The sequence below is a fragment of the Cibotium barometz genome, chromosome 8 (genome assembly GCF_041138505.1).
Source record: "Cibotium barometz isolate CiBa-2024 chromosome 8, ASM4113850v1, whole genome shotgun sequence".
In the NCBI taxonomy this organism is placed as follows: domain Eukaryota; kingdom Viridiplantae; phylum Streptophyta; class Polypodiopsida; order Cyatheales; family Cibotiaceae; genus Cibotium; species Cibotium barometz.
In genome coordinates, this window is record NC_141053.1 from 37169375 (window position 1) to 37313553 (window position 144179).

At 43.1% G+C, this 144179-nt stretch overlaps 1 protein-coding gene across 2 annotated transcripts; it reads right to left on the minus strand.

Annotated features, from left to right (window-relative positions):
* Window positions 1–29059: 29059 nt before the first annotated feature.
* Window positions 29060–100942, minus strand: LOC147636221 (uncharacterized). 2 transcript variants are annotated; one of them, XM_086801653.1, is made up of 5 exons: window positions 100494–100920; window positions 99855–100048; window positions 97851–98181; window positions 63141–63248; window positions 29060–29543 (listed from the first exon to the last, which is right to left on the minus strand). In XM_086801653.1, exons 1-4 carry the CDS (start codon window positions 100584–100586, stop codon window positions 63153–63155), a joined length of 714 nt encoding a protein of 237 aa, XP_086657779.1. In that variant the 5' UTR covers window positions 100587–100920; the 3' UTR covers window positions 29060–29543; window positions 63141–63152. The 2 variants fall into 2 exon arrangements, with proteins under 2 accessions (XP_086657779.1, XP_086657780.1); XM_086801654.1 differs by lacking the exon at window positions 97851–98181 and having other exon boundaries at window positions 100494–100942.
* Window positions 100943–144179: the final 43237 nt, after the last annotated feature.

The following is a 144179-nucleotide window of genomic DNA, read 5'->3' on the forward strand; positions in this document are numbered from 1 at the left end:
AAGAACAAACTTTAGAACATTGAGGGAAGCCTTCACGTATAAATTCTCAAGATAAGGTCCTAGGTGGAGTGTAGCAACAACAGGTAACTTGAGACAATAGAGGGAAAACATAAGGAAACCATGCAGCATTACATCTTGTGCATGAAAATCTTAAACTCATGATGTGAGAAGTGGGAGAAACTCAATGATGCATAAATGAAGAGGTGTTTCCTCATGGGATTGAGCACAAAAATAATTTGCATAATATTCTTATGATCAACATTAAAATAATTCCAAGAAGGGTAGAAAACCTTTTGGAATCCACCACATAGATCATTTTCAAGATAAATTCAAGATATCAAAAGATGTGTGTGGAAAAATAGCTACTTGTAGCTCAAGGCTGCTATGGGGGTATAAATCCAATTTGGCTACGATACTATCCTAGGGCAATGCTCACATGTAAATCTCGGAAGTCTGGAAAAAACCATGTCTTCCATGAAAATCCACACAAGCCCAACAAAAACCTTTCCTAGCTCAAAATCTATGGGTTCCAAAGAACTCATTGCAAGCTCAAGCATAATGAAGGTAATGTTAAAGTGTAGATTTTGAAGAAACCCAAAAGACCCCTTAAGCTTGCATAAAGGAAAACACCAACAATAAAGGCACCAACCCCTAATAAAAAAAGTTCAAGAAATATGGGTGCCTATGTGCCTACTCCATGATCAAGGGTATTATGATGGTAATTTCATTATATGGCTACCTAAAGAAATAAAAAATAAATAAAGTCCCACCACCAACCTCAATAACAAGGGTATTATGATGGTAATTTCATTATATGGCTACTACCTAAAGAAATAAAAAATAAATAAAGTCCCACCACCAACCTCAATAACAAGTGTACCGAAGTCTCAAATGGTGTGGAGGCCAAAGCAACAGTAAGGCCACAAGAACCCTCTCCCAAAAATGAAACAAGAAACAAGAAGTTGCTTAAACTCTAATCAATAAGATGGAAAGCAATAAGTAAACTACTGCCTCAACACCTTGAAGAGATATAACTCCAAGCTTTAGCTCCCCACTTGTCACTATGGAGTTGCCTGAGCATATTATGTACATAAACCCATTTTCTTAATCAACACCATAAATCGTAGTAGAAGACATAAACTCATTTTCGTAATCAACACCATAAGTTGTAAAAGCTCTATAGAAGACATAAACTCATTTTCTTAATCAACACCATAAGTTGTAGAAGCTCTATAGAAGACATAAGAACATGTTCTCTCAAAAAGGAGGGAGGACATAAGAACCTATTGCTAGCAAGGAGGAAAAAATAACACCAAGGGAGCCACAAGAACCACCTACCTAAAAAAGGGTAGAATGCCACAAGAACCTCCCTCAAATAGGAGCATATTAAAACTTTATAAATAATCTACCAAGCTCCTAAACTATCAACAACCAACCATGTTCATCAGTGGGTGAGGTATTTGGCTGACCATTCTTCTTTTTAAACTAGCTGACCACTATAGTAACTGCTTCCTGCAAAACAAGTGCCTAGAGGAAAGTGAATGCAAAGCTACATGATCCATAGCCTAACCTATCAACAACCAACCATGTTCAGTGGGTGAGGTATTTGGCTGACCATTCTTCTTTTTAAACTAGCTGACCACTATAGTAACTGCTTCTTGCAAAACAAGTACCTAGAGGAAAGTGAATGCAAAGCTACATGATCCATAGCCTAACCTTCCAAGTACATCCCTAGATGGACGGGCCATGTATGGTGGGTGAAAATCTAGTCCACGGTATGACCCAACATCATGTGGATTCACTTGAAAAATATAAGCAACACAAGATGTTGCCCTCACTACTAATGGTAATTGGTCATATTTTATTTGCAACTAGAACCTCACCAACAATGGGCCTTTAGAGGTCAACAACAACCTCTTCGTGTCACATTTCTCTTTCAAGAAAATGAAGAAGATTTTCATTAGCCTCACAAGTCAGCTTAATTCCTTCATGCCTCTCTAATTCTTTTAACTACAACAACAACTACATCGAGTATGATTGAGTTGCTTTCATGAATTTCATTGTATATCTACTTGTAAGAGGAACTTGAATAATAAAAAAGTATGTGGGAAGAAGAATGCAAGGGGGGCAGGTCCTCCAAAAGTTCAAGTGATAACACTCCTATAATAGGGAAAGCTAGCAAGAGAAGTGAATGCAAAGCTACATGAACCATAGCCTAACCTTCCAAGTACATCCCTAGATGGACGGGCCATGTATGGTGGGTGAAAATCTAGTCCACGATATGACCCAACATCGTGTGGATTCACTTGAAAAATATAAGCAACACAAGATGTTGCCCTCACTACTAATGGTAATTGGTAGTGAGGGCAACACAAGATGTTGCCCTCACTACTAATGGTAATTGGTCATATTTTATTTGCAACTAGAACCTCACCAACAATGGGCTTTTAGAGGTCAACAACAACCTCTTCGTGTCACATTTCTCTTTCAAGAAAATGAAGAAGATTTTCATTAGCCTCACAAGTCAGCTTAATTCCTTCATGCCTCTCTAATTCTTTTAACTACAACAACAACTACATCGACGAGTATGATTGAGTTGCTTTCATGAATTTCATTGTATATCTACTTGTAAGAGGAACTTAAATAATAAAAAAGTATGTGGGAAGAAGAATGCAAGGGGGGCAGGTCCTCCAAAAGTTCAAGTGATAACAGTCCTATAATAGGGAAAGCTAGCAAGAGAAGTTGATGTTGCAATGATGCTTCAATGTATCAAAGGAGGAAATGAGATTCAAAACCTAATTTTGATAATTGTATCTACATTATTTCAGACTACCATCTCTTCTCCTCCATTGCCACAAGCTTTAGATTCTTGCTAACCTCAAAATAAAACATTGTAATCCTACCTGTAAGATTGCCTAAGATTCTCGCTAATCTCAAAATAGAACATTACAATCATGCATGTGATTACCAAAAAACGATAGTGAGCTAAAAATAAATGTCGTCATAAAAAAGAGCCCATAAAAGTATAAGACATAGAAAAGAGCTCACAAAAATATAAGATACAATGACCTGAAAATAAACAAAAACACAGAAAAGAGCTCACTAAATAATCAGACAAATGCAATCACACGCAGCTTAGTTTTTGTATCCCCATCTATCACTAACTTTCTTGTTTACTAACTAGCCTTCCTCGTTCCTTCTAGAGGAAAAACAAACATTGAAAAATCATTGACTTTGAGCAACAACAAAACATATTCTATTCTCCCCTCATCATGTCCTCCACTTGATTATGAGGAGGCGACCCACATCAAGAAGGGGGGGAATGTTATCTCGTTTATGGATTAAGAACTGCCAATACTAGCAAGTAAGATGGAGCAAACAGGGTTTGTAGACACAAAGAAGTAATATATGAAGTGGTAGTGTCCATTTCAACTATTTGGATGAGCGCCCATAAATGTCTGACAGAATACTTATGGTAATTCCTGCTCCAAGAGCGTGTGGCAGTAAGCTATGATGAATTTCCTAATGATGTACATGGATGTATTATGAGAGTAAGTAAGTACTATTTACCACTTATGAGACGTGCGCCTAGTCAACCATACTTTAAGTTTTTTAAACACATAAGGCCTTGTATACAAGTCAACTTTTCTCATAATGCAAATGTAGTACTCTTGTTGTAATGGTGATCTTGCCTGAATCTTGCCCTCCTAATTTCATGCTAATGAGCTTGTGTAAGGGAGTGTGTGAGATGAGAGGAGGGACGATGACTCGTAGTCCCCAACATGGTGGTGTTACAATGCTTGCAGGAGAGAAGTGATGGAACCAGCTTAAGGAGTAGCATGGCTTGACCTGATGGTGGATGAATTCCCCACGATATTATTTGGAGTAGAGGTAGAGTGGTTCCCTTATCTGAAAGCCTATATATATGAGAGCACTTTGTTTCACCTCCTTAAATCAGAGCAATGATAGCCGATAATCTAAGCAGTTGCATATTTCTAAAGATGCATAAGAAACCTTCCTAATGTGCTCTTTCAATATGATTAGGAAATTTCATGTGCTCTTTCATCACAATATAATGAAATGTTGCAAGTAGGAACTTGCATGTGATATCTATATTGTGATATCTATATATCACAAGAGTAGGAAATTGACATGTAAGATGTGATACCAACAGTAGTAAGCGAGAGGGTAGAAAATGGTCAAGAGATATTTAGAACTTAGCTTACCATACATTATGATTAAGGAGGTAACATAGCTTCATGTTGTCTTCAAAACCTCGTGTAGAGGATGTTTAGCTATTACAATGTCTAAATTTTCAAGACCCTCCCAAGAGCCCATTACTATGGGAATTGGCTCTTAATGATCACTTTAAAGCTTTTGCAATCATGGCCACATGCCATGAAACTAATCTCTTTGACACATTTGAAACAAGTTAGGGCTTATTTGGGGGTTAACCAAAAGATGTCTTTTGTTAAGTGCTTGTCTTTTGTTAAGTGCTTGTCTTTTATGGGTAGTTTTACAATCATGGTCACATGCCATGGAACTAATCTCGATGATACGTTAGGTTTATTTGGGTATTAACCAAAATGATGTCTTGTTGCATTAGGTGTTAGGATTTTACATGAGTAACTAGGTTGCATTGATTCAGGGGATTTCAAGTGTTTACATCTCCAATACATCTTGCATGGAAAAAGGCTCTTAGGAATGGATGAGACTCATACGACGACTTTACAACGTGAGGGTGTATTTGAGTTCTCGATTAAATTGAAAACTTGGAACTAGGAATTAGTTGCGCAAAATTTATTTATTTATTTATTTAGAAGAAAACTTGAAACTAGGTGTAGAGAGTGAAACAAGAGAAGAGTTTTCCATGGTGCAAAGCATTTTTGTTCCTGACCTAAAGTTTGAACTTTAGAGTACTAAGGCGTCATTTAGTCCCTCCCAAAGTATGATTCACTTGACCGGCCGGCCGCCGCACTGATTTAAAAAACGTGTGGCCGCCCACCATTGCAACGTGTGTACACTACAACCCGCCAACGTGGCACTGAAAAACATTACAAAAAGGGCGTACGTGGCAGTACTGGCCTGGACGTGGCACACCTGGCACGTGCCGTCAATCACGTCAACAAAGTCACGCAAGAATCTGACGTGGCACGAGACGCACGGAATCATGGGTTTTTCAAAATTTGTCGATTCATTTTATAAATACTAGAAATTTGTAAATACTATTTTTTTAATGGGTAGCACATATGTTGGCAGGCAGCAGCGTTTTTTTTTTTTGGGGGGGAAAACTGCAACGGATTTTTTTTTTTCCCAAAAAAAGAGAGCCTTCCCGTTGAAATGTGGCAAAAATTATACCCTTTTTTAAGTTATAATTGAGTATGCCTGTTGACCCTTTTTTAAGTTATAATTCAGTATGCCTGTTGACCTTACTTTTGATTGGTTAAGAAAAGCATTATTTTGAACATGAACCCATGTTTGTAGTGTAATTTTTCCCTATGAAATTTGCCTTTAATTTTAAGGGTTGAAATTTGTACATTTTAGTTATAAATCCCGACCGTTGTACGATTTTTAGCGATTTTCAAGCCTAAATTCCGATTAAGCCTAAGCATTGCCTTTTTTAAGGGTTGAAAAAAACACTTTTTTCGAGCACTGTTGACCACCACTACCAAATTACCAATAACCTACTGTTGGCTTCCAAAAAAACTCTAAACCCCCGAAAGTACGTTAATTGCATTTGTTCAAGCATTGTAATTGTGGCTCCAATCCAAGAATCAAGATAATAAGTTTGCATAATTGTGGCCCCATCCAAGCGTCGAGATATAAATCTGCATTCAACAAAGGTTCTTCGAGAACCCCTTCGGACCAGTTTCCACATATGCTTAAACTAAAAATTGGTTACACCTAGGACTTAAATAAAGTAGAAACAACCAAAATCGTCCGAAATTTGTGTGGTTTAGAGCTCAATGCATAGGATTTGCTTAATGAACAGTGTAGCAATCAATTGTTGTTGTTGCCACCCATGCCAAAATCTAGCTTGCATCGAAATTGGCCCTTTGCATCATGCACTTGTCAATTTTCCTCCATTAAAGAAATCAATTTCTCTACATGCCTCACCTGAGACATTATGAAAGCACACAAAACCATAATGCCCCCTCTCAAGCTCAACCTTGGCTCTGAAGAATGCACATTTGCACCTCAATTCATGGCCTCCCCTTTTCTTTACTTCCTGAATTGAACATGCCCATGCCTTAAGCTCTGTGTCTTAGGCTCCATCAAAGCACTACTTTGGATTGGTCTAAACAAAGGAACTTGGGTTGCTTGGACATTGAACCAACCCTTTATCTATTTTTATATAAGTAAAAAAGCATGTTCAACGGAGAGAAGGAAATAATGCTCCTTCTCAAGCTCAACCTTGGCTATCAAGAATTATGCTTTAAGCTTTGTGTCTTGGGCTCCATCAAAGCACTACTTTGGATTGGTTTAATAAACCAAGGAACTTGGGTTGCTTGGACATTGAACCAACCCCCTTAGTTTTTTCTCTATTTTTATAGAAGTAAAAAAGCACATTCGATGTAGAGAAAGGAAATAAAATTGATTCAATTGCATAGGAGCACATGGATCCACCACACACTAAATCTTTTACTCAAAACAAGAAGGTTAATTGTATGCTCATGGTTTTTATATTTTTATGGTTATCCTTTTACTTTACAAGTTTCCTTTCCAACAATGAATGAGAGAATCTACCTTTTCAAGGTTCTTTTTTCCATCATTCTCACCCCCTTTTGATATTCAACGTATGACACATGTACAATATAATTAGTGCTTTTCTCTAAAACATTCTCACTTTTGGCTCACTTTGCTCTTGCTTCCTTTGTATGAGAGTTTGCATAATTATGTTCGCAATGCACTTGCTCTTTTTGTAGATAGTAAACCTTTATCCTTTCTAACAAATGGTAAAATTTATAGTGGATCATGACTCATCTTTTTTTAATAAAAAAGTGACATTCATGATTTCTCATTTAAAAAATTTCATGCCCCTTTGTAAGAGGAGTTGGTTTTAAAAAGTCATCATGCCACTTTGTAGTTGTATCATGCCCACATGTTATCATATTCACTTCCTTCCTACTCATGCTTCAAAACAAATAACTAGGTATCAACATCATTGCTGGTATTCAAATCAAATGGCCTTGTGTTCCAAGACATGTCAATTGTTGCATAACAAATTTTCAAGTAGCTTCACATTATTACATAGGCTTCACTTAAACATTTGACTTCATTATGAATTCATCACAAAGATTATAATAGGAAAACAAGACCCTCAGATAATAAAAGATAAAGTTTAAAACTTTGCTCAACGCCTTGTCCATAAAGATTTAGTTTTTGTTAAATGGTCATACTTAAAGTTTGATCTTATTAAGTCTACAACTAATCATATGCATACATAGAATCCATTGATGGAACCAACTATTCTTATTAAGTCTACAACTAATTGTATGCATACATAGAATACATTGATGGAACCTTGTTAAGTTTGCAACTAATCACATGCATACCTAGAATCCATTGATGGAACTTTTTTGAGTTAAAACTTAATAACCGGGCACATGCATCTCAAAAGAATGTAGTGTGTGCATATGCGACGGGCATGTGTGTGTGTGTGTGTGTGTGTGTGCGCGCGCGCGTGCACGCACGTGTGTGTGTGTATACATAAACCATATTATCAAAGCCATGCCTTTGATTGCATAGAGATCAAAGCCCTTTAAATTGGTCTCTTTATTGGATCCTCCATTCATGTGATGCTTTGACCTTGCTACCGCATGGTAAAGCTCCGTGGAACATCAACCATTGCAAGTCCACACATCCAATTTATGTGCTCATTATCGCGTGCTTTTGCAACACTATTTCAAGAGCTCTCCTAGGTTCTTAAGTACTATGGCATCTATGCAACCAACATCAAGGTATCTCACCGCTATTGATTTATTGACCTAAGTATATGGCTCTTTCTTTACTTTAAAGTTAAAATTATTTTTTACCCTAGTCATGGATCACCATCGTTGTTCTAAGTCAAGGTCTCTCAAAGGATGGGGGTGAAATGGGAAGTGTGAACCTTAGTCTAGCTATCCACATGGGCACATCCCTTGTTAGATCCATAGACTTTACTCTTACTTGGTTAGCCAACTTGATGACAAAATTTATCCTTTTTGGGGATAGGCAACCCCATTCGACGTAAAGTGCTTCATTATTGATTACATGAATTCCCATAGGCCACGGTCTCCCTAGGATAGGGGTAGGTTAGAAGATGCTAAAAATATAACCAAAATCAATGAGTAAACATTAAAATTTAATAAAGATTTAAAATATGACACATTTAATAAAAGATTACAAAAATTGAAATCAAGATCTCAAAATTACATTGTCTCAAAAGATTACCAAACTATTCATTGTCTTAAAAGATTACTTACATTTAAGATTGCAAAATTACATTGTCTCAAAAGATTACAAAACTATTCCTTGTCTCAAAAGATTACTTACATTTAAGATTGCAAAATTACATTGTCTCAAAAGATTACAAAACTATTTGTTGTCTCAAAAGATTACATTCATTTAAGATCTCAAAATTACATTTTTGTCTCAAAATATTACAAAACTATTTGACATTTGAAAAAAATCCACATGTTTTAGTAATATGGAGGCCATAGTGAGACAAGTGCCAAAAATAGATTATGATATAATGTGATTAACATGTCTTTTAGTAGGAATAATAAGCAGACCTTGTGTATAAACTTGGCTAGTTCTTTTAATCAGATAATGAATGGTATTTCCATGATCATACTCTATGCAACCTAGTAATTGCTTCATATGATATCACAAAGAATATGTCTTATGTTTTGGTAAACTTAGGAGGGTGCATGGTGAAGCACTTTAGCGCTGTGTGGTAATACTTTGCTCGATATTTACACCACATCTTTGGCTTATCCATCTGCAGGAGATTTATATATCTTTGGTGTTTTTGTTGATGTGCTCATGTTACAATCTTCTAAACCCACATAGACATCATCAGCCCTTATCAAAAAATGCACTAAGATGTTTTTGGCGTGCAAGTCATTATGTGCAACAGTAGCCTGAGTGGTGTTCCTAAAAATATATATGTATACCATGTGGGTTTATCAAAAGGGGGGTTTTTTAATTCAAAAGTTTGAAACAAATTTACAAAAATATACATAAGGGTTTTTTAAATGTATTTTGACAAAAAGTTGTTTGTATGGAAAAATGGGTCGTTTTAAATATTCAAAATTCATAGATTTTTAAAATACCCCATTGAATGCACAATATATGTAGGTTTTCCTAGTAGTGCACCCCTCGGGGTAGTAGGTCATTGTCTTAAATAAACTTGATAATTTCCATCAAACTATTGATGCTTCTATTGTACATTTTCTACTTCATTCGGAATGTCTTGCAAGTCTCTAGGTGTCATCACAAGTATATCCACCTCTCCAAGTGGGCATCATTCTAGTACTTATAAATGACCTCATTGGCTATGTTTGTATAGAAAAAGGGTTCATTTTAAATAATTAAAATTTGTAGATTTTTTAAAATACCCCTTGAATGCATGTTGCATGTAGGTTTTCCTAGTAGTGCACCCCCCTAAAGGGCAGCAAGTCATTGGAGTGAATATACTTGATGGTGTTTGTCAAACAATTGATGTCTTCTATTGTACATTTCCTACTTCATTGAAATGTCTTCAAAGTCTCTAGGTGTCAATCTTCACTCATCATCACAAGTATATCCACCTCTCCAAGTGGCCACGATTCTAATACTTATAAATGACCATTGGCTCATCTTTATGTATGACTAAACCTAGAGGACTGATGACATCTTGATGAGAGATGTGTGTAGCCTCCTCAAAAGGCATACATCTCCTTGGTCACACAAAATCATTGGCTCATCTTCATGTCTGACTAAACCTAGGAGATTGATGACACCTCGATGAGAGATGCCATGCATTTTACAGTATAGATGTCATCACAATGAAGGTTTGATCATTCTCTTTGACCTTACTAACCTGTGCAAAGGAATCCAAACCTAATCTTGGAGCTATAAAAAATTGTGATATTTGTGCACCTCAACAACTTCAAAGTATCATGCCAGTTCTACCACCACAATAGTTAGAAGAGATGTTTAATCTTCAAACTCACACCAATTCTTTCACACAAGGCTCTAAATCTACAAGAGCTAACAAGTCTTTCAAGCTGGGATTAATAGAAAGTTTGATGTCTGCATGGCATACATCTCCTTAGTCACAAAATTATTGACTCATCTTCATGTCTGACCAAACCTAGAGGATTGATGACACCTCGATGAGAAATGTGTGTAGCCTCCACAATGGCAATACATCTCCTGTTGGGGTAAAGGCGTTATGCCCACCCTTATAGTGTGTACAAGCCCATAAGTTATAGTACATAGTACACTTAGTACTTTTAATGTACTAAGTGCACTATGTGTACTAGTGCCATATACATGTATGATAGGGGAGTCACACACTCATGCATTATGAGTTGACTCATCCCCACAACTCTCTCTCTCTCTCTCTCCCTTGTTGTTTCTCTGTGTATGTCTCTCACATGAACATAACCTAACCCTAATTCTGATTCTCCCCATCAACTGGTATCAGAGCCTTGGTCACCAGGTTCTCCTCCCTCTTCTGCTCTGCTGGCCGCCCCCCCTTTTGATTCCTGGTCGCCCTGCTGATTCCTGGTCGCCCTGCTCCTTGCAGCACAAAAGGGGCTGGCCAACCAGCTGCCCACGTAGCCAGCCCACGTGGCTGCCCAGGCTGCTACTCGGTGAAGAGGCCAATAGTGAGAAGAGCGGGCGCTGGTGATCGCTTGAGCAGTGCAAGCGTTGGTAGCGAACAGAAGCATCGCTGGTGAGCAAGGAGCACCTGGCAGAAGTGTCAACAGGCGTCGTATCATTGGTGCGGTGAACGTGGACACAGTGTCATCATCAGAGCTGCAGACGGAAGGTTGTAGACGAGCAGCGCCATTCAACTGTCAGCGCTGAGCAGCAGACGCCCCTTCACATCACCTTCTCCTCTACGCCAAAGACAGGGTCCTTCGCCTTCCCAAACAGGGCCACATCTGTGACCAGCCCAAGCAACACCAAATTCAGTAAATTGCAGCATCATCATCGTGCAGCACTCTTTCTGCAGCAACATCAGCAAGAATTGCCCCCCTCTCCTGCAACAGCCTCTGCAATCAAAATTCAGCCTGCAAATTGAAGAAAAATCAGAAATTACAAGGTATTTTCCTCAATTTTTTTTTGGGATTTGCAATTGAGCAAGTACAATCAACAATTGAGCAGATACAGGTGTCGAATTGCTCAATTTTGAGCAAAATTGGCAAAATTGGGTGACATTGGTCACAATCAGGATCAATTTGCAGGACATTGGTCACAATCAGGATCAATTTGCAGGAAATTGGATGTCGAAATTTGGGGCTTTTGATGTAATTGTGCAATTAAGCACTCATACATGCTGTATGATGTGAGAAATCGCACATTCGGGCAAAATTACAGCAAATTGCAGCAAATTGCAGTGCAAATCAAGGGGCTTTTGTGCCGATTTAGTTGATTTGCATGCAGGCGATCGCATTTGATGCTGTGGATAATGCGCTGATGCCTTACAAGCACTCAATGTGCCTGTAAATCAAGGGGCTTTCATGTATTGGATGTATATGTGGCCAGGGGGAAGCATCGTGAACACTCTGGATGCCTTCATGTGCGTCAATGTACCATGTATGATCAGAAATTGATCTCAAATCAAGGGGCTTTTCAAGTTTGTATGCTTGTTGAGCTTGGCAAAGCAGCAGGCAAGACATTTATGCCTTGAATCCTCAAAAAATCAGCTTGCAGTCAAGGGGCTTTTGCCCAATTTCTGTTCGGGACTGTTGTATGCAGTGTTCGGGACTGTAAAAGTCTGATTTTCACTCATTTGGACAGCCAGGAGAGCATTTATTGCTATTGTACCTGCTCGTACAGATTTGGCACAGCTTTGTGCATGTTTTGGCATGGCTGTACACTGTTTTGAGTGACCAAAAGGTTCAATTTCAGCTGCTGTACTTGCCGGGACAGGTTTGGTACATCATTGGTGAGCACTTGGTACTGCTGTACAGTACTTTGGAAGGGCAAAAGAGCACATTTGAGGTGTTGTCCAAAATCTGCAGCAACCAGATTTTGGTGTTTTCATCACATAAAGTGGGAGAAAAGTTGCATTTGTGCTTCCGCAGTGGGAGATAAAGCTTGGGAGAACAACTGTGAGCACTTTGTGTGCTTTTGGTGCAGTGTTTGCACATTTTTTGCAGGGAGTCAGGCATTGACAGGTTGCATATTGCTATGGCAACCACAGGTGAGAGCTCTTCATTGCTTCACATCAAGAAGCTTGAAGGCTCGCATAATTATGATATTTGGCAAACCCAGTGCTACAATGTGTTGCTCCAGAAAAAGCAGCACAAGCCTATCAAAGAAAGGGGTGTGATGCCCGCTTCTCTTACTGCTGAAGAGTGGGAAGATATGGATGAGCTGGCAAGATCTACTATCATGTTGTCTGTGTCAGACTCATTACTTTTCAGCATTCGAGAAGAGAAGACAGCTTGGGGAATGTGGCAGAGATTGCAGGACTTGTATGCCTAACAAAGTGCCTCAAGCAAAGTGTATTGGTTGAAGAAACTCATAGGTCTTCAGATGAAGGAAGGGGCGTCTATGACAGCCCATCTAAATGAGTTTAATGGTATTGTCAGCCAGGTCATTAATCAAAAGTTGGCAATGGACGATGAGTTCAAAGCCACTTTTCTGTTATGCACTTTGCTAGAGAGTTGGGACACATTCAGGACAGCCACTAGCAATTCGCATGCTATGCTGTCATATGCAGATGTTGAGGGTGCTCTTCTTCAAGAAGAGATGAACAAGAAAAACAACTCTGTTGGAAAGTCCAATGCAATGAATGCACGTGGGAGATCCCAGCAAAGGGGAAAAAGCCAAGAACGGGGAAGGAGCAAGTCTCGCTCCAAAAAGGATTTGGAATGCCATTATTGTGGCAAGAAGGGACACATTAAAAAGCAATGCTACAAATGGAAAAATGATCAAAAAGAAAAGGGAAAAGGCAAAGACAAAGACAAGGATGAAGCCAAAGATGTAAAGCCGAAGGGCAAAAGTGGAGTCAAGATTGAAGAAATCAATGTGTCACATGCAGGTGGCGGTGAGGATGAGGTCCTATTTACTTCTTCACTTGATGCCCATTCACTTCTTACAGGTGGTCATGGTATGCACTCATGGATCATTGATTCAGGTGCCTCCTTTCATGTCACAGGTTGCAGAGACTTGTTTGTCAGGTACACTGCTGGCAATGAAGGAGTGGTTTATTTGGGTGATAACCATGCATGCAAGATTCTTGGCAGAGGTGATGTAAGGCTTGTATTTTCAGATGGCTCACAGCTTATGCTCCATGATGTCAGGCATGTGCCTGAGATCAAGAAGAATCTGCTTTCTACTGGACAGCTTGATGATGCTGATTATGTTACCACATTTGGTAGTGGAAAATTAGTAAGGGCTCACTGGTTGTTGCCAGAGGCTCTAAGGTGGACACTCTTTACTTCATGCATGCAGGTGTTTGTCACCATGCTAATGTAAATGCAACCGAGGTGCTGGAAATTTCTATGTGGCATAGCCGGTTGGGACACATGAGTGTCAAAGGAATGGAGCAATTGTCTCGTTTGGGTTACTTGCCTTCTCTAAAGTTTTCAAGTTTTCAGTTTTGTGAGCATTGTATATATGGTAGGCAACTACAGTCCCCCCACAAGAAAGCTCTTGGACAGAAAGATGCTCAGTTAGAGCTTGTGCATACAGATGTATGTGAGATGCATCGGCTTTCTTTGGGAGGGGCAAAATACTTTGTGTCTTTTATTGATGATGCCACACGCAAGGTGTGGGTCTATCCTCTTCGTTTGAAGAGTGATACATTCTCAGTGTTTCAGAAGTTTGTTGCTCATGTTGAGAATCAAACTGGCAAAACACTGAAAGCTTTGCGTTCCGACAATGGTGGAGAGTACATGTCCAAACAGTTTCAGGACTTTTGTGATGCTAAAGGCATCAAGAGGGAGCTCTCTACTCCTTATGATCCTCCACAAAACGGGACAGCAGAGAGGATGAACAGGACCATTCAGGAGAAGGTCCGTTCTATGTTGTCACATGCTGCATTACCTCATGGTTTTTGGGCTGAAGCTGTTATGACAGCCGTTCACCTTATAAACAGGTCACCTAACACGAGGCTTGGTGGGAAAGTGCCAGAAGAAGTATGGACAGGGAAGCCTCCGTCATACAAGCACTTGAGAGTGTTTGGTTGCGTTGCGTACGTGCACATACGCAGGGAAATGCGCACCAAACTTGATCCTAAGTCTCACAAATGCATATTCCTAGGATATGGTGACAGAGGTGAAATGGGGTATAGACTTTGGGATCCCATGAATAGAAAGATCATACGCAGCAATGATGTCATTTTTGATGAAACATGCATGTATAAGGAGCCTGCAAGGCAACAGGAGCCTGGCAGAGTCATCTTTGATGATGATGGACATCATGGACAACAACAAAGGGCTGTAAATCAGCCATTACAGCAGGAAAACCAGCCCTTAAATGGTGCTGAAAATGGTCCAAATGGACAGCCAGAGATGGCAGAAGATATCCCTATGGATATACCACAGTTGAAGGAGATACCGGGCATGATTTTTCAGCCTTATGGCATGGAACAGGAGCCACCAATGGGTGATATGCAGGCTGGACAGCAACCTGCAAATGATGGTCATTGGGTACGGAGGTCCACTAGACCCTCCAGAGCCCCTGACAGGTTTGTTCCAGGGGTTGACTACTTGATGCTCACTGACTGTGGGGAGCCCTCATGTTATAAAGAGGCTTTACAGAGGGCAGACAAAGCTCTATGGGAGCGTGCCATGAAGTCAGAGATGGATTCTCTGCACAAAAAATGGAACATGGAAGTTGGTGCATTTGCCTGCAGGCAAGAAGGTTTTGCCATGCAAGTGGGTATACAGGCTCAAAGTTGCACCAGATGCAAAGCCAAGATACAAAGCCAGGTTAGTGGCTAAGGGCTTTAAGCAGGAATATGGTGTGGACTTTGAGGAGATCTTCTCTCCAGTGGTCAAAATGACCACACTTAGAGTTGTGTTGGCTTTGGTTGCACATGATGATCTGGACTTGATTCAGATGGATGTGAAGACTGCTTTTCTTCACGGTGATCTCCATGAGGAGATATATATGCAGCAGCCAGAGGGTTATGCAGTAAGTGGAAAGGAGAAGCTTGTATGCAAGCTGAAAAAGAGTCTTTATGGGCTCAAACAGGCACCAAGAGAATGGTATCATAAATTTGATACATTCATGAAATCTCAGAAATTCAGGAGAAGTGACATAGATCACTGCTTGTACACCAAGAAAGCTTCTATTGATTCTCATTTTGTATGTTGATGATATGTTGATTGCCGGGAAATCTCATAAAGAGATGGATGCATTGAAGAATAGGCTGCATGAAACCTTTGATATGAAGGATTTGGGTGATGCAAATCACATTTTGGGTATGCGGATACTTCGGGACAGAAATCAGCATGTGTTGTATTTGTCTCAGAAGGAATACATTGGCAAAGTCTTGCAGAGGTTCAATATGGATGGGGGGAAGAAGACTAGTACTCCTTTGCCTCCATATGTGAAACTCAGTGCTATGGACAGCCCACAGTCAGATAGAGACAGGGCTGATATGGCCAAGATTCCGTATGCTTCAGCTTGTGGCAGTCTCATGTATGCCATGGTTGCTACTAGGCCGGACATTGCATTTGCAGTGGGAGTGGTTTCTAGATACATGGCCAACCCTGGCAAGAAGCATTGGGAAGCAGTGAAAGGTGTCATGAGATACCTGAAGGGCACATAGGATTTGTGCATTTGCTTTGGCAAACAGGATGCATTAGTGCATGGTTACACGGATTCGGATTATGCCGGTCATCCAGATAACCGGAAGTCTACTACCGGTTATGTATTTACATTCACAGGAGGTGCTGTGTCATGGATATCCAGGATGCAGAAGTGCACTGCCTTATCTACTACAGAGGCCGAGTATATTGCAGCCACAGAGGCTTGCAAGGAGGCATTATGGCTATCTCGGTTAGTGGTTGATTTGGGTTATACAGGGGATATTCCATTGTTGCATTGTGACAGTCAGAGTGCCATTCAGTTGGCAAAGAACCCTGTTTTTCATGCAAAGACGAAGCATGTGGATGTGAAGTATCATTTCATCAGAGAGGTGATAGAGAACAAGCAAATTCAGCTTGTTAAGATTCACACGGATGACAACCCGGCTGATCTGTTGACAAAGAGTTTGCCTCCGGAGCGATTTGGTCATTGCAGACACTTGATGGGCATTGGATGAGGCCATTTTCAGCCTTGATATGGCCTTGTATATTATCATGTACATGCTGATTTTTTCTTTTCCTTTACTTAAGGGCACTTTGCCTTTAAGTGGGAGGTTGTTGGGGTAAAGGCGTTATGCCCACCCTTATAGTGTGTACAAGCCCATAAGTTATAGTACATAGTACACTTAGTACTTTTAATGTACTAAGTGCACTATGTGTACTAGTGCCATATACATGTGTGATAGGGGAGTCACACACTCATGCATTATGAGTTGACTCATCCCCACAACTCTCTCTCTCTCTGTCTCTCCCTTGTTGTTTCTCTGTGTATGTCTCTCACATGAACATAACCTAACCCTAATTTTGATTCTCCCCATCATCTCCTAGGTCAAAAAACCGTCACTTATGCATGTATTTTGTAGTTTAGATGTTATCACAGTAGTGAAGGTCTGATCATTCTCTTTGACCTTGCTAACTTGTGTAAAGGCATCCAAACCTAGTCTTGTAGCTATAAACGAATGTGATATTTTTGCACCTCAACAACTTTAATGGAGTATTAAGACACTAGTACTAGTAGTTAGAAGAGATGTTTGATCTTCAAACTTAGGCCACTTCTCCAACACAAGGCTCTAAATGCTCGACTATCCACAAGAGCTAACAAGTCTTTCAAGTTGGGATTAATAGAAAGTTTGATGTTTGCATGCTCTCACCAAGTATAGCAAAACTCTCTCTTTCACCAAGTATAACAAAACTCTCTCTGTCATCATCGAGCTCAGGCTTCATTAAGTCTCTCTCTTCTCTTTTCTCCAACACGTGCAGTGTTTTAGAAATGCACAAATGGAGTCCTCAATGCTCATGACATATACAGAAGACAAATTAGAGAGGAACACAACACAAGAAGAGACAAGACTGCAAAAGTGAACAAGAACACTTACACTACTCTCTAGGAACAATGTTACATGTCCATCATAGTACCACACACACTCAGCAGAGGTCACAATGAAGAGGATAGCACACAGCTCGAGCCGAAGACAAGTGACTGTAGAACACAGACTACAAAGGTATGAGAAGAGATGTCAAGGGTGATCCCATAATCATATCGCGTGTCCTTCAGGATGAGTTAAGGGACCATATATGCTTGTAGTAGTTGAGTCGGTGGCTTCTTTTATCTCTGGAAGTGTTGCCAGATATATAGGCAGTGATGTGTGTGAACACAGTTAGGACCGCCGGGGTACTTTTTCCCTCTTTATGAGGTTTTTTCCCCCGGCTATATATGCCCATTCTTTTAAGGCTAACTTATCTTTGTACATTGACACAATCTAATACACTGTGTGTTGTGTGCATTCTTGCTTCTTCTTCTCCAAGCTTTGTGTGCTTTTCTGCAACCCTAATTCCAACAATTGGTATCAGAGCAGGCATCGGCTCCTCCCAGGGCTACGTCGCTAGCACCCTCCGACTCACGTTCTTCGATTGAGGTGAGCTTTCACGAGCACTTGTTGGCAGGTCCCTATACTCTGCAGATAAGCCCATAGGGCAATGCATTCTCAGAAATTGCATCTGAGGTCGTTTCGGGCTCTGTTTTTGCATTACAAGTTCTGTACAGTTGCTTTCGTCATTTTGTGCAGAAATTTTGACAGTGCAGTTTTCTACAAAACAGGCATACGTATTCTATTGTGGACCGTGCTACATAGCACGAGTTGTTTTCTGTTCAGTCTTTGCTCCATTACAGGTAGCTTTTGCATCAGCTTCAGTCAGTGGCCATGGCTGATAACAGCAATGATGTATTTTGCATGTTGTCTGCTGATGACAAACTGGATGGAGACAGCAACTACCCACTTTGGGCATACATGATGCAGCATGTTCTGGTTGCAAAAGGAGTGTGGAACATTGTGCAGGATATGGATGTACATCCAGGTTCTGTGGATGTAGGATCTGTTGAGGATATTGCAGGTTCTAGTAGCTCTACTGTTGCTGCTGTTTTACCCACTGCTAAACAAGCTCATTGGGATGGTAAAGATGCGCAGGCTCATGCCTTGATTGCACTTTCTGTCAAACCTAACATCACTCCACATATTCGTTCAGCTAAAATAGCAAAACAGGCTTGGAATATTCTAGCTGGATTGTATGCAGGTTGTAATAATGAGGCAAAAATCCCTGCATAAAGAGCTAGAATCGAAGATTATGCAGAAATATGATGACATGAATGTTTTCTTGCTGAGATTAAAGATCTCAAGGAACAATTGATTTCTGTAGGTGAGATTATTCCTGATCATTCTCTTGTGCAGACTGTTCTTGATGCTTTACCTGAGTCATATCAGACTTTTGCTTCCACGTGGAGACTTGTTTTACTGAGGACAGACCTGATGTTGTCAAGTATGATACTTTAGTCAACAAGCTCTTGCAAAGAAGCGCAGTCGAGGCAAAACAGGACTAGAGGCAGCGTGCAGTTGATCAGGCATTTATTGCTGCCCAGTAGAGAAGAAGTGGTAAGGCAGCCCCTTCCACTGTTTCTTCTCCTATTAGTAGGTCTGCAACTTCTTCTCCTTCCATAGGTAGCAACAATAGGTCTGAGAAGGCTCTTGATAAAGGCAAGAAAAAGATCAGGTGCAACTATTGTAAGGCAACTGATCATGTCATTAAGAATTGCCCTAAGCTAAAGGCTAAAGAGGCAAAGAAGAAAGAGTCAAATGCAACCACAATAGCGGATGCTTCTACAAATGCAGATTCTGCAAATGTTGTGCAGGATACAGAATGGGCATTTAGCGTGTATTGCCAGTATGACCCATCTGTACATGATGCATGTTTGGCAGTTTTTGTTGACTCTGATGTGTATGGTATTTTGACAGTTGTGCTACAAAGCACATTACCTCGCATCGTGATATGTTCACTTGTCTTGAGGCTGTCCCTAATGGGAATACTGTCACATGTGCCAATAATGCTTCTTACCCAGTGAAGGGCGTTGGTAAAGTTATGCTTACTGTTACAAATGGCAGCGCTTTCACACTTTCACATGCTTTGTATGTGCCAGGGATAAAGAAGAATCTATTGTCTGTCTCTGCACTTGCTAGACTTGGACTTGTAGTCAAATTTGTGGATGATAGATGTACTGTTCATGATTTGACTTCTGGTGATACGATTATTGCATCTGGTACCTTGTTTCGTGGACTGTATAGGCTCAATTCTTATGACAAGTGTGTGGAAGATTCAACAAATGCAGTTTCTGATGAAAAGGTAGTTTCAGATGCAAAACTATAGCATGCTCGTTTTGGTTATCTAAACTTTGCTAGTTTGTAGAAATTTGATATGGTTGCTTCATTGCCCCCTCTTGAGGTACCATTGAAACATGTTTGTGAAGGCTGTATTTTGGGCAAAATGCAGTGTTTTGAGTTTCCAAAGGATGGTTATGTGCGGGCCACTCACAAATTGCAACTTGTACATAGTGATGTATGTGGACCTATGCAAACTCCGTCATTTGGTAAACACTTGTACTTCATGACTTTCATTGATGATTACTCAAGGCATGCATGGGTATATCCACTGGTCACTTGCATGTCTTTGGTTGCTTGGCCTATGCTTTAGTGCCTGTGCAGCAACGTAGAAAATTGGATGATAAGGCTATCAAATGCATTTTTGTTGGTTACAGTGCTGAGAGCAAGGGTTACAAATTGTATCATCCGCAGTCAAAGCGTGTCTTGATTAGTCGCGATGTTGTTTTTGTGGAAGATGCTGTGCAGCCTTTGTTATCATGTACCAAAGAGACAGGTGTGAGCTCCCGGGATGTATTTGATACGTTGTTGCCTCTGTTTACAGGTGGGAATTCAAATGTAAGTCCTAATGAGGTAAATATTCAGTCTATGCAAATTTCAAACGACATCATAGATCAGCTTATTTCTGATGCAGATTTATAGGATGTAATTTATGAGGATAGGGCTGAAAATGAGCAGGCTAGAGGTATGCCTAAATGGCTGGTGCAAACCTTGTGTGATAGTAAAATTGATGCACCTATGTCTAGTCGTACTCGTTCAGGTTTTCAGCATGCCTCTTATGCATCAGATTGTTACGCTTTGGCTGTGTCTAGTATGTGTGAAGAGGAAGAACCTCTTTCATTTGATGAGGCAATAAAATTAGAAAATTGGTTAGCTGCAATGCAAAGTGAATATGATGCTATAATGAATGGTACATGGTCTTTGTGTGATTTGCGTATTGGTAAAAAGGTCATTAGATGTAAGTGGGTTTTTAAGTTGAAACGAAAGCCAGATGGCAGTGTTGATCGCTATAAGGCTAGACTTGTTGTTGCAAAGGGTTATGCTCAAGAAAAGGGCATTGATTTTGATGAGACCTTTGCTCCCACTTGTCGTATGACTACCATTCGTAGCATTTGTGCATTGGCAGCTCATAATAGTTGGAATGTATATCAATTGGACATAAAGACTGCGTTCTTGAATGGAGATTTGCATGAGGTGTATGTATCGCAGCCTCGTGGTTTTGTTCAAAGAGGGCAGGAAAACAAAGTGTGCAGGTTGAAAAAAGGCTTTATATGGTTTAAAGCAAGCTCCATGAGCTTGGTATGAAAAGATACATGCATATTTGACTGCACATGGTTTTCAGAACAGTCCAACAGAAAGCACTTTGTATATTAAACGTGTGGATGATGTACATCAAATCATTGCTCTCTATGTCGATGACATGCTGCTCACAGGACCAAATGAGAGTCATATTGCTGATTTTAAGGCTGGTTTGAATGCCTCTTTTGAGATATCAGATTTGGGGCATTTGCATCATTATTTGGGGATACAATTTAAGTAGTGTGATGGAGGTATTGCTTTGTGTCAGACAAAGTATATTGAGACATTGTTGTGGAGATTTGGCCTTGAAGACTGCAAGCCTATTGCTACTCCAATGGAGACAGGTTTGAAGTTGAGTCTTCATGATGTTGGAGATCACTTTGATGTCACACTCTATCAGTTGCCTCATTTATGTATGCATTACGAGGCCGGACATTCAGTTTGCAGTCTCACAGGTGAGCAGGTTTATGCATAGCCCAGGGTCTCAGCATTGGAAGGCAGTTAAACGCATCTTTCGCTACTTGAGTGGCACCATACATCTTGGGCTGTTTTATCCCAAGGGGGGATCGTTGCCACCAGATTTACATGCTTTTTCGGACTCAGATTGGGCTGGTTGCTATGACACAAGAGTGTCCACAAGTGGTTTTTGTTTCATGCTCGGTAGCTCATGCATATCTTGGTTGAGCAAGAAGCAACCTATTGTGGCCACTTCTAGTTGTAAAGCTGAGTACAGGGTAGCTTTCACAGCTACGGTTGAGTGTGTGTGGCTCAGACGGCTTATGGCTGACTTGGGTGTTGGTGGACAGGAGTTTGCCACCTCTATCTACACTGACAGTCAGAGCGCATTGGCAGTTGCGAGAAACCCAGTTTTTCATGCTCGCACAAAGCACATTGAGGTGCATTATCACTATGTCAGGGAGAGACTCTCAGCAAGAGAGATCAGCTTGGCATATGTGCCAACACAGGACAACCTCGCCAATCTTTTCACTAAGGCGCTTCCTTCGTGAGAAGTTTGAAGCTTTTCGCAAAGCTTTGGGCTTGCTCCCCTTTGTGGACTAATCTACTTCGGGCATGGCACTTCCCTATACATGAGTGCCAGCTCTCGTTCACACCATCACTCCCAGGGGGGCATTTGTTGCCATATATATAGGCAATGATGTGTGTGAACAAGCTTAGGACCGTCGAGGCACTTTTTCCCTCTTTAGGAGGTTTTTTTGCCCGGCTTGTATATACACCCATTCTTCTAGGGCTAACTTATCTTTGTACATTGACACAATCTAATACACTGTGTGTTGTGTGCATTCTTGCTTCTTCTTCTCCAAGCTTTGTGTGCTTTTCTGCAACCCTAATTCCAACAGGAAGATGCCCTCGGTGTGGTGGCCTTATGTAGAATCTCCTATTCTTGGGAGATGACGTTGGAGTGATAGTACAGGTGCTGGCCTTTGGTTGTTAGAGTGACAGTGCGATGCCTTCAATGCTGATGCGTACACCGATGCTTCTGGCAGGTCCCTCCGAGTTGACCCACTCTAGGCACCGTTGGTGGCTACATGTCACCCACCACTAGAGTGCTCACCATCCTCGGTGAGGAGAGAAGAAAAGAAATGTCTGCAAAAAAGCGAGCATGCAGTAAAAATTAAAAATGATCATATATATATATATATATATATATATATATATATATATAGGGGTAGGATTATGTAGTAGTGATTGCATAGTGAATCCATAGTAGTGAATCCACAGCAGGGATTCTGCCCCCTTGAGCAATGAATCCGTGCAGTGATTGCGTAGAGAATTTGCCACCCAGAAGGATTCCGCCCCCTTGCACCTAACTTCGGGGGCTTCGAAAATTAGCAAATTACTAAAGTACTGCACATTCAATGGCTCTCACAACCTTCTCAAGCATAAATTTGTGGACTCTTAGGTCGGCACATGAACCAGTCTGATTGGAGTCTCTGACCATAAAGTAGTCTGTCGGGGCAGATGCTATTGGAATTGGGGGCATATGTTAGATAGAAAGGTGGTAGGTAGGCACCGGGGTGCTGTGTTCTTCCCAATGGTTGTTGTGGGTCTTCCTTCTGATCCTTTGTCTCTGCCTTAGCCTGTTGCCCACCTACCTGCTTGTGTAGTGTGATAAGCCCATTAGGCTATAGAGGAAAATGGAATGCATTCCATTTGCTGAGATGGTGGGACCATGCTGATGTTCAGAAGAGGGTGCCAAGGTATGATCCAAGGGCAAGGGTTATCAAACAAGCCAAGGGGGAGAGGGTTGCTTTTGAGGTGGAAGAAAAATGGAAAATCATTTGAGTCAAGGGAAGGGTTGTTCGGACGAGTCGAAAAGGGGGTTATCGGATGAGCCAAGGGAAAGGGGTTGCAAGAGGAATTAGAAGGAGGGGGGGAGGGGGGGTAGACAAGGCAAGAGGATGTTATCAGCGGAGTCATAAGTAGGATGGGTTGACAAGGCAAGGGGGGTTGTTAGAGGAGTCAGAGGAGTCGGAGGAGTTAGAGGAGTGAGAGGAAGCAGAGAAGTCAGAAGAGGGGAGTCAAAGGAATCAGAGGAAGTAGAGGAGTCCCCTTGTTGCTCTGTAGGCATGGCCTTCCTTTATGATTGGGTGACCATGATGGTGGATGGTGGATCCTCGTGTTGTGAATGGTTGTTGTTGGTGTGACACAGACATGCCAAGGGTGGGAGAGGGAGCTGGGAAAGCAGATGGGGAATGTCTTGACAGACTAAAAGGGTGATCGCAGATGGAAATGTGAAGTCGGAGGAATTGGATGCCCTTTACTGGGGAAATCCTAGGTATAATGATATTTGGATTTGGGGAAATTCTTGCTAGGTGGAGCACCTTTAGGAAGGGGACAACGACTTTCGTAATGACCATATTCCCTACATTTGTAGTAGAGGACACGGCGGTTTGCAAGGTTGGTGAGGGTGAGGAGGATGGTTAATGGCGGGTGCTGTCATGGTGGCTGGTGTAGGAGTATTGGGTATGAGTGGTGGAAGGTAGGTCACTTGAGGGGTGGGTTAGCAAGGAGGAGGTGTAGCAGCGTGGAAGGTTTATAGAACCACCAGGGTAGCTGGAGCCTAATGGTGGGCAAGGTTGGGGGCTGTCGAAGCAGAATGAGGAGTTTTTTTGCTAATGAAGCTAACGGAACCCCTTGAAGTAGTAGCAATCTTTGTCACCATGGCCTCCTTTTTCACAGGAGTAGTACCGCCTCTTTGGGCATTCTTGGTGGACGGTGTGTCCAGGGGACTGGCATATAGCACACCATAGGCCCTTCTTAGCTGCTTGCTGAGTATTCAATTCTTCAATTTCCCTTTTGAGTTGGAGTAGGGTACTTTCCTCGCTCAGAGGTTTCTAGCTCACTTTGAGTGCCTCCAGCTCCTGCTTCAACTAAGCCATAAGAAGGTCATCCGATTGTATCGTTGTTGGATGTACACAGCCCACATCACTCTCAACTTCCACTCAAGCTGTGTGTCATCCTCTTCACTGAGACGGACATGTAACATTGTTCTCAGAGTAGTGCAAGTGTTCTTGTTCTCTTTTACAGTCTTGACTCTTCTTGTGTTGTGTTCCTCTCTATTTTGTCTTTTGTATTTGTCTCGTGAGCATTTAGGACTCCGGGAACACATACTACAAAGGTATGAGAAGAGATGTCAAGGGTGGTCCCGAAATCATATGGCGCATCCTTCATCAAGATGAGTCGAGTGACCATATATGCCAGCGGTTTAGTCGGTGGTGTCCTCTATCTCTGGGGAAGATGCCCTTGACGGCAGCCTAGGTAGAATCTCCTATTCTAGGGAGATGCCGTTTGGAGTGACAGTGTGGCGGTGGCATCCTTTGGTTGTTGGAGTGATAGCACGGTGCCTTCAATGCTGATCCGTGCACCAGTGCTTCTGGTTGGCTCCTCTGAGTTGATCCATTGTGGGCACCCTTGGTGGCTACAATAATTTAACATCATTGTAAAAGATAAGAATAAAAAAGTAAGTTTAACAAGAACCAAGTATTCAATCATTTGACATAACAACATACACATGCAATAATTTATGTGACAAGTAACGTAAAATAAAACCTACGTTTTCTTTGACCTATGTGAAACATGAAAAGGCATATGTCAAGATGATCAACAAATAAATAAAAACATTCAGTTCTTAGTAGTGTGGGTTAATTTTTTCAAAGCACTTAGGAGAGATGAGATTAGAATGTTTACAGAATGTACACACTAATCTAATGACAGAGTATATTTGGCAGATTTGCCTTATGGTAAAAAGGCCATTAGTACGAAGTGGGTTTATAAGCTTAAGCGTAAAGCTAATGGTAGTGTTGACTGCTCTATAAGGCAAAGCTTTATGCTTAGGAGAAGGACATAGATTATGATAAGATCTTTACCCCCCACATCTTGTATAATTATAATCTAATGTATTATTGCATTGGTAGTGTATCATGGATGTAATGTACATTAGTTAGATATCAAGACTACTTTCTTGAATGGTAATTTGCATGAGGAGGTTCTTATGTATCTTAGCCTCGTGGTTTTGTTCACAAAGAAACATGAGTATAAAGTATACTGGTTAAGAAAAGCTTTATATGGCCTTAAAGCTCTCATTGCATGGTATGAGAAGATAAATGCAAATTTAGTTTTGTAATTGGTTTTTGTAAAACCATTTGTAATAGTCCAATTGAGAGTACCCTCTATGTCATCATTTATACCTTGATGATATGTTGCTCTCATAGGCTCTAATGAGGAGAATATTTGAGCTTTCAAGGTTGAATTACATGTGTCATTTGAGATTACAGTTTTGGGCTTATTGCATTATTATTTGGGCATATTATTTATACAACCTGATAATGGTATTATGATGTTGTAGGTCAAAGTGCATCCCATGGTCCAAGAAACTTCTCACTGTACCATAACAATTGCTTGAAGAACCACCTAGGTACCTTTAAAAAAAATATTCTTTTCAATTTTATCATGCAAAACAACAATTACAGAATTCTCATCATTATTCAATCTTCATCAACCACATGGCACATTTTCTCAAGTGATTCACTAAAGAAGAGACTTTATTTTGAAAAGATGAAAAGAGATGAGCATTTGAAGAAAATTTACAAGACATTCTTTCCAACTTTTGATTTGAATCAAAGACAAGGTTGTTGAGCATGCATAAGGTTTTTGCTCGTATGTGTGTTTGTATATGCTTGTGTGTATTTGTGTGCATGTGTGTATGAGTGTGTGCATGTGTACATGTGTGCGTGTGTGTGCATGTGTATGTGTGACTCTCTCACATAGACGCATATATGTGTGTGTCTCTCTTACATGCATTCTCTCTATGTCTCTGTCACGTGCACAGACACATCTCTCTCATGCACACATATAACTCTCTTTCTTCTCACACTCGTCTCACATACACACTTACACACCATAGAAACTCTCTCTATCTCACACACACACCGTGTGTGATTGTGTGTACGTGTACGTATATTTATATATCATTATTATATTATAATATTATGTATTTACAATATATATATTCTACAGTATATTATTATGTATATTTATACATTTATAATTATATTAAATTATCATATTTATAATAATATATAACATTATATTATAATATATTAATATAGCTTTAATATATATATATTTAATATCCTTACTTATTTTATATTACATATTGTTATTATATATTTTTGTATTATATATATATATATAATATCTTTATATTTTTGTATTATATTATTTTCTTCTTACTCCACTCTCTTCCTCTCTCCTCTGTTGGCTCCTCCTCTCCCCCTTCACACCCCTTGTCTCTTTCCCCTACCACACACACACACACACGTATATACACATGTATGTATGTATGTATACATACATACATGTGTATATATGTGTGTGTGTGTGTGTGTGTGTGTGTGTGTGTGCGTATAATGTATGTATGTATATGTATGCATTTATAAATGTGAATAAAAATACACATGTATACACACACATATATATTTACTTTAATTTATATGTATATTTATATTTTATTAAAATCTAGTTTTATTCTCTCTCTCTCTCTCTCTCTCTCTCTCTCTCTCACTCTCTCACACACACACACACACGCACTTGCACATGCACTAATGCTTACTCACTCTCTCCTTCCACACACCCTCTCACACACAGAAACTCTCTATCTCTCTTTTTATCACACACACACACTTCCTTTCTCTTCTCACACGCACTCTCCCTCACATTAGAAACTCTCTTACACACATCCACACACACGCACGGATACGCACACTCACACACACACACACACACATGCATTTGTATATAATATATAATATTATGTTTTATTATATTTTTACACACCTATATCTATATACATGTATATACGTATTTATAAATTTAAAAAAAGTTATATAGAGGAGTGCTCACTCTCAAGTAAATTCATCTTATATGTAATCTCTCTCTCTCTCTCTCTCTCTCTCTCTCACACACACACACACACACACACACACACAACTCTGCACATGCACTCTCTCCCTCCCACAGAGAAATTCTCTCTCTCTCTCTCTCTCTCTCTCTCTCTCTCACACACACACACACACACACACATGCAAATATATAGTATGTATAATATTTTGCTTTATAATATTTACACATATGTGTGTGTGTGTGTGTGTGTGTGTGCGCGCGCACTTATAAATATAAATAAATAAATAAATAAACATATAATTTTAATTAATTAAATTTTAATATAGCTTAAATTTTAATGGATGGAGATGCGTGGTGCGGTGTGCTCTCTCTCATGCAATGAGATGACATGTAATGTCTTTTGTCTTTTCATTGCAATGAGACAGAGAAAGAGAGACACCTACACTCTGATGTTTTCATCATGAAGCTCATCTTTTAAGAGGGAGACTTCTATTTTCTCTTAAGGAAATCATTCAGTAAGGAGGAATAACTCTTCTTTCAAAAATTCAAAATTTATAATTCAAAATTGAGGCTTTGATCATGAAGCTTACCTTTTATGAGAGAAGCTCCTATTTTTTTTTTCTCAAGGCAATCATTAGGTAAGAAGGGATAGCTCTCCTTTCAAAATTGAGAAAGGGACAATGTAACCACTCCCCTTTCTCCCTTGGCTCTCTCCCTCCTCCTTTGGCCACGTGGAAAGTGGAAAGCTTGTCTTTAATACAAGTACAGGTAAGGTGTGTATCTTCAAGAAGTGGAGGATTTACTTCATTATTGTTGTTAGGCAAGGCAGGGGAAATCCCCCTAGCTAGGAAACAAGTGGAAATTTGCTAGAGTCATCACTAGGATCAACTTTTTACACAACAGCTTTACCATTACTCTGATTTGATGAGAATTCATGTGCGCACACGCTAACGCCTTTTTTAAATTTGCAAGGATTTTATATTATTAAACTGCACCCCTTAGGGGTGAGAGGGAGGGGGTGAGTTAATTCAAACTCTCGTGCATTTTGGAGAGAGAGAGAGAGCCAGAGAGACCTCTTTGTGAGGCAATGGGTCAATACAACAAACAAGATTTAAAAAATATTGTTTGCTAAAGTACCACATTTACTGCAATCTATAAATTTCCAAGCATGTTTATTTGTGCCCATATTTTCCACACCCACAACAAACCCTAAGAAATGTTACCATTATGCTGTAACATTTTCTGTGGATTTGCAGAGCAGCAGGGATGTCCACCATTGTCCGTAGTAGATGTCATACCCTATTAATTGATTACCATGGGGAAGGACTCTTAGAGTTATGTATCTGGCTAAGGATCATTGTAAATAAGAATCATAAAGTAGACCAACCAAAAACCCATCTTCACGTCAAGCACCACGAGAGCACATGAACAAACAATTTGAGCAAAGACAGAGTATCACCCACTCTTAACAACAAACGACCTCCTCCTCTAAGAACTAAAGAACACCGTTTTGCAAAAAGATCTGAGACATGTTGGTCCACTTGAGCCTAATATACTAGGGGGACACAAGAAAGCCCAACCTCAAGAGAAAGCTGAAAAGTAAGACTAGTCCAACCTTTAGCCCATTCATGATATTTCACCTACTTACAATACCAATAAATGATGACCTGACCTCACCATTCAGTTGAGCTATCAAACAGTAATCTTATATGGCTAACACTTCAGGCTTTGTGGCATGTGCACATTTATGCACAATGATTATTCAAAATTAATCAAAAGAATATCAAAACAACAAATTTGGTGCAAAATTTTATAAAATAGAGGTAAAAAACAAGATGCCGCTTTCCAATCTGCCCTCGTAGAGAATGTTATCATCTATTCAGAGGCGACAACTATTTTAGGCTCTCACCAGCAAAACCCAAGGGAAATTGGTGTATACTTGAGAGCTTGTTGCTAGAAGTTCTTCCTGCACAAGTAACCTGCAGGGTCTTACGATGCATGCTAGTCTGTACTTCTCCAAGAGCATATGCATAATTCACTAGCTAAGCATAACTTCAATTTTTGCGATGAGAAAGTCTTCTTGGCCAAACACCTGCAAGATGAAGCATATCATGAGCATATCCCAGCCATTAAAGCCCAGAACACAACACAGAGACAGCACAAAGAATTTCCAGAGTTTGAAGGCCAACTAACACGTTGAACATTTATGTAGGAACAAAGCTTCAGTGACTAGAGTCTATGAACAAGATAATGTGTGTAACCAATACATTTAGGGTTATAGTGATAAGACGGAGTCATACTTGACAATTCTGAATTCAGTCAAGAAGGAAGCCAAGCATGAATTGAGTATAGTTAAGGCACATTACATTATGGTATGCATTTCAGCCATGGACAGCTCCAAGGATTCACAGACAGTGATTAAGCAAGTATTTTTGACAGGAAATATACTACATGCTATGCCATTCCACTATTACAGCATCTCTTGGGTAAGCAAAATGCAAACCACCATTGGATTATCATCCACAGCGGCTGATTATCTGGTAGCTACAGCATTTTCGCAATTTGGCTTTGTAGATTACTTGTGGAGCTTTCCCTAACCTATGGTAAATTTCATAGTAGCAGATTGGTTTTGATGACCAATCATGAATTTCTTAGTAGCAGATGGTCTCAGCCAGTAGAGTGCTGGAGCCATCAATGGCCACACAACATCTCGAAGGCCAGATAAGCCAAGATGATGAGTTCCACTGGCACATCACTGCCAGCACCCTGTCGTCCAAGCAATTGCAAAGTTTAAAGAAAACTGCAAGGTGGCCACTTCTTGGAGGGCATAGTCACAAGGGACAGGGGACGGGGACGGGACGGGGGACGGCCATAAGTAGGGAACGGGGACAGGAGAGGGAACGGCACTCAAAAAATACTTTTTTTTAAAATTTTTCTACTCTACACTTATTCTACTTTGGAAGTACATCAAAATGAGCACAAATTTACACTAAAATGGTAAGCTTTTGAGTCATATTAATAATTAAGTAGATACAAAATGAGTCATGACTCAAGAGTCAGGACTCAGGAGTCAGGACTAAGCCTTAAGGAGGCAGAATACATGGACGGACTCAAATGAGTCAATGACAAAAAAGTGCTGAAGACTAGAGGCTAGAGGCTAGAGCTAAGTAGTAAGGCCCATGAATCATGATCCATGAATGATCATCCACGTGAAGTGCTCGCCTCATGGTCATGGGTAGCTTGTGCAAAGAAGCATCAAGATCATCCTCAGTCTCATCCTCACTGGCATGCTGCTCCTGCACCTCATCCTCTTGTTGCTCTTCTTGTTGACTCATCTCCCACTCGGCCTTCTTGGTCACGCTCTTGCAAAGCATTCGCAAGTTCGCGCTGACGAAGACAAGGTCATTGGCACGCTCTCGGTTCCTCTTCCTAGAGGCAATGTGGCTGTAGGTACTCCAAAGTTGCTCCAAGCAAGAGGAGCTGACGGCCTGGCTAAGTATGCGGATGGCAAGCTGCTCTGCAGCTCCGGTCCATCTGAACCAAAGTCCTCCCACCATAGAGCAGCACCAACTTTGGAGCGGTCAACCTGTGCATCATGACAGCCATAGGAGCCATGGAATGACCTGTACATCGAAAGCTGGTCCCTGATCTTGCGCCTAACCGATGCATCAAGCACAAGACGATCCAAGATGATCCTCCAACGCTCACCTCCCAGCCGTTCTCCTGCTTGTTGCCTTGGAATTCTAGGTCCACCACATAAGCTGCTGCATGCAATGGAGAGTAGTAGGAATTCCACCTTCCTAGACACAAGGCATGGATCTCCTCGTATCTGTCTTCGTCAGGCACGAAGTCTTTCAACTTCTCTATCATGCGATCCATGGCCTCGTAGACCTTGCCTATGCATGGTTGCATAGCGTCTACAATCCTCAATAGGTGGACTATGGGCCTCACCATAGCATCTGTGGTCTTCACACGCTCCCACCAAGAGGCGTCATCTGCCCGTAGCCTACACTCTTGGCCAGTGTTTGTATGGGACTCTTGCATGGCGACAAACTCGTCGCTAAGGAAAAGCCCCCTCAAAGCACCGCTACAATCCTTCAACCGGCCCAACATGAGAAAGTTGTAGGCAAACCGGGTGTTGGAATATTTGAGGAGAGAGAGATAGGACCTCTTGTTGAACTCATACCGAAGTCTTTGGTGGTTGGGGACAAAGGAGACCATGGTGTTGGCCTCCTCAATGAGCGGGCTGATCCATGGTAATGCCCCGATGTCCTTGAGGAGGTTGTTTAGGCAATGAGCCATACAAAAGGACACCGTGACATGTCCATACATACCTTGGAGAATAGCTCCCGCCACCCTATTGGAAGGCTCCCCATCCACAACAAAGACCACTACATGCTCGGGGCCAACGATCTCCATGGTGGTAGCCCACTCCGCCGCAAGCACATCCGCGCTCTTCCCAGTGCCGGATGCATCATGAGATGAGATGAAGTACATCTCTCCGCGGGAATATGCAACCATGCCGTGAATACTCCTCTTACGGTGGGTGTCACTCCATCCATCCACAATGAGGGAGACTCCGTTCCTCTCCCATTGCCGGATGCATCATGAGATGAGATGAAGTACATCTCTCTGCGGGAATATGCAACCATGCCGTGAATACTCCTCTTACGGCGGGTGTCACTGCATCCATCCACAATGAGGGAGACTCCGTTCCTCTCCCATTGCCGCTTTGTGTTGTCGGCCGCTTGCTCTACAATGTGCTTCTCCTTCTCGAGCAATGTAGTGCGCAAGCTCTTGGATGAGGGGGGCGTATAGGTTGAGCCATACTCCCCAATCTTCTTAACCATGACCTTGAAGTATTCCGACCTATTCAAGAAAGTAATTTACTAATGAGAAGGGGACTAGGATGATGAAAACATGAATGATGAATTGGCAATGATCGATTGCACTTACCTAGCTGCTTGAAAGGCAATGTGGTCGTGGAAGAAGAAGCGGGCCACCACCATATCCACCTCCTCCTTCAACTTGGGGTTCCAATTCTCCCCAAGTGTAGATTGTCGCCGTGGGCCACGTAATGATTGAGAGGCCGTGGAGATGGAGGGTGCCAGTGTCATGGATAGAGTAACATTCCGACTTGATGGTGAAGGTGATGGTGTGCATGATCCCGATCCACCACATGACTCCATTGTAGAGGCTTGAGTTCCTCTCCCCATTGTCGCGGGATCCACAGCCACTCGTGGTGTCCTTCTTGTCGCTTCGACCGCTTCGTAGATGCTAAGCTTGTCAAGAAGTTCCCGTCTCTTCTCGGGCGTGACATTCGTGCAAAACCTCACCTCATGCCCACTCTCATGCAAGAGGTGGGCTCGCACTTTGTCGGCGCCACCCGTTCGCCGGTACGGGCAAAGCTTGCATACCCATGGCCGAGAACCGCCTCCATGAACGGATGTGGTGTAGTTAACCTCCTCCCACCATGTCCATCCCGTTGTCCTTCTACGAGAAGCCCCAGCACGTGAGGAGGATGCCATGGTTGAAGATGGCTTGACTCTTGAGCCTTGAGGAATGAGAGAGAGAGAGAGAGATAGAGAGCCTTGAGGAATGAGAGAGAGAGAGAGAGAGAGAGAGAGAGCCTAGAGGCTTGGAAGTTGGAAGAGTCGAGACTCAAGAGGCTTGAGGGAGAGGTGAGAGAGAGAGAGAGAGAGAGAGTCTAGATTCTAGAATCTAGATAGTAGGGCGGTGGCCCGCGGGCCTTGTGCGAGAGCCTAGAGCTTGGAACTTGGAAGTTGGAAGAGAGAAGAAGCTTGAGCCTTGAGAGTTGTGAACTTGTGTGTGCTTGTAGCCTTGTAGAGGCTTGTTCTTATATAGATAGGCAAGAGAGAGAGTGAGGAAAGCCTCAAGGGCAAGAGAGAGAGAGAGGGCCAAGCCTCAAAGAGCCAAAAGCCATAAACGGCTAGAAATGGACAGGCGCAACGGCAAAAAACGGCGAGCAACGGCTCTGCCGTCCCCGCACAATGCCGTCCCCGTCCCTGTGCCGTCCCTTGTGAGAAACGTGACGTGGGGGACGTCCATCCGTCCCCGTCCCTGGTCCGTCCCGAATCGCCGTCCCGGCATTCCAAGCTGCCGTCCCCTCCGTTGTGACTATGTTGGAGGGTCTTCTCCACCTAGGAGAAGAGGAAGAGGAGCGGTGTGGACAGCTCTAGATTCATCTGGGCGAGTCTCGCGAGATCCTACAGTCGGAAGGCAGTACAGTCCGTGTGTGGAGAGAGAAGATTGGAGAGGCACTACCACTGCTAGTGTCTTTGAGCTACTCGTGGGCACTACACAGGGCTTACGGGTCACCGTACATCGACAAAAGAGTGCTCTTGCAAGTCATCAGATATATCTTTTGATACAATGCATTTGAATATACTACAGTTCAGTTGTCACGACCATGTGTTTTCCTCTGGACAGTATGCGGGTGTGCACGGGGACATGGTGGACAGTGTGAATGGCATCGGTTTGGAAGTCAAAAAGGACTCAAGGTTTTATAAAGGTCCCTTTTTCACAACCCCATGTAGGGGGAGGGGACAAGATTTTAAAAGCCTTTAAAAACTTGATAATAGCTTTTATGAAAGTAAACGTGGCCCATATGCTATTATTGGGGCCACATGTGTGCTTTTTCAAAAAAAGAGGGGCTGGCGGGCAGAAAGGAGGCGCCTCTCTATTGGTACACATGCGCTGGGGCTTTTTCTCACACTTGGAAAGGGGGCGAGCAGATGGCATGGCTGCTTACAGGCGCCTTTTGATTGGTGGAAAAAGCAGAGCGCTGGACTGCAGAAAACAGAGCGCCTCTTGATGGCTGGACAGCATTTACACGCGGGACAGCACTTACACGCTGGCTTCCTCTTTTGCACAGAGGCGGCTGCTGGACAGAGGAGCACACATGGGCTGGTTCTCTTTTGCAAGGACAGCAAGCTCTTGACGGGTTGCAGAAGGGAAGGTGTTAGGTGGCTGCTGGACTGGCTGCAGGTGGACTGAACAGCCGCTGCAGGTACAGGTGTCAGCACGCCATGCTTTCTCTCTCTCTCTTTCTCTTGGCAAACGAGCGGCTGCAGGCAGCGCTGGACAGACAGTGCACGCTTTTCTCCACGCACAAGGGAAACTGTAGGCGGCTGCAGGAAGTGCACAGCTGTGTGGGTTTCTCTCTCTCCCCTACATACTTGTGGGGCATCAGCTTGGTGTTTGGTGGTTCCGAACACATGAACACAGACATCCTGTTGATGGCGTTCAACTGATGGAACTTTCAGCCTATCTTTGCTTTGGTTTGGGTCTGTTTTGGAAAGGGCTTATGGACTGTTTTGTGGCAGTGCATGTGGCTACGAACATGAGCAATTCCGGGACTGTTTTGAGATCAGTTCGAGGACTGTTTATGGGCTGTTTTTGGTTGGCTGCAAATTCAGCTACGTGCTTGGGTTTCCAGCTGCAAGTACAGGTCAATTGAATGTGTTCCTTGGCATGGGAGTGATGCAAGCTCGCATGGCTGCATGCTCATGGAGCAGATTGTTTTCTTCCTGTTGGAAAGGAACAGAGGGACCTACAATTATGGGCATCTCTATGTTTCTAGATGTTTCATGAGGGAACAGGTAACTAGATGTACGCCGTTGGCACAGTTGTTGAATGGTGCTGTGAATGGTTCTGTATGGAAACAAGACAAAGGTTTCAAAGGGAAACAGGCCTAAGGGTTTCATGTGGAAATAGGTCGTAGGTTTCTCGAGGAAACATGTATTTGGGGTTCTCCAGGAGATGGGTCACATGCAGGCAGAAGGTACAAGAATGGACACATGTTTGGTACAGCCTTGCTATTGATTGGACAGGGGACAGGGAATCCATGACAGAGATGGATAGTACCCTTGGAAGGTAGAGAGGGTTGGTACAGGTGTGTCGACTGTATGGTATGCTGTGCTGTGATGCGAGTTCTCTTTTGGGAGACAGTTTGGGAGTCTATGTTGTGATGCAAAAGCACTGGATGTGTCAGGGTGTGATGCTGTTCATAGGGTGAGAGGCTATGGATAGTTGTGGTAGCCCTGATCATGGGAGAAAGCTTCTGTATGCAGACTCAATGTGTGAGAGTCTTTTGATGTGAACAATGGCTGGACTTGTTTGTGGATGCCGAGTGGATATGAAGCCATGATATAGGGTCTTTGTAGGCTTCAGGAGTTCTACTGTGACGGCTGAGTTTCTAGCCTTATTGTAATCAAAGCTCTCTCATAATCAATTAAAGAAATACCGCAAGGGGCGCCACTGCGTTTTGGGGCAAATCGGTGTCCGTGTACTGTTTGCAGGAGCACTCTAGCTCCCCCTGTTTGTTTTCCGTTTTTTTGGTCCTCAAAAGTGTTGAAGTGTTTTGTGTGCGAGTGTTTGTTTCACACCGCCCTTTGGATTTGTCTGAGGCCCGAGGCCGGTTTACATCAATACTCTTGCAGGCACACAGATCCATGTTGGAGATTCTATTTGCAACAGAGTAGTGGGCTATTTGCATTGTTAAGCAGTGATGGCACACACAAGATGTATTTGGGGTGTTAACCCAAGAGGATAAGTTGGACGGAACCAACTACTCCTTGTGGAGTTTAATGATTTGTAATGTGTTGGTACCCAAAGGGCTCTGGGATATCATGTCATGTGATGACACACGCCAACCAACACTTCAGCCAGCTACATCTCACAGACTAGCTGCACAAAGAGTTGTAGATCCTCCTCCCCCTACACAGGAACAAAGGAAGTGGGATTCTCATGATGTCATTGATTGCCTTATCATTCAAAAGATCTATCATACCTCATATACAGTCACGTGGATCAGCAAAACAAGCATGGGACACACTGGATAACATGTATCAAACAAGGAATGATGCACAGGTTGCCTATCTCAAGAGGCAGCTTGACATTCTTGACATGCATGGGGAGACTCCATGATAGAGCATCTTACCAAGGTCAAAGATTTGAGAGAACAACTGCTAAATATAGCTGAAGTAGTACCTAACAGGCAGCTTGTTACAAGTACCTTGAATTATTTGCCTCCTAACCTTAGGTAACCTTAGGTTACCTCTCTTAATCTCTCTATGAGGGATGGTAGAGTTTGATGAGCTTGTGGGCTTGTTTCTACAAGAGGAGGAAACCTCGCTCTGAGCCGAGAAGTACAACGCAAAAAACCCCCCCAATCCACGAGGCCGAAAAACACATCCACAGCATGGTACCCTCCAAGAAATCCCAATCCACCTTATCATAAGCCTTCTCGAAGTCAAGCAGCAAACTGTCATATCCTCTCCATGCATCTATGCTGATGTTGTCGCCTCCCAGAAGGTCAAAGAAAGAAGAAAGAAAGTTGTATTAACGTCTTCAAAAGGCCAAAATGACCTATGAGACCAAAAGAAAGTTGTATTAACGTCTTCAAAAGGCCAAAATGACCTATGAGACCAAAAGGTAACATCATATTCATGAGGTACATCATCCTGGGTACAAAATAGTAATAAAGAAAGATAACAAAAATCTAGAACTATAAAATCTAATCTAGGTACATGAGCAAAGAACTCTCATATCACCCTAATACATCCCTCATGGGCCGCTGTGACATGGTGCTCAAGGTGGTAAAACTGAGTTGGCGCGAGAAGGTCCTGCGATGATGGGAGACGATGGCCCGGATCCTCCTGTGGTGGCCTGGCCGTGGGCGAAGGCCATGGGGTCTGGGGCGTTGAGCTCTGCATAACTCAGTGGGAAGATATTATGCTCCTGTCCCAGATGAACCCTGGCTGGTTACTATGAATAAGATCAAGGAGGTGAGGCTGAAGTCACACGTCAATCGCCTCAGCAAGGATTTTGTGGGTTCTACCAAGGAGGGTGATGAGGGCTCACTTCTGAATCTCCGACTGTCATGCGCCTAAGGTGTTAGATAAATTGGATATTATATCATTGATCCATAGTCCAATCTCGTGCATTTGATTTTAGGACACTTTTGGTCAAGAATAGATGCTAGTTGGGGTGAGGATATATGTAGCCAGATGGTTAAAGGACGACTTAGGTAGGTTAGGCATCATGCCAAATAGGCTACATACGAGTGTGGGTAATATATCCATATCATACCACACTATGGGTAGAGGGAGAACAAAAAAATGCGGTGTAGTTTTGAGGGCTGGAGCTCCCCTGGCGCTTGACAGTCGCCCCTGTCCCCCCTCCCTCCTGCACACTCTGTGCGCCTGTGCCTCCCCCCCACCTTCACCCACCTTCCAGCCCCCACCTGCCTCCTAAGCCCTGCCATCCAGCCCTCCTTTGCACCTCAGCCGCCAGCCGCTTGCCCTCCCTTCAGCCTTCCTTTGCCACCCCCCCCCCCTCCCCCCCGGCTGTTTTGCCTGCCACCACTTTCCGCCTGCCCTTCTCCCTTCTGCAACCTACCCCTTTTTTCCAGCCCCCTTTTTGCCTTAGTCTTTCCACACCTCTACCCTTCCCCATCCTTCGTCCTCATGCCCGTGCCCTTTCCTCCCCCGCCCCCTCCTTGGTAGTTTCCAAAGCAGTTCTTTCGGTGAGAGTTGGCCTTCTCTGGTCTTCACCCCTGCAAGAGGACTCCATGGCAGCCGCCCCGTCATCCCCAATTGAGGCGGCCGCCGTCCCTTGCCCATCCTTTTTGAAGCGGACCTCCAGCTCCTCACATCAACAGTCGCCTCCCTAGAGGCCTCCACCTTGGTTTGCAAGAATGTGGGTAGCCACCCAACAGGAGAACTTAGGGATCTTCTTCAGGCTGGCCTCATCAGCGAGCCAGGAAAGATTACTGATATTCATCCTCTTGGACACAGATACTACCAAGTGGAGTTGATTCACCTGTAGCATCAGATTGTGTCATGCAGCTGAGCCATGTCACACTGCGAATGGCCCAAGCTTTCTTTGTGAGGTGGTAGCACGGCTTTGACCTGATATCCAGCCCCCTGGCAGATGTCTCAGGCTTCCCAGTTACAGTTTGCTTTCCTGGCCTCAGGAAGGAGTTCCTTCCCCTACTCCCAGTGATTGGTAGAGTTACCAGGAGAGTGATGTAATCCCCCTCGGCCCCGCCCCGCCGCCACTTTGTTTGTAGCTTGAAAAACAAGGATTCCCTCCCTTCGCATCTGCATCGCCTCTCAGGAGTATGTTCCTCACGTCATTTTTCTTCCGTGCCTCCAAGGAGATCCTATTATGCAGAGAGTTGAGTACTCTAACCCCCCTGGACAGTGCTTCATTTGTCGTTAGATGGGCATCTTGCTAGAGCGTGCCCCCACCATCAGTCTAGGCGAGCACCACCAGCAGTCCCTCCCCTCGGTCCCAGCACAGCTCCTCATGAGAGGGCGGAGGGGGGGGAATCCAGCCCTCAGGATCCGGGCCCGGCCCCCGAGGATCTTGGGGTAGTTTCGCCGGTCCGAGGCACAACTGCCGCCAGGCCTCCAAGGCACAGCAGCGCTGTCAGGCGCGCCAGCCTGGCGGGCTTTAGGGGGATACGGTTATGTCAGAAAACCGTTTTGAGCATTTATCTCACCAGTCCTTGTCCCCCCCCCCCCCCCCCCCCACGTCTCGAGACCTAGCGCCAGTCCCCCCCTTTTTGAGACCGTTACCTCGTCATGTTCCTCTTCCCGATGCCCACATACCTCTGAAATCTTCTGGACCTTCCACACCCCCAGTGGACCTGGGCCCTCGGCCGCCACCCCCTCACCCATAGTCACAGGGGACGCAAGGGACGGACTATTGGAACGGAGGGACGCCGAGTCGGGACGGTTCAAGAACGGGGACGGCAGGGGACGGTCGGACGTCCCCCTGGAGGCGTCCCTCACAAGGGACGGTGAAGGGGACGGCAATAGGAACGGTCCTGTAGTTACCTGGGTCCGTGGGGTCTCCTGCTTTGTGGCTGACTCATCGGCTCACATGGGACCAGTTTCCACTCCAGGTCCTACACCTACTGTCCAGATATGCCCACGGGATGCACGTGACAGATGGAAACAAAAATACGTCCTAGAGAAGCACCTCCGCCTCTGGCTCTATCACTGAAGTCTGAGATCTCATCTATGTAGAGTCCAAAAGGGTCGAAGATAGTGAGCATTAGGATCCATGGGGTCTCCCGCCTTATGGATAGGCGCACTAGTGTGTGTTGACCAGGTGGGGGAACAACCCTCTAAGAGGGCCCTATTAAACATATGGGCTAGAAGGGGTGCCAAGGTGTCGATTGCATAAGAGAGGTGCTCAACCATAAGCCCCTCGTGATCCTATGATCGGCTGTTCTAAAGCTTTCGTGTAGCTTTCACCACCATGTCTCCTGTGAAGTGTACAATGATGTCCATGGAATCTCATCATCATGGAAAAAAAGAAAAACAAAAAAACAACAAAACGTATGTGTGTGTGTGTGTGTGTGTGTGTGTGTGTGTGTGAGAGAGAGAGAGAGAGAGAGAGATATGAAGCGTCTACTAGAGACCTAAAGTGACACGATAATGTCCATGGCATATCTCATGATAAAATAGAAAATAAAATAGAACAAAACAAAACTCTCTCACTAGAATATTACAAAAATGTCCATGGAAATCTCATCATGGAGTACAAAGAACATGAAACATGAGAAGAGCATTAGATGGTATCCCACTCTCCAATATATCAATCATGGGGCTAATGAGTATGCCCGAGAGGTCACCTCAACTACGTCATGTGGAAAGGTAGTTCAACGGCAATGGAGCATGTCCTGGATCTAGAGCTGATGAGTGGATCATGGCTATATTGTCCAGGAGGGCGTGAGCGCAGGCACACTGGAGTGCGCACGCCTAGTCCGAGGTAGCTTCTCTTGGGCGAGGTGGGTCCTCAATAGCCCGAGGTGGGTCCACGGGATCCACTGTGGGGTCCTAGGTCGGAAAAAGCTGGTGATGGTTAGCTGACGAGGAAGGGGGCGAGGTGGTTGGGGCCTAAGCTCTCTCAAAAATGTGTCCCTGTGTCTGCGGGACTCAAGCTAGAAGAGCCCTAGGCAGACCTAATCCAAGAAGTCAATGATCTTTGAAAGGGGGTCAAACCCCTCGAGGAACAAACATTGAAACCTCCAGCAGATCTTGTAGTATAGACGGCAGCGACATATGTGATGCTCCTCTGCACATATGTAATGCTCCTCTGTCTCAACATTAGTGTGGCATAATCAACATGTCCTCTCCTCCCTAGGTATGAGCTCCCCGGCTCCAAAGATGCGCTCAGCTTTCCCTGTCTCCACTCTGAGGCAGTGGGATGAAACCCGTATATGGCCAATCACAATCCGCATGGCATGGGACATGTGAACACTTAGGTAGCCTGGCTGCTTGATGAATCCATCCTCCATGAGCCTAAGAAAGTGTTCTCTGTAGAAGTGCATCTTCAGTGGAAGCTCCAAAGGTGTGATCCATGTGCAATGGGTGTAGAGACTGAGAAGATCTAACCGGATAACCGGGTTGATGTCCTCATGACAGAACTGGAGAAAAAGGGAGTCCAAACTGTATTGAAAGGGTGGGAGGCCGTCCATGTGGAGTCCATATCCTCAGAACGAAGTGGAAACTCGGGCATACCATACTCTAGGGTGGCCCTCGAGTGCTAGTTGTCTCAACAACTCCAGGGCAAGCCTCAGGTAGTACCTATGAGAACCATCTCACTAATGCGATGGAGGTATGTGACATCCTAGAAGAGTGCATCCACTACCATCGGGACTGCAGCAAACTCTGCCTGGATAATCTCATGTGGGACTGATGGTTCGCTCTCGATCATATGGGAGAACATCATGACCTAGGGCCTGTCAACTCGCTTGTGCGATCAAGGTGTCAAAAAGCCAACCCTTCGTCCCAGGCTCCTAGAAATGTGCCTAGACACAGTGTTGCTCAAGTAAGCTCAAGGCTGTGTGTCACTCTGGCATGTGTTGCCGGAACCATGGTGAAGTGTGGACCACTGAAAGTGACACCAAGGTAGACATACAATGACACAATCTCCATAGGATCCCCTCTATATGTGAAGCTCAATCTGGATGTGAAGGGGCGGGACGTATTGAAGACCATTACCTTGGTTTTACCAAGGTTAACAGTGAGGTCCTGCTAAGTGCAAAAATCTTGAAAGGCATCCAGGGGGACCAGTATGCCTGCCAGTGTGAAACCATCATCTGCATAGAGTAGTAGGGGGACCAATATTCTACTAATGTGGAACCAGCCCTACCTAATCTGTCAATGAAGCTCGAGATCTCATCAATGTAGAGGCTAAAAAGAGTGGGTGATAGGAGGCAGCCATGTTTGACCCCAACAATGCTGGAAATCTCCTGCGACATACCTCCTGGGGCTCTCACTCATCTAGTGACAGACTCATAGAGGGTGTTGATGCTCCAAACCATGTCCGATGGGACTCCCGTCTCCAGTAGACGGTGTAGGAGGTGGGCTCAGGGCAGAGTATCAAAAGCCTTGCCGAAATCCACAAAGCAACAATGTGCTCTGCCCTCCTCAATGATGGAATGGAAGGTGAAGATGTGGTCAAGGCTAGAGTAGCTCCTCCGAAAGCCTACGTGTATTAAACGTTCTGCATCCTGTCTCTCTGCAAATGATGCATCCTGTCTCTCTGCAAATGAATTGAGCTCCACCACTAGCACCGATCCATGGCCAATATGTGGCCAATCATGATCGTCCTCTAGTTATTAGGATCAAGTGGATCTCCGACTTTGAGGATGGGTGTGATGGTGTCAGTGGACCAAGAAGGTGAAAATCCTTCACAGAGGGCTCTATACTGAACATGTAGGCTAGTAGGGGCGCCACACTATCATCAGCATGTGAGATGTACTCAGCAGTGAGTCCCTCATGATCCTAGGCCCACCCATTATGTAGTCTACAGATGGTCTTGATGACCATACCCTTTGAGAAGAAGGTGGAGGTGGTGGGGCAGGGGACTGGAGGTGGGGGCAGAGGTGGCTTATGGGGGATATGATAGAGGGAGCGTGCATAGGAGTGCCATGTGTCCAGGCATGTGATAGGTGTGGGGGGCGATGTTCTTGGAGTTTCCTCCAAGCCTCTTTGCAGTTCGGCCCTAATAAGAGGCAGTATAATTCATCCTCTTTTCGAGCGTAGAACTCATGTTTCTTGCGTTGGATGAGGTGCTAAGAAATCCGTTGCACTTTAGCGCTTCATGATTTTCCCAATGCATACCTCATGCTCAAGACAGGAGCATGTGGCTTGGCATTTGTCATCATACCAACAATTCTGGGGCACAAAACCATAGGGTGGCCTGGCAGTACATTGCCACGTGCAGATGAAAGAAAAGGTGGCAGATTTATGGAGAATGCTAGTGAGTTGTGATGTGAGGGTGGGTGCGGAGACATAAGGATCCACATCCTAGAGGTGCGGTAGATGTGCTCGGAGTAAACAACATCAAGCTCGTGATCAAAATGGACCCAAGTGTAATGTGAGATGGTGGGGTGATGGCAGGGAGACAAGCAGTGTGCAGGTAATAGTGAAAGAGAGGTAGGCATGGTCGTCTTCAAAGGGGGGTAGCGGGATGGAGAAGTCGGAGAGAGAAGGTGTGCCAAAACCGGAGATCCTATCAAGTGGTCCATGGTGCTAGTACCTCCGGAGTAAGGGATGGAGGTGAGGGCGTCGGAGGAGGGCCATTGGGACATCTCGTTATAGATAACAAGACCATGTGCAGCTCCGAGCTCAGGGAAATATCTCCCATACACCTGCTCTCCTCACGGTCCTGTGATGATCTTTGTAACCCTGTGTTAGTGATGTGTAGCTCCTGTAGTCTGATAGGGTCATCCAGATTAAGTAGTGGGACCTAGCGATTCCTTGTCCTGGCATTGAAGTCCCCAAGCAGGAGGCCTTCCCCAAGCTGTGAGAGAACTCCATAATATCCCAATATAATGGCAAGTACAGTGACTGGCCATGTTGTGCGGCATAAGGAGAGTGGCTCGATGCAAAATAACACAGCAATGTGGATAACTCTATCCCCAGTAAGCTGTAGCCGCACCCACAAATACTGTGCATCCTCATCCTTTCGGACAATGTTGAGAATCTTTTGGAGGTGGGGCCTAAAAAGGACAGCTACCCCTCCCGAGCCACGTACTCCTGATGTGCGGGTCTCGCCTCGGAAAGCCGACTCCCACTCGAGCCCGGCTATATATAGTAAACGCCTCTCAAGGCTTTGATGAGTCTCTGTATAGAAAATGGCATCCCTATCAGCAACCTAGACAATTCCCAATATGAAAGGGGTCTGGTGGACTCCAAGACGTCCAAATATTCAGAAAGAACAAGCTTTGGGAATGGGGGATTATCCTAGAATACAAAGGATCACACTCCTAACTCCGATGGAAATTTTGTTCACGTCATTATGTCTAGAATTGAGCGGATACCAAGAGTTGCCAAAGTACTTATGACAAATAGGCTACTAGTTGGGATATTTTTTGAGATAAAGATTACGGGAGAACGCATCTCTTAGATAGGTGGATCAAAATCCTGGATTGAGCGAGCTGTGCTCCCTCTGCGTCACTACTGGCACACCCCCCCCACCCTAGCTCTGCCTCCTACGCCCCCACCCCCCTCCCTCGCCAGCCCTCGCTCTGGCCCTGCGTTGCCCTTCTGCTCGCGCATCCGGCGCCTCCTCCCTGCGTACTCCTTGCTCCTGCCCGCCTCCATCCTTTGCTCCCGCCGTCACCCCTTGCTCCTGCTGGCGCCCCTCCTCCCTTCGCCCCCCTCCGCTCTTGTCAGCGCCCCCTTGCCCTTGTTCCTCCGCTTGCGCCTCGCCAGCCCTCTCTCTATTCTTTCGCCCCCCTCCGCTTCCACTTGTGCCCCCCCTCCCGTCTGCGCCCCCTTGCTCTTGCCCCTCCCCCCCCCCCTCAACAAACCCCGCGTTCATGCCTCTTGTCTCATCACCTCCCCTTCTTCCGCCATCGATAGCGGCCTCGGCTGGTGGGTTGTTCCTTATTTTCGGCAAGTTTCGACCTCTTCTCGTCTTCGCCCCCAGGAGGACTCCATGGCATCCGCTCCGTCTCCCCCGACCGAGGCCGCCGTTACCTGCTTTGCATTTTCCGAAGCGGACTTGCAAGCATCCGATCTTGTCATGCAGCTGAGCCCTGTTGCATTGCATACGGCCTAGGCCTTCTTTGCACAGTGGCAGCACGGCTTCGACCAAGCATCCGACCCTCTAGCTGGAGTTTCAAGCTTTCCCCCATTACAGTCTCTCGGCCCTCGCACAAGCAGCCAGGATTCCATCTCTCCGCATCTGTGTTGCCTTGCCGGATTTTGTGCCTCACATGATATCTATTCCCCACCGCTACCTCGGCCCTCGCACAAGCAGCCGGGATTCCATCTCTCCGCATCTGTGTTGCCTTGCCGGATTCTGTGCCTCACATGATATCTATTCCCAACCTTCGGGGCAACCCCATTATGCATAGAGTGGAGTATTCCGACTTTCCAGGCCAATGTTTCATTTGCAGGCAGATGGGTCATCAGAGCTTGCCCTTGGCGTTAGTCTAGGAGGCCGCCCCTAGTGGTTCCCCCTCCTACTTCCCGCTCAGATCCGCGCCAAGGGACCGAGGGAGGAGCAGGTTCCTTGGTCACGGAGCACCAAGTAACGGCCATGGATGACCCATCAGCCAGAGAGTGGCAGACGGTTGGCCCCCGCCTGGGTCGCCGGCCAAGCACCAGAGCTTGTCAGAATACGCAACGGAGATGATGACCAGATCTGGGAACACGAGCAAAAAACGCATGCAGAAAAACAGCAAGAGAGAGAGAGAGAGATGTAGGCGTGTAACTCTGCTCTGATATACACAAGAAGATCCCGACTATGATACAAATAGTGGTATGGGGCTGGGGGCCTATATATATGCCCCCACATCAGCAGTCGGCCTGCTGTAGGGCAGCCGACTGGACACAGAAATCCTCCACGACTGATAAATACAATCGGCCAGCATCACAATAGGTCGGCCAGCAGCACAGGAGTCCCACGACTCATACAGTGCAATCGGCCATGTCACAGCCTCCCCTGGAAGCTGCCAGTCTCTGAACCTTTCCCACAAATTGGTATTAGGTGGAATCTGCAGATTGAATGTGTATGTACATAGTTCATTCCAAGCAAGTCTGAAATTGCAGCCTAATCTGAACCTTCTCTTAGCTGTCAAGAATAAAACAAACTTGCCATCAGAATCAATTAGCTGCTTGATGTGCCTGACCCCTTTCTTGTACATTGTCAAAGCTTTCCTACCCAATTTATAACAGGGTGCCTTTTTAAACAAAAAACTCCAAAACACATTTTCATCCCCTAGTGAGTTCCCTGTGTATCTAACTCTGCCATCCCAAATCAGAAAGGAGCAGATGTGTTTCCATGAGTCAATAAAAAGTTGTGCAGTTGGACAACCTGTTTTCAAAGGTGCATGTGAAAAGAGTTTCTCCCAATCAGATAAATCCCAAGCCCCATGGAAATACACAACAGAATAGCCAATGATCTGCCACATGCATCTAGCCCATAAAGTATCTCTTGAAAACATGTGTTTAAGCATGGTTGCTCTTCTTGCATGAGCATGTGCAGCCAGATTTAGCACTCCCAGTCCCCCTCTCACTTTGGGTTGACAGATCATATCCCATTTGATGAATGCACAGGCTTTTCTCTCTCTCTCTCTCTCTCTCTCTCTCTCTCTCTCTCTCTCTCTCTCTCTCTCTCTCTCTCTCATTTCTGTGTGAGCTTCTCCATCCTGCACCTAACCCTAATATGCAGGTTTTTGTGTGTGTGTGAGTGTGTGAGTCCAACACCAACAATTGGTATCAGAGCTCCGGAGGTTCTCAGCTTTCCGGAAATTCAATCTCTGCAGTTTCCTGCGAATTTTCCGGTGCCTATGGAATTCCGTCGAATAGATCCGTCGCCGGAACCAGTCCATCCATTGGTAGTTTCCGTCCGACAGCTTGTTCCGTCCGCCTCTACTCTGCCAAGCTTGGCCGCCACAGCCGCCCAAAGCCGACGGCACTACTGTGCAGAGAACCGCCGCCGCTCAACTTGCAGGCGGCGCCTCCCATCCAGCCGGCCGCGTTACTGGCCAGCGAACCGCCTCCGCCGGCTAGGCCCTGTTCGCGCAGTCTGTCACGGCTTGCTCCTGCCGCCCACCGTGCCCCGCATTACTGGCCACCCCGGCGGCACCTGCAGATCCGCACGCCCGTCGTCGACCACCATTGTACCTGCATGCCGTTGCCGTTCACAGCCCGTCGCCAGCCACCACTGTACCTGCACGCCGTCTCCGTTCACAGCCTGCCCGCCAGACCCGAAGACCCACACACCTCGGTTTCGCTACACTACCTGCCGCCGCTAGCCTCGGTTTCGCTGCACTCCCTGCTGCCTTCGCCTGGCAGTTTTGTCTTTGGTGCACAGTCTGGAGCCGTCGCACGTGCCTCTCTTGCAGTTCTATCCCATCGTCTACAACAGCCTTTGCGCAAGTCATCCGGTGCCTGACATTCCGCTGCACGTCCTCCATTACAAACTGTACTGCCATCTGTACCTGCTGCCTGTACTTGCCACGTGGGCCACCTTCAGAGTCCCAATACCTGCTCTCATCTCAGGTACCTTTAGTGGGAATTTTTGTTTTTTGAATTTTTTTTAAAAAAAAAAATTATAGCCATTTCAGGGCAGGTCAGTTTCAAAAATTTCTAGGGGTTTGCCAAAAATTCCCCTTTGCCAGAAAAATTGCAGGTGGTGCCATTCATACTGTTTGGGTTGGAATTTGGGGGTTTTCCAAATTGAGGTCAAAATCAGCAAATTGAGCCTGTAGCTGAGAGGAAAAATAGATCTCTCATGGAGATGGCAAGATGCATGGTGAAACCACAAAAGTTGCCTCACAATTTTTGGATGGAAGCTATAATGTGTGCAACTCATGTGTTGAACAGGTATCCAACAAAAGCTTTGAAAACCATAACACCATTTGAGGCTTGGTATAGCCTACATTTGGGTGTTTGGCATATGCACATGTGCCAGAACAACTCCGAACAAAGCTAGATGACAAAGCAATGAAATGCATTTTTGTGGGCTACAGCAATGAGAGCAAAGGATACCGTCTTTACAATCCAACAACACGCAAAATTTTTGTCAGTAGAGATGTGGTATTTGCTGAAAATTCAGACCAGCCCATGTACAGCTTGTATAAAAGTAATGATACAGGCATACAGGACATGTTTGATGGACTAATACCCATTGCAATTAGGGGGGATTCAGATCAGCCAGCCCCTACACAAGAAAATCCTCATGTAGAACATGTGGAACAGCTAACCATTCAGCCCCCTTCTATGGAAGAAGTGGGAGATCTTGTCAGGGAAGAGCAAACAACCATAGACACAGCCAAGTCAGTGCCAAGATGGTTGCAGAAAACTTTGCACGAAAGCAAACTTGCAGCTCCACTCACAGGTAGAACAGGGGCTAGTTCCAGCCATGCATTGAATATGCATTGTGGAGAGTCTCCATTAGCCATGGGTGGTCTCTTTGATTCAGAAGAGCCTTCTTCTTATGAAGAACCACATGAGAATGAGCATTGGGTGCAAGCTATGCAAGCTGAAATCTCTTCTATCATGAAGAACAATACTTGGGATCTTGTGGAATTGCCTAAAGCCAAGCATGTCATTGGAACAAAGTGGGTGTACAAAGTCAAAAGGAAGTTTGATGGTACTATTGAGACAGGTAAAAAGCAAGACTTGGTGGCTAAAGGCTACTCCTAGAAAAAGGGAATAGATTATGAGGAGACTTTTGCTCCTACTTCGAGAACGACCACAATAAGATCAGTGATTGCATTGGCTGCACATAAAGGATGGAAAGTGCATCAATTGGACATCAAAACTGCATTCTTAAATGGGGATTTACAAGAGGAAGTATATGTAAATCAGCCCATTGGTTTTGTAGTTCCTGGTGAGGAACATAAAGTATGCAGGTTACACAAAGGATTGTATGGGTTAAAGCAAGCTCCAAGAGCTTGGTATGATAAAATACATGCTCACCAGCCAAGGTTATGTGAATAGTCCAGCTGAAAGCACATTGTATGTGAAGAAAACCGGTGCCGATATTCTCAGTCATCTTGTATGTAGATGACATGCTCATTACAGGTACTAGCAAAGCACAAATTTCAGATTTCAAAGCTGATTTGAAAGCTGAATTTGATATGTCAGATTTGGGGCCTTTACACTACTATCTCTGCATACAGTTCATGCATACAGATGATGGCATTGTTATGCAGCAAACTAAGTACATAAAAAGTGGTTTTTCCCCTTGGATATCAAGTGTGAAAGGACACTCTACATACAATATTTTGTACTTCTATATTATATGGATGTAACACACATGCAAGGGTTGACTTGCATTTTGTGGCTACCACACTTTTGGAAACTCGAGAAGGGATTTGACAAAATCCAAGAGCTCGAAGAGAGAACATCCAAGCAAGAGGCTGAGATTTCAGCCTTAAAGGAGGAACTAGTGGAGGCCAAATTGCATGCTAAAAGTCAAGCAGCTGAAATCTCAGCCCTCAAAAAGGAGTTGGAAGCCACTTCAAAAGGCAAGCTTGAGGATGGAAAATTTCAGCCCTCCTTTATTGAAGAGCTGAATACCATCAAGGAACAAATGAGGATCATTCGAGAGGAGGAGGAGCAACATAAAGAGAAGACATCTTCATGGGTGGAGGTGATCACAAAGACACAAAAGAAGATGGACGAGGCGGAGAAATGGATCGAGGTCGCCAAGAAAGGGAAAGGTAACGAATCGCTACCCATCCCCACTCCCACCATCATCAACATGACCCTTGAAGAGGAGCAAAGGAGGAAGACCCGGGCCTTACATGTACGAGTGTCCGGTCTAAAAGACCGTGATGATGCGGAAGGGGAAACCAAGGAGCTCTTCTCTATGATGGGCATTGAAGCCACGCACACAAAGGCATGGAGAGTGGGAAAGAAGAGAGAAGGTAGTGGCGAATCTTCTAAGGAGAGTGCACTTATCATTCGTTTCCCCTCCATGGAAGCGAAGAAGAACTTCTTGAAGAGACGTCCTACACTCAAGAAGACGAGAATATTTCTTGGAGATGACCTCACACTCTCGCAGCTTGCCCACATGAAAGAAGTTATGCCCGAGATAAGGGCAGCCTGAGAGAAAGGGAAAGTGGCCTTCTATAGAGATGGTAGAGTGGTGATTATGGAGAGGCGCTCTTCATGACGGCACGAGACCTACGGGACTACACTCAAAGTCGCTACTTGGAATTGTAATGGATCTCTACGCCTTGATGTATGGGCTTTTGAGGATAGTTTCAATGGGAGGGACATCATCTTCTACTCTGAGACGCATCAGGCTCCTGGACAGTCCATGCCACATGTTAGTGCATACCGATGGGAGACAGCTTGTAGACAAGAGACTCGTTTAGAGCATAGAGGACGGGGCTCAAGAGGAGCGGCAGTATTGTTTAGAGAGGAGCTGCAGCCACTAATACATATAGTCCGCAGAGATGAGCAGGCTAGGTACATGTGGGTTAGACTGAGGGCAGAGACGGGCAAATATCTCTACATTGCTATATGCGATTTTGCTCCTAGTACATCAGTGTATGCATCACCTAGAGGGCAGTCTCCCTTTTCTATTTTGGATGATGACATTTGGGAGTTCTCTAGGGATGGTGACATCATTCTCCTGGAAGACTTCAATGCCAGGACCGCCCATAACCAGACAGTATTTTATGATACCTCAGAGGAGATGTTGAGGGAGCTTGATGTTAGGGATATGGGCCTATCTAGACTCTCACAGGATGAGGAACACACTGAGTATGGGCGGTATTTGATAGACATGGGGACTGCACATGGATTGGCCATCCTGAATGGCCTACAGAGATTCCCGGCAGCGGGTGATGGTCACACATTGGCTAGATTATATGCATCTATTCTTGAGCAGGAGTTGAGTAGATGGGCAGAGAGAGAGGGCATACGTGCATCAGGGCAGGCAAGGTTCAAGAGAGGTTTCTCCACTCTTGACCATATCTTGACACTCAGAGCTATTATTGAGGAGGGCAGATATACGGCAGGAGGATTTATTGTTGCTTTGTGGATTTCCGCAAAGCTTTTGACACAGTACCAAGAGCCACACTGATGCGCAGACTACAGGAGATGGGAGTGTCCACAGAGCTGATTTGGGGAATCATGGCTTTATACAGGACAGTTGTGGGGCAGGTACGTACTACTCAAGGTATATCTAAGATGGTTCACTCCACTATTGGGGTGAAACAGGGCTGCCCCCTTTCTCCCACCTTATTTGGGATGTATGTGGATGAGGTTTCGGACTATGTAGAGCGGGAGGGTGACAGAGGAGCCTAGCAGGGACATGGATTCCCCTGTTATTGTATGCTAATGATATTGTGCTGATCTCAGATTCTCCAGAGGGGATGCAGCGTCATTTGGATGCACTGCACACGTTTACACAGGACAGTGGATTGTCTCTTAACCTTGGTAAAACCAAGGTGATGGTGTTTAACACCACAACACAGTGGGTTAGGAGGTCAGTACCCACCTTTACATATGGTCAGGAGACAGTGGAGTATACAGATGCATATACTTACCTTGGTGTGGTTTTTAGTGGCCCACTATTTTCCTTGAGGAGAGCAGCGGAGACCAGATTGACCAGAGCTTATGCAGCATTGGGGAGACTAGAGAGGATGTGTTCGCAGGTTCAGTTTCAGGAACCTCGAACAAAGCTCTGGCTCTTTGACACTTTGGTCACTTCAGCCATGCTGTATGGAGTGGAGATATGGGGACCCTCAGTGGATCACCATAGCCGAGCTAGTAGCACTGATGGATGGAGATGAATGGAGAGGCCCTTGGTTTCTATGATTTCCCGGATGATTAGGGCCAAGGCCTCCGTACCACATGATATTATCCATGCAGAGATGGCTGCCCCCCCATTGGTAGTAGAGGCACTCACTCGATCAGACTCCTTTACACATAGCACTTGGGCTCTCCCTAGAGACAGATATGCTCGCTTAGCCCTGGAGCCTTCACGACAGTTGGCATCACACGGAGACAGATCATGTTGTTATGCACAGATGACAGCTTGGTTCCACCTGCATGGCTTTAGTATGGACAGGCTACCTCCATTTCAGTACTCCTTGGATGCACCCTCCCTCTCTCTCACACGGGCAGAGATTACCAGACTTATCAGGCAAGACTTGACTCAGCTGGACACTAGGAGGACATGGATACAGCCGACACACGAGCATGGTACGAAGATGGCTTTCTATAGAGATCATCTTCTCCAGCTCACGGAGGATGGGTTTGTGATTAGACCCAGCTACATGGATACTCATCTTTCTCATGGGGTACGGTGTGCTATTGGTCAGATGCGCACATCCTCACACCAGCTACAGATTGAGACTGGCAGATTCAGAGGAGTACCAGCTGAGGCCAGGATTTGTCAACTGTGCCAGATGGAGTCAGAGACAGAGTTACATTACATATGTCACTGTCCAGTATATTATGAGATACGAGGCCATTTTCACTGCCTGTTCAATGAGGGTTTCGGACCACTTTCTAGAGTCATGAGATACCAGGATCAGAGATGCCTCGGATTATACTTACTAGAGCTGCGTAGACATAGAGAGGGTCTCTTGAGAGGAAGGGGATCAGTGAGGGAGAGACACCTACAGAGGCAGATTACAGACTTCTTTCGACCAGAGATTGAGCAATCAGGCCAGCAGGCATTGTAGCTAGCCCCAGAGTATAGCCGCACCAGAGGTACACTTATTGATCGGGCTATAGAGCTGGGGCGGTCCAGGCGCCCCAAGATGAGAGGCTCATCTCGACACCGGCGGAGACTACAACAAAGGATCAAGACCATACTAGTAGGGCCAGAGGAGAAGTCACGACAAGGAATCGGCTGCCACCTCGAGGGGGGGGGGAGGGGGGGGATGAAACCGGTCTATGGACACATAAAGCGGTAGTTCATTCACAATAACCTGGACTTACTGAGACACACATTCACAGAATCCTCGCTCCCTCGCTCAACAACACATTGGCCCCAAAGTCCGGCGCCCCTTGCGGTATTTCTTTATTGTTAAAAGGTTGGAAATTACAAAGCACAAGTGCAACAAAGCACTCTACTTGCATCGGCTGAGTTTTACAAATTCTAGGAGAAATTTGCCAGCATAACTGCACTAAAACTGTTCCATAACATCTCAGAATGAGTCCCAACTGACAGGCACACTTCCATAGGCATCAAGCTACCCAATGGAGTCCAAAACATCACAATTCAGCTTGCTGTAATTTTCTGCACAGGCCTGTTTTCAGCTCTGTTTTCAGCCCAAAATAACCCTTGTACTGTCCTGTAGCAAAGTCCTACTGCATTTTGGCATCAACCGGGCAACATAACAGCCCAAAAACAGCACCTAAACAGTGCTGAAACAGCATTGTTTTAAAGAGGTTATTACCCTCTTCTGTCCCTGCTTTGGTGTAGGAACCAACTACACCTGTTCCTGTTCAAGGAGGCAACTAGCCTTTGCATTTAAGCATGAAATTCACACAATTGTACCTGATTTTATCTGATGAGAGCATTTCCATAGTCTGCAAGAGAGAGAAAGAGAGAGAGAGGCTGTGGGGAGCAAGCTCAACCCTCAATTCCTGAGTTGTAGGGCAAGGGAATGCACCACGAATGCTGGTTTTCCTGCAACAAAACCACACGATGGCTGCAAATGAGCCTCTTTTTCCAAATTCCCACGCTTCCCTCTTCTCTATGAGGAAAATGCACCAAAATTTGACACTTGGCACATTTTTAAGCCTTTTCCACATGCAATCTTCCAGGCTAAAAATCTCCTGACTGGTTCACATTCTCACAACAGTCCTTTGTCAGCTTTTGGTCCCCTTGACATTCTGCACAAACTGACGCGAACACTTTTCAATTCCGACACTGCCAAAAATAGCAGTTCCCTAGATTTTAGGGATGATGTCATCTGCATTCCTTCTGGTCTCCTGACCATCTTTGACCACTATGGTCACTTCAGAATTTGCTTAGAATTCAAGATACATTCACATTTCGGTGGCGGCCACTTACTAGTGTACCGGCCTATACCCTCATTCAGTGGCCATGTCCTGGACACTGTCATTCATCTTTCAGTGCCCATGTCCTGGACACTGTCATTCATCTTTCAGTGCAGGTCTCAGGCTTAGCCAACCATTGGTCCAAAGTCCCACTGGCTGACCCATTCTGACATTGCAATGGCCCAAGCCCTTCCAAGAGATCCCGGGGGAAAGCAACAGCAACTAAAGAGAAAGAAAAGAAAAATATATATATTTATAAAGAAATATAAATAAGGAAAACAACTGCAAAAAGTTTCACCTCCTGGTGACATACCCCCCTCTTGAAAGAAGCAAGCGACCTCGATTGCAAGTCCACATGCAAACGGATGACACAGGATGATCACAAGATTCCCCATGTGATTAGTGTCATCGCATGTATCTCCTGCCAACGGATGACACGGGGCGATGATAGGAATTCCCCACTACCATTTGTGCCATCGCAGGTTCAAGCCTTTCAAATACATGTTTCCGGATGCAACACAGGGCGATAGCATATATCTTGTACTATTAGTGTCACAACATGTAAATCATTCATTTGAAGCGTAAGAGATACAACTTCAAAGCACTGAAAGTTCATTCATTGATTAAGTCATTGACAACAAATGTCAAAACTGTACATTGCCAAACATATAATACAAATGTAAAGGTCATTCAAAATTCAGCTTCAAAAAGCATATTAAGCCATTGCAGGTTCTAACAGGAAGGCTTCCTTGTAAAGTTGCATCAACTGAGGTGAATCAGCCAATTCAACCTCATCCATCCATTTAGCATCCATTTCACCAAGTATCTTCTTGCAACTTGTCCTTTCACTTTTCTGTCTTTATGGGCCAGAATCTGCTCAGGAACCAGAATTTCATCCAATTCCTCCACTTCAGGCTGTTCCTCTGGCACTATATCTTCTGGCACGTTGCCAATAAAAGGCCTCAAAAGGCTCACATGAAATGCATTATGTATCTTCCAGGTTTCTGGCAATTTCAGCCTGTATGCTACATCACTTATCTTCTCTGAGACTTGGAAAGGACCATAATATCGCATACTCAGCTTAGGAAACAGACGTTCCTTGCCCTTTCTTTTTCTCAGTCGTGCCTTTTCAAAGCGCAATAAGACCCAGTCATTCTCTTTAAACAAGAGTTCTCGACGATGCATGTCAGCAGCTCTTTTCTGTTTAGCTTGCGACTTTTCCAAGGCATATTTGACCTTCTTATATGCTTCTTGCCATCCCTCGACATACCGATCTGCTTCAAATATCTTATCCTTTGTCTGCAGAATGGGAGGTACTTTCTTGCCACCTTCAACAATTTCAAAAGGTGCCTTACCAGTAGAGGAATGCACTGTATTGTTGTAAGCATACTCTACTAATGGCAAATAATGCTCCCAAGTTGCCTTATGTTCTGACACATAACATTTCAGCAGATCCAAGACAGTAGAGTTAGCCTCTTCAGACTGCCCATCAGTTTGAGGATGAAAAGAAGATGAGAATTTCAAGGTCGTGCCCATATTCTCAAACAATGCTTTCCAAAACAAGCTAGTCATCCTTGGGTCTCTATCACTGACTATAGACTGTGGCATACCATGGTACTTAAAGATATTCTGCATGAAAATCTTGACCATGTGCTCGGGTTTTATCTTCTTTCTAACAGGAATGAAGTGTGCCTGCTTACTGAATCTACATATTATAGTCCAGATTCCATCATTCCCTGTCGTTGTCCTTGGAAGATCAAAAATGAAGTCCATGGCAATACTTTCCCATGGTCTCTCTGGAATAGGCAGTGGTTGCAATAACCCAGGTGCCTTCTGTCTATCAAACTTGACCTTCTGGCATACTAGGCAAGATCTAACATAAGCATCAAGATCACGTCTCAAAGCTGGCCAATAAAAGAAAGTCTCAACCGCTTTCACTGTAGCATCAATGCCTCGATGTCCAGCATACGGTGGAGCATGACTTTCTAGCATTACTTTCAGCCTTAACTACTTAGTCACACATAGCTTTCCATGCATCATGAGAAAGCCGTCTTTCAGAACATAGTGATCATGATGTTGATTATTCATTAGCTGTTCATAGATTCTGGAAAAATCTTCATCACTGGCATACTGTTCTTTCATATCATCCAATTCCTGGTGATAAGAAATAGAAACAGCTGACACTTGTGGTTTGCGAGACAATGCATCTGCAACCACATTCTTCTTGCCTTCTACATGCACTATCTGAAAATGGAACATTGACAGAAAATTTGCCCAACACGTGTGTTTCTCTGACAACTTTGCCTGTGTGAGAAAGTATCTGAGCGTCTGATGATCCGTTTGCACAACAAAATCAGCACCAAGCAAATAGTGTTTCCAACTGGTAAGTGCATGGATCACAGCTAACAGCTCTTTCTCATAAATCTGATAGTTCTTCTCAGTGTCAGAGAGTATTCTACTCTCATATGCCACGACTCGGCCATTCTGCATCAAGACAGCACCAATGCTGTTCCCACATGCATCACACTGCACAACAAATGATTTAGACAAATCTGGCAATGTCAACACAGGATCTGTAGTCATTTTCTGTTTCAGGCATCTAAATGCTGATTTCTCTTTATCTGTCCATTGCCATTTAATGGCCTTCTTTTCAAGCGCATGTAACGGTGAAGCAATCTTTGCAAAATGCCTTACAAATCTGCGGTAGTAAGAGCATAGGCCAAGAAAACTGCGAACATCATGCACAGTCTGTAAATTTGGCCATGAAACGATTGCTTCAATCTTAGCAGGATCCATTGTGACACCATCCTTTGATACAATGTGCCCAAGGAAGTGAATTTCTTTTAGAAAGAATTCTCTCTTCTTGCCATTAATGAGCAATCTGTTGTGTTTCAGCTCGTTAAAGACTGCTGTCAGATGGTCTCTGTGCTCCTCTTCACTCTTTGAATAGACTATCATGTCATCAAAGAATGTGCCCACAAAGCTTCTGTAAGGACGGAAAATTCTGTCCATCATTCTGTTAAATGTGGCAGGAGCATTTGTCAATCCAAAGGGCATGACTAAGAACTCATAGAGACCAAATGTAGTGCGAAATGCGGTCTTGTGCACATCCTCGGGTCTGATTCTAATCTGATGGTACCCACTCTTCAAATCTATCCTGCTAAACATTTCTGCTCCTTGCAAACGATCAAGAATATCATCTATGCGCGGAATCGGAAATCTATTCTTGATCGTGTTCTTGTTCAAGGCTCTGTAGTCAATACACATTCGCCATGAACCGTCTTTCTTTTGTACTAGTAACACAGGTGAACAAAACGGGGAGCTACTGGGCTGAATTAGTCCCTTCTCTAACAGCTCATTAACCTGTGTCATAATCTCTTTCTGCTGGGCTGCACTAACCCTGTACGGTGGCCTATTGGGCGGACTAGACCCTGGAATAAGATCTATGGCATGATCCTCTGGCCTCTCAGGGGGTAACTCTCCTGGTAAAGACTCTGAAAAACAATCTTTGAACATATCCAGGAAAGCTTTTCTACCTTCGTCTAGTGTAGACAAATCAGTTTCAACTTCATTCCTCTGCTTTGCAAAAACCAAGTACGCAGAAAGATAATTTTTCATTACTGAAGTTATAGCAGAAGCAGAAATAACTGGGACAGACTCTCCTTTCAGCTTCACATCCAAAACATGATTCTTGTCCCTATGTACAATTGTGATTTTCCTGTTGAAAGCATCCAACACTGCATGTTTCCTATGACACCATGGAATTCCCAACAGGACATCACATCCTTCCAAGGGCATGATAAGAAACTCCTCTGTGTCCACATAACTCTGTATATGCATGCGAAGTTTGCCAAGTATAGGAGTGACAGGAACTGAATGCCCAGGGCATGCCAAATCAGCCTGTCCAACTGGTCCCATCTCTTCAGCACGAATTCCCAACTTGGCTGCCAATGCCGGTGAAATAAAGTTGGCTCGAGCACCAGGGTCAAAGAAAATCAGCACTGTAGCATCTCTGATTTTACCCCATGCTCTGCACAATTCTGTAGCATTATCACATGGCTGGTCACCAACCATGTCAGGTACCAATCCTGCACTCGGCATTTTCTTCTTGAGTGGCCCTTCTTTATCCTCGGCATCTTTTGGTGGCTGTTGTGGACATTTTGCAGCCATATGCCCTTTCTGTTCACAGATGAAACATTTCCCAGCTTGCATCAATGCCTTTCTCTCTTCAAATGACTTGCCATAGAGTGGCCTCTTCTGTCCTTTGCCTTGACCAACACTTTTCTGAGGTTGTGACGGCCAAGTCTTCTTCTCAAATGGCTTCTTTCTATAGAATGGTCTAGGTGGGAAATCCCTCTTCATAAGTGGTTCCTGTTTGCCCTGAGGTTCCTTGTTTACTGTGCTCTTAAAGCCACGTGAACCTCCCTGTAACAATGCATTAGCCATATTTGCATTCTCAATGAGCTGAGTCATATTAGAAACATTGGTCTTAATGCAATAATCCCTGATTTCTTTGGGCAAACCACAGCAATACTTTTCTATTTGCTCTGACAATGGCACTGTCCTGTAAGAAGTTACTGGCAAGAGTGCATCCCAAAACTTCTTATTATACTCTTCCAAATTTACACAGTTGGCTGCATCAAGTTTGTGCCATGCTGTCATAACATCCACTTCAAAAGTATTTGTAAGCCAGGCAAAAGAGAACTGCTGCTTAAACTGAACCCATGTAGCAGGTGCTTGTCCTTGCATCAACAGTGAGGTCCACCACTGTAATGCATTACCTTTCAAGAAAGTAGCAGCCTTCCGCACCTTAGAAGACTCTGTAAAGTTACCCCCAGTGTTGTATGCTGCATCAAACTGCTGAATAAAAGTCAGCGCTTTCAATTTGTCTTGCATCCCACTGAAAGTCTCAAACTTTACTGCTTGACCTCCTTCTTTGTAATCCTTTTGCACCTTTTCTGCATCAGTCCTTACTGCTCTTTGTCCACTAGGTTGAGAAAATTCAGCCACACTGACAGGTGCTGCGGGCCCCAAAACTGGACTAAAATAAGTTTGAAATCCGGGCTGCACACCTATATTGGCATAAAGAGGGTTCACAGGTTCCATAGGCATCATTCCTGGTGACCCTCTTGACATCATTCCTGGCAAAACTGTGGGCGGCCTAGCCATGGCCTGGAAAACAGACCCACCACCAAAATAGCCAGGCTGGAAAGCAACGAATGGAGGAATGGTCGGCATGACCCTTTGCACATTACTTTCCTGGCCATTAAATGCATGTACCTGTGCCTGTGTAACATGCTGCACTGGATCAGCTGCCACTGCTGGTGTCTGCTCTACATGCTGTGGCATCCTTGGCATTTGTTCCTGTGCCCTGTCAACTGCATGCTGAGATGATTCAGCCTGGGAATCCCCTGTCCTTGACTGCAAATACCTCTTCATCCTGGGATTCTTCACCAACTGTTCAAAGGTACCAACCATGCTCAGGAGCTGCGCATGAAATAAATCCTCTTGTTCCTGTTCTTCCTCTAACAAGGTTGGCTGTACTACTGGCTCCATTCGAGCAGAGGCTGACACCTGGGCACCTGTCACCTCTATATGCTGTCTGCGAGTAGAAGAGGAACTCTCTTCGGCAGGGAGCTTACCTTTCCCTTTGTCTGTCATACTGTCAACTGAAAGTTTAAGGGAACCTGTATCCAAAGAAAGAGACCGTACTCTTTCTCACCTGTAATCAGTTGTACCTCACTATGTGTGTCTCCTGTTCACCCAATCCAATCCGTGTCCGGGCTCTTGCAGAAAAGAGGACCCTATCCCGGCAATGGAACCATAAACCGGTCTATGGACACATAAAGCGGTAGTTCATTCACAATAACCTGGACTTACTGAGACACACATTCACAGAATCCTCGCTCCCTCGCTCAACAACACATTGGCCCCGAAGTCCGGCGCCCCTTGCGGTATTTCTTTATTGTTAAAAGGTTGGAAATTACAAAGCACAAGTGCAACAAAGCACTCTACTTGCATCGGCTGAGTTTTACAAATTCTAGGAGAAATTTGCCAGCATAACTACACTAAAACTGTTCCATAACATCTCAGAATGAGTCCCAACTGACAGGCACACTTCCATAGGCATCAAGCTACCCAATGGAGTCCAAAACATCACAATTCAGCTTGCTGTAATTTTCTGCACAGGCCTGTTTTCAGCTCTGTTTTCAGCCCAAAATAACCCTTGTACTGTCTTGGAGGACTTTAGCAAAGTCCTACTGCATTTTGGCATCAACCGGGCAACATAACAGCCCAAAAACAGCACCTAAACAGTGCTGAAACAGCATTGTTTTAAAGAGGTTATTACCCTCTTCTGTCCCTGCTTTGGTGTAGGAACCAACTACACCTGTTCCTGTTCAAGGAGGCAACTAGCCTTTGCATTTAAGCATGAAATTCACACAATTGTACCTGATTTTATCTGATGAGAGCATTTCCATAGTCTGCAAGAGAGAGAAAGAGAGAGAGAGGCTGTGGGGAGCAAGCTCAACCCTCAATTCCTGAGTTGTAGGGCAAGGGAATGCACCACGAATGCTGGTTTTCCTGCAACAAAACCACACGATGGCTGCAAATGAGCCTCTTTTTCCAAATTCCCACGCTTCCCTCTTCTCTATGAGGAAAATGCACCAAAATTAGACACTTGGCACATTTTTAAGCCTTTTCCACATGCAATCTTCCAGGCTAAAAATCTCCTGACTGGTTCACATTCTCACAACAGTCCTTTGTCAGCTTTTGGTCCCCTTGACATTCCGCACAAACTGACGCGAACACTTTTCAATTCCGACACTGCCAAAAATAGCAGTTCCCTAGATTTTAGGGATGATGTCATCTGCATTCCTTCTGGTCTCCTGACCATCTTTGACCACTATGGTCACTTCAGAATTTGCTTAGAATTCAAGATACATTCACATTTCGGTGGCGGCCACTTACTAGTGTACCGGCCTATACCCTCATTCAGTGGCCATGTCCTGGACACTGTCATTCATCTTTCAGTGCCCATGTCCTGGACACTGTCATTCATCTTTCAGTGCCCGTGTCCTGGACACTGTCATTCATCTTTCAGTGCCCGTGTCCTGGACACTGTCATTCATCTTTCAGTGCAGGTCTCAGGCTTAGCCAACCATTGGTCCAAAGTCCCACTGGCTGACCCATTTTGACATTGCAATGGCCCAAGCCCTTCCAAGAGATCCCGGGGGAAAGCAACAGCAACCAAAGAGAAAGAAAAGAAAAATATATATATTTATAAAGAAATATAAATAAGGAAAACAACTGCAAAAAGTTTCACCTCCTGGTGACAGGGACCCTCTTCGTGACTGGATGGGGCCCGCCATCTGTGGGTGGGTGCTGTGATAAGTGCTTGAAACGGTTCTCTGACAGAACCGAATCCTCATGCATGCTGCCAACTTGGCGCACACGACAGCGACACTCAGCTCTAGTGCTCGGCCGGCAGCCGAGGCGGGGGCCAACCGTCTACCACTCTCCCACTGATGGGTCATCCATGGTCGGAACCTAATGCTCCGCGGCCTGGTAACCTGCTCCTCCCTCGGCCCCCTGATGAGGGTTTGAGTGGGAAGTAGGAGGGGGAACCACCGGGGGTGGTCGCCTAGTTTGACGCTGAGGGCAAACTCTGGCCAGATGACCCATCTGCCTGCAAATAAAGCATTGGCCTGGAAGGCCGGACTACTCCACTCGCTGCATAATGCGATCGCCCGAAGACTGGGAATAGATATCATGTAAGGCACATAATCCGGCGAGGCAATACAAATGCGGAGAGATGGAATCCCCACTGCTCGTGCGAGGGCCAAGGCAGTGGTGGGGGGGGATTCCATCACTCTCTCGATGGCACCACCAATCACCAGGAGAAGAGGAAGGTATTCCTTCCTGAGGCCTGGAAGGCAAACTATCACGGGAAATCCTGAAACTCCAGCTAATGGGTCAGATGCCAAGTCGAAGCCGCACTGCCACCGTGCAAAGAAGGCCTGGGCCATACGCAGTGCAATAGGGCTCAGCTGCATGACAAGATCAGACGCCACTGGTGAGTCGAACTCAACCTGATAGTAGCCGCGTCCCAAAGGATGAATATCTGCGATCTTTGCTAGTGCACCTAGGAGGCTAGCCTGAAGAAAATCTCTGAGTCGGCCACGCGTGAGGCGGCTACCGACAATCTTGCATACCAAAGTGGAGGCCTCTAGGGATGCGACAGTCATAGCGAGAAGCTGCAGTTCTGCTTCAGAGAACGAAAGGCAGGTAACAGCGGCCTCGGTCGGGAGAGACGAAGTAGCTGCCATGGAGTCCTCTTGGGGGCGAAGACCAAAAGAGGCGAAACTTGCCGAGAAAATGAAGAAATGCACACAACTTGAGGGCGATGCCGGAGGAACAAGGATGGTGGAGAAGAAAGGAAAGGAAGTGGCGGAGGGCGCAGAAAGGGAAAAAAAAAAAGACAGAAAAAAGAAAAAAGAAAAAAGAAAAAGAAAAAGAAAAAAGAAAAAAAGAAAAAAAGAAAAGAAAAGAAAAAAAGAAAAGAAAAAAAGAAAAAAGAAAAAGAAAAAGAAAAGAAAAGAAAAAATGAAAAAACAAAGGGAGGCGGCGAAGGGCAAGGGGCGGGCTAAGGGCCAAGCGAGGGGGCGTAGAAGGAAAAGGGGGCGGGGGACAGGCAGGCCGAAGAGGGAGGGGCGTAGGAGGCGAAGGGCACGAGAGAGAGCGAAGGGGGGGCGTAGGTGGCGGAGCTAGGGCAAGGGAGTCGCCGGCAGCAACGCATAGGAGAGGGGGGAGCGCAGCTCGCTACCCGCTTGTATGTCGATTATCAAGCATTGAACAAGCTTTTTAATTAGCCTGAAGCTTTTAAAATGAAATTGGCCAGCAAGAGAATGTTGAACTTGTGCAAGGGATTGGATAAGAAAGTGAGAAATGGGAGGCCTCCTTATATGGTACATGAGTGAATTGGCCGACTGCCTCTAGGGATAGGCCTACTGCCCACGACTTCATAAATCAAGGAGAAATTACATAAAATGCCCAATAATAAGCACAGCCCAAATACACTGAGATGCATAAATTCTAACAGCAAGGGGGGTAATGTAAGATCCCTTGTGATCTCCCTAAACACAAGCAACAAGATTAGTACCAAATAGAAGGGGTGCATGCTAGCTCACCTCCGAACCGTAGGTCTGCATCCGCAGACCATCCCCGAGCCCATAGGGTAAGGTTCCACCGTGGACTGAGTCCCAAGCCAAGTCCTAGGCTTGTTGGCCTCCCAAAGCACACTCAAGAGAGCTCAAGAGTACAATATAATCTCAATAGGCTCACCCCACTTATAGAGCCCTAATCAGTACTTGAATTCATAGCCATAGCCCTTGTGCTTGAAGTATCAAGGTGCTAATGGTCATACTAGTGTATAGAGTAAGCTAACATATCTAACAATATGGTGCTCTGCATTGCAAAATTAGCGACTTCATTAGATTGATAAAAGATAGAAAACAAGCTATAATTCTAGCTTAGGCTACCTCAAAAAGAAAATTAAAACAGTCATTTGAAGTTTCTAGGCATCCTTTGGAGCCATACTCTTTAATTTTTGTAAATTGTGAAAAAACATCAAGTCAAAGCTGCTTGCTTACCATCCAAATGCATCATGTAGACTGGTGATTGCATATATATGGTTTAGCAATTTGATGTGGGAGGTGATTTCCATGAAAGTTTGACCCTCTATGCACTCCTCCATCCACCTACAACATCACACACAAAAATTTGCACGTAAACAGCATGAAAGGCAAACGCTTGCATTAGCAATCCAACTCTGGCTTCATCACAACATAATCTTACACAAGGCTTATAGGGAAGCTAGGAAAGTATAGATGAGAAGAAAAGGTAAATGTAAGTAGCATCATCATGATGAAAGGCTTATCAAATAATTAACCTTAATGCAGCACACAACCTGTAAGGGATGTATGAACGTGAAGATGAGCTCAAAAAAGGTAAATGTGCCTACGTTCCACAGATTGAAAAGCTTATCGAAACAGCAACATTAATGATGCCCGCCAAGCCCTAATAGGGCATCCACTACCCAGCCAGGTCGCTCAATGTTTGGGTGCTGCCCCTGCAGTTCTAAGGCACCAAAACCTTGATCTCATGATTTTTTACAGAAAACAAAGAACTGAACAGCATCCCCTACATTTCACTTGTAATGGAACAAAGTGGCATTTATCCTGTGAAAGCCAACACAAGGTGTCGATTCATAAGGTGCAATGCCTCGTCTTGGAATTTAAGTGCTAAAACTTCCTCTTTCACTTGTTCTGATACTCAAGTCTCGTCTTGTCAGCGTGCCAACTCACATTGCCCAAGATGCTTCCTTACAAAAATTTACTCCAGAGTAGATTTTAAACAGCTCTAGTAACTTGGTTGAGATCTCTAAACGTTTTTAACTCTCCAAGATATTTATTTTTCATGCTCTTTGTTAGGTAAAAACCTTTCGAAGAGATCACAATTATTCTCTCAGCTATTTCTTGACGACCACACTGAGTATGCTAGGGTTAGGGTTAAGCCACCTATGGAGGTTCAGGATGGCCACCATCTCTTCATAGCTCATTTCTCGGGCTATCCTCTGTACGGACAAGGTTTCCGAGAACTTTGAAATGTCTTCTATGCTTGAAAGAAGGACTGCTTTCCTATCATCCTCGTCAACTTGTGCTTGACGGCACCTACAAGTTACACATGCCGATGTATCGCTGACATCCAGCTTCTTGGCCCAGGCTACTTCAGGATTGATTTGACTTAGAGACTTTGGCTAGCAGCATCTATCAGAGAAGCCCCCTTGAGCATTCTGCTCTATGACAGCATGGATTCTCACCCAAAAATTACACCTCAACCTCACCCAGTTTGGTGACTTTGCTTCCCCTCCTGCCCATAGAGTACCACAATCTTCTATTTGACATCACCCTCCCATGTGGGCCAGGTGATGGAATTCCTAAAGACTGCTACATCTGCCCTTGCAGGCACAACTGGAATATCCATCTTTCAGGCTGATTATTTTCTCGCTGGAAAAGCTCACCCATGCTTCCTTCTTCTAGGCTGCACAGAGGCCCCCCTATATTCAGTGAACCCACCGCCAGCATGGAGTACAGCACCAGTGGAGCAAAAGAACTGTTGTGATTATTGACCACAGGATCCAATCTGCCACAAAGTCTAAGCATTTGGTAGCCCCACACGCACTTCTTGTCGAGAGGCACGCCCCTCCACCTACCCCTCCCTGCCCAACCCACCCATTCCCCCAGCCTGCCTCACCATCCTCTCCTCTCGTCTCTCCAGAGTATCACTTCTCATCACCGGAGCCTCCATCCCCACCTCACATCTCTCCCCAGCACCAAACTTGCTACCTCAACTGTTACATCTAGACCATGTCCATACTAGGCACCCAAGCCAGAGCCCGGGTGTAGTAGGCACCCACATTAGGAGATAGCCCCACCCACACACGAGGAGGCTTATAAGTGGAGGCATAGTTATTAGTAATTATAGGGTTATTAGCTGATTATAGCATTGGGGCCAGTTATAGAGCCCAATGGCCTATATAAGCATAACCCACACTCAATTGTTATTACGATTGTCGAGTCTAACTCGTAACACATGGCCCATCGGGGATGCTCACCTTGACAACACCTCTGGGGTGTGGCCTGGTGGTATGGGATGCCAGGTCTTATTGCATGGAAGCTCCACCCGAGATGTAGCTATGGCCTCAAGCTCGCGGATAAGTCTAGAGAGACTCTATGGCTGGGGAGTGAGCCTTAAGCCTCGCTCCTACTGGTTCCACGTCGGATTTTCCTCGGGCTAGGTCTAGTGACACCTTTCACTAGTATCAGAGCTTGTATCAGACACAGATGCGGAACTTGGGTGCTGGAGACTGTGGATATGTTGATGGATTTCATGGTACCAGTAAGATGGTTTTTTTTTTTTGGGAAAAACGATCCTTCTATTAGTTAATGAGAAAACGCCATAAGGCTACAAAGCTCACCTCACAAGGAGGGATAATAAACACAGTGAACACCGGAGCTCCACCCCCGTGGCTGGCCGCTCTCTGGGGGGGGGGGGGGGGGGTACCTAGTAGTACATGCGGGAGGTGAGAAGAGCCAAACTGGAGGACTGTAGTGCCAAGTGACATCCTCGCCCCTCGCGATGAGGAAAGGGCCAGGCTGCCAAGTGCGGAGGAACGCCTTGCGGCGATCTCTCATGCGATCCGAGTCGCCCTGTGAAGTTTCCCCCAGTGTCCTCTCAAGGTGTGAATGATGTCCACCCAGAGGGCCTGTATGACCTCCGCCGGTGGAGTCGCCTGGCGGTCTATGGCCTCCCTGCATCGGGCTCTCCATACGTGCCAAGCCGTCATGCTGCTGATCATCTCCCATCTGTGCCCGTCCCCCTCCTGGGAGACTGCCGAAGAGAAGTCTGGCGTCGGAACCACCGCCATCGCCCTATCAGAGACCTGGATGGTCACACTGCCAGGGACGCCCTCGTATCCAAGGGCCGGGCCGCTGTCCGTGGCCCAAGCCCCCGCACCCCACGTCACCATCATCGCACCTGGCGAGCCTGCAAAAACCATCCTGAGAGCGCGCTGCCAGACCTGCTGTGCCTGTGGGCAATCCCATAAGCAGTGCCGCTGCGACTCCTGTGCGTGGCTGCACCGCGGGCAGGACGCTGGGTGTCTGCCAAAAGCTAGCCAAGCCCCCACAGCCAGTCCTCTATGCGCTGTAAGCCAGAGAAAAAGCGTCACCTTCCGGGGCCGGAAGCTGGCCCAAAGGCGCTGCCAGAAGTCCCTAAGGAAGGCAGGGGAGAGCCCCTGTCGCCGCCAATGCTCGGCCGCCGCCGGGGTGCCCGCTATCCTGTGCTTCTGGATCCGCCGCCCCAGCCTTGCTGTGTACTGAAAAAAGGGGGTGCCTCGGCTGGTAGGGGCCGAGTAGGGATCTCGCCAAAGCCACTCGCCTGGATCCCACTGAAGGCGAATAAGAGGCCTGCTATCCCAAGCCCATAATCTCCAAGAATAGTCCTCCCCTATCGAGGCCGGTGAGGGGTCTACATGCCACTGTCTCTGATGAAAGCCGACCACCCGCACCCTCTGAAAGATACAACCCTGGAACTCATCCAAATCTAGTCGGGTCCTCTGAAGCTGGCCTCCCTCTCCCACCTCGAAGGTGAGTGGGGCGACTCTCTCTGCTGAGCCGCAGACCGCTAGAAGGATCTCATGCCGAGTAAAGACGCCCATCCACTGTGGAGGTGGAGGGTCCTGTACTGGAGTCCGCCACCACTCCCGGGGGATGGCCGCCTCAATGTCCTGCCTCATCAACTCTCTGCCCCTCATCCCGCTGAGTCTCCTCTCCTGAACCTTTAGAGGCAGCTGCTGAAAACATATCCAGTCGTCTAAGGACTGGGCTGGGCCGGAGCTCAACGGGCCCCACGACACATGAGATCGCGATCCAACCATATGACCACTGGGAAGTCGGATCAAGGGGTTCCAGATCAATGGCTGCCTCAAGCACTCCTCATCGGTGCCCGGGGGAGTCTGGAAGAGTGACGGCCTCAGATGCTCCCAGGCCCTCAGAAGGCTAGCTACAAAACACTCCTCGAAACCAAGGCCCACTCCTCTGGATCGCTGCTCTGTAAAGATCCACCTGATGCTGGGGGTCTAGGGGTGCGGCTGAGAATCCTGGAAACAAGAAACTCCTTCCACGGCTCAGCGCCTGGTAGGAGGCCACGAACCACCAACTTGCCAAGCAAAGCCCGGCTCTGACAAATAGGATCAACTATGCCCAGGCCGCCTCTCTCCCTCGGCTGAGTGATCACAGCCCATGCCACCTTGGCCTTGGCGGGCCACCCGTCACCACCGGACCAAAGAAAGTTCCTGATGAGCCTCTGCACCTGGCCAATGCAAGCCCGAGAGAAGGCCCAGCAAGAAGTGATGTACCACATGGTAGCAAGCAGAACCTGGTTGGCCACAACCACTCGGCCAGCCAGAGATAAACGAGCGGTACTCCAATACAGAAGCTTCTTCCGAATGCTCAGAAGAAGGGGGGCTATCTGCTGCTCCGGAGATATGTCGATGCCCACATAGCATCCCAAATAGCGCACTGTAGTGCCGGGGGGCAGCCACTGAAACCCATCAACTGGCCTCCAAGTCGGGGGGGGCACAGAATTGACCCACAACCCACACAACTTGTGCCAGTTGATTAAAGCGCCCGAGGCTCTGCAAAACCTGTCCATGGCTGAGGCGAAGCGGTGGAGGTTCTCCTCCCCTCCCTGAAGATAGAGAGCAGTGTCATCCGCAAACTCCGAGTCTAGGAGCTCCTCCGAGGTGCGGATGGGGAGCTGGAGGCCCCACAAACCTGTATCCTGTGCCGTCAAGAAAGTGCTCATGGCCTCCGCCACAAAAAGAAAAAGAAAGGGCGCAAAGGGGCACCCCTGCCGCACCGAGCGCGAGAGCTGGAACCTCTCTCTGCGCACGCCCTGTATCAGCACACCTGGCTATGAGCCGATGTGTAGAGTGCAGAGACCCCACGGATCCACTGAGGGGGGAAGCCCATCCTCTCCATAGTGCCTTCCAAGAAGGCCCAGTCGAAGGCCCAGTCCACCCGATCATATGCCTTCTCGAAGTCGAGTAGGAGCACTGCCAGATCCTCCTGCCGAAATCTAGCCAAAGCCGTAGCCTCCCAGACAGAGAAGATGTTATCCAGGATGCTCCTATCCTGGATGAAGCCAGTCTGTGTGGAGTGGATGATGTCCGGAAGGTGAGGCTGAAGCCGCCTGCTGATCGCCTTAGCTAGGACCTTGTAGGCCGTGCCTAGCAAGGTGATCGGTCTCCACTGTCTAATCTCCAGTCTGTCTCCTCCCTCTTTGGGGATCAAGTGGATCAACCTCTCTGCCATGCTGTCCGGCATGTCTCCGGACTCCATGATCTCCTGGAATGCCAATCTGAAACCCCTATGCAAGAGACCCCAGTACCTCTGGAAGAAAGCCACTGAGAGACCGTCCTCTCCTGGGCATTTGCCCCGAGGAAGTGCCTGAAGAGCCTCCTCCAATTCCGTATCCGAGAAGGGGGAGAGAAGGGAGTGCTGCAAATGGGCCGGCACAACCGGTCTCGTGAAGCTCCAGACTGCCTCCTGAGCCTCTCTCACCCTGTCATCTGCTGGCTCAGCAGAGAGCAGATCCCTGTAAAAATCTGTGGCGATCGCCCGAACCCTGGGGGGATCCACCACTACCTGGCCATCAGCCTGCCGAAGACGCCTGAGACCCTCTCGTCTGTAGCGAGGCCCTGTCGCCTCAAAGAAATCTCGAGTCACTCTGTCTCCAGCTTGTGTCCAAAAAGAAGCCCGAGCATGGAATCGAAACTCCACCCTCCTCTCCTCGATGGATCTGATCTCTGTGCGAGCTGACTCCATCTGCTCTGAAATCCAAGGGCTCATAGGATCCCTCTCCTGAAGTCTCTGAAGGGAAGCTAGACTCCTCCGCAGGCTCCTCTCCTGCTCTCTGAAAGCCTCCAGACGGTCCAGGGCAGCTTGTCTGAGCATCCTACTGATCTCTTGCAAACCCCTGTCAAGATCGCTGGCTGCCGATCCTCTCCTGAACTGAAGCTCCTGCCAGACCTGCTCAACTCTGGTCGCAATCTCGGGCTCCTCTATGAGACAATCTGGAATCCGGACGCTCTGGCCTCGCTCTCCTCTCGTAGGGTCCTCGATCTGGAGAAGCACTGGAAAGTGGTCTGAAAACGAGGAGCCTGCAAGTATACCCACAGTGCCACCTCTATCGCAAGCCCACTCATCAATGTAAAACCTGTCGATGCCAGAAAGGTTAACTCCTATGGCCCGTCTATCCGAGCGCGAGAAAGATAAACTCCCCTGCAACCTGCCAAACTCCGAGAGAGTCCACGGATCCTGGCCTCTCACCTGCAGCACTAGTTCCTCCCAGGAAGCGAGCTCCGGCCCATGAATGGTCTCCTGGCTGCCCCCCATCCTATCCGCTGCATCCTCCAGCATGTTGCAATCCCCCCCTAGGCACCAATGGTCTGCCATGGGGAGGGACTGCCTAATGGTGCTCCAGAACTCAGCTCTCCCGGTCGCCCCATTAGGGGCGTAGAAGTTGAGGAAGCCAATGCGGTCTTCCCCAACCCGAAGGATGATCCACTGCGCTCGACCCTGGACCAGAGTGCCAGAATCCACAACCTCGGATAGAAGCTGCTCGCTGACTGAGATGCATACTCCACCCTGGTTCCCCTGGGAGCCATATGCCGGTGACCAAAAAGTGTGACTCCTGCCCGGCAAGATCTTCCCGCAGGTGCGGGTACGCCCGGCAGAAAGGTGGTGCTCCTGGATGAAAAGGATATCTATGGGTCCTCCAACGAGAGCCCTCTGGATCTCCTGGCGAAGTCTGCCCCGACCAATGTAGCAACGAGGTCCACCAAGACCCTGGATGTTCCATGAGAGGATCCTCATGGATGAGCTATGGCAAGTGAAGCAGCCGCCACTGGCTCACCCCTCTCAGCCGGCCCGGATGAGCTGCCCTCCACTCTGTGAGTCTTGGGCGCCGGCTTGGAGGGAGAATAGTCACTGTCTGTCTGGGTGCGGAGTCTCTCCAAAAAGAGGGTGACCTGTCTCTGTGTCCAGCCCCACTCCACCTTTGCCCTGTCCAGGGCATAGGCGTGAGACCAATCCTCTGCATATATGTATCTAAAGGTAGGCTGCATCCTCGGGGCGGCGTGGAGGAGAATCTCCTATACCAAACAAGCTCATGCGGGCTGAGTGTAATCGGGTCTGCAATAGGTCCGTGAGCCCCAAGTCACTGAAGTGCTCCAGTATCTGATCACGCAAAACTTCCTCTACAGAGTTGCAATCCCATGCTATGCCTGGGGCAACACTGAGAGGAAAGGAGAAGGCCACCATGCTGCTCACCACTGAAGGAGAACGAGAGGGATGGCACACCACGCAAACTCGCAAGGGCGCGACCAGTGTCTCGAACGGGCTAGCATCCAGCTGGAGACACCTGAAAAAACCGTAATCCACTGGGAGCCCCATCACTCGCCGCCGCGGGGGCCCCCAGGGGAGGCTGGAGAGAACTCTGTGGCGGGCGAAGCTAGGATCGCCGTCTCCACCGGCCCGGAGTGGCGGTGGAACAGCCGCTGAACTGAACTCTGGCCTACTCAGCTGCGCTGCCCCAGGGCAGTGGGTGGTCTGGAGGAGTATCCTGGAGAGGCCGAGGGAGGGATGGTGGCTCGCGGAGAGGAGGGGGGAGAGCGAGGAGAGGATGGAGAGGCATCTGCCAGAGGAGAGGTGTCAGGGGGGGCCGCCGGGGGAGGCGGGGGGGGGGGGGGGCTGGGGGGGGGGGGAGGGGGGGAGGGGGGGAGGGGGGAGTGCTCTCCGAGTGAGGGGAAGAGGGGCCGGGGGTCGCAAAGTGCGGCCCGGGATCCTCAGGAATCAGCTCCATGGAGGGGGCGGGGCCCCCGCGGGGGGGCGGGAGCGGGGTCTCCGCGTGGGGGGCTCCACCGGCAGCCTCAACGGGCACTGAGACTGAATCCTCGTCCATCGGGGTGGGACCTGCTGGCCGCCTATCCCTGACTGGAGCATAAGTGCGGGTAGGTGCCTGGACGCCAGCCGAAGTCGCCTGTCCGCCAGCCTGTGCTGCCTGCTGGCATCTACGACGGTCCCTGCGGGCCGGGCGTTTCCGCCGGCGAACCTCCTGCCATCCGCCAGCCTCCTGGGTCTGCGCGGCATCCTCCGCCGGGGCCTGCTCGTCAGATGATGGCGCCTGCTGAGACGAGCCAGGGATGTCCGGTCTCTGAGGTGGATGGCCACCCCTCGGGCCTCCTGAAGGGGGTCCAGAGGCAGCAGAGCGTGAAGGATGAACCCCCTTGCGCGGACAGGCGCGTGCGAGGTGGCCCATCTCCCGACAGACGTAACACTGGCCGGGGAGGCCTGAATACTCCACGCGCTGTATCAGATGTCCTCCAGAAAGACAAGGGAGGAGGATCGTCTTCGGGAGGGACTCCGGTGACGGAACCACAACGCGAATGGCCGGGAGTCCTGCTGCCCGAGCTATCACTGAAGCCGTTGTCTGAGGCGTCTCCACCACCTGCCCGAACTCCTTGCCAATGGATGACAAGAGGGGCAAGTACTCCCTGCAGAGTCCAGGAAAGCAGATAGTGATGGGGAAACCTCTCGCGCCTGCTAGCGGGTCAGAAGCGGGGTCGAAACCGTGAGTCCATCGCGCCAGGAACGCCCGGCATGAGCGGAGGGCAATGGGGCTCCGAGCCAGCACCGTCTGAGCTGCCTGGGGGGACTCGAAATCCACCTGGTAGTAGCCACGTCCCAAAAAATCGACGCTGACGATCTTGGCAGGCACGCCAACGAGGCTGCCTTGCAGAAGGTCGCGAAGCTCTCTCCGCATCGGACGGCTACCCACTATCTTGCAGACCAAGGAGGAGGCCTCAAGAGCAGATACTGTGGAGACAAACAACTGATGATCTGCATCTGTGAACTCCAGACAGAGACCAGAATCGGCAGGGGTAGTCGGAGCGGCTTCCATGGAGTCCTCCAGAGGGAAAAGGCCAGAAGCCGGGGTCACCAACGGGAGGGACACAGCCCTACGAGGAAACGGAGAGGGCAGGAGCCGGCTGACATTCACTCTCGCAGGACGCCAGGTGGAGGTGGTGACATCATACATGTACCTAGGGGTTACCTTCTCTGCAGCAACCACACGCTTCACCATGGGTTCAGCAACCAGAGCTAGATTGACACGGGGATATGCAGCATTGGCTATGCTAGAGAGACAGTGCCACCAAGCGCATTTTTAGGAGCCCCGGACGAAGGGGTGGCTATTTGACACATCAGTCACACCAGCACTGATGTATGGAGCAGCGGTATGGGCGCCAGGCCTTGCTACCCATTGGTGGACACAGATAGAGAGACCACAGGCCCTCATGATGGCACGCATGATACGCAGCAAATCGCCAGTAGCTCATGACATTATCCGAGCAGAGTTTGCGGCGCCTCCTATGATGGTAGAGGCCATATTCCAGAATATATGCCTGCTAGACAGATTCAGAGAGATGCCACAAGACAGATTGTCATACAGAGCTTTTGAGGCATCTAGACAGCTGGCTGAGGCAGGAGACAGAGGATCATGGTATGCACAGGTCACACATTGGTTCTCACAGCATGGCCTAGACATGGATCATATACCACCATTCCAGTATGACAGGGATGCACCACATATCCGTCTCTCTCATAGTCAGAGGAACAGAGTATTGAGACAGGACCTATGGCAGCTCTATACACGAGAGACATGGATATCGCCTACACTGCCTCTTCCACCGAAGATGCTATACTACAGAGATCACTTCATGAGTATCACTCATGATGGATTTATAGAGAGGCCTACATACATGGAGGGCTTTTTACCACACGGCTCCCGAGTGGCTATTGGTCAGCTTAGAGTTTCATCACATCGATTGGAGATCGAGACTGGCAGAGCAGCACCGGATCCCCCGAGAGGAGAGGGTATGCAGATTGTGCAGAGAGGAGGTGGAGAGTGAGGAGCATTATGTATGCAGATGCAGAGCATATACAGTCATCAGAGAGAGATATCCCATTTTATTCAGAGAGCCACATTCCCTACGCCAGATCTTTGAGGCAGCAGACCAGCGCATACTAGGGAGATTCATTCTAGACATACAGCATCACAGAGAGACATCATTACAGGCTCAGACAGCTCCAGAGGGAGGATGATAGACAAATATTACTACATTTTTTCAGGGATCCACCCCACTCCCAGCCCCTACACGGCAGGGAATTACTCTCCAAATAGCAGAGACACTTAGAGCCCGCAGGAGACAGAGGACACCTGGCTTTCGGACACCACGCCTATACCAGAGAGAGATGACAGAGATCAGAGCTCAGTTTCACAGAGGGTGTGTGGAGCAACTGGCTCGCTTCAGAGCAGACCCAGGCATGCTGAAAACTCTGTTTTTCCACCATTTCTCTCCATTTCCAAGCTCTCCATAGCCATACCCAACTTGCTAGGGTGTTTTCCAAGCTTCCAAGAGTGTTTCCAAGTGCTAATCACTCTCCTACTCACTCCTAATGACTGAAATTCAGCAAAACAGCTCTCATTTTTGCTGTAATTTTTGGTCTTTTTGCTGAAAACCCTAATTTCAGCCTTCCTTTCTCAAGTTGAACCATAGGGGAAGCTTTCCCAATGTTCCCTTCATCCTCTTGAAGACTTTTGTCGCGAAGGATTGCGGCAAATCGAAGATATCAACACTTCTAAAGCTTCCAACGCGAAGGCTTCCGCTTGCAACAACTTCTATGAAGACTGGTAAGGTAATTGGACAATGTATTGTCATTACTTACTCAGTAGAAGGGCTGTGTAGTATTTCTCTTGTCCTATGTGCTCTTGAAGATGTTGCTACCTTGCTTGGTAGAACATAGAGCCAATGGTAGAGAATATGGGCACTGAAGTCGGGCCGGGCATCAAGGCAGCTCCTTGGTGATCTACATCGACATACCATTGTTTTCTAAATGCTGAATTTCATATGCATTGGCATGGAGGATTTGGCAATGGATGCCCGTGAAGCTATGTATTGAATTTCTCCAATAGTAATACAATTTACTCAAGGGAGGGGTCGGCCGTTCCGGCTCATTGTGTGTCTCTTGTCAAATTCAGCAATTTACTTCTTGTATTTGAGCAAGTGTCCTTCAAATCTTAGTGTATTTAAGTGTATTGATTAGCATTGTGTTCAACCAAGTTACACAGGACTACCATTCCCCTTGGGTCTTGTGGAGCACCACCATGGGAACTTCTTCCATGTCTTGTGTTACTCTCCTTGGACTGTGTGCACCTTCATCTGGGACACCATCAGTGTTTAGCCTTGCTAAGCCTAATGCTGAAACAATGTTGCCTGGTCCCCACACCACCCAATATTTTAACATAAAGAACCACCAGGAGTAGAGAGGAGTCGCCAACATACTAGAGAGAGAGAGAGAGAGAGAGAGCAGCCAGCAGTGGTATAAGAGCCATAACCTTGGGAGTAAAGAACCACCAAGAGTAGAGAGGAGTTGCCAACATATTAGAGGCTAGTTTGTTGTAGTACAGCCTCCTCCAAATGAAAAGAGAGGGGCTCCAATTTATAGATTTGGGCCTCCCATGAGCTAAAATGGTAAGACAAGGCTATAATGACAAGTGGAGAGCCACACAATAGCTGAAGTGACAAGTGTGAGGCCACTTGTCTCACTTTGATTCCTTTTCTTGCCACATGTCCCAACCTGAGAGATGGGTCCTTGCATAAACTCTCTCTAAAAATATCCCAAGTGGTAGCCCATTTGTCATAGATACTTTGGCAACCCTTGGTATTTGCTGAATTCCAGACGTAATGACACGAACAGAATTTCCATCGGAGTCGGGCCAAAAATAGCAACTCCCCTAAATTTTAGGAGTGTGATTCTTTGTATTCTAGGATCTCCCATTCCCAAAGCTTGTACTTTCCAAATATTTAGACGTTTTGGAGTCCACTAGACCCCTTTCATATTGGGAAATATCCGGGTTGGTGACAGCCTTTTTTGGAAAATCATGCATGTAGAGTCTTTTTATGGGAAAAGAAGGGCAACTTTTCATGGGCGTGTGAGGGCAAAAGGACGAAAGCACCAGATGTACAAGAGATCAGAGCAAAACCACACATCATGAAATATGTGAGTGAATATATAGATAATGGTGAGTGCAAATATGTACAAGAGCCCTCTGATATGAGGTGACTCTGAGAAGAAAGACCAGTGCAGAAGCAGTGATGATGTCGGAGCTGAAGCACGGTCGGTGACGAAGACTCGCGTTGATGTGAGGCAAGGCACTCCAAGTGGTGGTCGGTGTCGAAGGCTCGCATCGGTGGAAGCAAAGGCACTCTGTGTAACTTGGTTGAACACAATGCTAATCAATACACTTAAATACACTAAGATTTGATGGACATATGCTCAATACAAGAAGTAATTTGCTGAACTGACAAGAGACACACAATGAGCCGGAACGGCCAGCCCCTCTCTCAAATAAAGTATATTGATCTTGGGAGAATCAAGTACATAGTGTCATCGGCATTTCTGACCAAATTTCCATACCAATGCATATGAATACAGTATTGCAAACAAGTGGTTGTCAGTGTAGACTTGCAACTCACACTACCCTCTCAAGTGCCCATGTTCCCTACCATCTGCTCTCTATTGTTCCACCAACACATGGTAGCAACAATCTACAAGAGAGCACATAGAACAAGAGAACACTACACAGGGTATGTGATCTTGTAATCCGGTTCCTCCCTCTTGCTACTTGCTTTCATATTTAAGCATAAAAGCTTACCGATTGCAATAAGTAGAGTCAATGACAGCGGAAGTCTTCGCGATGGAAGTCCTTAGAGTGATGAAATCTTCGATTTGTCGCAATTCTTCGCGCTACAAAAGTCTTCAAGAGGATGAAGGGAACCCTGGGAAAGCTTCCCCTATGGTTCACCTTGAGAAAGGAGGGCTGAAATTAGGGTTTGCAACAAAAAGACCAGAAATTACAGTAATAAAGAGAGCTGTTTTGCTGAATTTCAGTCATTGGGAGTGTGTAGGAGAGTGATTAGCACTAGAAATACAGCCCAAATGGCCTCATGAAGGAGACGCCTACCTCTAGAGAGAGAGGGAAGCGTGAGGTGGTGAGTTGTCCACTCTAGGTGGCAGGCAGGTGCTTTGTGGAGCAAGCTAGAAAGGACACATGGCTGGTTACTCCCTTTGTACAAAGGGGATAAGGTCTGGGCGGTGGACATTGGGTATATATGGAAACATTACCTTCTTGGGACTGATTTCACTGTGAAAACAGATCACCAGAGTTTGAGGCATCAATGGGAAGATAGTTCTTAAACTTCACAAGGTAACGCCTCACAACTTTGCCCAGCAAGCTTGCGTTCCTTGTGATGCACAATCTGCTGTGGCTGCAAGATCATTCTTAATGACTGTTTCAGTGGGCTCCAACCCTACATATTTACGAAGGAGACTCACATGAAAAGCATTGTGTATATGCCAATGACTAGGCAATGCCAATCTGAAAGCCACTTCATTGATCTTGTTGATCACTTGAAAAGGCCCATAGTACCTGGTTGCAAGCTTAGGATATGCACCCTCTTTGCCACGCCTCTTTGCAAGTCTTGCTTGCAATGCCAATCTAAAAGCCTCTTCATTGATTTTGTCGTTCACTTGAAAAGACCCATAGTACCTAGTTGCAAGCTTAGGATATGCACCCTCTTTGCCAGGCCTCTTTGCAAGTCTTGCTTTCTCAAATTTCAGCAATACCCAATCATTCTCTTTAACATCCAATTGCCTTCTATGCTTGTCAGCAGCCTTTTTATGCTTGTCTTGTGACCTTGCAATGGCTGTCCGCATCTGAGCAAAAGTAATATCCAAGTCTCTAACATACTCATCAACTGCAAATATCTCATCCTTTGTACGAAGGATGGGTGGCAAAACCACCTTACCATAAACAATCTCAAACGGGGCCTTTCCCGTAGATGCATGCACAGTGTTGTTGTATGCAAATTCCACAAGCGGTAAGTACTTCTCCGAAGAAGACTTCTGATCCACCACATGATATTTCAAGCGATCCAACACGGCTGAATTTGAAGCCTCACTTTGCCCATCCGTTTGAGGGTGATAAGCTGATGAGAAGTCCAATTTGGTGCCCATGTTATCAAATAAGGCCCGCCAAAAGAGACTTGTATTCCTGGGATCTGTATCCTGCACAATGGACTTTGGCATTCCATGATGCTTGAACACTTATGCAAGATATATTTTAACCATATGCTCAGCTTTGATGGTCTTTTTGACCGGCAAGAAGTAAGCTTGCTTGCTAAACCTGTCCATGTCACATGCACTCTGCACTCAGTGCATGGTGACAAGATGGCTCATCATTAGAAGTGCAACAGTTGTACAGTTTTAGAACCCAATAGGATGATAATTGTCGTACGCCGTGACCCCATTGTACATCCTCAGTCCAGGATAAGTCAGGCACGAGCTACGTAGGTCATTCCTCAGCCTTAGTGGGTCAGTCAGTCAGTCAAGTCCCTTAACCCACTTGGAGAGAATCATTCATGCATGTAGAGTCAGTAGAAGCCTTAGGGTTTGCATCAGAAAGCACTCTGCATCCTGCATAATATGCATTCATATGCCTGTGCATCATTTAGAACATCCCCGAAGCCTTAGGGAATTTACCGGGATTTATCTGGTATTTTTTCCATATTTATTAGTATTTATTTAGCATTATTTGCATTATTGGGCATTTATAAATATAAAACTTTATTAAATGACCAACCTCCAGTTAGTATAAATAGGCTTGCATAGAGCCTATTTTCTCATTCAGTCTTCATTGTGCTAAGAGCTCTCCTCCTCAGCCCTAGGAGCATTCTTGCCTTCAGCCCTAGACTAATCCAGCCCTTGGAGCTCATAAGCTTGCTTCTCCAGCCTTGAGAACCCTTGCTTCACTCAGCCCTAGGCGCCTGCTATCAGCCTCCAATCAGCCTGTTTTCAGCACCAAAGCAGCCCTGATTCAGTCCTCTACAGTCTCCAATTCAACAGTACATGCATGCGTTTCTGTCCAGCAGCCTCAGGACCTCAGCGTTTCTGTCCAGCAGCTTCAGAGCACCTGCGTTTTGCAGTTCAGCAGCCCTACAGGTCTGCGTTTCAGTTCCTCAGCACCCCTACACTTCAGCGTTTCTGTCCACAACAGTTTCCAGCCCTAAAGATTCAGTCTACAGCAGTTTCCAGCCCTGAATCTGCTGTTTGCATCAATGTCCAGCCTTCTATGCATCATCCACACATGCAGCAGTCATCTGGTGAAGGTAACACAGCATTCATAAGTGTTTTCAGTATTCTAACATAGTGTAGAACAGTCCACCTTCTTCTTCTCTCAGCCTCAGGTGTGCAACCCTTCCTCATGCCCTTGGGAAGAGTGCATAGGCTCGAGATTAGGTCATCGAGGTGTTTCTACAGCAGTGTACAGGTCAGCCACTCTCCGATCCTCCGAGATCTTGCGTTTGGCTTATCTACAGTCCACAGTCATTCTCTCTACAGAAATAAAGCAAATACTATCTCGTTATCGGGATAGGGGGCCCTTCAGTGGGTAATTCGGGACCCAATCTGGTGTACAGTTCTCATATCTCTCTCTCTCCTCTCTTTAAAGTTTGAAGTAATGAAATGGATTGCTAAACTCACAAAACTCACGATACAGAAGACGGTGTGAGCATTTGTGTGACAGGATCAACCAATACAAAGACTTCCGTTGCATATCACATTGGTATCAGATTCAGATTGTCCACACACACCGTATCCTAGCGTGTGGGCATCCTTGGATGGTTAGATTGCGTTTCGGCACGACCACCGACTTCAGCATCATGTCTACAGGAGAGAGTACTCATCAGCCGGAAGACGTCTCCCCCGAAGAAGACCTTGTTCTTCCGCCTACAACAGACACCATAGCTCTTCTTGGAGCTCAGAACCAGCTGCTCATGGAGCGTCTCCAACTCTTGGAGGCAGCAGCAGCACGTCCTTCCACACCTCCAGCAGCACCCGACTACATCTCTCTCTTCTTTCAGATGGAACAACAAAGGAGAGAGGACGAGGCCCGAAGGAGAAGAGAAAAAGAAGAAAGACGGGACTATGAGGAAGCCCAACGCAGGATCGACGAAGACCGGCGTCAGGCTGAACTCGCCGCTCGGGAACACCAACGTGAGCTTGATCGAGAACGTATGTTACTCGAACACCAACGGGAAAAGGAGGCCATACACTTGAGGTATCAGCAGCTCTCCTCAGTCTCCCCAGTCATAGGTGTCACCAGCCAGCAGCCCGCAGCAGCATCAACCACCATCATTCGCAGTCAACCAAATTTCAGTAAGTATGATGGTAAGTGTGATCATTCTTCAGTTAATCAATTTATTCATCAGTTTAATGCTCATTTTCCTTTAGCTAAGATCACAGACCCACAAGACAAAGTCCACTTAGCGGCTCCCCATCTCACTGGTGAGGCAGTCACTTGGTGGCAGCATTGGTCTAGTATTCATACAGACCAGGCCACAGGTGTCACGGCCTTTGACTGGGACATCTTTGTCCATGACCTGAAGACCAGATTTCTCCCGCCCCAGTACATGACCGGTCTGAAAGACGAGTTCTATGGACTCAGACAGAACGGATCCATGCTTCAGTTTTCCGGTAAGGTTATTACTTTAGCACATCAGTGAGGGTTATCTGAGCAGACTAAGATGGAGCAATTCATTCGTGGATTAGACTCCAACATTTGGTTCACAGTTCGTAACTTTGAGCCAAGTACTTATGACCTGGCTCTGACTCTCGCTCAGAATGAAGAAATGAAGATGAACGGAGGCAAGCCCAAGCAGTCATCTCAGTCCAGTACCAAACCCCAACAGGGGAAGGGTAATTCGTCTTCTAAAAACACTAAGACAGACAACAGTCCTAGCTCTAGTTCACGGGGTAAGGAATCCAAGCCTAAGAAGACCCCTGAGGAAAAGGCTCAAGCAGGCATCACTGGAGGCTATCTTCCTCTAGAGGAGCAAAGACAGTATCAGTCAGAAAACAGATGTTTTTTCTGTCATACCATTGGGCATGGTAAGAAGGATTGTCCAAAAAGACAAGCGGAGCAAGCCTCCAAAGAGCCTTCTGCGACAGTTGCCGCAATATCCCCCGCTCCTCCAGACCTGCCTGCTACTACCAATGCGGTTCAGATCTTACCTTCTATGCATTCCTACTTGATTCTAAGCAGGAGGGTGAGGCAACAACCACACAGAAAAGCCTGATCCGAGCTTATGGCTCTGCCAAGGGCCAACAGTTCATAATCCTTTTTGACATGGGCAGTTCTGAGGACGCCATCTCTCCCCAGTTGGCTACCAACATGAGCTGTACCTTAGTGCCCTATCATTTGGAGGTAGACGGGTTTACACCTGGTCTCCGCACCCACATCTCTCAGAAGGCACAACAGTTTTCTTTTCAAGTTCAAAAGGCCTCATTCCAGCGAGATTTCATTGTCTCTCCTCTTTTGGGATGTGACATGATCTTAGGAATCCAGTGGTTTCGTCAGTATGAACCTATTCCCAATTGGGGACAGGACACCTTTATTATCTCTAAAGGTTTTCCTGAGCCTGTCATGATTCGGGGGGATAGGAGCATTCTTGGCGTTCCTATGATTTCTCATCTCCAGGCCCGACGAGCTATATGCAAGGGAGCTGAAGGAGCATTAATTTATGCTCAGACAGCTTCTATCTCATCAATAATCGCTGTCTCATCATCTTCAATCTCTCAGTTAGCAGATCTCCTTTCTCAATCAGACATTCTTAAGGATGATCTCCTACCCAGTATCCCACAGTTAGCAGAACCTCCTAGCAAGTTTCCCTCTTGTCTTTCCAAGACTTTCAAGGGCAAGCTAGAACAGCAGTCAGTTCTCACAGTCACCTCAGACCACCAAGCACTTAAGTGGCTCCCGACGATGCCAAGTGCCCAGTGGAGTGCTCAGCACACTAGACAGGGTCAGCTCTTCCAACAAGTTGGAGGAATGATTAAGTACATCCTTGGTCAGCATAACCCAGTAGCAGATGTTCTTAGTAGAAAGACCAGCATCCCAACCAGTCAGGAGTCTACCATTCTCAACATCTCTGGAAAGGACTTCGAAGATCAGTATGTCGATTTCGCAGAGTTTGGTACTCAACCCAGTTTGGCCCTCAATTTTGAGCCTGGCCATCATTCAGTTCATAGACAGGCATGTAAGTTTAGACGAGATGTCCACTTCAAGGAAGGGGATTGGGTCTATTTGCGTATCATGAACCAGAGATTGAAACAAGTGGGCAAACATTGTCCCAAGCTTTCATTCCATAGTTTTGGCCCTTTTCCAATAGTTAAGAAGATAAGTGATGTCTCAATGAAGTTAAAGTTGCCTACCAGTTGGACAATGCATGATGTTTTCCATGTTTCTTGGCTAAAACCATATGTTGGTCCAGAAGTGTTTGATGTTTCAGATGAACAGCAGCCAGACGTGGTAGACGAGGCAGAAGTGATTGAGCCTGAGCAGATCCTTCTTCATCGATGGAAGCATGGTTCCGGTCGACAGATTCGTCAGTTCTATACGAAATTCCGAGATCGAGGCACCCACGAAGCCGTATGGCTCGACGAGGAGTTCTTCCAGGAGTACCCCCAGTTATTGGCGAACTACTTGGAAGCCATGAACCTGCCGCCAAGCTAATCAGGAGGGAATGTCACATGCACTCTGCACTCAGTGCATGGTGACAAGATGGCTCATCATCAGAAGTGCAACAGTTGTACAGTTTTAGAACCCAATAGGATGATAATTGTCGTACGTCGTGACCCCATTGTACATCCTCAGTCCAGGATAAGTCAGGCACGAGCTACGTAGGTCATTCCTCAGCCTTAGTGGGTCAGTCAGTCAGTCAAGTCCCTTAACCCACTTGGAGAGAATCATTCATGCATGTAGAGTCAGTAGAAGCCTTAGGGTTTGCATCAGAAAGCACTCTGCATCCTGCATAATATGCATTCATATGCCTGTGCATCATTTAGAACACCCCCGAAGCCTTAGGGAATTTACTGGGATTTATCTGGTATTTTTCCCATATTTATTAGTATTTATTTAGCATTATTTGCATTATTGGGCATTTATAAATATAAAACTTTATTAAATGACCAACCTCCAGTTAGTATAAATAGGCTTGCATAGAGCCTATTTTCTCATTCAGTCTTCATTGTGCTAAGAGCTCTCCTCCTCAGCCCTAGGAGCATTCTTGCCTTCAGCCCTAGACTAATCCAGCCCTTGGAGCTCATAAGCTTGCTTCTCCAGCCTTGAGAACCCTTGCTTCACTCAACCCTAGGCGCCTGCTACAGCCTCCAATCAGTCTGTTTTTAGCACCAAAGCAGCCCTGATTCAGTCCTCTACAGTCTCCAATTCAACAGTACATGCATGCGTTTCTGTCCAGCAGCCTCAAGACCTCAGCGTTTCTGTCCAGCAGCTTCAGAGCACCTGCGTTTTGCAGTTCAGCAGCCCTACAGGTCTGCGTTTCAGTTCCTCAGCACCCCTACACTTCAGCGTTTCTGTCCACAATAGTTTCCAGCCCTGAAGATTCAGTCTACAGCAGTTTCCAGCCCTGAATCTGCTGTTTGCATCAGTGTCCAGCCTTCTATGCATCATCCACACATGCAGCAGTCATCTGGTGAAGGTAACACAGCATTCATAAGTGTTTTCAGCATTCTAACATAGTGTAGAACAGTCCACCTTCTTCTTCTCTCAGCCTCAAGTGTGCAGCCCTTCCTCATGCCCTTGGGAAGAGTGCATAGGCTCGAGATCAGGTCATCGAGGTGTTTCTACAGCAGTGTACAGATCAGCCACTCTCCGATCCTCCGAGATCTTGCGTTTGGCTTATCTACAGTCCACAGTCATTCTCTCTACAGAAATAAAGCAAATACTATCTCGTTATCGGGATAGGGGAACCTTCAATGGGTAATTCGGGACCCAATCTGGTGTACAGTTTTCATATCTCTCTCTCTCATCTCTTTAAAGTTTGAAGTAATGAAATGGATTGCTAAACTCACGAAACTCAGGATACAGAAGACGGTGTGAGCATTTGTGTGACAGGATCAATCAATACAAAGACTTCCGCTGCATATCACAGTCCACAATTGTCCAAATTGCATCATTACCCTGTTGGGTCCGTGGCAAGTCCATAATGAAATCCATTGTAATACTTTTCCATGGTTGCGTGAGAATAGGCAATGGCTGAAGCAAACCCCTGGTGCCTTTTGCCTGTCAAATTTCACCTTTTGACAGGTGATACATGCATGTACATGTGCCTCTATGTCCTTCTGCATACCTGGCCAAAAGAAAAACCGCTCAATCATGTGCATAGTAGGCATTATGCCTCTATGACCAGCATATGGAGAAGCATGGCACTCATCCAAACCTTTTGCCTCATGTCAGACACTACACATAGGCAATTATCCATAAGAGGCATGTGCATGACCAGCCATCAAATCAGTCCAAATAGTGGCAAAATCAGCATCCGTATGATACAAATCACGCATGGCAGACAAGTCTCCATGAGAGGCAACTGAGATAGCAACTACATACGGCTTTCGTGACAATGCATTTGCCACTACATTATTCTTTCCTGGGGGTGTAAGATCTGAAAATGAAACATAGAGAGGAAATTAGCCATTCTCATATGCTTCTCTGACAACTTAGTTTGCGTAAGAAAATACCTCAAACTCTGGTGATCTGTTTTCACAGTGAAATCAGTCCCAAGAAGGTAATGTTTCCATATGTTAAGTGCATGAATTACAACCAAGAGCTCTTTCTCATAAATGCCAAGAGATAGCTTTGCATCATGCAATCTACGGCTCTCATAAGCCACGGCATGTCCCTCTTGATTTAGGACAGCTCCTATGCAATTTCGAGATACATCACATTCCACACTAAAAGGCTTTTGCAAATCCGGAATGATCAACACTGGACCATGAGTAATTGCATCTTTCAATTTGAGGAATGCATCCCTCTCTATATTAGTCCATTTGAATGTGGCCTTCTTCTTTGTCAAATCATGCAAAGGAGAAGCAATCCATGCAAAGTGGCGAATGAACCTACGATAGTAAGAGCATAATCCAAGAAAACTACGGATCTCATGCACCGAACTCAATTCGGGCCAATTCCGCATTGCATCAATCTTTGCAGGATCCATCCGCACTCCGTCTTTGGACACAATATACCAAGATAATGTATCTCTGACAAGAAGAACTCACTCTTCTTTGCATTTATGAAGAGTTTATGCTTACGGAGTTTTTCAAAAACAATAGCCAAATGAGCTCTATGCTCTTCTTCGGTCTTCGAGAAGACTAGGATGTTATCAAAGAAGACACCTGTAAATTTCCTGTACCCACGGAATATGCGATCCATCATTCTATTGAATGCAACCGAGGCATTCGTAAGACCAAAAGGTATAACAAGAAACTCATAAAGCCCAAATGCTGTCCTGAAAGCAGTTTTGTGTACATCCTCGAGCACTACACGCACTTGATGATACCCACTCTTGAGATGAATTCGGCTAAAGCATGCCCATCCATCCAACTTGTCAAGGATGTCGTCTATGCGTGGAATCGGAAACCGATTCTTGATGGTAAGCTTATTCAAAGCTCTATAATCCACACACATACAAAAGGATCCATCCTTCTTTTGAACTAAGAGGACAGGCGAACAATATGGGAAAGATGTAGGCATATGCTCACTTATAGTAGTGCTATGTGTGAACAGGGCTTAACCAAGGGCACTTTTTCCCATGTGGTTTTTCCCCTTGGACATCAAGTGTGAAAGGACACATATAATATTTTGTAGTTCTATATTATATGGATGTGGCACACATGCAAGGGTTGACTTGCATTTTGTGGATACCACACTTTTGGCTCTCTCTCTCTCCCTCTCATTTCTGTGTGTGAGCTTCTCTACCCTGCACCTAACCCTAATGTGCAGGTTTTTGTGTGTGAGTGTGTGAGTCCAACACCCAACATTTGGTATCAGAGCTGGGAGCTGGGAGCTGGCCTTGGAAATCTGCTGCTGGAAAAATTACTGCAAAATTTCGTCGACTGCGAATTTCCGTTGACACTGTTTTTCCGTCGAGACGAACGTCCGCCCGCCGGTTCCGTCCAGTTGCTCCACCGTCCGGAGCCCACCACCTCCGCCCAGCTCCCGGGCAGTTCTGCCAACTCCAGCCGGCGCCCGCTTCTGTCGCCGCCCAGCCCCCCTCCGCTCCGTCCCAACCTGACGTTCTGTTCCGTCCGACGTCTCCGTCTAGGCCGACTCCGTTCCAGTCGCCGTCTGCTTCCGTCCGACGTCTCCGTCTAGGCCGACTCCGTTCCAGGCGCCCGCACTGGTCCAAGCCCGCCGGCACACCCTGCCCGACTCCAGGCGCCCTATGTTCGCTCCCAGCGCTACCCACGACTGCCTCGTGGTCTTTTGTTCGCCGCCTTCGCCTAGCTCATCGCAGGCGACTCCGGCTCCACTGCTTGCCCGCCTCCGTCTGACGACTCGCCCGACGCCTGCCCAGCACGACTATGACACGACGGCTGCCTTTGTTTCTGTTTTTCGCTGCAGCCGGGCCCAGGTGCAGCTACGCGTGCAGCTAGCCTACGGCTGCCGCTCCGTCTTTCCTATTGGCTCCGTTAGCTCCAGTCTCAGCTCCCCAACATTCCGCCTGCTCGACTACCCAGCACACGCCCGCTCTGGTTGGTCCGACGTTTGCTCTCATCAGTCCTCTGCAACGTACAACACATTGGTTTGACTCCCTCCAACGTCTCCACCTGCAACGACACCTTGCCTGAAGGTATTTTTCTGTAAAAATTTCTAGGTCAAATACAAAATCTGCAGCCATTGCAGGGCAGGTCATATGCCGATTTTGCAGACAATGAATACTGTGCAAGTCAGATTGAAAAGAAAATTGCAGATGAAATTTGGGGATTTTTGAAATTGAGGTCAAAATCAGCAAATTGAACCTCTTATTTGCAGAAATTTGGGGGTTTTCAAAATTGAGGTCAAAATTGGCAAATTGGAGCTCTTACATTTGCAGAAATTTGGGGCTTTTGTGAAAATTGGCCAATTAGATGCACATTGAAGCGATTGGAGTGCATAAAAATTGGGGATTTTTTGATTGGAGCATGTAATTGGGCATTACAGCTGCGATTTGTCGCGTATGTATACACACTGTGTGTAATTGGACAATTTGGTGCAGGTTTACACTTACTTTGGTTTGCAGGCATACATTTGCACAGGACATTTGGTTGCCTGGCAGTGCACATTGTGCTTGGTTTGCTTGCAGATATATTTTGTTGACATGGCACAGAATGCTACAGATGTTTTTGGTGTGCTCACCCAGGAGGACAACCTGGATGGAACTAACTACTCCCTCTGGAGTTTTATGATCCGTAATTTGCTAGTAGCCAAAGGGCTTTTGGGCATCGTGTGTGGTGATGACACACGCCCACATACCATTCAGCCAGCCACGCCTCAAAGGGGAGGTGCTCAAAGAGCTCCTGATGTAGATCCTGCTCCCACACAAGAGCAGAAGAGATGGGACTCTAGAGATGCACAGGCCATGTCATTGAAGTGAAAAGGACTATTATTCCGCACATTCGTTCATGCAAGACATCGAAGCTTGCATGGGACACATTGGAAGCAATGTATCAGGTACGCAACGAGGCAAGAGTTGCTTATTTGAAGAGGCAATTGGATCTTCTTTCAATGGATGAGGGTGACTCTATGGCAGATCATCTCACCAAAGTGAAAGATTTGCAGGAACAATTGCTCAACATTGATGAGGTTATCCCAGACAGACAGATGGTCACCAACACTCTTCATTCTTTACCGCCTTCCTACTTGGGCTTTCACACCTCTCTCAACCTCTCGATGAGAGGAGGTGGTGATCCCGTCACTTTTGAAGAGCTCGTGGGTTTACTCTTGCAGGAAGAGCAAACAAGAGCAAACATATCGAGCAACCGTGGTGGAGAAAAGGCATTTACAGCCAAGGATAAGGGTAAAGCAAAGAGCTTTAAGCATGGGGGACAACAGTGTAGCAAGGCTGGTCATGGACAGCCCTCTTCTAGTGGTGAAAAGTCTGACAAAGGGGATGCAAACAAGCCCAAAAAGAAGGGAAAATGTCACTACTGCCATAAGCCTGGACACTACATCAGTGAATGTAGGAAAAGGATTGCAAAAGAGAAAAAGAAAGAAGCAGGCAATGCAGTAGCAGACTCTTCGGATGACAAAGCACAACACTCAGCTAATGTAATCCAAGAAGAGTACACTTTTTTGGTCACATGCACTAGTGACACACCAGGTGCTTCAGACACTGATATGTCTTGCATTGCATCTGACAGACAGAATGCATCATGGTATTTTGATAGTGGTGCTTCGAGCCACATCACTTCATGCAAAGATGTATTTCAGCACTTGGTTTATGCTTCAAATGGCCGCACTGTATCATGTGCAGATCATACCACATATCCAGTAAAGAGAATTGGTAATGTCATACTTATTGCAGCCAATGGTGCCAATATATGTATGAGAAATGTATTGTATGTTCCAGGAATAAAGAAAAATCTGCTCTCCGTCTCAGCCATAAACGACCAAGGTTTAAAGGTTGAATTTGAAGATGGGAAGTGTTTGGTAAAAGACCCATCAAAGGGTTATGAAATAGTCACTTCTGGAACACGATACAAAGGCTTGTATAAGCTGGACAGCTATGACAAGCGCACTTATGATGCAAATACAGTGGCTGCCCACACTCCTGCTATGCATGATGCAGAGCTATGGCATGCTCGTTTTGGGCATGTAAATTTTCAAAGTTTGATGCTTTTGCAGAAGCATCATATGGTTGATAATATACCGCCTCTTGAGTCTCCGCCAAGACATGTATGTGAGGGGTGTATTTTGGGAAAGATGCATCGGAAACCATTCCCCAAAGATGGAGCTGTTAGAGCTGAAAGTAAATTACAGCTCATACATAGTGATGTATGTGGTCCAATGCGGACACCATCCATAGGGGGGCATCTTTACTTCGTCACATTCATTGATGACTACTCCAGGTTTGCTTGGGCTTACCCTTTGAAAGCAAAAGAAGATGTGTTTACATGCTTTCGACACTTTGTAGCAATGGCTGAAAATATGTGTGCATGTAAAGTCCAAACACTCCGCTCAGATAGAGGTGGAGAATACATGTCAAATGCATTCAAGGATTATATGCTTCAAAAGGGCATCAAACACCAATGTACTGTGCCTTATACACCGCAGCAGAATGGTGTAGCTGAAAGGAAAAATAGATCTCTCATGGAGATGGCAAGATGCATGGTAAAAGCACAAAAGTTGCCTCACAAATTTTGGATGGAAGCTATAATGTGTGCAACTCGTGTGTTGAACAGGTGTCCAACAAAAGCTTTGAAAACCATAACACCATTTGAGGCTTGGTATAGCCGAAAGCCAACAGTGGATTATATGCGTACATTTGGGTGTTTGGCATATGCACATGTGCCAGAACAACTCCGAACAAAGCTTAATGACAAAGCAATTAAATGCATTTTTGTGGGCTACAGCAATGAAAGCAAAGGATACCGTCTTTATAATCCAACTACACGAGGGATTTTTGTGAGTAGAGATGTGGTATTTGCTGAAAATTCAGAACAGCCCATGGTCACCTTGTATAAAAGCAATGATACAGGCATACAGGACATGTTTGATGGACTTTTACCCATTGCAATTAGGGGGGATTCAGATCAGCCAGCCCCTACACAAGAAAATCCACATGTAGAACATGTTGAACAGCCAGCCATTCAGCCCCCTTCTGTGGAAGAAGTGGAAGATCTTGTCAGGGAAGAGCAAACAGCCATAGACACAGCCAAGTCAGTGCCAAGATGGTTGCTGAAAACTTTGCAAGAAAGCAAACTTGCAGCTCCACTCACAGGTAGAACAAGGGCTAGTTCCAGCCATGCCTTGAATGTACATCGTGGGGAGTCTGCATTCGCAATGGGTGGTCTCTTTGATTCAGAAGAGCCTTCTTCTTATGAAGAAGCACATGAGAATGAGCATTGGTTGCAAGCTATGCAAGCTGAAATTTCTTCTATCATGAAGAATAATACATGGGATCTTGTGGAATTGCCTAAAGGCAAGCATGTAATTGGCACAAAGTGGGTGTACAAAGTCAAAAGAAAGTCTGATGGTACTATTGACAGGTACAAAGCAAGACTTGTGGCTAAAGGCTACTCCCAGAAAAAGGGAATAGATTATGAAGAGACTTTTGCTCCTACTTCGAGAATGACCACAATAAGATCTGTGATTGCATTGGCTGCCCAAAAAGGATGGAAAGTGCATCAATTGGATATCAAAACTGCATTCTTAAATGGGGATTTACAGGAGGAAGTATATGTAAATCAGCCCATTGGTTTTGTAGTTCCTGGTGAGGAACATAAAGTATGCAGGTTGCAAAAAGCATTGTATGGGTTAAAGCAAGCTCCAAGAGCTTGGTATGAAAAGATACATGCTCATCTAACTAGCCAAGGTTATGAGAATAGTCCAGCTGAAAGCACATTATATGTGAAGAAAACCAATGCCGATATTCTCATAGTCATCTTGTATGTAGATGACATGCTCATTACAGGTACAAGCAAAGCACAAATTTTAGATTTCAAAGCTGATTTGAAAGCTGAATTTGATATGTCAGATTTGGGGCCTTTACACTACTATCTCGGCATACAGATGATGGCATTGTTATGCAGCAAACTAAGTACATAAAAAGTTTGCTAAAAAGGTTTCACATGGATGAATGTAAGCCCATTTCTACTCCGGTAGAACCAGGTGTACGGCTTACTATGCATGATATTGGAGAGCCTTTTGAGGCCGGTCTTTATAGCCAGGCAGTGGGATGCCTCATTTACTTGTGTAACACGAGGCCAGACATATCTTTTGGAGTGTCTTTGTTGAGCAAATTCATGCACAGCCCAGGCACAAAGCATTGGCAAGCAGTCAAACACATTTTTCGATATCTTAAGGATACCCTGGATGTTGGTTTGTTCTATCCCAGGGGGGGCAGCTTGCAGCTTTATGCATACAGTGATTCAGATTGGGCTGGTGATTATGATACCAGGCAATCCACCAGTGGGAATTGTTTTTTTCTTGGCAGCTCATGCATATCTTGGTTGAGTAAAAAGCAACCCACTGTTGCTACATCTACTTGTGAGGCTGAGTACAGGGCAGTCTTTACAGCTACAGTAGATTGTGTATGGTTGAGGAGACTATTGGCTGATCTTCGTGAGTGTCAGCAGACACCCACCACCATTCTCACTGATAGCCAGAGTGCTATGGCCGTGGCACGAAATCCAGTATTTCATGCACGTACCAAGCACATAGAGATTCATTATCACTATGTCAGAGAGAGGCTACATGCAGGGGAGATCAGTTTATCTTATTGCCCTACACAGGATAATGTTGCAGATCTATTCACAAAGGCTTTACCTCGAGAAAAGTTTGAAGCTTTCCGCAAAGCTTTGGGCTTACTCTCATACAGAGAGTGATCTGCTACCCTTGTACAGGTTCACACTTCCACTACAGGGGGGATTTGTAGGCATATGCTCACTTATAGTAGTGCTATGTGTGAACAGGGCTTAACCAAGGGCACTTTTTCCCATGTGGTTTTTCCCCTTGGACATCAAGTGTGAAAGGACACACATAATATTTTGTAGTTCTATATTATATGGATGTGGCACACATGCAAGGGTTGACTTGCATTTTGTGGATACCACACTTTTGGCTCTCTCTCTCTCTCCCTCTCATTTCTGTGTGTGAGCTTCTCTACCCTGCACCTAACCCTAATGTGCACGTTTGTGTGTGTGAGTGTGTGAGTCCAACACCCAACAAAAGAGTTTGGCTGAACCAAACCCTTCGCAAGAAGCTCATTTACCTGCTTCATGATCTCCTCTTTTTGGGATGCACTTACACGATAGGCTGGCCGATTAGGTGGTGAGCTACCCGGCACAAAATCAATGCGATGATCTTCCAGTCGTCCAGGTGGCAACTCATTTGGTAACTCATTAGCAAAACAATCGTTGTACTCTTGCAAGAATTTCAGCCTATCATTACTAAGAGTGTTTACATGTACATTATTTTCCTCAACATGATCTCGTACAAAAATCAAGTACGCAAAAACACTCTTTTTCATTACTTTCTTAATTTGTACATGAGATACAAGGGGAATGGTATCACCCTCTTCACTAGCATCAATTACATGCTGTCGGCCTTTATGCATGAAGGTGATCCTCTTGGTCTTGTAGGCCTTACACGGATCAATACGTGTAAGCCAAGGCTTTCCAAGCAATACATCACAGCCATTCAAAGGCACCACAAGAAAATCCTCATGATCCACATAGCCTTGAATGTGTATGCGCAACTTGCCAATAATAGGCATGACCTGCACTTCTCTACCAACAAAGGCAGTCCCTGCTTCAATTTGAGGACCCATGTCCTTCACTTCAATACCCAAAGCAGCTGCCATCTGTGTAGATATGAAGTTCTCAATTGCACAATCATCAAACATAAACAAAGCGGGCTGATCCTTAAGTTGTCCCCAAGCTTTGCATACAATCCTGTCTTTGCTATCATGTGAAGTGTTGCCCTACGCATCTGGAACCATATGCACCTTAGGCTTTGATACATTTGCATTATCACGCTTCTTCTTGTTTAAGCATGCCTTTGCAATATGGTCGGTGCTACCACAAGTAAAGCATTTCCCCTCGCTCATATATTGCTTTTTCTGCTCCTGATTGAGACCATAGTCTCTCACTTTGAAGGGACGCTTCTTGGTAGAGTTATTTTCAGCCTTTGGACCATTTTATCTTGGTATTGGTCCTTTTTAGGTGGCTATCCATTATTTTGCAGGTTTTGGACAGCCCTCTCTTTGCCTTGAAATGAGGATTTAGCCTTGTTGGAACCATAGTTGCCCGAAACGGCGTTTCGGCCCTGCCCGAAACGCCGTACCGTTTCCCCGCCGTTTCTGAAAACCGAAACGCCGTTTCGTGACCCTGTGTTTTTTTTACAGACCAGAAATTTTTTCCCCTCCTCAAAACTTCTTCGCGTGCCGATTTCGCCCATTCTTCCAAGGTTCCCAGATAGTAGCAAGTGCACATTGCATGTTTTGGCATATTGTTTAAGGTTTCTAATGATATATGCATCATGTATATATTATATATTTATTTGTATAGCCGTTTCCCATTTTCCCGTTTCTTCTCGAGACCAAAACTCCGTTTCCCTACCATTTCCGTTTCGCCGTTTCCGAAACTCCAGACAACTATGGTTGGAACGACTCAATTTGAGTTCCAATTGCTCGATGGCAATGGCGGTTGCGATTAGTTGGTGTAAGGTGTGACCAAGATACATTTGTAGTCCTGCTTTGTACATGGGTTGCAATCCCAATTGAAACCTTCTCTTCCTTTCCGCCTCGGTGACATGCATGAATGGAGACACCTCCAAAAGCACTTTCCAAAACTTTTGTGCATATGCATTCATTGTTTCCCCCTCATTTTGCTTCACCCAATCCCACTTCATTGTTATCTCATTCAATGCATTGGGAGGCAAGAATTAGGCATAGAACCTCTCCTTGAATTCTTCCCATGATCTAACAGGATTCGGTGAGAGCTTCTCCGTGAGCCACCAATGGGTAGCAGTGCCTTTCATGAACATGCTTACATGCTGGATCATGGATTTCTGAGTGAAATCCTCATCACTGAAAGCAATATCAAACTGGGCAATAAAAGCAAGTGCCTTTGATGCATCATATTCTCCATGATATGCGTCAAACTTCACAAATTTGTCTCCGGCTTTGAAGTCACGAGACTTTGATGCATGTGCCTGCTTCTCAACGTGTTTTTCCCCATGTTTGTCCATTGGGACAGCCCCTGTGACTGACATCATTTTAGAAGCAAAAGGTGTTGCATAAGGCATAGATACATGTGTCCTATACGCATGTGGCATGGCTGGTCCCTCAACATGCATTGGTGCATTTTCAGCCATAGCTTCTCCCTCTCACGAGCACACTCGAAGGCGGGCTGCCATCCTAAGTGGTGCAAGCTCTGGTGACACGTGCTGCATACCTAATATGAAGTCGATGGTGAAGCTAAGCAAAGAGTGGGCTGCTGTCCCGATGGTGAGAGCTGAGGCAAAAAGGCTGATATGCTCTGTGTGGCAGAGGGGGCTACATGCTGATGTAAGCACTGATGTGAGCCCTAATGTAAGTGCTGATGAAAGGCTGATGTAAACACTCATGTAAGCCCTGATGAAAGCGCTGATGTCTGCTAATGTAAAACGCACATGAAGTGCTGATGTAGGCACTGATCTATGCTGATGTAAAACGCTGATGTAAGCCTGATGATAGGCAAATGTCAGCCTGATGTATGTAGACGCTGAAGTCAACCCTGATGTAGGCGGCCAGCAAATGATGTAACAGCTGAAGTCAGCCCTGATGTAGGCGGCCAGCAGATGATGTAAACGCTTATGATAGCCCTGATGTAGGCGGCCAGCAGATGATGTAAACGCTGAAGTCAGCCCTCATGTAGGCGGCCAGCAGATGATGTAAACATTGATAATAGCAGAGAGGGCTGCTGTCCCATGGCGGCCTGTAGAGCAAAGGGTGGGATGTTGTCCCGGGTAGTGGCCAGATGGTACCGGATATAACAATGAAGTGGTACACCAATGATGAATGATAGGCAAGGCTATATATACTAAGGGGGGGGTGCTGGTCGGTCAGCCTAAAAGGTGTAGGCCAGCAGCCAAGACAAAAAAACCCAAATAAATCATAAAATACCCAGAAAAATATCCTTTTTAGGGCTGGGAAAAATACTGTTTACTCACAAGGCGCACATAACATAGTAAAAAAGCTTACACTGGTTTTGGAAAAAGCATATACAACCTATATCGAGCATACAAAGGATGCCTCTTTTGTATGCTCCAGCACACACACCAAGGCAGATCTTGCCCTACATCCTCTCTCTTTCCAATTACAAACTTTTGCAAGTGGGCAAGGTTTGGGCGTACATACAGGCCAAACAACACATGCTTTCTTGAGACTTGCGGGATGGTGTTTCTCCTTACTTTTCTTCTCTCTTTTCCTATACTCTCATGGAGACCCCAGCTAGATTCGACTTCACCAATGATTTGGACCATCATGGGGAGCAGTAGTGTCACCCGCCTGTATTTGTGAGAAACCCCAAATCCAAAACCCTAATCAGCTTACAAGGAATTTTGTATCAAGAATTTTGAAGTTAATAAAACTTGGACATGTTGTCTGACCTAGCATGGCAGACTTCATGATTGGACATGTGTTCTTTTCCAAGGAACCATGATTGGACATACTTCTATTCCGAAATAGGAGAGCATAATATTGCATGCATGAATGGACATGCTTCCATCCCGAAGTGGGGAAGTATGATTGGACATGCTTCATAAGCATGATGGACTATGCACTCTTAGAATTATGGGAGAACGTATAGATGGATACAAGTTTATGGAACGGATGGTACTTACCTTAGGCACATGCACAATAATCTGTTTGAAGATCTTGCATTAGATGCTGATTTTGAGAATCCTTGAACATTTAGACATTCATCTTAAAGCATCCAACTTGTGCATAATACTGGTTGCTAATCTAGCGACTTGTATTTTGCAAGAGGTTAAGTATGTTTCTTACTTAAACTACTTTCAATTTTGATAGTTTTACAAGATATGTATCTTTTAAGTTGGAGGTCGATTTTGAGGCCTTTCCCATCTTTTGGGAAAACAAAGGCTGGAATCAAAATCAGAGCGGTCAAAAAACTCCCCGGGTAATTTTTAAAAAAAAAATATTTAAAAAATATTATTTATTTTTAAAAAAAAAATTTTTTGAGGTGACATGGCGACTCGCCCAGGCCATCTCAGCAACTGTCTCTTCAGTTGCACATGCAAATTCGTTTTAGAACTTGAGTTATAAGCATCTCTTTCTATTTTCCAAAGAGGGAAAAAGAACTAACTCTTTCTATTTGTCAACAAAGGAAAGTTTCCCATGCAAAACTAAACATGTGTAAAAGTTTCCCATGCGAACTAAAACATGTGTAAAAGTTTCCCATACAACCTAACATGTGTAATCTTTTTCTATTTCGAACTAAGAAAGCTTTTTAGAAAGGAATTCACCTATAAAAGGAGGTGATTCCCTTCATTTTGGAAAAAGGAGAGTTCATGTAAACTTGTGCATTTTTGAGAGCAGGAAGACAAGACGACTAACTTCTTCTCTACCAAGTGTAGAGAACCATTTTTCAAGAGAGAAGACTATCATGTGAAGACGGAGGTGCTACTCAAGAAGAGGCTTTGAAGAGTTGAAGAAGAGCTTGTTGATTTTCTTCATCAAAGAACTTCACTCTTGTGAGCATCCTTGCCACAAGAGAAGATAACCGGTTGTGTGATCCATTGGTAGGCCATTGGGGTGGCACACAGACAGGTGAGTTTCTCCAACACTTGTGTGTGTGTGGTAGGTCACCACATACAAACTAGGAGATTCCAAAGGCTTTGTTTTCTATCTTGTTTGATGGCGGTACCATGCTGATTCAAATCAACCCATCCACTTGTAAAATTCTGGAGGAATAATTCAATTCCTGTGAAGGGACCCAGACGTTCCAGGTCTATGCTGTGTCGTCTCTCTCTCTCTCTCTCTCTCTCTCTCTCTCTCTCTCTCATTTATTCTTCCATCCATTTGGCTCAAGTATTGTTGGCTGAAAGTTCACAAGTTTTACTTCAATTTTCAGCCATGGTTAAAAGTGGATTAATGTGATTTAGCAATGATAAGCTTGTTACGCAACCTCAGCGAGTTTCAAGTAGGTTGCAACTTGCACGCCCGAGTTTGAGAAAATCGAGGAGATGGAAGCAGTAGAAAACGCATACTTTGATACTGAGATGGCGACACTTTGGGAGGAGATGTGCAGCTTAAGGGAGCAATTAACACTCTTGCAGCGGGCAGTTTTGAGCCCGTCTTCTTCCATGATACCTAGTTCAATGGCCCCTTCTTTCACGCCAGAGCTTTTTGTGGGTGAAAAGAGAGAGCGGACCCAAGAGTATGTGGATTCTTGGTTGAACCAATGAAATACCCACTTCGAACTCCACCCTTTCCCAAATAATCAGAAGATATAGATGGTACGAGGGCTCCTCAAGGAGAAGGCCCTAACCTAGTGGAGGGAATTGAGGGATAAGCCAATTAATTGGGCAGATTTTGAGACACAATTTCATTATGAGTTCCTCCAGGAGCGGAGGATGAGTTCAATGTGGTGTCCAGTTTGCAGACTTGGATATGAAAAGCATTCCTTCTGAAATGTACTCGCTGAGATTTAGAGAGTTGCAATCTCGGGCGCGATGCACATGGATGCGACCACTTTATGTGGTTTCTTCATCCGTGGGCTGTCTTGAGATCATAAGCTCAGTTCAGGAATAATCATAGTAAAACACTAAAGGACGCCATCCGGTATGCTAAGATCTATGAGGCGACGATGGCTAGCCAAACTCAAAAGCATGTCTACCACACGCCTTAGACCATCGGTACTTGCGAACAGGTTTCCCAACGTAAACAAACGTTTAAGTTCAAGAAGGTTTCACATAGCCAAAACCATACCCATACTTTGGGTGAACATTCGGGAAGACCAATCTTTCTCTTTCATTGTGGTTCCAAAGGGACATCTACAGGCAAGTTGTCTGCAGGCGAAGAAGAAGCCCAAGACAACTCATGTGACCGAAGTGTGAGGTAAAACTAAAATTACTTCCGTTAATACTACAGTTCTAGATCATAGTGCCTGCATTGAATGTAACTTCATGAGTCTTCGGTCCCAAACGACTTGATAGGTATGTATGAGTTGGTGATGGGGAAGACTGTGCACATCCTTTTTGACCTTGGCAATACTCAAAACTTCATCAATGCAAAACCGCAAAAGTTGGGAGTGGAGACGGAGCCAAGTGATCATGTGAACCCGGCGACACATGGACAAATCTAGGACTGTGTGCATTCAAGAGTCCAAACCTAAGCAATTATTGTAAATCTTCATTCATATAGTCAATATACAATAGATTAGGTGAATCTCTTCCCCTCTCTTTGTGTGTTTTCAATATGTGCAACTTAATTAGCATCAATTGCAGCACGTAATAGGCACATGTTACGAGTTACCATCCTTAGACAAAAATCCTTTCAGAAATTAGTTCTTCGGTTACTGTGCCTGTTGAAGAGTAGTGCTAGACTCCAAAATTGAAGGACCAGAAGTAGGGGGTCTCCAAAGAGTGTTCAAAGTTAATGGGATTCATTAGATGAGAGAAGATGTATGTGCCAATTGCCTTAGAGGAGAAGGAGAAACTCAAAAGCTTTAACCTTCTCTAGCAAACTCTAGCCACACTAAAAATACTTGCCATTATCCTAGCCTCACGTTTGATGGCGCTCATGTGCTCATGTAGGGAGCAATGGCTCCATGGTGAGCTAGCCAAAACCTCCACCAATATCCATGAACTAAAAAATGATTAAGTTTAGGAGGCTAAAGCTGGTTCAGAGATCCTCATTAAAACATTCTTGGTGCAAATGGCATCTCTTTGGAATGGGACAGACAGTAGCACAGCCACTTTGTAATATGTATTCCTTGAATCCAAAATAGGAAACATTGATGCAAAGCAATTTAAAAACATTGAAAAACACTAACCTCCTTGAAAGAATGGCCCTCATCTGGAGATCTGAAAAGAGATGAGTAGTAGGCTGGGTTGTAGATGGAGCCACCCAAAACTTCATCGCTGAGCGATGATTGGCGTGTTGTGCGTGGACTGGAGGCTGGACTGGAAAATCCAAAAGTCCCAGCTCGTGCCTCCAGATCAACAGGTTGATATATGCCCCCCTGGTCTGAACCCAGCCTGTACATTTGGAGCCAGAAGAAGGCAGAAAAAAATCGCACAAGAAAGCCTGCTATTTGCATCCAAAGGACCAGCTGCAAGGAAAATGCTGTGAATTTTCCAATGATTGAATCAAGCGGAAGTTGGCTGGAGTACAAAAACAAACATCTCCTCAGCAGTTTTCAGGGAATTTATGCATTGAATGAAATTAAGGCCATCATGGAGCCAAAGACAAGAAAGATGGTCCATTTAAGTTCCTTAAAGCACCTAAGCCATTGGGTTACCATAAGACAATAGGTATGCAGCACCAAGGAACCACAAATGGGGACCCTTACCATCCCGAAAATCTCCTATACTCACCTAAGCCCAAACCCATCCAACCTCTTAACCGGAAGAACTCCCTACACTATCCACCTTTCCGACCTACACCATTGCCTAGCCATCACGTCTCTCACTCCTACAACTTAGATGAAACTTTCACTGTCTGTAGGTGTCCCTAGTCCATAATCCTCCACCTCAACCTTGGGCGACTAGCAAATACTTTAATCTCCATTCTACTGGACTTTCTTACCAATATCTCCTCACCAGCTCGGCACCACCACATGTGGTCGGCTCCAAGACCCCTAGATAGATTGGCTGCTCCTTGATTGGATCTTTTAGGTTGAAAGAAACAACAGAAAAAATACTCTACATAACAAATGCACTAATAAAGAAAATAGCAAGAAAAATGCAGAAAGTATGGCATTGCATCGATAGTCCCAATCAAATCCTACGGTGTGGATCAAATTTGCCATATTACCTACCCTGCTTTTATTACGCTCACACTTAAACATATGTTTGTACATACATATATACGTGGATCAAATTTGCTATATTACCTACTCTGCTTTATCACACACATAAACGTGCATATGTACATACATGCAGATAACATGTATTTATGTGTGTGTGTGTGTGTGTGTGTGTGTATTTACATACATACATATATACATACATACATACATACATACATACATATATACATATATATATATATATATATATATTGTGTGTGTGTGTGTATTTACATACATACATACATACATATATACATATATATTACATACATACATACATACATATATACATATATACATATATATATATATATATATATATATATATATATATATATATATATATATATATATATATATATTACATACATACATACATACATATATACATATATATTACATACATACATACATACATACATATATACATATATACATATACATATATATATGTATATGTATATATGTATATATGTATGTATGTATATACATACATACATACATACATACATATATACATATATACATATACATATATATATATATATATGTATATGTATATATGTATATATGTATGTATGTATGTATGTAATATATATGTATATATGTATGTATGTATGTATGTAAATACACACACACACACACATATGTATGTATATATACATACATATGTATATATATATATATGTATGTTATATATATATGTATGTATATATACATATATATGTATATATGCATACATATGTATACATACATACATATGTATGTATGTATATATACATATGTATGTATATATACATATGTATGTATATATACATACATACATATGTATGTATGTATACATACATATGTATATAACATACATACATGTATGTATCTATGTATGTACGTTGTCTACGTGAGAGAGAGAGAGAGAGAGAGAGAGATGAATGGATAGGTCAGATAAGAAGGTATTGGTGCAACACCCTCTTGCAAGCTGCATACCTTATCTCAACCAAGAAGAGGACAAACCATGCGATGTCAAGGAGGAGTGCGCAAACCAGCAAAACCGCATAGGTGCGGCCTAGTGCCTGGCTCCCGCTCTCTATAGCAACAAGAGCAAAGAGTGCAATAGCCAAATTGGCCAGAAGGGCTCCTGTGTAGGACACACCCAATGATCCAATCAAGGAGCATCCAACCTATATAAGCAAACCCTGTGTTAAAATGACACACAAAATATGTATGTCCTAAAGTTGAACAACAGAAAAATGATGCAATATCTTCAAGTTCGAGATCAAACGTTAAAAGAAAATATATAAACAATATCTGAATAATATTTTCAATATTGTAACTCCAGAGAATAAAAAACCATATTTAAAGTCTTTTGAAAACTAATGTGGGAAAAAGGAAAACAATAACCTCTTTCTTTTTCATGTACAAAAAACTCACAAAGAGGTGGGGGGGGGAGGGGGGGGGGATTTCATAATCTGGTATTAAATCCAAAATGCAAAATTAACAGACAGGATTTTTTTTAAAGACTGATGTGTGGTATCCAAAACGCAAAATTGAGGGAATTTTTATAATGAAACTATGATGGGAGAAGAAACAGATCATCTTTGAGAGAGATGGGTGTATAATTGGCACCTGCAAGTACAGCAGCACTACTGCGACATATTGCAGGTTATCGTAGGCTTGAAACCATGCCCTGATTCTGGCTCTGGCTGCGTCGCACAGCATATTCTTGCCTTGATTTGGTATGCAAGAGACTGTGACGAAAACATAGAGAGCTTTGGGGGCCCATCACACACTGTGATAGTGGGCGGCCAAATGGGAACCCATCATCGTTTTCTCTCAGGCCATTCTTTCATCGTTTGCTTTATATGCTTTTTTGTCTCCTGTGTGTGAAATAAAGTAACTAGAGGTGGGCAGCAGCTCTCTTAAGGAAGAGTTTCACAAAGCTATCAAGTGCCAAGAATTTAAAGTTTTGGGACGTGGAGGATGAGGTTTGGGTAGAATTTGAATTTGGAGTGTAGAATTTGAATTTGGAGTCTCGAAAGACGTGCGAAGCACAATGCCCACTAGTGACTTCAAGTATAGGCTAGTGGGCTAACCCATGCTTCAAACCTCCAAATTGAAATTCTACCCCAACCTCTGTGGAAGCACCCAAGCTTCGACACCCCGCTTCCTTCTTTCTACACATACACAGGGACATCACTCACTTTGGGCTCCTATTTCCACCATTACAAAATAATAATAATAAATGTGTTTGAAAAGTCAAACAAAAACATTTCTAAACCATAGTCATGATATGCTTACATCCCTAAAACATGTAAGAAAACATAGTAAAGGTGCTTGCATGCAAGATATGGCATTTTTTCCATCTCTCTTTTAAAAATATGGGCACGTGCACATTCGGAATACCTTTACAAGTATGTTACATACGGTCCCTTTTTTCGTCGAATCATCACATGATCACATGTCTCAAAGGTTATAGGCTTGTCTACCTATGATGACAGCATAGATAATGCATTGGCAATCCTTTTTGTTATCTCTTGAAAAATTTCATGCCACTGTTTTGTTTTGTGCTAAGCAAACAACTACCAAGATTAGGTGTATTCCCTTGTTGTTTGTTGATTTTGGATTTCCCATTGGAAATGTAATGGTCTTTGTCTATAACTTAATCCACTTGTCATGAGAATTCTTGCTGGAAAACTCCATGCCACCATTTTGTTTTGTACTAAGCACAACCACCAAGATCAGGTGTATTCCCTTATTTTTTGTTGATTTTGGATCTCTCATTAGAAATATAAATTCTTTGTCTACAACTTAAATCCACTTGTCATGAGAATTCTTGCTTCGTCTTCTGTTATGGTTGTGGCCATATTCATAAGCTAAATATTGGGAAGTTTTAGGACACGAGTGATATTACAATCAAGATGCCTTTTTTTGTAACATTATTATTACAAAACCACACAAAGTTTGCTTTGGGTCCACCTAGTCCAAGGTGCCTTCTTTTTTTTGGGGAAATATAGATGTATAAATACACATATGTGTGTGTGTGTGTGTGTGTGTGTGTGTGTGTGTGCGTGTGTGTGTGAAAAGAATCAAAAGACAAGCTACATAGGTTGGAGCGAGTTACAAAACCACACAAATTTTGCTTTGCCTCCACCTAGTCCAAGGTGCCTTCTTTTTTTGGGGGGAAATATAGATGTATACATACATGTGTGTGTGTTGTGTGTGTGTGTGTGTGTGTGAAAGGAATCAAAAGATAATCTACATAGGCTGGAGTGAGTTAAATAATGGAGTAAACAAACAAGACTATATATATTAGTCTCTTTCCAACTATTTCCTAGAAGTAAACACACACCATGGAGAGAGGAGAAAGCAACTCTTTTCTCCTACACAACAAGTACCTAAACTTGTTTATGAGGAAACTACACCCAGAAGCCCATCTCAGTTAAACCATTAGAACAAGGTACCCTATACCCTATAAAGGAGAAGGTCTCAAGAGAGTGTTGAGTGGTGACAAGGTAAGTCAAATCTTGATGATGTTGACCCTATATTCTAAGAATTCCTTTGAAGTTATGTAGGAGGATGATGTTGACAAAGCTTGGGTATAACTGTAACAAGACATGATGGACACTTAACACTCTGGTCTCTTCTCTCTAAGAAGAGAGAAGAAACATGGAGCCACTATGGTCATTTGAGCGTCAACACTTTACATCACCTCAAAAAAACACTTTACATTTGAGCGTCAACACTTTACATCACCTCAAAAAAACATGGTACATGACAGCAAACGAGTCATAAAAAATGTGCATGAGTCGTGAGTACACATTTGCAAAAGGCCATCCACATTTGCTTAAGGTTTTGAGAAGCGGCTATTTTTTGAAATGTGTCGCACAAAGTACAATAAGCTCTCTAATTTTTTTATTTTAAAACTATATTTTAGAAATATAAGAAATTTCATAAGTTTTTCTATCACCCAAAATCAAGAAAAAATCAAAATTTAATAGTACATGTGCCACTATAGAGAAACCTAAAGATAATAACTTAAGTATACAAGAAAACCCATCCTCGTACTAATGCATATACAATAACATATTCTTACATTTGATCTTGATGTATTAACCATAGTAATATGAGCATAACTTAAAAACCTGCAATCTTCTTACAACCATTGATCTTGATGTGTCAACCATAGCAAGTAGAAGTTCAATATGAACAAGTTTCACATGTTACAAAAAATGCACTCACTATAGATAATTATACTTGTAACAAAAAAGCTTCAAAAAAGGGAAGCAATGTTATGGTAATTAATTTATTATTGGGTGATCCAATAAGTCAAAAGAATATCTTGGGTGACCCAAGTATGATTAATTTGGTTGTCAGTGAATCCAGCCAACTGTGACATGTGTGACGCATGTAAGAAATATGTGAGTTTGATTGTGAGTGAATCCAATTAACTCTTTTGAATTAATGAGGGTGACCCTAATTGGTTGTAAGTGAATCCAACCAGTTGTGGCACGTGTGAAACATGTGGTATACTTTGTGAATACGTGTAACGCGTATGAAAACATTGTGAGTGAATCTAATGTACGAGTTTGATTGTGAGTGAATCCAATCAACTCTTTTGAATTAATTCTTGATGAGGGTGACCCTAGTTGGTTGTTGTGATTGAGTAAGTCCAACCAGCTGTGACATGTGAAATGTGTGGTATACTTTGTGAATACGTGTGACGCATATGAAAACATTATAAGTGAATCCAATGTAGGAGTTTGATTGTGAGTGAGTCCGATCAACTCTAAGACACGTGTGACGCGTGTAAAGGTTATGTGAATTTGATCGTAATGAGTGAATCCGATCAGCTTTAAGACATGTGTGAGAATATGTGGGAGTGAATCCACTTAAATACATAATAACATTGTGAGTGATTCCAATGTGGGAATAATTAATATGTTTGATCACTTGTGTGTGCTGATAGTTACAACCGAGGATGGTTGTTCTTCTCAAACGGGAGGATGATCACGGGAGTGAGATTTTTCAGAATATTTTATCATGGGAATCCAATTAATTATGTGTGATGCATGGTTCATGTATGAAGCATGGTAGTGTGTGAATGATTTCCATTTGTTAGAATTAATTTTTGTGAGTGATTTGAAAGTAATTATGATCTAACATTGTGGACTATGTTGAGTATAGATCATGAGTTCGGGACAACCAAGGTGGACATTGGACGAGATTATCTAGCCAAGGACATGTGTGCTAAATATTTAATTTTGTATGGTTTGGCCCATTGTACATGATGAGATGCTTTAAAAGCATTAGACTAAGGTTCAATTTTATTAAAAGCCCAGTTTTAGAAAAGCTATGCTATTTATGGCTCCAAGGGCTAAATTTATTAATATGATTTAAATAACGCATGTGGGAGTGGAGCCACACACGTTGGGGGAGGGGAGATTGTACCCAATCTTGTGTTCTTTGATTTTCATGCTCTTGATTTATGCTTATGGTTTATTTCTTTTATTGTTTAATTTGTGGAATAATCTAATCTCCATGTACCATGCTCCTGTAATAGTGGTATTAGAGCACGGCAAATTCAAGAATTGAATTGGGATCATGGAGATTTGAAGAAAAATCAAGAAATTGGTTTTTTACTCAAAGGTTATTGGCTTGCAGCAAATTTGAAGGCTTTTCAACAAATTTAAAAATACTTACACATGAAGTGGAGAGTCTGGCAAAAAGTTTGCAAAGGTACTTACATCAAGGTGAGTTTGCAAAGGTACTTACATCAAGGTGAAGCTCAAAAATTGAAGAAGAGACACTAAGGTATGAAAAGTTGCATTTCTTTTATCCACCAATGGACAAGAAAATTGTAAGTGGTTCAAGAAAAGTATAAGTGGTTATTGACAAAAGGGCAAAGAAGGGTGGAAAAAAGAAGGGTGAAAAACCACTCTCTGCAAATCCACCTCTTCATGAAAAAGTGGTTATCTGATTTCTTTGGCCTCTTGTGAATCCGTTTGTATGGATGGAGTCAGCAAGGGATTGAGCTCCATAGCAGGTTTGCTAAACCAGTGAACATGTCATAAATGCATAATTTACGGTATGGAGAGCTCTTAATTTTGTATTCTCTCTTTTTCAATTACTAATAGCTGAAGCGCAATAAAAGCCAAAATTTCACTTTATTTTTTTAAATTAGTTCTTCACCTTTCCCTCCACAATTTGGCAGTCAATTAGTTTTCCCTCCACGATTTGCTAGTGCGGCCGGGCTGAAATTTTCCTCCTCAGCAGATGCCCACTGCGCTGAATTACAGCCGTGGAGAACCTCTTTTTATTTTTATTTTTAAAAAAAGATTTACCCAAAAGCTTATTATTATTAATTGCTATTATATTATGCAATTGGTAGCCTATTTCCTCCTTTCACACTCGCGGATTGTGCTTATTATATATATATATATATATATATATATATATATATATATATATAACCTCTCCAAACTCATGCGACACGTAGTAAAGCCTAGCCTTAGGCTTTAAAATTTGAAATTTTTTATCATCTTTATAGCTTAACACAAAAAGCCTACAAAGCTTAAAGAGGCCATAGCTTTTCTAAAATTGGGCTTTTTACAAAATTGAACCTTACTCCAATGCTTTTAAAGCATCTCGTAAAAATAAACCTTGCCCAACATATGTATAGTGGACCAAACCATATAAAATTAAATATTTAGCACACATGTGCTTGGCTAAATAATCTCATTTAATGTCCACCTTGGTTGTCCCAAACTCATGATCTATACTCAACATAGTCCACAATGTTAGATCACAATTACTTTGGAAACACTCACAAAAATAATTCTAACAAATGAAATCATTTACTACCATGCTTCACACATGAATCATGCATCACACATAATTAATTGGATTCACTTCCATGATAAAATATTCTAAAAAATCTCACTCTTGTAATAGTCCTCCTATTTGAGAAAGACAACCATCCTCGGTTGTAACTATCAGCACACACGAGTGATCAAACACATTAATTGTTCCCACCTTGGATTCACTCACAATGTCATTACGTATTTAAGTGGATTCACTCCCACATATCCTCACACGCCTCACAATGTCTTAAAGTTGATCGTATTCACTCACGATCAAACTCACAGAACCTTTACACGTATCACACGTGTCTTAGAGCTGATCGGATTCACTCACAATCAAACTCCTACATTGGATTCACGCATAATGTTTTCATACACATCACACGTATTCAAAAAGTATACCACACGTCTCACACATGTCAGCTGGTTGGACTCACTCACAACCAAAGATGGTTGGACTCACTCACAACCAAAGAGTCATCCTCATCAAGAATTAATTGAAAAGAGTTTATTGGATTCAATCACAATCAAACTCGTACATTGGATTCAATCACAATCAAACTCGTACATTGGATTCACTCACAATGTTTTTATACGCGTCACACGTATTCAACAGTATACCACACGTCTCACATGTGTCACAACTAGTTGGACTCACTCACTAGGGTCACCCTCATTAATTCAAAAGAGTTGATCATGAATCAAACTCACACATTTCTTACATGTGTCACACATGTCACAGTTTGTTAGATTCACTCACAACCAAATTAATCACACTTGGGTCACCGAAGATATTCTTTTTACTTATTGGATCACCTATTAATAAATTAATTACCGTAACAATAAATCCTAGACTTCACCATCCCGAAAAGCAAGCTAAAAGAAGTTGCCATGGCCCTTTGTGGTGGGCTTTTGATTTGCACCTTGGGCACCTTTCTTCTTGGTCTCTAAACCACATTTGTCACAAACAGCAAGCCAAAAATTCTCATGTTCCTTATTCCCTACCTGAATGTGTTCGACCCACTCATTGTGAAAGAACTTAATCTTTTGCAAAAAGGTGCAAGTCTTCACTCATCTAGTATACCCTTTTTCCAATGCTACTTGAGCTCATGGTAGGACACACCAAAAATGACCCACAAATTCTCTACTCTTAAATAACTCTCTTAATAGGGTTCTAGTCAGCCAAGGATTAGGTTGTTGCGCTAGAGAAAAGGGTAATTACGTGGTAATTGTGGTCTAGTTGCTTCCAAATGTTTCACTTAAATATAGTCCAAAGAACTAATAAGCAATTTCACTTCACAAACACTCCCAAATTCTTTCTCTATTCTCAACTATTTACCCTCATTAAGGCCATTTACAAAGTTTAAAATCATTTTTTCAAAAATTTCTTTTACACAGAGATTTCTCAGAGGAAATAAACTTTTCAAAGTATCCCCAAATTCTATTTCCATTTTTATTTATTAATTTTCTAAAAATATACTAAAAATAAATAAATAATAAATAATATATATTTAAAAATCATTATCTCAGATTTTAAATCATCATACTATACTTCTATATTGGAAAAACATATTCTTAATTTTTCATAATTATCGAGCATCATTTATTAATTATTTATTTTTATGTTTCTTATTTCCAACTTCTAAAAATACTACAAAAATATTAAAGTAATAGAGTAAACCTTCATCATCGACTCAATATTTTTCAGACAAAAATACACACCAAATCATATATTTGATCCATTTCTCATCACTAATTTCATCAAGTAAGTATATTTCTTGAAATAATTTTTATAAAATAATATATTTTGATAATTCATCTTTAATTATAGAAAATTCAAAATAAGCTTTTCTAACTATGTTATGTCTTTGTTTTGAATAACATTTCAAAGATTTGTATTAAAACTTTGTTACTTTACATGTGGCAAGAATTAATAAAGCTGATTAATTAAGCCTCTAATTATGTTTAAGTACATACATAGCATGCATTCAATCATTTTTAATATAATCTAACTCTATTATTAAATATTTCATTAATTATACATTATAATTTCTTAGTATTCACTATTCGTGATCATTTCTTGCATAATTATGAAGGATTAGCTCAAGAATTCTTCAACTTTGGTTGCATGGCTGATAGCAAAATGTGTTGCCAAGCCTTCTAAGGTCTGAAATTCATCCTTTGTTACTCCATTTGTAGCCAATGAACAAATTCTCTCTCTCTCTCTCTCTCTCTCTCTCTCTCTCTCTCTCTCTCTCTAAAGATATCTGATAGGATTGCCACCATATAGCCACAAACACCAAGAGCCATAAGTCCCTATTTGAGGAGAAGGGTCAATGAACCAATGCTTCCCCGAATGACCAACAATCGTCAATGGACTAAGCCTAGTATTTGGGATGATCCCCTCCATGCTATGTCTCCTCAATCTCCCTCCAGGCATGATAGAATAAACGATGCAATCTGTAGCCTCCTGGCCTGGGAGCGCAATGACCTACAAAGGTATGCCTATCCTCGAAAAGACTCCCAGCCAGCTCAGATGATAGGCTCCATGAAAGGTCCTAGAGAGCCACTTATGTGGAATAGTGGCATCAATCTGATCAATACGTATGCGAGAGCCCCTAAGATGCTGAATGGATGCAGCTCTTCGATCCTCCGAAAGACTCTTAAGGGTCTTCCAAGCAAGAACTATGTATGCACATCTCTCCCATTTTGACCACTACATGTAGCAAGATGCACCAAGTGGCTGACCGGCCTCATCCCCTGATGAACTCGTTCCACATAATAGGTTGTTGGTCAGCCTCATCCAAAGACCTAGGAAGACTTTTCCGTAAAAATGGTCTCATGCTTCTCCATGCTTTGACAATGACTGCAATAAGAGGGGAAGATGGTGCCCTGATATCAGCCTCTATGAACAAAAACCGTGAGCTGGGTAGCTAATCTCTCCCAACACAGGGTGTACATCCAGAAATTGAAGGCAAGAAAAAATCCTTCTGAGGCTCACCTCTTGGTAGGAAACCTCTGACCCACAAGTTTGTAAGAGCAACGTCCTACATTGAGTATCCGAATCAATAATATTAAGCCACCCCTCTTGTGTCTGGGCTGAATAACTATGAACCAAGCTACGCTGGCACGTGTCTATGGTGCCATCCAAAATCGACCAAAGAAAATTGCGGTTCAATATCTGCAATTGAGCAATGCATACACGAGAGAAGCACCAACAAGAGGAAATAAACTAAGCCTAGGCAAGCAATACCTACCAAAGCTTTAGAGGCTAAATCTAATCTCCTTGAGCTCCAATGAAGAAGCTTCTTGCGGATACTCATAAGTACTGGAGCAAACTGTTGTGCAAGAGAAATATCAACCCCAACCCGGCATCCCAAATATCTAGCAGTGCATCCTCTACTGATCCAAGTAAAACCAAGCTCTGCACCCCAAGCAACTCTCGGTGAGTCACTAATCCAAAAACCAGCAAATTTTTGCCAATTAATGGGTGCCCCTGCTGTCAAAAAAAACTCTTCCACTACGACCTGAAGGAACATAAGCATATGTGTGAGGCCTCCAAGAACATGGATGTGTCCTTAGCTAGCTCAGAATCAACCAGCTCCTCTTGACTACGAAGAGGCAACCTCAATCGAGAAATACTAGTAGTGGAGTGGAGGAAGATGCTCATGGCCTCTGCAACAACAACTATGATATGTAATAATGGGGCTAAAGGGAAACCCTGCCATACTGAGTGAGAAATCTAAAACTACTCTCCTCTATCACCGCAAGGGAGGACACTACTGTGGGCATCATGATACATGCATGAAACTCCCTTGATCCATCTTTGAGAGAAACCCATATGACTAAGAGTACCCCTCAAGGAAATCCTAATACACTCTATCATAGGCCTTCTTAAAATCTAGGAGCAGAATGGCTAAGGGTTGATTGCTTGCTTTGGCCCATTCCATGGCCTCTCAAAATGAGAAAATGTTATCAAAGATGTTCCTTCCATGTAAGAATCCATTTTGAGTATCATGAATGACATCCTGCAAAGTTGGCTGTAATCTGATGCTCATTGCCTTAGCAAGAATCTTATATGCAGTCCCAAGGAAGGTGATAGGTTTCCACTGGCCAATCAATGTCTTATCCCCACTCTTAGGGATAAGATAGACAAGCCCCTCAGTGAGAGAAGAAGGCATAGAACCTGTCCCACATCTCCTAGAGAGCTGATGTGATATCAGCTCCAATCTCATCCTAAAAAGTAATGAAAAAATAGGGGAGAGGCCATCCTCTCCTGGACACTTTCCGTGAGGTAAGGCATGAAGAGCACTAATGAACTCCTACAAATAAAAAGGGGCATCTAGAATGGGACGCATCTCCTCAGTGATCAAATGTGGCAATGCATTCTAAACCTTCCTCTGTGGCCTATATCTCGAATCAAAGTACGGCTTAACACTTAGAAGATGGCGATAAAAATGAGTGGCAATCGGTCTAACCATAAGAGGAACTGAGTGTGAAGGGTGCCATGCGAATCCTGCTGCTTGACACTATCTTTGGTATGAGATGGGTTGTGAGTAGCAAATAAAGAAGAGTGGATTGTCTCCTCGAAATGCCATCCTCATTCCAACAATCTACGCCATGAATGGAGAGTATAAACCTCTTTCAAGATGCTCTTTCAAGAGGATCCACCAAGCCCTCATGTCCACCTTTTTTATCCATTGGCATCTTAACCATGTTAAAATCCCCACACCAATAATCCAATGGTTGGCAAGAGGCATCAATGTAGTGAGAGATTTCCAAAAGACCATCCTCTCACCTCTATGGTTAGGAGCATAGTGGTTGAGAATACCAATTCGTGTAGTACCCTACATAAGAAGCTTCCACTATGCTCTTGCAAGCAAAATGACACCATGGTTAGGAGCATAGTGGTTGAGAATACCAATTCGTGTAGTACCCTACATAAGAAGCTTCCACTATGCTCTTGCAAGCAAAATGACACCATGTTCAATGATGCAAGGCAAACCAATACCAAAAGGTGTGTCTTGAGAGAAGCTTGCCCGATCTCCCACACTGGCTAGCATATAGTTTATGCTCTTGGAAGAGCAATGCATCCATAGGTCCACCTGTAAAGCTGCATAATAACGCTGAGTTTTGACCCCGAATGTCCCATGAGACAATCCTCATAAGGACTCAGAGTAGGAATGACAAGATCTCGTGGTCAACGAAGGACCCCCTTTAGAGACGGAAGTACGTTTCTCAGTCATAGGTAAGGGAGGGAAAATCTGAGGATGGAAACACTACCTCTCGTTCCCAATCTGGGGAAAAGGTAAGGCTGGTCCTCAAAACTGGAGAGCTACAATAATGCAACTGCGTAACATCATCCTCAAGGGTGAAATCATCCTGTAAACTGTAATGCAACATCCTCCTGTGAGAGATCCAAATCTTGTGCCTGCAGAGCCTCAACCTTCAAAGAAGGATCAACATCCTATGAGGCAAGAGTTGCATAAGGGTTGGTGTACTCGAGTATGGGTGTCGGTGAAGGGGCAGTTATGGGGGGGTCTGAGGGTGCCTCCCATCTCTAACCACAACCCAACACTATGTGGTCTACTGTGGCATAGGGGCAACTAGAGTTTGGGCAACTGTAGAAGGCATTTGATGGGTAGGACCATGCCACCTCCTAGCATGGCCCCTCGATTTGGGATAATCTCTAACAATGTGGCCCTGTCGAGACAAAAAATCCAACACTGGTCAAGTCTGCCCGCAATCTCCATCCTCTCACGGAAATGAGAGCCGTTAGGTCTTTGAAGTATAATATGGTTGTCAATAATCGATGGATTAGGAACAAGCACAAGGACCTGGGGTACACTATCAAAAGTGGAAGTAACAGCACGAAATCTAAGGTGAGAGAGCTTGGAACGTCCGATACCTCTCTAAAACTTGGCCAAAGGATGCCCCTATGGAAGATAAAAGCTTCCAATAAGACCAGGGAAGAGCAAGGAGCCGCAGTGAGACCAAGGTAAGGCATTGATCCTCCGCCACTGAAGCCCACCTGGTACTAAAAAAAGAAAATCTTCCTAGGGCTAAGAGGGAAGGGGCTGCCAACCAAAACCTGAGAGGTAGCTTCTGGAGAATGAAAGTCCACCATGAAGAATCCTCAACCACGCAAACGAGTATTTTTGGAAGTGCACAATCAGCTCCGAAGGGAGAGCTGCTAGATGCCATTCACGGGCATGCGAACGAGAGGGGTGGGAGCCATAAACCCTTGCAACAAGGGTGGTGTGGACCTCAATGTCAATGTCCTACTAAAGAGAGGTGAGCTCGTCTTGCAAAAAGGGACATCATCGAAGACCAATTTCTGCCACACAAAGGGACATCATCGAAGACCAATTTCTTCAAATAATGAATGTCACTTCTTCAATGAATCAAATGAGGAGCTGAGAATCACCATCTCGTTTTGATGATTATGTCTACATTCCTCTGGATCCTTCCCTCTCTTCTCTCCCATTATTAACATCTCTTACTGTCTCCACTAGCTCAAATCACATGTAACCTTGCTTATGATTGCCAAAAAAAAAGTGAGCAAAAAATAAATAAAAAACATACCGACACAAATATAAAAAATGTAATCACTCGTAAAAAACCCCACTCCCACCCCGTTAGGAATTTCCAATAAACCACTAACCTTTTCATTCACTTATTAGCTTTTCTTATTCCTTCCGGAGGAACAAAGACCATTGAATGTCACTTAATATCAAAGCCATAGACAAAGCTTGTCCATTATCCTCACACAAAGGTCTTCAACGCGATCACGCGGATGCGATCGCCATCAGGAAGGGGGGGATGCTAACCCATTCCAAGGGTTAACAAGAGCTACTGCCATTATCTTACATTAAGGAGTCACGGTAGATACACTAAAGGGTCATACATTCAAGATATGAATCAATGGTGTCCAAAGCTACAACTTCTGTAATGGTGTGACAAAGTATTTATAGGGATTCTCGCTTCAAGAGCGTGTGGTAGCAAGTTAGGATGAAGTCCTAAGTGATGTACTTCATGGATATATTATGAGAGTAGTCATTGTAATAGCATTAGGCCTCTATGAGCCCAAAGTGCCTGGTTGGCCACAATTTAAGTGAGTGTGAGCACTTATGGCCATGTATATAAGTGAATTTCTCTCATAATACAATATACTCTCCCATTTTGCAATTGAGTCTTGCTCTTGCTAATCCTCTTGCTAATCTCTCTCCCTAATGTATGCTAGTGTGTGTGTGAGTGAAGTGAGGTGAGAGGAGGGACGAGTACCGTAGTGCAACACGGCGGTGTGTGACAATGCTTGCGGGAGGCACGGTGGAATTACTTCTCAAGGAGTTGTAGAGCCTTGGAGACCTCTAGGGTTACGACGAGCTCGGCCATTGGAAAGATACTCACAACAGTTGTTGCGGTTCACCGGGTAATCTCTTGTTGGATTTTTTTCAAGGGGGGTTAGGGTGAGCCATAATAACTACTTTGTTTGGTTACCATTCATCATTGGTCTTTTCTCAAGCATGTGCCTTGAGCCACTTCGTGTGGGATCCTGGATATTCTACATTTGACTTCTGTTGAAATATACAAGTGAATAGGGTGTGTGCGGGAACAAGCCCTTAACAAGAGGCTGTAAAAGAGAATTTGTAAATGTGAGAGAAGTTGTGAAAAGGTGAGAAGTATCTACTGGGAGAGAATAAAGGGTAGCATGAGAAGATTTAGGAGGTGTGGAGATATTCTGGGAAGAGGTGGAGAAAATCAAGCAAAAGAGGTGGAGTGAATTAAGGATAAATTAGTGGGATTAGATGCTTGGATGTAAACCCTATAAATTGAGGCATTGGCCTAATGAGAATTTGCTGGTTTTTGATTATCCATGCCTACATTAAGCTATCAATTAATTGCTCACTAATCACATCTTAATTATTATCTAATCTCTTTTTTAATGATGTTGATTCCAGCATTTGATCCACCATAGCTCATCACATTGCTACAAATTTAACAAGGTATCAGAGCCTAGCCTAGAATCCATCAATCTTATGAGCCCATTATCTTACTAATCACTTAGCTAATTAGGATTAATGGATAATTAAGATTTTTACCTCTTTTTCAAAGAGCTCTCTGCACCCCCAGTTAGTGGAGGGGCTTGATCTCCCTCCAAGATCAACATTAGGGTAAATCCTTCTAGGCAAACATAGCCACCTTGCCCACCATTTAGCCCAAACCAGCGCGCCAAACCGCCAAGAGGAACTGCTGAAATTTGTGAATCTGCAGGCACCTTTTTTCTGAGGAGAATTGAAGATATTGTCTACACCAGCAGATGGAATGGCTGTAATTCCTCTTGGTCCTAGGGGTTTTCAAGGGTGCTCTACAAGCTGGTGAAGAAAGTTTTTGATTTGATCAAGTCTACAATGAGATCCAAGCTCTTCATCAAATCTGTAGAGTAGGTGACTTTGATAAAACAGAGATCAAGCATTCAATGTTTGGAAGAGAGCCAAATTTAATGGGGAGCAGTTTTACACATGGCAGACAAAAACCATTTATTTGCTTATGAGGAAAAATCTGTGGTAGTTGAGGGAAGAGATGAATGCCCAGAGGTGAGAGGGAAAAATGAGTGGCAGAGCATGAATGAGAGCATTAGGACTTATCACACTCAGTTTAAATGAAATCATTCATCACATCTACAATGGGCAAAAGATGCATGGGATGAAAATAAATTATTTGGCACTCAAGAAAAAAGTTCAAAGATAAATCTGTTAATGTAATTCTACAAACTGGATATGAAGGAAAGTGAACCTTTAATCACACACTTGAACAAATATAAAAGCATTAAGCAACAATTGTTAGCCATTGGCAAAAAGGTAGAAGATGATGAGGCACTAGTGGGACTCTCGAGTTTCCCATTTACATTTGGGATCCCTACAGATGGGATCAACTTTCGAGGCCCTCACTTTCGTGGTCTACAATCTTGAGGTGGGGGAGTTTTCCTTGCTTCATTTTTTGGTGCATGGAGGATCCTCTTCATCGACACATCTTACGGATCTTTGGGCTTGGGTCATGCTCTACATTGACACATCTTTGGCATGATCCTTCCTTCTTTTGGGCTTCATCTACTTTATCTCCTTTTTTTTCCTTGCCCCTCTGTTTTTGTACTTATTTCCATCTCATCCGACCACTTTTGTGGGACCAGATGTGTATTCGAGGTGAGGAGATGTTAACCTCTTTCTGTACATTATAGCATAGCACTACATACCTTCTCCACATGATGGTGTACATAGCACTACATACCTTCTCCACATGATGGTGTACATGCACTTTGTGTATATCACTTTGATGTACATATCCTATATTTTCCATAGGATACTTGGGTAACATTCAACTCTTTGTAACATATCTTATATTTTCCATAGGATACTTGGGTAACATTCAACTCTTTGTAACATATCTTATATTTTCCATAGGATACTTGGGTAACATTCAACTCTTTGTAACATATCTTATATTTTCCGTAGGATACTTGGGTAACATTTAACTCTTTGTAACATTTAACTCTTTGTAACATATCCTATATTTTCCATAGGATACTTGGGTAACATTCAACTCTTTGGTAAATCTTTTATGGACTCACCTATGCTCTCGATGGCACTTATATATATGGGATGGCCCTACATTGTACTACATATTGAGAGCATGGGTGAGGGAGAACTCACTTCCCCTCTATCCCAAGTTGTGGAGTCCATCTTGTGTTCTTTCCCTTTGAATAAGATTAAGCCTTATGATCCCCTCTCTCATCTTAGAGGTTGAGGTATCTCCTTTTAGGGTTTGCTTAGGGTCTTCTTCTTGCTCCTCTCATGAAAGAACTAAGGTGTGTTATTTTGAGCATGGCTTGCTCACTGCACTCCCCATGTGTGAAAGGCATGTGGTTGAGAGCTTGAGTGTGGGATTACCATCTTCTAATTACCATGTGCTTGTCATTTACTTGAGCTTAGGCTTGTGATTGACAGGTGAGTATGAAGTGAGAGTGAGAGTGATAGTGTGGTGTGAGTGTTGAGTTGCTTTCCATTTCCTTAGTTGGGTTCATTCCTCTTGTTACCTTATTACCTTAGATTAGGTTATTCATTATCCATTCATCTAGATTACTTAGATTAGCATATTCTTTATTCTTTATTCTTTGCTTAAGGGATTGGGTGAGAGACAAGCTCTTGCGCACCTCCCATGGGTCTTCCATCAACCCCCCACATGAATTCCTAAATTAGAGAACAGCTCATTGTTTGGTGGCTTAGCAAGGTTGTTTTGCTGAGCCATGCACACTTATGTCTTAAAAGCATGCAAGGAAGATTATGAGCCTTTGCCATAGAAGAGACCTAATGTTTAAGTGCCGTTAAGAGAACAAAAGACATGTTTCATAGCTTGTGAATTCTTTACTTTGGGGCTATGCATAAATCTGATAAACTAGGAAACCCCAAACTAAGTATCCGACTGTGTATTAAACAAGTAAATTAAGCATCCCATAGCCTGCTAATAAAGAGAGGCATCAAATGGTTCACCAATATCCTCCAATAAAAACTTGAATCCGATTTCTACAAGTGTAGAGAAATGCTTGCAATCTTCAAACCGAGACCTCTAAAGAAGCTGTCCAATGTCCTTAGATTGATCCATGATAAGACCCTCCTCAACTAATACAAATTGTATGGTGAGATAATAGTGTAGAAGGCCTATATTAGTCACATCAAATGAGATAATAGTGTAGAAGGCTTAGATTAGTCACATCAAATGAGTGTTTCAAGTCAACCTTGAGGGCTACAATTTGCTCCTCATTGTTGGGACTAGTCAAAAGCATGTTGTCCACATAAAGTATGAGAATAATCAAATCCTCACCAACTTTGCAAACATGAAGTATGCTTTCTATTGGACTATTGCAAAGAATAAGAGTAATCAAGTGAGCATGAATTATATAGTACCATGCCCATGGTCCTATTTCAAACCATACAAGGACTTACTCAGATGATATGTCTTTCCCTCTGAACTCTTATGCGCAAAATCCAAAGGTTGAGTGACATAGACTTCTTCCTGCAAACTCCCATTAAAAAAATCTATTTTTGGCATATCCAACTGATGCACTTACTAACCAAAGTGTGCTACTAATGCAATGACACAATGTATGATAGTCATATGTGAGCAGGCATAAAGGTTTATTCGTAGTCAATCCCTTACTTTCGGGCATACCCATTTTCCACTAACCTTGCCTTGTAGCAATCAATACTACCATCTAATTTACGTTTAAGCTTGTAAACCTACTTAGTGCCTATGGGCAAGTCACATAACTCCTAAGTGGCATTTCTATGAGTGGAATTGATTTTTTATTGCATGGCAGCCATCCAATACTTCCTTCTTATAAAGCATCTTTCAAAAGAAACAGGCTCTTCATGACATGTAGTTATGAGTGCTTGATAGCCCTGTGCATGGCGAGTGGCTGATCTTGTTCTACCAAGTAGAGGTGCAAATAATTTGTTGTCCTGCAAAGTGTCTAACCATTTTGGGGCTACTTTTGAATCCCTAATAATGTCTTGTTCTTCAACCACTACATCATCAACATGATCAATGGACTAAAACTTAGGCTAACAATTTTGTGGTGTTCGAGCCTCAGTAGGCTAATTCACATGGTCAGATTCCGGTGCACCACTTTGGAACAAAGGCAACACATAATCAAACACATTCTGGGCTACAATTTGCATTCCAACAAGGGCTGCACTATTAGCGATGAGAATACCACATCCCGACTGACTATTATATTGCCCGGTATACTTTGCTTTTGGAGCTATATCCCACAAATATGCATTTCATGCCCTTGTCCTAAAGCTTGTTTTTGTGTTACAGCAGCAGTATAAGAGAATACATAACCAAACACATGCATATGAGTCACCATTGGCTTCCTTCCATTCTAAGCCTCATAACGGTGTCATGGTGTTCTAATATTTGGTGGGGCATTTGTTCAAAACATAAGCGGCACACATGATTACCTCCATCCAAAATTTATGAGATAGGCTCTTGGCTTTAACCATACAATGTGCCATCTCTTTAGGATCTATTATTGCATTTGGCCACACCATTTTGTTGAGATGTGTAAGGCATAGTACATTGGTGTATAATATCCCTCTCGTTCAAGAATACATTGAACTTGTGTGACATGTTGTACTCCCCCCCTCGATCTATGTGTAGAGTCAAAAGCTTATGACCACTGAGATTTTAAGCCATGGATAAGAAAACTTTAAAGCATGTAAAAATCTCCGATTTATTCTTTAGTGGATATACCCCCAAGTGTGGGGTGTAAAATCTTTAATGAAGGTAACAAAATATAGATAGCCCCCTCGCATAGATGGGACATGCATGAGATCGCATAAATCATTATGGACAAGTTGCAATTTGCGGATCCATCCTTGGGAAATGAGGCACATTGCATTTTGCCAAGTATGTGTCATTCGCACACATGTTTGACAGGCACTTTAAGTGATGGTGGCAAGTCAAACATTGAGTCGTGAAAAATGTTCACTAAATTGCGCAAATGTGTACTCAAGCCTGTTTTCTTAAAAAAAACCTTTAAAATGGCTTATTTTTAAAAAATAAAAAAATCATAAATTAGGCTAGAAATTTTTTTAATAACTAAATTTTTTATATCTTTTTGAGCATATTTCATCATAGTAAATTAACAATACTGTAAAAAATGACCAACTTTATGCAAGAAAAATAACTTTCTATTTTATGTCAATAAAAATACAAGAAAATCTTCAATACACAAACAAATCATATTCTCTTCCTTAGAGAATGAGGAGAGATCTTTTACCTTTTGCTTTAAAATATCAATGGTTTTTTAACGCAAGTGACTAGATTTTTTCAAATCAAATCTATACATAAGGGTTTTATATCCTACAGATTAAATGTGTCCACATGTCGATGACTATACTAATTTTCTTTCACTTTTTGCTTTGTTTCAACATCTCTAGATCATACTTTCCTTTGAGCGGATCTTCTCCTATTGTTTGGTACCAATGCACTTCCACAGCACTCAAAACATTGCACTCCTAAAAATTTTTTGTGACTTTTGCCAACTAGAATGGATGATTGTTCTCATCGTTTTGGTGGCAAGCACGGTAATGATTGTTCCTTCACTCAGCTCATTTACATTTCTTTCTCTTGTTGTCGGCGTTTTGTGGTCTTTCTAGGTCCTACATACATTTCCCTTGTTTCTCCATGAACCATTGCTCTATAATTGCCAAATCATTGGAACCACTAGTTGCAACTATATTGGTTTCGCAGGAAGTCCACTTTCACACCACACAAAACGGAATAACTAGTTGAAAGGCGTCATTTTCTAGCTCTTCAATGAGTTTCTCTTGCTTCATAAAAAATGTTTCCTACCATTCTAGTGGGCTTTCTGGAAAATACACATGTGCAGCATATATTGCCTCGAATGCGCCGAGCTAGTTGCATGTCCTTGGCAGATATGGTAATCCTCTTTGCATGTCCTTGGCAGATATGGTAATCCTCTTTGCATGTATTGCAAGGAGGTTGGTGTCTTCAAAAAGCCCAACAAGGTAAGCCTCGCAGGCTTCTTGCAATGCTTCAAGGGCAATCCCCTGCACACGGAACGTTGTTCTATATCGTTAGAGAATCTCCTTCACTATGTGAGTGAAAGGGGCTCTTCTTATCATCAACTCAGTGTTCCTCTGATAAAACTTGATTTCTTGTAGAGCCCTATGCCCTTGGCGCATCCTTTTCCTTGGAGCTCTCTATGTTGTGTTGGTGCGTTGGTGAGGTTCGGACTTCCTTGGCTTGAAGAGCTTGGTCTCTCTACGCTTGCGTGCACTTGCAGGGGAACCTTCTCTTGGTCTCTCTCATAGTCAGAATCCTCTTCCTCCTGTTGTTGTGGTACCTGTATATCAAGTTCCTCCCGAATAGGTAGGGGACCCTGTCCTGGTAGTAGGGTCTTGCCACCTATGGTGCTGCATAATGTAGGAATATTTTTACCAACCCAGTTGCACAAACTCATCCATCAGCCTCTCTGTCTTGAACTTTAGGGTGGCTGCATTGTGGGGTCTTCTTCACATGCTTGCATTGTGGGGTCTTCTTCACACGCTTGCTCCCACTAGAAGGGCATGCATGTGTGTGCATTGGTGTTGCTGTGGGAGGAGGGTTGGACTCTGGTGATCCCATTGGGTGTGTCCTAGAATCCAAGGGGTCACTCTCTTCCGTGGTGTCGCCACCAGTATGTGGTCGTTGGGTGCCTTGCACTGTGTTTTGTGAAGGCATGGTAACACTGTGTTTTGTGAAGGCATGGTAACACGTGCGGTGTTCTTGGTGCGTGCCATATCCATGTACGACTATGCTAACGTGGTGATGTGCTAGTGTTCTTACATGGGTGCCTACGTAGATCTTGAGCTCAAGCTCTCTAAAAAAGTGAAATGAAAATGAAGTGAGAGAAGGAACTATTAATAGTTTTTTTAAGGGCAAAAAAAAACCCAACTAAACTTATTTTCTTAGCCTTATTACATCTAGATTTATGTTGGTGCGTGCACAACCTAATGCCTCCCTTGTCTCCTCATTCGTGCATGCCAACAAGCACCATGCCTATGGGGAGCATTGGTCTGCAACCATTCAAGCCGAGCATGACTTTTTGCAGCCTTGCGTGTCTCTTGCACAAGCTTAGATTATTGGGCCCACTCCCTAACCAATACCCTTCCAAAGGTTATGCAATAAAACCAATTGAACATCTCTTGTAGATAGTTTGTACGTGTTCCTCCTGCAAAAGCTCCACCTCCATGTCTTGTATTTTTGAAATAAACCCCTCTTGCTTTATAATGTGATTTCCCCATCCCTTGGGTACTCCACATGTCGAGTGATCCATACTTGTCATGAAATATGCACCATGCGCATAAACTATGTGCTGTACACATGACATTAGAATTTAATTAGAAAAAGTCAAGGTTAAAACACCAGTTTATTTTTTTACTTTACAACTTACCATATAGTGTGTTACTTTACTCTCTCCCCAAGCACCTAGCACACTTTTGGTGAATTCTATGGTGAATTCTATGATATGTTGTTGGAATGATGGTCGTTCTTGGGCAGCTGTGCTACGTTCATTCATAATGCGAACCATGTTATTAAAATTTATCCAAAGCTGTTTACGCATATTTACAAGAGCTGTTTACGTATATTTACAAGAGCTGGCATTGGACAATCTACATTTGTGGTGATTGCACATAGGTCTCTCCAGAGTCCCCAAGTCTTTGAATTCTCTATGTTTGCTAGCTTCTCCAAAAATCTCCTTGCCTTTGATCCAGTCATGGTGGAGACCTTTTGAGCAACCTCGTATGACGTACCAGAGACTTGCTTATTCACTTCAATTTTCACGTTTCCACCATGGCAGCCTAGAGAATTCAAAAGATGCTCTAATTTACCAAGGACTGTAACTTTCCTCTCTTGTGTAGGCATTGTGAATGCATAATCGATATGGCACTTAAGCAATTGATCAAAGATTCTCATAAATGCAGCATGAACTCTGCAAAAGTGAATATTCTTTAGTGAAAAATTAATGATGGGGCTCCAATTTGAATTCCTTTTTGGTTCTCCTAGCATATCAGGAGACATGACACCTTCCACCCATCTTGCATTTGGTTGTTCCTCATCTTCATCATCAGTTGGCTCGGTTGGGGATCTACTGCATCTTCCTGTTGCTTCTTCCCTTTCTTGGGACCTTTCAAGGCATCCTTCCCAACAGAACCAACCTTCTGTATACCTTTTCCATTTGTCTTTTTTTGCCTAGGAATATCAATCTGAGCATTGTAGTATGGACAAGGCCATCTTGATGTCGCGCCTTGAGCACAACCCATCATGCATTTAATTGTCTTCAAATCTCCCCCAAGATGCCAATCCACCTTGAACTTTCCTATGTTTTCTACATCTAAAAGTTGACCATCAATTTGCTTTTTTATTACATCTATTATCCAGGGAGTCCTTTCAAACATCCATGTCAATACCTCATGTGTCTCCTTCGATACCTTGAATGCACCAAGCCACCAGACCTCTTTCTCAGATTGCACACTAAAACTTGGTTTGGTAGTCTTTTCCCATGCACATATCATGGCCTCATTCATGAGCGTAATGCTCATACGTTCCAGCTTCTGACCTTTCACAATTTGGCACTCATCTGGCTTGAGCACAAATGAAAGTGTGCTCCCCAAAACTGCAAATAAATGGTAATTTACAATATTTAAAACAAAATAGTTGTCTTCATTTTCTACTGAAAAACATGAATAGTAGCAATTGCAAGTTCTCACCTTCTCGTGAAAGACCATAGAACTTCACCATAGCTTGTTGTAGTCTCTCAATATGAACAAAGATGTTATTGTAAACATCATAGTGAAATTTTGTACTTGTTGTCTTGATTTTCTTTCTGCTCGACCCTGTGTCTAATGTTAGTGTCCCCTCAACGTGATAAAACTGTCCTATAGCTCACTGCACATCATCATTATTGATATGCTTGACATTGTGAATCACCTTGAGTGTAGGAAATAAAGTGCCAGTGATTCCTTATCTTAGAAATGCATCTTTTACAACCTGACAGATTGCTTGGTACCCTTTCATGTTGATTCCAGCCACATCACAAGCATGTTGAATTAATGAAGAATCGATGGAGGTGGTAATCTCGCTCACCACATTGCTGACAATAGCTTGGCATATTTTAGGATGATGAGGGTCAGTAAATAATTGAGAGAATATCCTTGGTATTCAGGATGGCTTTGACCAAATCCTTCCATCCCTCTTCATTAGAACCACACACCTCTTGCAGCAGAAAATTCCTGGCAGAACACAAATCATGACTATTTTGTTTAAATCACTGAGTGCATAATGAAAGTTTATGTTACTTACTTTGTTGTACAAATCCTTTTCTTCTATGCTCCACCTTTAAATGCAAGAGATTCTATACTAGCCAATGTCTTTTTGCATTCACGAGAGCACCATTTAGTGTTGCTTTGAGTCGTTTGATAAGTTCCTCTAGCCTTTGAATCTTTGCATCCTTCTCCACATTCTCTGCGAGAATCTCTTTCATTTGATAATTTTTTAAGTCCTTCTTGACATTGTAAAAGGCTGAATTGTGATGCTTGCAATTGAGATTGGAGAATATGGGTTTGCCAAGCTCCACTTGTAGTCAATCTTCTACAGTATCCTAATAAGCCAACAAGCTCTCCTTCACCAACAAATTGCATAAAAGATGCTAAATCGTGGAAAGGAGGGTTTGCTCTTAATGGAGGGTCAATTGGATAGAGATGCCCATCAACCCAAAGATCTACATTTTTCTCCTTAGCTATCCTATGAGCTTGGACAGATTATGCATCAGTAGGACGGGTTTTTTTAGAGCTGCCATACTTTCAGGAATACGAATGTGTAAATCAATCTTCCGTTTTCTAGCTTCACAAGGGGCTACACACATAGCTTTCAAAGGCTCCATAGCTAAGTAGAGGAAGAAGCTAAGCAGAGAGATCCTCAGAGAGAGAGAGAGAGAGAGAGTGAGAGAGAGTGAGAGAGAGTGAGAGAGAGTGAGAGAGATTGTTAAAACTTTGCTGTTGGAGGTTTAACACAAATCCGTTTTTCTAAGTCGAAAATGATATTTTTGATATACAAATATACTAACATGGAGTTTTTCATCAATAAATTACATTTATGAGAAAAATTAAAAAATAATAATTTTTGGGGTCCCCACAATTTTAGGATCTCATGGATGTAGTGGTTCTTGACAGTTAGTTATGTTTATGGGGTTGTGGGGACCTGACAGTTAGTTATGGATGTACTGGCTCTCCTGAAAGATCCCTGTCCCTACCGTGCAACGAATTCAGGGGTGCTAGCAGCGGAAGTAGAACTTCTTGCGCGGGTCAAGGTCCCTCACTCGGGGCCTCGCCCCCGGATATCCGAACAAGAGTCTAATCCCTCGGTTCTTCCAAAACCGAACCCGAAACAACTTCCCTCACCCAGAAAGCACGTGCAATTCCTCCAGGATAATTTTACTCTAATGTAGTCAAAAGCCTCAACTAACTGAACTGATCTGACCGAACTCGTAAGTCCCATAGTCAGATCAAGGAAAAGATTACACTTGGATCATAGAGACCAACGCTTTTTTCCTCATTGAGACGCACACTCGTTGATTCTTTTCCATAGAACAATTTTTATCCGCGATTTACGTACCATAACAGAATTGAGTCTCATTTTAGGGACCCATCAGTCCAGCCTAACCCCATCCAGTCCCGTGGGTTAGCCAACTGCCCAACCATTGTAGTGATGGGATCCATTTAAGAATTTAGTTAGGTTTTTTCCTGGGTACCAGAGAAAAGAGTTCCTAGGTCCCTTAGCCAGATATTCATGCAAACTTAAAACTAGTCACACCACTTACACACCCAATATGAAATTGCCTTTTTCATAGATAGTGTAATCCTCCAAAATATCCGGTTAAATCCTAATTTCCAATTTTTCCTTCATCGACGGTGTACCTATGGTATCATTGGCAACCAGAATGCTCACCACCTGTCCACTCAGGGGCCTTTTCGATAGTTCCTAGCTCATAGTAACAGGCAATATTTTCACTTATAAAAATCAGAATGGAATCTCCATTGAAGATCAGCAAGATCAACCAACAGATCCATATAAGAGAGCCATGGACTCATCCGTTGAGGACCAACAAGGTCAATCAACCAAATCCATGCCCGAATTCAGAAAACAACTCTTACTCCTTGTTCCAATATCTTCCCTGATGCACGTGTGGGTATCTTCGATGACCCAAAGCCCGAGCACTGTATGGTCAGCACCCTCTAGGATCCTTCACAGGTCACCTAGCACTTCACTCATAGGCCGCTTCCTTGGTCCCTCATCCACCGTACTGGAAGCTCACTATTTAGATCGAACCGAGATTGGTCAAGACCTGGGCGGCCGACCTTGCTACGCGAGACGTCTTCCATTGACTCTCCGCCGTCAGCTGTTGTAACTTTATCAGATTAGGTCTCCACGACCTCATTCACAAGACGGTCAAAATGCTTCCCCAGCATTCTTGACATAAAACAATCATTTAAAAAATAGGTCATAAATATAGTTTTTATAATAAACTCTCGTCTTTCCATATTGTTCCACATTATTTAAATCAAATCCATTTCATATGTATTTCCATTCTCATCCAATCACATCATTTTCATCTCATCACATCCTCACATCATTTATCCTCATCAAATCTTCCACTCGCATCTACCCATCTCTACATCTCATCACATCACATTCATTCACATCTCATCCATTCATATCTACTTCGATCCACATCACATCCATTTCACCTCACATCTCATTCATTCACATCTATCCCGATTCACATCACATCCATTTCACTTCACATCTCATCCATTCACATCCCATATCATTCATTCATATCCTGATTCACATGACATCACATCTTATTTATTCACATCCCGATTCACATCACATTAATTCATATCCATCACATTCATTCTCATCACCATCCCATCACATACATTCTATCCAGATAACATCACATCACATCTATCCACATCATATCTCATTCATATACATCATATCTCATTCATATACATCTCATCTCATTCATCCACATCCATCCAATCGTTCACATGTACGACTACCCACATCTATCCATACATTCATATCTATCACTTCACATCCACATATATTCATGTCACATCACATCACATTCTTTCACATACACATTCACATCCATTCTTTCACATACACATCCACATCCACATCCATCCTTTCACATACATATCCACATCCATTCTTTCACATACATCCACATCCATTCTTTCACATACATCCACATCCATTCTTCACATACACATCCACTTCCATTCTTCACATACACATTCACATCCATTTTCATCACATATCATCCATTTTCATCACATATCATCCATTCACATCCCATATCATTCATCCTGATTCACATGACATCACATCTCATTTATTCATTCACATCTATCTGATTCACATCACATCTCATCACATCTATTCACCTCACATCTCATCACCTCTATTCACATCACATCTCATCTGATTCACATTCACATCCTCATCACCTCTATTCACATCACATCTATTCACATCACATCTCATCACATCTATTCACCTCACATCTCATCACCTCTATTCACATCACATCCATCCATCCATTCATTCACATTTATCTTATTCACATCACATCTCATCACATCTCATCACATCTATTCACCTCACATCTCATCACCTCTATTCACATCACATCCATCCATCCATTCATTCACATTTATCTGATTCACATCACATCTCATCACATCTATTCACCTCACATCTCATCACCTCTATTCACAGCACACCCATCCATCCATTCATTTACATTATTTGATTCACATCATATCTCATCACATCTATTCACCTCACATCTCATCATCTCTATTCACATCACATCCATCCATCCATTCATTCACATTTATCGGATTCACTTCACATCTCATCACATCTATTCACCTCACATCTCATCATCTCTATTCACAGCACATCCATCCATCCATTCACATTTATCTGATTCACATCACATCTCATCACATCTACATAGAATTTAAACATAGAATTTAAGAGAATTCTAATTTTGATATAAAAATTCTTTATGCATAAAAAATAATTTTAATGGGGATAACACTTTTGAAATAAAAATAATTCCTTTATGCATCTTTCTATGCATAAAAATCAATTTTAATGAGAATAACACTTTTGAAATAAAAATAATTCCTTTATGCATCTTTTTATGCATAAAAATCAATTTTAATAAGAGTAACACTTTTGAAATAAAAATAATTCCTTTATGCATGTTTCTATGCATAAAAATAAACTTTAATGAGAATAACACTTTTGAAATAAAAATAATTCCTTAATGCATCTTTCTATGCATAAAAATCAATTTTAATGAGAATAACACTTTTGAAATAAAAATAATTCCTTTATGCATCTTTCTATGCATAAATATCAATTTTAATGAGAATAACACTTTTGAAATAAAAATAATTCCTTTATGCATCTTTCTATGCATAAAAATCAATTTTAATGAGAATAACACTTTTGAAATAAAAATCATTCCTTTATGCATCTTTCTATGCATAAATATCAATTTTAATGAGAATAACACTTTTGAAATAAAAAAATTCCTTTATGCATCTTTCTATGCATAAAAATCAATTTTAATGAGAATAACACTTTTGGAATAAAAATAATTCCTTACTGCATCTTTTTATGCATAAAATCAATTTTAATGAGAATAACACTTTTGAAATAAAAATAATTCCTTTATGCATCTTTCTATGCATAAAAATAAACTTTAATGAGAATAACACTTTTGAAATAAAAATAATTCCTTTACGCATCTTTCTATGCATAAAAATAAAGTTTAATAATTAATATCAATGATATCCATGCATATTCATAGGTGAATATGTACATGGAGTAATCAGAATATTTCTTTTAGATGTAAAAATGGTGGGAATTTCTCTTTTAGAATAACATAAAAACAAACTTTCTTTTCTACAAAATTCTGGAAAATTTTGTCATAACCTCCTTTGTATGGCTCTCATTTTTATCATTCTTTAATTGACTTAAATTAACCCAAATTAGATTCATATATAACTCTAATCTACACAATTTTCTAATTTTAAAAGAGTAAACAATAAGAAGAGTTTAATTAATCCTTTAGTTAATCTTTCTAGGATTAAGAAAGGCTAGAATGTAAAGAAGAGAAAGGGGTGGCCTTTTCATCAAGGCATAGCATTTGAATTTAATTCAATTTATTGCAAAACATAAAAATCAAGAAAATCATAGATTTAAAATTAAACAAGTAAGAAAATTAACTTACATAGAGCTTGTAAGCTCTCCTTTGGCTTGAGGGATTGACGGTTCTACTCTTGTTTGAAGCAAGAGTGGCTACCTAATTCACTTTGGAGAGGATTAGGCCAAAAATAATTAAATTATTAAAAAATTCAATGTAAATGGCTCAGGAGACAGGAGCAGAGTAACAGTGTATAAACACCATTAAGCTTTTACAAAGGGGGAGGCTTCTATTTATAGGAAAAAGTGAGCTTCTAACCAAACAAACTGATTCTAGAATTTTCCAAATCAGTTTGGTCAATTTTTGATCATTTTTAGGTCAGTTTAGCTTACTTTTTGGATCTAGTTGAAACAGGAGAGAGGAGAGATGAAAATATCTCATTATTTTTGAGTTTAAAACTCCTTCACACATGTGAAATAGGCGCCTCCTTCATGAGGGGAGATCCCCACATTGAGGTGTCAAAAATGCATCATTTCCTCTAAATAACTAATAAACCTTGTACTCAGTCAACTCTTCATCTTATGTGAGCATTTACTCATTTTTGGGAGTTTTTCTTTTATTCTTCAATTTATGTCCTCCCTACATTTGGATTAATCTTATTGGTCCATAGGAACCTTAATTGGACCATAATCTAAAAATTTCTGAAAATCTGGATCCTAGGCTAAGGTCCTTTATACCTATTTTTAATTAATTTCAATTGCACATTGGAAAGTTCTTTTTGAATTTTTGTTTCAAGGGAAATCATTTTAGACACTAGGAGGATTTTTATATCCAAAAATATCTCAATTTTGAATTACCTCCCTCTAGACATTTTCTCTCTCTAGGCCAAAACAGGGTAAAACATGATCTTTCTTTTATTTCTGAGAGGGGAATAATTATAAGATCAGAAGGGGAGGTTCTTACACCTGCACACCTCAAAAGTTGGAGGGAGAAATCTAGAATATTCCCTTTATAAAGTGAAACTAGGAGGGGTATGGCTGATGTGGCAAGGCCAAAAATAGGGGTCATCATAGCCTTTGTCTCCCTTAAGCCCAGCTTTTTAAGCTCTAATCCCTTAAAATTAGGAATCCTTAGGAAGCCCTTTTTGGGTCCAAAAAATTCCTAATGAAAGGGCATGGCAAGCGGAGTTACCCTTTTGTTTTGCAACATGGACTTAAAACTTGCATTCATTTATCTATAGATCATTTCATAGGATTCTCTACTTTAACCAACTTTGTCACAAATACCTTGAGCTTCAGCTGCAGTAAATGCATTCTTCACATCTTACAATCGTACATGCATGAGATCATCACTAATTGTTTTAAAGTTTGAATGAGAAAGTGTAGACTTCAGCATCTATCTTGACAAGACTTTTTGAGAGTTCTCCATTGTCTTATTTAAGGTTTTTCAACTTATCAGTCTTGGCATGTATACGGCATTTATAGTTTCCACTATTTTATGACAATGCAGTAAGTGGTCTTTGTTCTCTTACTCGTTCACATGCATCCAAATTAAAGGAGGCATGTTTGACTGTCTTCTCTAACACTCCTTCTAACTTTATAGTTTCCACCACTATTTTTTGACAATGCAGTAAGTGGTCTTTGTTCTCTTAGTCATTCACATGCATCCAAATTAGAAGCGGCATGTTTGACTGTCTTCTCTAACACTCCTTCTCAGCATGTATACGGCGTTTGTAGTTTTCACTATTTTTTGACAATGCAGTAAGTGGTCTTTGTTCTCTTACTCGTTCACATGCATCCAACTTATCAGTCTCGGCATGTATACGTCGTTTATAGTTTCCACTATTTTTTGACAATGCAGTAAGTGGTCTTTGTTCTCTTACTCGTTCACATGCATCCAAATTAGAGGCGGCATGTTTGACTGTCTTCTCTAACACTCCTTCTAATTTTTTATTCTTGGCCTCGAGATCCTTTGCTTTTTGTTCTAATTCATGGTTCTGTAAATGCTGAGCATGAACAACTTCTACCAACTCATTGTATTCATTGTCCTTGTTAGACAGTTGAGCATTTAACTACGAGATCTGAGCTTCTTTCATCATCAGTATTCTTTGTGATGATATTCAAACGCTTTGCACCTTACTAGCAAGCAATCAACCAATCCGGCATTTCCCTCACAAACACATTTGATCAAAGAAGTTAGGCCTAAAAATTTAGGTGGTTGTTGGGTTAAGGGATCAGGTGGGTAAATTGATCCTTCCACCCATATATCAACATGCTTTCTCCCTAATTCCGGCTTGTTTCAGTACAGAAGGGTTGACCTTAGAACCCTCTTTTCTATTATAGAGAGGAGCGTACTCATCCATCCAAGTCCACATGTATAAACCGCTTCTTAGAATTGTCTCTGATGTTCTACAGACCACAAAACAATACTGAAATTGTAATTAACTCCTTTCTTTGCAAAAATATATGGTGCAGTAAAACATTATCATTAATTTCGGACACGTGTTTCAAATAACATAAAAGTTAATGCCCTCTAAACATGTCCATACCTCCATTGAGCACTATAGCAACACTTCTTGATTCCCTTCTTAATGCAATAACACTTCCTGGTAGAAAAATAATCAAGTATAGAAAATCAATAAAGGAAAATATAACCTTTAGTTCCACTTGAAGGTAACAAAAAGCCAAATCTCTCTTCATTATTGTCCATACATTAAGAGTATGTGAGAAAAGAGGAGATTCAGGTGAAAGCTTAGAGGCTTCTTTGAGAGATTGAAGATTTTAATGGAGGGAAATTCAAATGGAGAAGAGTGACTATTGAATGAAGAAAACTTGCCCAATGATAACCACCATAACTTCATGAAAATGCATTAGAATAGAACTTAAGCGTATTTAATTGCATTGAAAAAAAGAACTTTTCAAAATACTAAGTTTGCTTCAAGATATATTCAAGTTCTTTTTTAAAATGCCACTATTTCCAATCAACATCTTCTAATTCCATGTTGTACTTATGGCAAAAATATAGTTCCATAGTTACATATGTTAAAAATATCCTCGTACTTGTTTTCTTACTTTATAGAATACTAGCTTTTCACATTTATGAATTTTCACTCGCAATTGTTGAAGTTACATAGAATTTAAGCACATGAGAATAAAATAAGCATTGAATCTCTTTAGAAAATATGGAAAAGGTGAATTTAGATTTAAAAAGAAGAGAGAGAGCCAATATAATAATATTATTTTTGCACTTTTTGGAGATTCTAAGAAGAGAGAGAAAGCCCTTAAAAGGCCCATTTGGAGCACACATTTTCCCTAATGAAACTGTTGGAAAATGAGTAGTAGAATCACAAAATCTGAGAAAGTTGAGTCAGAAGACTTGAGAAAGTAGAATCGGATGATCATTGAAAGTAGAGTCAAACAATTAAAGACAGTTGAATCGGTCAATCTGAGAAGTAGAACTGAACGATCCCAAAAAATTAGAATTAGATGATCCACATGGAAGTGGAATTAAATGATCCCAAAATGTAGAATCCATCAATCCAAAAAGTGGAATCGATTGATCCAAGAAAGTTAAATCAAACGATCACAAAAAGTGAAATTGCCCAAGATAGGATCACTAGCAAAAGGAAGGATTGCTGGAGTAGTATCGTTGAAGTAGGATTGCTAATGAACGATCTACATTTTAGAATCAGGATTAGACAATGTAGAATCATTAAAAAAGTAGAATCAATCAATTCGACCAGTTAGATTGAATCTAAAAATGATCACACAGAATTGTTCGATTCAATCTGAAAACGATCCAAGATAAAAACGATCCAAGAAATGGGTGACTCTATCCACCAAAAATTGATACAGTGTGAAGTATGTGGAAAAGTGGAATCGAAGTGTTTGGATAAAATGCTCCAAATGTGAGTGAAACAATCCACCTGAAGAAAAATCGATTCAACTTTTGCTGCTGCTATTAGTAGCTGAATTCACTTAGTGAATGTTTAATCCCTTAATTAGAAATGATTGTACTGGAGTTTAACTTCAGATTTCAAATCGGAGTTGGTTTGATACTCCAACCATCCCGTACAAATTGGTTACTCTCAATTTAATGTAATTTCTGGTGATTTTATGCTGATAAAATTGTTGTAATCATCTATTAAACACCAGATTGAGTTGTAAAAGGGTAGACACTGCCCTTGAATCTTGTTTTTGGATCAAGAGGTAAGAGCCCCTTCACTTCACCATGAATTCAGCACAGGAAATAGCCAAATTTAATGGAGAACAGTTTTATACATGGCAAACAAAAACCATGTATTTGCTGATGAGGAAAAATCTGTGGGGATTAGTTGAAGGGAGAGATGAATGCCCAGAGAGAGGGGAAAATGAGTGGAAGTGTAGGAATGAAAAAGCATTGGGGCTTATTGCACTCAGTTTAAATGATGAGATCATTCACCATATCACAGGGATACAGTGGGCAAAAGATGCATGGGATGAACTCAATAAATTATTTGGTACACAAGCAAAAAATTCCAAGATAAATCTATTAATGCAATTTTACAAATTGGACATGAAGGAAAGTGAACCCTTAATCACACACTTGAACAAATATAAAAGCATTAAGCAACAGCTGGCAGCTATTGGCAAAAAGGTAGAAGATGATGAAGCATTAGCTGTACTTTTGAAGAGTGTGGATAAAGGAGATTATGAAAACATTGTAGCAACACTAAAGAATTTACCTGAACTGAAGATACATGAGATAGAAGCAGCTCTACTGGAGCAAGAGAGCAGAGGCAAAGAGAAGAAAGAGCTCGACTCAACAGCAGGAGAGGAAAAAGCATTCTTCACCCGAGGAGGATTCTCTTGAGGACGAGGACGAGGAAGAGGCAGAGTAGGAGGGAGGACCTTCACTTGCCACAAATGTGGAAAGCCAGGACACATGGCGAGAGACTGCTACAGCAAACCCAGTGAAGAAGGAACGACATCGGCAAACTTCATGGAGGCTCCAAGGGAAGTGGAGTCGGATCATCTTTTCTGAGAGAGAGAGAGAGAGAGAACCCACAACCCAATGTAACCTGCCCCAATAAAGTAAAACCACCTCTGAGCCACCGATGATGTAGGCCAAGTGGTAGATGTATGAGTGAGCACTTTAGTCAAGGTCACGGGCACTTATAGTAGCCTTGGACACATTGAGAGAGAGAGTGTCAAGGACTATGGAGTTTAGGGACTTGAGGCACTGGTCGCGGGCTATCAAGTAAGAGGGAAACTTGATACAGGGTCCAGGTGTGTTAGGATTATTCACTTGAGGGGAGGTGTTGAAATATACAAGTGAAAAGGGTGTGTGTGGGAACAAGCTCTTGGATAGAGGCTGTAAAAGAGGAGATGTAATTGTGAAAGAACCTGTGAAAAGGTTAGAAGAATCTACTGGGAGAGAATAATGGGTAGCATGAGGGAATTTAGGAGTGTGGAGATATTCTGGGAGATATTCAGGGAAAAGAGAAGAGGTGGAGAGAATCAGGCAAGAGGTGGAGATATTCAGGGAGTAAATCATGGAGAAATCAAGGGGATTTGATGCTTGATGTAAACTCTATAAATTGAGGCATAGCCCTAATGAGAATTTGTTGGTTTTTGAGTATCCATGCCTACATTAATCTATGTGCTAATTATTCACTAATTACGTCTTAATCACTTGCTAATCACTTTGTTAATTATGTTGATTCTAGTGTTTGATCCACCATAGCTCATCATTCAGCTCAAATTTCAACACATTCTCCCTCAGACGTTCTTTCACTACTATCCTCAAGCTTGCCTCAATCCTATCGTGGTGGCAAGTCAAAAAAAAAGTTTATCATATGGCTACCTTATAGGAAGTCCTATAGGCCCACATTGTTGCTGTCAAATTGTGCTCCCAATCGTTTACAACTAGCCTCTATAGTTTTTGTCAGGATACTACAAAGAACTTTGTTAGTACTTTCTACCTATCCATTGTCTTGGTCAGGATACTACAGTGATGAATATTGATGCACCACTAAGAATCCAATCAATACATGAATGACCTCATTAATGAAATAACATACTCATATAAGAATGTGGCAGTTGTATGAGCATCCACCTTCCATGTGAATTTTTCTTCAACCCTAAAAGATCCCTGTCTCCTCCCCACAACAAATTTTGGGGTACTAGCAGTGGAAGTAGCACTTCTTGCATGGGGCAGGGTCCCTCACTCGGGGCCTTACCCACGTATATTCAGACAAGAGACTAATCCCTCGATTTTTCCAAAACCAAACGCAGAAAAACTTCCCTCGCCCAGAAAGCATGGGCGATTCCTCTAGGATATTTTTACTCTAATGTAGACAAGAACCTTAACTAACTGAACTAATCTAACTGAACTTGTAAGTCCCATAGTCAGATTAAGGAAAAGGCTTGCACTTAGATCATAGAGACCAACGCTTTTTTCCTCATTAAGAGGCATAGTCAGATTAAGGAAAAGGCTTGCACTTAGATCATAGAGACCAACGCTTTTTTCCTCATTAAGAGGCATAGCCGTTGATTCTTTTCCATGGAACAATTTTTATCCGGGATTTACTTCATCTATCGTACCATAACAGAATTGAGTCTCTTTTTAGGGATCCATCAGTCCAACCTAACCCCATCATCCAGTCTCGTGGGGGTTAGCCAATTGTCCAACCACTCTAGTGATGGGATCCATTTAAGAATTTGGTTAGGTTTTATCCCAGGTATGAGGGAAAAGAGTTCCCAAGCCCCCTAGCCGGATATTCATGTAAACTTAAAACTAGTCACACCACTTACACACCCAATATGAAATTGCCTTTTTCACAAATTCAGCTATCTTAAAATAATCTTTTAATGAAACTATAGTATCACTGATCATAATCCTCCAAAATATCCGGTTGAATCCTAATTTTCAATTTTCCCTTAATTCGTGTACCTTATGGCATCATTGGCAACCAGAACGCACCACCTGTCCACTTAGGGGCCTCTTTGATAGTTCCTAGCTCATAGTACTCGGCAATATATTCACTTGTAAAAATCAAAATGGAATCTCCATTGAAGATCAGCAAGATCAACCAAAACAGATCCACATAAAAGAGCCATGGACTCATCCGTTGAGGACCAGCAAGGTCAATCAACCAGATCCATGCCTGAATTCAGAAAATAACTCTTACTCCTTGATCCAATATCTTCCCCGACAAACGTGTGGGTATCTTTGGTCACCCAGAGCCTGAGCACCGTATGGTCAGCACCCTCTAAGATCCTTTGCAGGTCACCTAGCACCTCACTTATAGGCCGCTTCTTTAGTCCCTCATCCACCGTACCGGAAGCTCACCATTTAAATCGAACCAAGGCTGGTCAAGACCTCGGCCGACCTTGCTATGCGAGACATCCTCCATTGACTTTCCGTCAGCTGTTGCAACTTTATCAGGTAGGTCTCCACGACCTCATTCACAAGACGGTCAAAATGCTTCCCCAGCATTCTTGACATAAAACAGTCATTTAAAAACAGGTCATAAATACAGTTTCTATAAACGAACTCTCGTCTTTCTGCATTGTTCCACATCAATCCACATTATTTAATCCACATCCATTTCATATGTATTCCCATTCTCATCCATTTCGTATTCCCAATCACATCATTTTCATCTCATCACATCTTTCCTCATTTATCCTCATCAGATCTCATCCACTCACATCTACCCATATCCACATCTCATCACATCACATTCATTCACATCTCATCCATTCATATCTACCCCGATCCACATCACACCCATTTCACCTCACATCTCATTCATTCACATCTATCCCGATTCACATCCTATCACATCTCATCCATTCACATCACATCTCATTCATTCACATATATCCACATCATATCTCATTCATACACATCTCATCTCATTCATCCACACCCATCCAATCGTTCACATGTAGTACGACTACCCACATCCATCCAATCGTTCACATGTAGTACAACTACCCACATCTATCCATACATTCATATCTATCACTTCACATCCACATATATTCATGTCACATCATATCACATTCTTCCACATACACATCCACATCCATTCTTTCACATACACATCCACATACATCCACATCCATTCTTTCACATACATATCCACATCCATTCTTTCACATACATATCCTTATCCATTTTCATCATCACATATCATCCATTCATATCCCATATCACTCATTTACATCTCGATTCAATGATATCACATCTCATCCATTTATTGACATCTATCTCATTCACATGTCCTCACATCTATTCACTCAGGGACCACTTCGTTGGCCCTCGCCCATCGTACCGAAAGCGTACCATTTTTCAACCATACTATTTTTGGGTAAGATCTTGATGCACCTATCTATTAGATCTTTATTTGACTTGTTGATCCAAATAGCCCCACCATATTAATTAGCTCTCATATTCTTTGTATTTTTTATGAGTTGCTCTACTATTTGCTCATCATAGATCTTCACCAATTGTAGCTACTTCTCAAGATTTTATATTATTATGTTTAATTTTCCAACTCATATTAGTTCCATCGAACCAACCATGATTTTTAAACTCATATTAGTTCAAACTTTTCAACTCATATTAGTTCCAGAGAACTAGCCACAATTTGGTTGGTGAGGTTATACATTGAATCAGAGTTATAAACAAAATCAATGATGTTGGTGGACTCACTATTTTCATTCCTTCACCTATATGCCAAAATTAGAGTGATAACAAAATTAGTGATGTTGATGAGCACACAGTATATTTTCCTTCCTTCACCTATATCCAGACAAGAGCTAGATCTAGCAAAATATTTATGTTGGAACCGTAGTATCCAAATTTGGCTTTAGTTGTATCCCATAACTCATGACAGGATAAAATTAACCTCAACTTGAACTTCCAAAGTATATAGTTGGTTCAATCTAGCTTATCATTGCTAAACATGGTAGGTGGCCAAGTCCTTTTGGCTACATAATTTGCAGGTTCATCCATTTCTCCAAATCTACTACCAAAGAGCCAATTGTAACAAATATAACTTGTGTATTCACACAAAAAATATTTTCCACCACAAGGTAAATAACTTAATGAACAAGGGATGAAAAACATTACTATTGCATATCGAATCTTAAATTGAGCATCTATGCACTCATATTTTCCATAGCAAGGAGCTTTAATAGTGATTTAGATAGCATTTCAGGTGCACTAGCAAGGGTGCACAATGCAATGAATATAGATCACAATTGATAATCTCAATATGACAGAGAAGGATGCCAAGCTTGTATATATAGTACTCAAGGGTTGGTCATACATAATATCCATATATGATAGCCCCCTTATGACATGTCTAGATGGACTGAACTAACTACATCACCCAATGAGATAATATTAGACTAAAGATAATAACAAAGTTCTTGACACAAATTTTTGGCCTATATGAGATTAGTTTAGGCCTATATGAGATTAGTTTAGGCCTATATGAGATTAGTTTAGGCCTTGTAACCTAATCATAAGAGGATATTATATGATGATTCTACCCTTGAGTGTGGTCTATTAGCTTGTAACCTAATCATTAGTTTAGGCCTTGTAACCTAATCATAAGAGGATATTATATGATGATTCTACCCTTGAGTGTGGTCTATTAGCTTGCACCCTTATGCATGCACTCTCATGCATCCTGATTGTTAGCATGGTGATAAGTTAACATAAGTTATCTACTAACCATCTACCCACCTTTAGCTAACCCTAGTGTCTAAAGTATGAGATATTGAGACTTCTAGCATGCTCAAGACATACTCCTAATGGGGACTTACAAAATAAAGAAACCCATTACCCATATAATAACAATGAGGAGGGTGGAGCAATAGAATTAGCATACAAAACATTTCAAGCCCTCCAAGATGATGTGGTTTTGATCATCACATTTGAGAGATTCCCTGAAGACATAGGGATGTCTTTACCTTCATAAAGTAATGGCACATATGAGGTTCTTTTCAAAGTAATTACTCTCTTTATGTCTCCATGGATATTTATATTTGGGATGTAGGTAGAATTATCAAATCATCTATATTGGTCTAGCTCAAAACTATATCATCCCATGATCTTTTGGTATATGTAGCTAGTTTACTTATTTATTTTCCATGACTTAGCCACTTCATGGATTTATTGCCAAAAAAAAAATCTTATAGATCCTTTTGTTCTTTTGTAAATTAGCTTTTGCTTTGCTTTTGTATTTTTTTGAATATATATATATATATATATATATATATTCTATTGTCTTTAAAAAAAATAAACATCTTGAAACCTTAGAGAGGGGGGTTTCTTTTAAAACCTTTTAAAAAAAAATTAAACTCCAAAAAACTGAAAGCTAAAAAGAACGAAAGCTTTCCTTAGTTTTTTTTTCTTTCTCCCCCTGGATTCGCCCGTCGGTCAGCTGCCCGTGCATGCTTTTCGTCCGGCGCCTGTGTGTCCTGCGTGCGGCTGTACCCGTGCCAACTCGCCGGCGTGGGCCTCAGTGAGCCGGCCTTCTGTGCGTGTCCTGGGCGCTGGCCGGGCCTGGGCATCAGCCCGCCTTGCCTGGCCTGGGCACACCTCTCTCTCTCTCTCTCTCTCTCTCTCTCTCATAATTAATAAAATAACATAAATTTTAATAAATATATTTACTATATAATAGTTTTCTTCTCTCACTATAGGATAAATTAATATGGAGAAAATTAGTTTCACTCCTTTGTAAAATGGTTGCACTCCTTTCTAAAATGGTTTCATGTGGTTTTTCATAATATGGCATGGTTATAAACATAAGTATTCAAGTGTATGTTTATATATTGTGTGCACAATTAAAAAAGAAAGTGAAAGAGAAGATAATGTGTAAATTTAGAAAGAGAAAGAGAGAAAAGAGACTATGTAAATTGAAATATTATATACATGGGAAAAACATGTGGATTTCTGGGTAGAGGGATTGATATGTCTAATTGATCCTATAGGCCCCTTTGTTTTCAGGATTAACCTCATTTATCAAGTATGTATATGATGGTCATGTAGGTTTCTTAGGTTATACAAGAAGGCTTGCCAACTAATCACATTATATTTACACGTCAGTCCAAATTATGTTGATGAGTAAGGAAGTAATGATAACATAACTCTCAAATTCACTGATTGATAAAGAGAAGGATTGTGAAAATTTATGGGGTGCAATGCATACTATGGAAGTGCAGAATGACCGAATAAGGGAGAGGGTACATGTTCTTGAGAAAAAGAATAAGAAGATGCAAAGAATATTGAGAACACTACATTTGGGCCAAGAGCATGTCTAAATGAGCTAAAACCGAATGAACAAGTTGGTCATTGGAGGTGGAAAATGCAAGTGATGAATCAAGGCTTGTAAGAACATCAAACACCTACTTGCAAACAGATAATGATGAGATGGATAGGTCAGTTGCTAGAGTTCTCTCAAAGGACATGATATATGTCTCTTTTTAGCAAGATGGGCACTCCACAAAATACCTAACAACATGTATATACACTACAAGAAGAAGTCCCCTCTTTTACATGAGCCCATTATGTAAGCTTCTTCATAACAGAACCAAGTTCTAGATCCTTTTCACTTAGATGAGGAGCATGGAACATGGAGAAGGGTAAAGAGCCAATGTCTTGGACTACCAAGGGATCCACATGAGCAATCACATAAAGTGTCCTCAGTCAAAAGCAAGTCCCTATAGCCGTCAAGCTAGGCCAATGTAGCATAAGTACCATTGGAAACCATACAACCCCACCCCATGAGATGCAAAACTCTAAACCTTGAGCTAGAGGGTATTGCACAAACTTTCTCTTACGTTCCATCGCCACCACTGAATATGCAAAGGACATGCTTAGGATGGTGTTTGAAATGGAAAGAAGGGTTTCCATAAACATAGCACCTAGAGACATAGAATTGGACAAACAAAGCCATTTCATATCTCAAGGATGACAACCAATTTTGATAAAACTAGATATCCCATTCAATACCTGGAGAAGTTTGATCAAGGTTGCAGAGCCATGGGAAGGATTGATGATCACCCAAGATCTATAAATTTGGACTTTGCCTTAAAGGTAGTAGGCCAGTGATTAGGATATTGAATCCACTTGAAAAAGCTAGCTATTATGAGGTCTTAAGACACTTTTTTGTTGTGATATTCTCACATAGTGGAGTCAAATGAAGCTCCAACATATAAATATACAACCGCAAGCAAGAGGAAGGAGAGATAATATGGGGCTAGAATCAAGTATCTCCACATGAGATGTAGTCCCTATAAAAGGCTAGATGACTTATTACTCATTGATCAATTTAACCTTTCACCATTCACCCATTTTGCACACATAATTTGGAGGACACACTCCCCCCCTCAAATCATAATGTCAAACATGTGATGAACACTTACCACCACCAATCATACAAATGAACCAAACATTTCGACAAGCCTCCTATGATTTTTCCTTGTAGAAATAATTCTTAAATGTTTCTACTATAGTCATAAATATTTTTTTTAAAAAAGAGGTAGAAAGAACCTACCAAAGCCATTATTTGCATCTTCTCACATAGGTCTACATTTTTGAGTTATAAAGAGGAAATATAGACTTACAATCCCATTAGGCAAAATTTGGATGCAAAATGGGCTCTCTAAGAAATTCCACGTCAACTTTTTCTACAAAATTAGGCTGATGGGTTAAATTTTGACAAATCAAATCAAAATTTATTGAAGATTTTAGATTGGGAATCTACTCTTCGAGATCTTTCCAATGATATATCGCATGATGGGCAATTTTGCATATTCAAGAAGTTCCCAAATTGGTGATGTTGAGGATTCCCAATATACAATCTCTCCAAAAAATGTGCACATCATCACCAATTTGAGAACTTCTTGAATATGTAAAATTACCCATCATGCTATATATTATTGGAAAGATCTCGAAGAGTAGATTCCCATTCTACAATCTCCAACAAATTTAGATTTGATTTGTAAAAATTTAACCATCAGCCCATTTTTTAGAAAAAGGTTACATGGCATGCCATGTCATTACCAATTTGGGAACTTCTTGAATATGCAAAAATGCCCATCATGCTTTATATCATTGAAAAGATCTCGAAGAGTTGATTCCCAATCTACAATCTCCAACAAATGTTGATTTGATTTACAAAAAAATAACTATCATCCCATTTTTTAAAAGAAAAAGCTAACATGACATTTCTTAGAGGGCCCTTCTTGAATCCAAATTTTGCCCTAATGACACTCGTACAAGGAGGGTTGTCAATGTTTATTGCCCATCATACAAGCTTTATAATTCTTGGTATATCAGTAACATGAGGAAGATCCAAGATTATTCCCTTCTTCTATATCTATGAAAGAATTTGAGAACTAAGATGGCCAAAGCTCCAAAGCTCTCATGCCATAGCATGCTAGTTCCCACATTGACTCGGGATACAAGCTCTAAAAGCTCATACAAGTTGTTTCTCCTAGTTAATGCATGTCCCATAATCTTATATTAGTAGTTCATGTTGACTGCATCTTCTTTCTTGAAAAGAACTTGCATCGTTAAAATGACATTTTTTGCATTATTGCCAACCACCATGTAGTTGTCAGCTTCCATATGCCAAAGGGAGGAATACTAGGCCTTATGGCTGGTCATGTGCCATAATCCAAGTATCATGACGTATATGGACAAATAAGCTTGTTGCGTGTGTACCTTTTCTATGATAAGATCTTAAAGATTATGTTATGAAGGCAGTGTCGAGAGAGTTGTTACTCTTTAGAGTGGTGTTTTTAGCATTGGCATACTTCTTTCTACACTCTTGGCTACATGCCTCTTCTTATTATAGTAGTATCACTTCACGTTTCTTTCTTTTTTTATTTAGAAGAGGATGCCATGTCTTTACCTTTCCCTTTTATGTTATTAGAGAAGACATATCTCCACCAAACTCAGCTACTCCTTCGCTAGAGCTAAATTATTCTCTCTCTCTCTCTCTCTCTCTCTCTCTCTCTCTCTCTCTCTCTCTCTCTCTCTCTCTCTCTCTCTCTCTCTCTCTCTCTCCTATATTTGGGTTAGGAGGAGGTTAAGGTGTAGATCATGCACAAGGAGGAGGTGTGCAAACTTAGAAATACATATGTGCGACACCTTTGTAAGACAAGCAAAATTTTGAACATATCTTAATATGAAATTTGTACAAAACATCATGGACTATGAGTGTTTCCATTTCCATCATTACTACTAGAGGTAATACACTTTAATGTTACAATTTAATGTTTCTACATGGTCATTATGTGTAGTGGAGTTCTTATGATTGATGATAGTGAGAATTATACTATTATATCTAATTCCAAGTAGGAACAATGATATTATAGTTCTATGAAAGAAAAAGTGATTAGTACTATGTGAAAACTTGTTTGGCTTTTATATATGAATGCATATGATAACTGAGTAATTTAATGATTTTTCATACACGTGACCCATACTCACTCATGTCTTAGTTATTAATTAATTAATTAATTAAGCATGCCCTAAACGAGCCTACTTTATTAATACTTAGTGGTTTTTCATACACGTGAACCATACTCACGTCTCATTTATTTACTAATTAATTAAGCAAGCAAGCCCTAAGGCCTAATTTATTAATACTTAGAGTAAATGTCCTAAGCTATGCCATCACTACAATAAATCCACTATGATGCCCCCTTGCCCTCTTCATGGCATCCCCTTGCCCCCTTTTCAATCTAGAAAATAGCCCCAAGGCCCATGCCCCCTCTCTAGACATCTCATGCCTTGAGAGAGAGAGAGAGAGAGAGAGAGAGAGAGAGATTGCATCAATTGTGATCAGAAGAAGGGCTAGTAAAAATGAGAAATATAGGTTATTTTTAACCTCATTCGAGCGTAGTGGTAATTTGTACGTCCTCTATACCTTATTTAGGAGATGCCATGTGGCACAGGCGGCTCCTAGCTACCCCACGTGGCAGCTCCTCCTTTCTTCTCTTCCTCTACACTACTATTACTATTTTAATATTCTTTATACCATACTACTATCTAACACACACACACACACACACACACACACACACACACACACACACACTATTACTACTACATATACATACATACATACATACATACATACATACATACATACATACATACATATATATATATATATACACACACACACACACACACACACACACACACACACACACATCTTATTTGATAATTATATATATATATATATATATATATATATATATATATATATATATATATATATAGAGAGAGAGAGAGAGAGAGAGAGAGAGAGAGAGAGAGAGAGAGAGAGAGGGTTAGAGAGTTAGAGAGAGAGCGAGAGAGTTAGAGAGAAAGAGAGAGAAAGAGAGAGAAAGAGAGAGAATTAGAGAGTGAGTTAGAGAGAGTTAGAGAAAGGTAAATAGTAAATGAGAGAGAGAATTAGAGAGAGAGTTAAAGAGTGAGTTAGAGAGAAACAGAGTGTTAGAGAGAGAAAGAGAGGATTAGAAAGAGAAAGAAAGACAATTAAAGAGAGTTAGAGAAAGGTAAAGAGAGTTAGAGAGAGAGTGAGTGTAAGAGAGAAAGAGAGAGAGGGGGTTACAAAGAGAAAGAAAGAGAGTGAGAGTTAGAGAGAGAGAGAGATAGAGAGAGAATGTGAGTGTTAGAGAGAGAGAGTGAGTGAGAAGGTTAAAGAGTTAGAGAGAGAGGGTTAGAGAGTTAGAGAAAGGTAAAGAGAGTGAGTTAGAGAGAAACAATGAGTGTTAGAGAGAGAGAGAGAGAGAGAGAGAGAGAGAGAGAGAGAGAGAGAGAGAGAGAGAGAGTGTTAGAGAGAGAGAGAGAGTGAGAAGGTTAAAGAGTTAGAGAGAGAGGGTTAGAGAGTTAGAGAGTGAGAAGGTTAAAGAGTTAGAGAGAGAGGGTTAGAGAGTTAGAGAGAGTTAAGAAAGGTAAGGAGAGAGTTAGAGAGAGAAAAATGAGTGTTAGAGAGAGAGAGAGAGTGAGAAGGTTAAAGAGTTAGAGAGAGAGGGTTAGAGAGTTAGAGAGAGTTAAGAAAGGTAAAGAGAGTGAGTTAGAGAGAGAAACAATGAGTGTAGAGAGAGAGAGAGAGAGAGGGGGGAGAGAAAGAGAGAGAGAGAGAGAGAGAGAGAGAGAGAGAGAGAGAGAGAGGGTTTGAGAGAGAGAGAGAGAGTGTTAGAGAGAAAGAGAGAGTTAGAGAGAGGGGGCTAGAGAGAGTTAAAGGGGTTAAAAAGAGAAAGAGAGTAAGACAGAGAGTCACTTAGAGAGAGAGAGAGGGGGGCTAGAGAGAGATAAAAGGGGTTAAAAAGAGAAAGAGAGTAAGACAGAGAGTCACTTAGAGAGAGAGAGAGAGAGAGAGAGAGAGAGAGTTGGAGAGAGAGAGAGTGTGTTAAAGGGAGAAAGAGAGCGAGTGTTCGAGAGAGAGAGAGTTAGAGAGAGTGTTAAAGGGAGAAAGAGAGCAAGTGTTAGAGAGAGAGAGAGAGTTAGAGAGAGAGAGAGAGGATTAGAAAAAGAGAAACAGAGAGAGGGAGAGTTAGAGTTACA

Excerpts from the sequence above, each read along its gene's own strand:
- LOC147636221 (XM_086801653.1), bottom strand. The coding sequence starts at position 100,586 with ATGCTGTGCGACGCAGCCAGAGCCAGAATCAGGGCATGGTTTCAAGCC. Across the intron at positions 100,049-100,493 it reads TAGTGCTGCTGTACTTGCAG|GTTGGATGCTCCTTGATTGG; the intron begins GTGCCAATTATA and ends TTGCTTATATAG. Across the intron at positions 98,182-99,854 it reads CTCTTCTTGGTTGAGATAAG|CCAACTTCCGCTTGATTCAA; the intron begins GTATGCAGCTTG and ends TTTGTACTCCAG.